Source organism: Thamnophis sirtalis, unplaced genomic scaffold, assembly GCF_051295495.1.
Source record: "Thamnophis sirtalis isolate CommonGarterSnake01/CBP01778 unplaced genomic scaffold, rThaSir2_p1.2 scaffold_11, whole genome shotgun sequence".
NCBI classification, from domain to species: Eukaryota; Metazoa; Chordata; class Lepidosauria; order Squamata; family Natricidae; genus Thamnophis; species Thamnophis sirtalis.
Window position 1 is genome coordinate 54,195,693 of NW_028261391.1, and position 111,404 is coordinate 54,307,096.

At 39.2% G+C, this 111,404-nt stretch overlaps 2 protein-coding genes across 6 annotated transcripts; one reads left to right on the top strand and one right to left on the bottom strand.

The window, feature by feature from the left end:
* The first annotated feature begins 1,891 nt into the window (after nucleotides 1-1,891).
* SHOC2 (SHOC2 leucine rich repeat scaffold protein) lies at nucleotides 1,892-64,497 on the top strand. 5 transcript variants are annotated; one of them, XM_087725828.1, is made up of 9 exons: nucleotides 1,892-2,024; nucleotides 44,675-45,613; nucleotides 50,829-50,966; nucleotides 56,734-56,864; nucleotides 59,156-59,344; nucleotides 60,058-60,180; nucleotides 61,676-61,813; nucleotides 62,545-62,662; nucleotides 63,783-64,497. In XM_087725828.1, exons 2-9 carry the CDS (start codon nucleotides 44,911-44,913, stop codon nucleotides 63,989-63,991), a joined length of 1,749 nt encoding a protein of 582 aa, XP_087581954.1. In that variant the 5' UTR covers nucleotides 1,892-2,024; nucleotides 44,675-44,910; the 3' UTR covers nucleotides 63,992-64,497. The 5 variants fall into 5 exon arrangements, with proteins under 5 accessions (XP_087581954.1, XP_087581953.1, XP_087581956.1 ...); XM_087725827.1 differs by lacking the exon at nucleotides 1,892-2,024 and adding an exon at nucleotides 2,031-2,158; XM_087725830.1 differs by lacking the exon at nucleotides 1,892-2,024 and adding an exon at nucleotides 2,314-2,389.
* Nucleotides 64,498-104,192: 39,695 nt separating this feature from the next.
* On the bottom strand, nucleotides 104,193-104,876 carry LOC148043653 (uncharacterized). The gene has a single exon (XM_087726091.1). The coding sequence runs from the start codon at nucleotides 104,874-104,876 to the stop codon at nucleotides 104,193-104,195; it is 684 nt and encodes a 227-aa protein (XP_087582217.1).
* Between the last annotated feature and the right edge of the window lie 6,528 nt (nucleotides 104,877-111,404).

Genomic DNA, 111,404 nt, shown 5'->3' on the forward strand with positions numbered 1-111,404 from the left:
ATCTTGTGCTGGAGTGGTATGTGGACAGAGCAGTGAAACTGAGTGAGAAAATTTCCAACTGTTACCTTATTAACCTAAATTAAAAGTTCCAAAAAATGATCTCCAAATGTTAAAAAAGTGGCAATTGAATTTAAGGAGAAAGATTAAAACTCAAAACTAAAGCGGAAGATTAAAGGTTTAGAAGTAAAAGAAAAATTTAAAGAATGATTTAAAACATAGAAAGCCTGGAAAAGCCAAACAATATTGTGAAAAGTGACTATTGGGAGAAATTGCTTTTATAAATTCTATCTAACTCCCCTAACCTGGACGACAATCAGCTGTTTTTGACTTTGTGGAACTTGGAATTGGGAACAGGGGAGCCATCTATTGGAAGAAGATTACTGCAATGTATAAAATTCAAAGGAAAGCAGTGAGAGAAAGTAAACATGTGGAAAACTACTTGACCTTGATTTTTATCTTAGTAGGCAATTTGGATGCTGGGAAATGTTTTCTGAGCTTTATTGGAATTGTACACTGAAAAGCAGATTTGAAAGATTTGAAGAAACTTGGTAGGCTAAGTTGGATTTGGGTTATCAACATCATGGGGGGGGGGGAAAGATAAATAAGACTTTAAAATCTGGACAATTGGAAAGGTGAGAAATTGGAAATTATAAAGATTGAAAAACACAAATTTATAGCATCTAAGGATTAGAAATTTGGGGGACTTGGAGGAATTACTTGGGGAATTTTATTAACCACTGATTTCTTTTGGAGTTTTCAGATATTTGGATAAGGGGATATTAGAGGTATATTAACTTGTTACAAAATGACCCAGCAGGAGACAATAAAGTTTTATGAAGAAATGTTAGAAATAGCGACATAATTATAAGAACTTGATGGGAATGTTTAAAGATAAATATGTGAAAGTAGAAGGCTCTCAACAAATGATAGGAAAAGATGAATATATCACAAAGAAGACAGCTGAGAAATTAGGAGTGGTGGAGGGGACAAAGCAAAATAATTACAAAAAGATAAAAATAGGTTAAAAGCAGATAAAAACACTAAAAAGAAAGCAATAATAAATACTAAAAATCAAACAGAAAATTCCCCAAGAGCTTATAATAGAATAGAGAGAGAAAAAGGAAGATTTTTCAAAAATAATGAAAGGTTATTGGATGGATATTCAAAAGATGCAGCAGAAGGAGAGTAAGGATAAGGCAGAGGGAACGATCAGTCTGTGTAAGAATGCTAGAAAGTCATAGGTTCTCCTGCTTGAGCAGGCGGCTGGACTAGAAGGCCTCCAAAGTCCCTTCCAGCTCTATTCTAAAGAGTCGAATTGGAAGGGGGAGGCTACGACCTCTCCCTTCCAAACGGTTTATTTAGGACTCTCGATCCGATCTGAAGTCGGCAGCGATGCCCACTTCTTTTACGGGCGCTGCTTCGAGATAAAAACGAATCCCGCACCTAGTCAAAGCGATGCTGTTCGCTCCCCTTAACATGGGGTTTGGGAATCCCGGCTCGACTCCCTGGTCTTTCCAAACCGGGCGACGAGCACGGGAGGCCGGAGGACGCCCTGATCTGGCCTTTTCTGGCGCGAGCCGAGGGCGTTTATCCGTCTGCATTTGGCACGACGGTCTTAGCGGCATTGTGCAATAAATGTTCCCTTTTACGGGGACCCGACGGAGAAAAATTGCAGTCTTTTGGCGTTAGATTGATCTTCAAGTTAAGAGTAGAGAAATATTTTATTATCACATTCCACTTTTGCCACTTCTGGTGCAAAAGTTTCTTTCACGCATACATTTACAACTTTTATTTTTCGACGTTTACCCTCAGTAGTCTCCGCAGTTGTGCTCGCCCTTTGCCACAAAGCAACTTACTTTTAAGTCTTTTTCCGCCCCCAACCAATATGGCGGCGCCCGGCTTTCAAATCCGACTCACCGCCCTCGTTTTCTATGGTTCCGTGGAGGTCTGTAGGCAGGGAGTCCCGTGACGACTGGCTGGGTACGCGATGACGGTGGCCGGCAGGAAAAACCGGAGCCGCCTTGGTAAGGAAGGGTTGGGCAGTGAGAAAGAGGCCTGCGGTAGGAGCAGATGCCGAAGGCAGTAGCTCTTCAGCTGCGGCTGGAATGTGAGGCGACCGAGGCAGGGAGGAAACGCTGGAGAGAAGTTAGTCGGAGGGGTAAGGCTGTTGGAAGAACTAGGATGTATGGAGGGAGGCGGGCGGGCGGGCGACTGGTGGAGGGGAGGCGAGGCGAGTCTGGCGGATTAACAGCTGGGGGAGGGCGGGAGGCGAGTGTGGGAGTCGCCGCCAAGCGATTGCAGGAGACGGAGAGGGAGGTTTGGGCCCAGGCGCGGAGCGGAGGAATGTCTGGGGCGACCCAACGGAACCCGAGCCAGCGCGTCTGCGAAGGTCGGGCGAGAGAACGAAAAGAAAGGCGCGGGTGCACGGAGAGTAAGCCATTCCTGGGTGCTGGGAGGGTCTCTGAGACTGGGCCCGGAGCGAAAGGAGACAATGGGCTCGGCCGTCGGCCGGGCTGGAACGATTTTTAGACGGACGCGGCTCCGTCTAGGGCCGGGGAGGAAAAAAGCCAAACAAAAGCGGGGCGATCTTCGGGCTGAAAAGGGGGAGAGCGCAAACGAGGCAGGCGGTGCTTAGAGGCGGGGGTAAGGGGGGGAGAGCAAAGGGACAGCCGGGCCCTTCTGCTCTCTGCACCTGTGCCCCGAGATGCGAGGCGGCGGTGGTGGTCGTCGTGGAGGAATGTGGTGGGTTCCCTCCCCCCTCCTCCAGCGTGCGACCTGCCGTTTTGCGTTCCTGCCTGCTGCAAGCCTGTAGGTGGAGAAGCCTCAGATCCAGGCTGGACTGAGAGGCGGTGGCTGCTGACAACCGAAGGCAGGGGCTGGGCTTCAGAGGCACAGGGCAGAACGAGTAGTAGCAACAACAACAACAACAATGGAGGAGGTGGCTACGAGAAGAAGCAGAAGCAGGAATCCCCAAGCGCAGGCTGCCCAGAGCTAGATTATTTGCCTTTAAGTGGCACCTATCGTGTGGGGTACCTTGGTTAGGTTTCTCCATTCCCAACTCCCCGATTGTGTTGGGCCTCTATTAAGTCTCAGGCCCTGCTGCCCCCATGCTGATTGGAGGCCTCCGTGGTTGTAATTCCAGGCTTGACACTAAGGATAGGCAGGGTTGGAGCTCAGTGGGAATTTAGGATTTAAGAAAAGACATTGCTACCAAACACCCATGGCCCTTACTGGTCCGGACAAGGTAAAGAGCATGAGGATGTTCTCATTTGGCAAAGGGCATATATGAAGACTAGGGCTGGAGGAGAGAAAACTCGGAAGGATGCTAGTGATAGGTTCCATGGGTAGCATAGAGACCTTGTGATCAAGATATCAGATTGAGGAAGGATAGTATAAGTTGGTATGTTTATTCTTCAATTGTGGTAAGACATGGTTTATACTAGCATTGTTGTTATTCACTATTTTTTTTGCTAGAGGCAGGCTTATTTTAATTTTCCCTCTAATGTTGGACATGCTATTTTTTATATTGCTTTTTTCATCAGCTTAATTTTTAGTTTTCCTAGCAAGCATGTTAATTGGTGTACTGGGTTTCTGCAACATTTATTGGTTTATTATTGCAGATGCTTTGTTGATGAGTGCACTGTTTCATAATACGTCCACCTATATTATATATAATTTCAGACGCTGATACCGGAGGAAACTATGAGTGATAGTTTGTATCTCATCCTACAGAAAGCTGGAAAAATAATAAATTATTTTAGGGTTTTTGAATGGCAATTGTTTAAAGAGAACAGTTTTTAACACCAACTCTTATCCTTTCAGAGATTTAGAAATCTTTTTCAATTTTAATGTAGTTCTTTCATCAGTTTTGCTTGGGATATTTAGTAGTAGTTTTTGACCTCTTTTAAATTTTGAAACGCACGCAGCTATAGACTTAAATAACTAATAATAATTTGAAATAATTAAGCATATATTTATAATATTACACAGATTGCAATGTATGAATGCATGCTGTATATATAAATAAGCACATATTTATGATATTGCCCCTGTAGCAATCTGTGAATGCATGCTGTATATATATTTAAAAATAATCATTTGTAGAAAAAGTTCAAGTTCAAAAGTTCAGTATCATGTAACTTTTAAAATGTAACTTGAAGTGGACTTTGAAGTAATCATTTTTATCAAGTACTTACATACATAGTACTTTGCAGAAAATAGTAGTTACAATATATTTTAAATACACCTCATGGCCTGCTTTAGAAAAAATATTGATTAAATATAATTTGGGGACTTCCAGAGTTGGCAATTAGTTCTTTGTAATTTTCAATAGGAAAAAAATGTTATTTCTGTTTTGCCTTAATTTTAATTTATATTAAATTCTAATATTAGACATTATACAACATATTTAGCCCTATCTTAAATATAAATACTTCAATGATACCTGGGTTTCTACTGATTTTTGTCAAGGGCTCAAAAAACATGCTTGTGATTGTTTTTTAATGAATTTTGAAAATGTGTCAACTAACTACACAACTAAATGTGTTGCTATATCTTGAAGAATAAACATGCAACAAAATAGCTATTATATCTACAGTATGTCAGATGAATTAGTTGGTGGGAGGGGAGGTTGTGACCTTATATTTTGTTCCTATTCTAGTCCCTTTAGTTATTTTGGCAAGGTTTTTTAGACATGATTGCCATTACCTTTTCCCCCTACAGTTGAGAGAGTGACTGGGCCAAGGTTACCTCAGTGAATTTGGAGCCTAAAACAGGGCTAGAATTCACTATCTTGGTTTTTAATTGGATGTTTTAACCACTACATTAATATGCAAATTGGTTTTATAAATCTTGATATTATTTTGATTTAACAAGAGAAATGAACATGTGATCATCTATAAAGAATAGTTAGAAAAGCAACAGCTTTCGGGTAAGACTCTGCATTGAGTATTTTGCAATAAAATAAAAACAGAAGCAATTTCCAAATTACAAGAGTATGTATTTCTTATAGTTTATAAGCAGATAATTATTTTTCTCATCTGTGAGTGAAGATCAGACAGAAGTAAAGTTTGTTAATATTCTAAGATGCATGTAAAACTATGCCTTGTTATAATTTTTTGATTTTGTAAATGTAGAATAAGAAATATTACGACCTTAAGTTGGTTCTTTATGATTGCAAGTGATCTTCACATAATTTGTGAAACTACCTCAATGCACTAATCTGTGGAAAATTTCTATTTGTGAATATACATAATGTGAGTGTAGCTTTATTTCATAATTCTTTTACTCTGTCTTTGTATATAATTAATTTGATGACTTATATCATATAAGGTAATTGCCAACAGTTAAAGTATACACTATAATTTTCAACACCCTAAAAAAAGCTATTGGAGAAAATGGGCCCAAATGGATAATCTTGTGAAAAAATCTTGATAATATCATAAATATGGTTCCAGTGTTTGCTCTTAAAATCTAAAATGAGAGGAAAGAATCGGCAGCTCTCCTTTTTTTAAAAATGGGAAATTTCATGTTTTTAAGCTATATTCCTACATTGAGCTTAATCGTAAAATATTAATGACAAATAAGCTTCTCTTGAACACCTCATGTCGCCGTTAGATGGATGAGGAATGAACTTTTGATTTGGAAAATGGCTTAAGTATATTATCCATAAGTACAACAGTATTACTGCTTTGCTTCAATGTGTAACATGATTCTTGCAGGTGTATTTAGAGTAAGCTAGATGCAATAGTGTTATCATTTTGCAATCTAAAAAATCACTTAGCACTTGTATTTATAGTACACTTTTCCTGGGTAATACATAATATAGTTATTGCACTTGCATTTTATTATTGAAGAAGTTTTTAATTTTTTTCCTCATGATTATATTATCAGATTATTCTACTGTGTGAGGGACTACTTAAAATGACAAACATAAACAGATCATTGTTCAGAAATGCCTGAAGGCATATAAATGTATCGTGTTAATTCTAATGGGTTTTCAGATGGTTCACCAGCAGTTCTATTCTTGCAATGAAATTAGTAGGATGTGCAAGTTGCACATTTTTATTTGAGATGTGCTTTTGGTGTAGGTGGTTTGTATACTCGGAGGAGGCTTCAAGTGGAATTGTAAGACAACCTTCCAGACAGAGAGCACTAATAATTTCCCCTACAATGTGCTGGGGTCAGCAGATAATCTTACTGCTGGCACTTACAGGGTTTTCATTTGTCAGTTATGATTCTATCACAATAGACTACATATTAGGAAGAAATGATGCCTTTTAAAACGATTCATAGATATTTTGAAATGTCTTCATATTTGTACCATCATAACATATTAAAACTTTGAGCAAGTTCTCTTTTGTGCTTGTTCCTAGTACTATTTTTTTCTTGCTTTTAGAGATTTATTATCTTGGGAAGTAACTTTATCATTTTATCCTCCAGCAGAGTGGTGCAGCAATGGAACACAAGGGTGCCTCATAAAAAACTCAACTCATTATTTTGTTATAGACTAGGAAGTCAAGTTGACTCAACTCCAAATCTAGGTTTAAGTTTGAGAACTAGGAGCAGTTGGTGTTACTAAACCGTACCTCCCAAGTTCTTGTTGCACACCAAGAAAGGTTGAAAGATTTAGCTGTGACTTATTAATGCTTTTATGTGGTTCATATTTTATAGTATTTTATAGAATATTTTATAATATTCTAGTCTGTCTTTGCTCCATAATTTTAGGCATTGTACTTTATATTCTAGCTGAAGCTAAATAGGTAAAAAGCAGTGTTTCTTATGTTTTATCAAAGTTTTATGCAATAATTGAGCATATATTTTGTTTTACAATCTTAAGCCTAGAAGAAATATGGGCAAATTTTCATTCGCTCAAAAAGGCTGGAGGAAAAGATACCGAATTTATATATCAGAGTAGACATACATACTTAGGTTCTGCAGAAGTCAGACATTTTGCTCCTATGTGCCTTCTGTCTTTACAATAAAACAGCAATAAGCAGGTTCCTAAATTTAGGGTGAAGTATGTCAAGAGAGGAGACGTATTGCCACCTCACATAAACACTTAATATTTTCAGCGCAACCAATCGGTACAGTTTAAATACAATCTCTAATCCAAAATCATTTAGTGAATTTCTTTGTCTGAGTCTGGGTTTTCATGATCACTTTTCAGTATCAGTTGGTTTGAGGGCTTGCACATAGTAGCAATCCATAAGGACACTTGTGGGAAAATTGCTTGTGAATAAAATAATTACTCCACATCTGTCTTCTAGCCGAAATGTCTTCAAGAGTGATGCTTGAACATCAAAGATATTTCTAGAAGATTTTGCCATTTACATTGAGAATACTGTGATATTGACTTCATGGTTCCATTGATAACAAAGAGGCTGTTCTGAACCATCTTTGGACTATTTCACACATAAGACAAAACAATCTTTTGGTCTTTTACCTGTGTGTAAAGATGGTCTGAAGGTAGAAAAGTTCAAACAGTGGTAAGATCATTCCTGATTAAATTTGAATTTAAGGCATCAGTAGTTTTATAATTTGAATTAGGTATCTTCCATAGGAAATATATGGAAACAAGTAAAATCTTAAATGTATTGAGGAATTTTCCAATAAGGGCTGTTGATGTCATTGTCTTTAAACTACAGGTAGTTTTCTACTCGTGCAACAAAATTTTGATGGAGGCATAATGCGACTAGACTTCATTTTATAATGGTTGTAAAGCAAGAAACTATTTGTTAAGTGAATCACATGGTGGTTAAGCAAAGCTATTCTTATGAATGGAAATGGCTTCTTCCATTGAAGCTGATTTGTGGGAATGTGTGCTTGATAGTTTTAACTTACAAAAATCAAGCCAAAATGTCTTAAAACTGTTGAGATTAGGAGTCATGCCAGCCTGCCCCTTTGCAAAGAATAATAAAAAAGAAAGTTACTTTGTTTTTGGAACCTAGGGTGCTCTGCTCAGCTTTGGAATAGCTGTACTCTTCACAGAGCTTTGGGAAAGTGAGGACACTACAAAGCCAGTTCCAGTGCTCTAGCACCACCTAGGAGCATGGGAAAAGAGGTATTTTAAGACATTGTAGCTGAGTGAGGGCTTTAGCATTTTTTTCTTCTTTATAAAAAGCACAAGGTTGGGCAACCTTGTGGGAGGAGGAAAATGGTGAAGGTCAGTTGACATAGTGCAGGGCAGACCACTGAGGGTGGCTGGGATGGAGCTTCCAAGGGGTTTGGGGCTTTCTGGAAAAGGTGATTACTACTCGCCCTTGGAGTCTCTCAGGAATTTTGAGCTTCTCCCAAGGCAGCTGCTTTGTTCCACTCTGTAAAGCCTGAACCTAACCCATTTGAAGTTATTACTATGCTGAAAACACAAGTTTACGGCTTATTTATGGCCTTTGCAGTATCTCTTAGTCACATAATTGCCAATAACAGTTAGTGCATGTTGTCCTATGCCTGGATTGTGTTTTTCCCTCCCCTACCCCCTTGCAGAAAATATTGATTGGAGAGAAAGGGATTATAAGAAAGTAAGATGTGGGGGTCCTTAGTGTTTTATAAGCTTTCTCTTGATTTAACAAGAGAAATAAAGATGTGATAATCTAAAGTATAGCTTGTAAAGCAACAGCTTCATAGTAAGAATCTAAAGAATCTGTGAACTGATTCCAATGCTGTGATGATGTTACCTAGTTTGATAATGAAATGTCTGCAAGAAAACCACAAGCTCAGAGAGCACCAAGGATGCCACAGTTTAACCCTGAGCTACAAATATTCTCTTCTAGCAGAGAGTAAGATGTTTGATCTTCCATATCTAGAGATTGTGCTGACAGCCCATTGGGAGTCATCGGTGAACTATGCAAACAGCTTACTGTATTTGCTTGATATCTCTTTCTTTCCATTATCTCTGTTCTGTGGAGAAGGGGAGAGAAAAAGGCAATTTCTGTAGACAATCTCTCCTTTACCTGGTCCTTTGTGACCTATTCGGTGGCAGGGAATGCTGAACAGGATCCTTTTCTTTTGTTGGTGTGATCACATTGCTCTTGATCCTTTTCTTTTGTTGGTGTGATCACATTGCTCTTGATATACTCTCTTGAAATCTCTTTCTCTCCATTCTTTCTGCTTTGCAGAGAGTTGGGGGGAGGAGAACAAGCAATTTCTATAGGCAAGTTTCTATTTTGACTACTTTGCTGCCTGTTCAGTGGCAGGGAAGCCTTGTTAGCAGCCCTAGGACATCTGGAGTACTTCTAAAAGATCTGGTTTAGTGTACTTCTAAAAGACCTTGCCTAGCCTTTTCGGAGGCACTAAACAAATGGGCATTTTAAGATGTGGCTTTTGCCACACAATCTTGCAATTTTTTTAAAAAAAAATATAGGTTCCATTGAAACAATACTGCTGTAGTACATATTGTGAAGCAATTTTTCTACTTAGTAAGGTTCTTAGTTGGGCGAGAAAGAATGCTTAAGAAAGAATGTGTTGTTTGCCCCTACAAAATCCATACAGTTAAAATTCTTACGAAGGAATTTCAGTGTACAGTAATAGTTTTTCTGAGCCTTGCTTTCTCTCTTCAGGAAGAGTATCCAGGCCTGTGCAATTTGCAGCCTGCTGACCACATGCTGTCCACCAAGTGGCCTTCTGTATACTGCCAGCATTTTTTTTTTTAAATCATGGCCACTAAATATTGCTGTCAGGAAGGATCTGCCACCACTCTGAAAAACATAGTGCCAAGATCCTCCAATGGCGGCTGCCAAACAGTTGATTGTTGTGGTAGAGATATGCCTTTGCAGCCCACAATTATTTTTAATTTATCAAGTGGTCCTTTCCCCTTATAAGTTTTACAGAGCTGAGTTAACTTTTTTGTGTTAGACTGTGAGTCCAAAAGATATTTCATAGTAATTCAGCCATAGTAAAAGTGAAGTTCTTTGAAAACTAAAGCTAGCAGTGCTCTTTCTGCAGTCCATAATGTTGGAGGTCTGTTGATTTTCAAGTAATTCATTTAGGCAAAACTCTTAAGTGATATCAAAGTTACTTTACAATCCAATTTAAATGTTTATCACTTATGGCAGTAATTTGTATATCTAAAGCTATAATGGGTTTAGTGGAAATACTGTTTATATTGAAGGAGGAACAGTATATTTTCTTTCAAAATTATAAAAGATGCTTAGAATTTCTGGAAAAGGACCTTTATGTCTAATAGTACAGGGAGCACTGCGAAATAATACATTTGTTTATAAACAATTTATCACTGATTACATGTCATGAAGTATTCCTGCTGTTACAGAACTGTTTCAACTTAGACTAATCTGTACTGAAGAATACAATGTTAATGTTGGATTTTTACCAGCCTGCAGTTGTAATTGTTTATGACACTTTTTTCTTGGAAATATATGTTCTGAAAACAATTGAAAGCAACTTTAAAATATTATAAGTTTTTCAAAACACAGAATTTTATTGCGTATCCTATGTAACAAAAAATAAATTGATACATGGATAGCTATAACTTATATTCAGTTTATAAAGACACTTCTCCGTACTGTTGATTGTAGTAATTTAAGAAAAGGGGAGCCAGAGATTCATTTACATCCCAACATCACATTAATAGATTCTGCTAAATGGACAGCGCCAAAACAGTATAATGGACCTTATCCAATATATTGAGCCAATAGTCTTTGTTTGGAAAAAATATGTGTAGCCCAAAGATAACCATTTTTCTTAATGAAATAAATTGGATGTAACTTATGCATAAGCTAAAGAGTTCTCTGTTATTTAAAGAAAAATTCTGAAGATTCTCATTATCAAACTCTGGTTTTCATGACAAGATTAATGCAAATAAATCATACCCCAATTAAAAGAATATTCTAAGGACCTCAGAAAAGGCTACCAATGTTGATAAATCTGGAATGAGCTTCAAAACCATTGCCAAGGTCCATGATCAGGAGAGATGTATACAAATGGTAAAAATGCTTTGTCTCACTAATTCATTTCTTAGTCCCTCAGCAAGTCCTCTCTGAAACCGGTTGATTAGAAGAAGCTTATTCCACCCCATTTTCTGGTATATAATTGAAAATTGTCTATGAAATTTGAGATTGTAAAGTTTCAGTTTGCCGATCTCTCAATTGCTTTCAAACTACTAGGTGGGCAGGAGCTGGGGAAGCGTAACAGGGCGCTCAGGCTGACAAGCTGAGCGTCTTTAACCAGTCATGGCTACCTCTGTTTTGTTGTATAACATCCTGAAATTTGAATTTGGCAGATAGCATGAAGGCATTTCCATCAAACATGGGACATTTCATCAGTTGTAATTACATTGTATACATTTCAAACCTATAATATCTGAGATTGACTTTCCTAGTATGTTATTTAAAATCATAGTATGTTATTAAAAATCAATCTGAGATTGACTTTTCATTAGTATTTAAAGGCTGCTATTACTTAGCACAGTGATGACGAAACTTTTTCGCCTTGGGTGCCAAAAGCATGCGTGCATGCACTATCCCGCATGCTTGCATGCCCACCACATGATTTACATCCCAACATCTATGCCATGCTCCCTGCGCATGTGTGTGTGACCCCCCTGCTGCCCCACCCATGTGCCCTTTTTCCAACTTCCAGTGGGCCCAGTATGTCCGTTTCCCCCCCTCCCCCAAGGCTCCAGAGGCTTTCTAGGAATGGCCTTCTGGGTTCCCCTTGGGCCGTTTTTCTCCCTCTAGAGGCTTCCTACATCCCCATTGTGTTTACTCTTGGGAAGGGCAATTTTATAAACTAGTCAAAGCTGGAATCTAGTGCCCTTAGTATTTTGGTTTCCATAAAATTTGAGAATGGCCAATATTCATGATTATGAGGCTTGTAGACCTAAATATCTGAAGATTATCTAAATCTGAAGATTATCTAAATTCAAAATAGGATGGTTTTCTTGACATAGCAGATGCCAATTTCAGCAGAGATCAGAATCCTTTGAAAATAGTATTACATGAATCTAAAAACCATGTGTCTTAATGCCTATACTTCAGGGGTGTCAAACTGGTGGCCTGCAGGCTGGATGCATCACATGCAGGCCACACCCACCCCAGCTCAGCGAATGGGGAAAATGTCATGAAATGTCACGTGATGGCAACGTGACACGGTGAGTTTGACACCTGTGCTATATAGTTGAAGAAAAACTGAATTATGTTTTGCAATCTGTAAAGTAAATTGATTTGGGCAACTGACAGATTTCATGGTTAGGTTTTCTTCTCTTTTCTTATCATTCTTTAATAACAGATATTAACTTCTGAGATTTCAAGTTAGTGTCTAGCTCTTGTTTTCCAGGGCGCTGCTCAGGAGAGTCCAAGCAAGGGTTAAATACCAAACTGCACAGAGCTGAATTGAAACTTTAAGCCACACCTCTGTTACTGATTATCCTCAGATTTTTCAATTCAGCTAGCCCAGCTAACGCGCTTAAAGTTTCTCTTCAGTTATTTACTAGCTTGGACTCTCTTGAGCATTTATTGTGAGTATTATTTAATTTAGGGTGTGAACAGGCTGAGTGAGTGTATTTAGAATTCTTTAATTCGTTCCTGGCTCACTCTTTCTTCCTCTGGCATCCTGTTTAACTCCCAGGCGTCGCTCGGAACACAGGCAGCTGCTGGGGCAAGCAGCAGGGGTCGGAGTTCTGACGCAAGCGCTGTTGCGACCCTCGCTGGGGAGGGGGAAGCCCCACTGAGACTCCTGTGCTTGGCGTCCATGCCTTGAGTAGCCGGCGTGCAGTTGTGGAGCCTCAGCTCTGGATTGCTTGGCGGCAACTTTTAAAGTAATTAGTTTCTTTCCGGACGCCATTTTGGAGCTATTTATAGTTTCGGTTTCTGCTTTAAACCTTGTGCCGCAGTTGCCTGCAGCCTGATTCACAGCAAGAGCCGCAAGGAGCCACTCTTTGTCCGGCCTGGCTGGCAATTTGGCATGTGTCCTTTCACCTGAGCGGCAAGGATTGGGGCCGCTGGTCACAAGCCTCTTTCCTGCAGTGCTGGGAGCTGTTAATACTCGCGCTTTATTCCACCTGCTGGATATTGCTGCTGCAACTCCCCCACGTCCAGGGACATGCAGTCAGTAGAGGCAAGGGAAGCGGAGCCTCACCAGTCTCCTCAGGAAAAAGAAAGAAATTTAAATATATTTTTTAAAATAATTAAAGCCAAGATAGTTGCTACCAGATTCCAAGTCACAGTGGCTTGGTGTCTGCTTAGTGTTAACCAAAGCAGGAGGCGAGAGAACTGGGGGCCTCTTTTCCATAAGGAATTTTTCACCTTCTAAAAGTTAAGAAACAGTTAAAAGGCAAAAAAGTTCAGATGCAAAAGAGGCACTAATTCTCCCGCCTCCTGATCTGGAAGCAGCGAATCATGTCTTCTTGAGCACGCTTACGTTGGGCGGGCTATTTCGGAGGACGTGCTTCAGAGGAGAGAGGAGTGGGGGAGAAGGAGGAGGTTCGCTCTTTGCTGCAGACCTGGGCGCTTGGCGGCTCCCGCGATGCAAAGTGCCCTGCCGCCCGCCCGCCCGCTGCCCTGGCCTGCTTCTCCAGGCTCCGCCGCTGGAAGTCCCGGATCGCCTCTGGGGGAAGGCTGGGTGAGAGCGGAGCAAAGCTTCTTCGCGGCCTCCCAGCTTCTTCGCGGCCTCCCAGCGCTGCGCAGAGGCTCTAGCAGGAGCGCGTGCCAGCGGCCGGCGGCCCGGAGCGGCCCTGGCTGCGAGACAAGCGGCAGCGGCTGCTTTAAGCGCTGCCTTGTCTCGCAGCCGGGGCCGCTCCGGGCCGCCAGCCGCTGGCCCGCGCTCCTGCGAGAGCCTCTGCGTAGTGCCGGGAGGCCGCGGAGAAGCTTCGCTCCGCTTCTCACCCAGCCTTCCCCCAGAGGTGATCCGGGACTTCCAGCGGTGGAGCTTGGAGAAGCAGCGGCCGCAGGCTGGGGCAGCGGGTGGGTGGTGGCATCAGGGCACTTTGCATCGCGGGAGCCGCCAAGCGCCTTTGCTGCAGACCTGGGCGCTTGGCTGCTCCCGCGATGCAAATTCCACCCCCCGCCGAGGCTGACCGCTGCCCTGCTGAGCTGCTTCGCAAAAGGATGCCCAGCTGAGCCTCACCAGGTATAAACCTCATCGCACGTCACTGCCCACGTCTCTTCAGAGCGTCTGTTGGTTTGCAGGGCTTTTGCAGGGTGGTGAGTGGAGGTAGCCCCTGATTATATTTGGCCCACAATTACGGATGGCTGAGCAGGCTCCCGAGGATTCCACCCAGGCAGGGGGTTCCTCCAGGGTTTTCTCCAGGCAGGCTGGCATGGCTGCCAGGGAGGCCATCAGGGGTTCCAAACCATACTCCAGGCCAGCCCCTAAGCAGGGATCAGAGCCAGACAAGGATGCATTGCGTCGCCAAAAGGCCCTTGAAAAGCAATTCTCCAAGGCCAAGCACCAAACGCAGCCCTCCCAATCGGCGTCTCCTGAGGAGCCCGCCATGGAGGTTCCTCCAGCCCAGCCAAGGCCTGTTTCAGACAATGAGGATGAGGGCCGGGAGTTTCTCCCCATAGCTTCCATGTTTGAATGTTGAATGTTTATTTCATTTATATGCCTCCCTTTTCCCCCGAAGGGGGACTCAAGGCGGCTCACAACTCAAACCAGGGAAGGGGGATACAGACAAATTAACAACAACACAAAACAATACATGATTTAAAAACACGCAACAATCATACCATGTCTAGGGCAGTATCTCCAGGGCCCTCGATGGTAGATCAAGCTGATCTTTTCGCTTGCCCTTTGGATCTAGAAGAAGGCCCTGCCCCCGGCCCCTTGGCCCCTCAACTTCTGCCTTCAAGGCCTAAACCCAGGGCTCGACCCATGGAGGATCTTGGGCCTGACCTCTCAGTGGAAATGCAGGAGGTTATCAACAGGGTTATTTTCCAGGGCATCGAAGAGGGCATGCTGCACAAGGGCAAACGCACCCGCAAGACTAAACACCTAGAGCCCCAGTCGGTTCCCGTGGTTGCTTCTCCTCCACGTTCCTTGCATTCCCCCCATTCCTCTTCAGGTTCCGAGGCTTCGGACTGGGAGAAGGAGGATGACATTCTGCCTGTTCAGGAGGCTGAATTCTCAGGGGAGGAAGGTGCAGCAGCTCAAAAGCCCTCTTCTTCGGGACTATTTAACATTGCAAATTTCAAAACCATTTTGGACAAGGCCAAGCTGACCACCCGTATGGGGTCCACTCCACCTGTTCAAGCTCCTGCTGAACTGGATGATTTCTCTGGGGATTTGAGGAACCGGTCTCAGTCCAGGAGATCATTCCTATTCCCAAGATGTTTCTTAATTTGGTTCAGAAACAATGGGCCCAGCCTGCTACCATGGCTACCCCCTCTAGCAATGATAAGAAGCTGTACACTTTGGATTCCAGCCTGGAGGATTTGCTTAAGCTGCCACCTATCGATCCTCCGGTAGCAGCCCTCACCTCAACATCGCTGCTTCCACCTGATTTGTTAGAGGGTCTTAAGGCTGAGGATAAGAAATCTGAGAATGCCTGTCATAAGACGCACCAGGCGGCCGCAGGGGCAATTAAGACGTCTGCCTCGCCTTCCTTTCTTTCCAGGGCCGCTCTCCTCTGGTTGAGGCAGTTAATGGCGAGGGTTCCAATTAAGGATACCAAGTTAAGGCAGGAGATTAATAAAATCATGGCTGCCACTGAGTATACTGCTGATGCCACCCTCATTGTGGCTAAGTTCGCTTCTTGGGCCCTGGCTTCAAATGTCACCACCAGGCGTCTCTTGTGTCTGAGGCATTGGAACGTGGTTATACTTTCCAAGTGGAAGTTGGTTTCTGCCCCTTTCAAAGGGGTCAAGCTTTTCGGGGAGGTCTTGGATCCAGTCCTAGTGGAAAATAAGGACAAAAAGAAGGTGATGCCGTCAGTTTCTAAGAAATCCGATAAGAAGGGCTTTTACTCCTACAGGAGGCAGTCCTTTCGGAACTCGGAACCTTCTTCCAGTTCTGCTCAGTCGCATCACCCATTCCACCAGCAGGCAGACAGGTCCCAGGACCATCAGTCCTTTCGGGATAGGGGTCGCCAACCGCATTACTCCAGATGACCCTTTCGGGGGGGATCTGGCTTCCGCCCTTTCAGAAAGTATAAGTGACTGTCGGGAATCAGCTCCCATAGGACGGCGGCTCCAATTGTTTCACGCCCAGTGGGAGCAGGTCACGTCGGACCAGTGGGTATTGCAAACGATCCGACTGGGTCTCACCCTAGAATTCCTCTCTCTTCCTCCCCGTCATTTCATCAGGTGTCCCGTTCCCTCGTGCCTAGTCAAAAGATCCCTCATGTAACAGGAAATAAGGCATCTCAGGGAGATCAAGGCCATAGAGCCGGTACCTCATGTTCAGGAGGGGACAGGGTTCTATTCCATCCTGTTTCTGGTCCCCAAAAACTCCGGAGGGTGGAGGGGGATCCTACATTTAAAGCAGCTAAATTATCATGTCACCTATCGGAGGTTCAAGATGCAATCCCTCAAGTTGATCCTGGGCTGCATCAGGCCTGGAGACATCTTCGCCTCCATAGACCTAAAACAGGCCTACCTCCACATACCCATCCGCAAAGCCCACCACAGATACCTGAGGTTCACTTACGCCAGTCACCACTACCAGTACCGGGCCATGCCATTCGGCCTGTCATTGGCCCCCAGGACGTTTACCAAGGTTCTCGCAGCAGTGGCGGCGTTACTCAGGTCATGACCAGTAAGGCTGCACTGCTATTTAGACGATGTGCTCATCCAGTCGTCATCCCCCCCATCAGGCAGTCAAGGATCTGCAGTACACTATGCAGGTTCTTCGGAGTCACAGCTTTTCCATCAACTTGGAAAAGAGCCATCTTCACCCAACGACCAGACTTCAGCATCTAGGGGCCGTCATCGACACCGTCGCCTGCCAGGTCTTCCTGTCACCAGAGAGGGTGCAGAGCCTCAGGGAGGTGGCCATGCAGGTACAGTGGTCTCCTTGTGCCAAGATCGTTCTCCTATCACAGCTCCTGGGCAAGATAATATCGTGCCTATCCATCGTTCCGTGGGCGCGTCTTCACTCTCGTCCCCTCCAGTGGCTCCTGCTGCCCTATCAAAGGCCAACGAGAGCAGCTCACCGAGACTCGTTCCGGTCACCGTGAAGGTGTGTCGCTCACTCGGGTGATGGTTGTCTCCTGCCCTGAAGAAGGGGTCTCCGTTCAAGGAGCCAACCCAGCTCACCATCATGACGGTTGCCAGTCTGTACGGTTGGGGGGCCCACTTCTGCAACCAGATAGTTCAGGGCAGGTGGTCCTCGGCAGAGGCATCGCACAGCATCAACTGGTTGGAGCTGAGGGAGGTCCTTCGGCTGGATCCTTATTTCATACCAAAAATTAATTCCTGGTTCCACCGGGCCCAGGAGGTCATCCTTCCTGACTTCTGTCTGCATCCGAGACATCCTCGCAAGGAGTGCTGGCACAAGCTGGATGTTCGCAGGACGCTACGCAGATACATCAAGCGTACGGCCAGTTTTCGGCATTCTGAGTCGTTATTTGTATCCTTCCAGCCGTCGTCTCAGGGCAGGAAGGTTTCCTCGTCTACGATTGGCGGATGGCTTAGGGCCTGCATCGCTCTCGCTCATGTTCTGCAGTCTCGACCGGCACCCAGTCGCATCACGGCGCATTCGACCAGAAGTGCTGCCACCACTGCAGCCTGGGCTCCTATTGAGGAGATTTGCAGGGCGGCCACATGGACTTCCTTATCTCCGTTTGTGCGGAATTACAAGTTAGACAAGTTTGCTTCAGCGGAAGGGGCCTTTGGGAGGCGTGTGTTGCAGGGTATTCATTCCAGTGGAGAGACCCTGCCTGCTTCTGCTTCCCGCCCTAGTGACATTTAGCTTTGGTATGTCCCTTGCTTGGACTCTCCTGAGCAGCGCCCTGGAAAAGGATCATTGACTTACCTGAAGGGTCGTTTTCAGGGTGCTGCGAAGGAGAGTCCACCCCACCCTGGGTTCTGGCTCCACTGTTATCGCGTTTGTTTCCTTGGATGTTCCAGTTGGACTTGTTCCAGTTGTGTTTCTTGTTGATCCAATGTTGGACTTCTCAGCGCGCAACAGTTCCATGTCTTCATTGAAAAATCTGAGGATAATCAGCAACAGAGGCGTGGCTTAAAGTTTCAATTCAGCTCTGGGCAGTTTGCCTGTATTTAACCCTTGCTTGGACTCTCCTTTGCAGCACCCTGAAAACGACCCTTCAGGTAAGTCAATGGTCCTTTACATTAAAAATTTCTGTATTTAGTTTGGAATCTGCTACCCACAAATATTAGGCTCCAATCCTCTGTATTTTTAACTGGGATTTAGTTTCAATAGAATTTTTCAGGTAAACAATTATAAATCAAGTTGAAGGATTCTTGTAAGTAATAACATGTTTTCTCAAAATATGTACCGTATTTCCCTCAAAATAAGACCTCTCCGGATAATAAACCCAATTGGATTTTTGAGCGCATGCACTAAAATAAGGTCTCCCGCCAAAAATAAGCCCTCCCTAAAAATATTGCAACACAGCAGCCATGAGATGACCACGCTTACTGCCTCCTGCACCTCAAAAATAATAAGACCTCCCCGAAAATAAGGCCAAGTGCTTATTTCGGGGATCAAAAGAAAACAAGACCCTGTCTTATTTTCGGGGAAACATGGTACTGAGTTGTTAGTCTCTTCCAAGTATTCTGCAAGTATCTCTTCTGATTCTGCAGTCTCTTTAAGGTGTACTTTTAAAAGATACTTTTGATACTATTTATAAAGACTGCATTAGAAACATGGGAAAGGAACCTGGGAACAAATAGAACAATTTGTAAATAAAGGCCAGATGCAGTGTGAAAATGGAAAGTAAGCAGTCTGTTATAAAAAGTTGGGAAAAGCAAAATTTGACTTTATTGGCATTCAAATGTATGACGCTAGATTTTTAGTCTACATTGGAAGCTACTCTTAAGTCTGTTGAGACCAATTGTATGTCTAATGAAGAGTGATGTATTAGCATTGTACTTAACATTGTAATGGGTAGGTTCCATTATGGCCATAAGTTGAGGACTATCTGTATATTGAAAACTATAAAACAGAAACTTTTTGAAAAAGTAATTGCTTTGCTGGGTAAACAAAGTATCTTTTAACTGGGCATCTATTATTAATTTGCCACTTAAGTCCCTTCACCATGTCCTATCATATATAAATCTATATACGTAGTTTTAGTTATCTGATGTTTTGGATGAAAGCCATAATTATGTATTTTTAGTTTTTACTGCATTCTGTCCAATAGCATCATTACTTTAGTTCAATTTTTTTTTATCACATGTACAATTTCTGTGCCTGATTAAGCAAGTATCAAATCCAATGTTTTGATGCTATTTATGCAGGCTATCCATAGAAGCATTGCATAACACATGATGATTTCATCCCATCTTAGGTGGTATTTGTGTTAGCTACAATTGTTCTTCAACAGTACTTGTGTAACTACTACTGGTACATGTAGCTTTTGAAGACAACTCTCCAGCTCTTTTTTCCTCTGGTAATATTTTTGAGTAAAAACTGGTTGTATAGATGCAAACATGAAATAGTGATTATAGTGAGGACAAAAATAATATTGTAATCCAATTTATAAAAGTAACTGGATTTTTCTTGTTACATATTTATAAATGTTGATAAGAATTCTTTAAAAAATTATAGATGTCAATTTTTTCATTACATTGGATTCATTCAGGTGATGTTCTGGGACCTTTTTAGTTGAAATGTCTGTCAAAATACTTGTGTGTTCCTGGCATGCAGATGGTACAGAATTTTCTTCATTCTTTTCTACATCAGTCAAAATCTGAAATTAGCACTAAGAAAAACACAGTGTGAATAATACAAACTTAATTTATGAAGATACTTCATAATTGAGCAATCCAGATGTCTGCCCTTCATGTAATACTACAATGTTGCAGACTAGTTTTATATCAAATGTATTGAATTGTTTATAAGAATTATGCACTCTTTATTTGTTTAGGTAGCATTTTAGGATAGTAATTTTTCTTTTTAAAATTTTTGTTTCTGCTGCTTTTGGCAAACTTCCATTTTGTTTTGACTTATTAATCAGTGTGCTAAGCATACTTTCATAACATTTCTCTTTTTTCAGATCTTTTATTATGTTGTTTAAATTGAAAATTGATTTCTTATATTTTGATCTTTATCCATTGTTGCACAAGCAAGTTTCTATGTGGCAATGGATCTTGCTTTCTTTTTCATCCAATCCTGTTTTTTGCTCAGTTTTAGTGGTCATGAATAATGACCCCTAAATTTAATACCATCCACCGTGGTATACCTCTGGAGTGGGATCAGGAGTGGGGGGCTCTGTGCTATCCTGGAGCATTTCCTTCCTCTGTGGTTGCTCTCATGGCCGCTGTCAGTTGGTGTTAATAGGTGAGAGATCTGGCCCTTGCCCACTGCTTTGCGGGATCCCACAGGGCTTGGTATTCTCTGCACTCCTATTCAATATCTACATGAAGCCACTTGGTAAGATCATCCATCACCATGGATTGAGATATCAGTATGTTGATGATTCTCAGCTGTATCTGTCAGCCTGTGGTGAGTTAAGCACCTCTCTCGCAGTGCCTGGAGGCTGTTAGCGGCTGGATGGAGGGTAATGGGTTGAAACTGAACCATGGCAAGACCAAGTAGCTTTGGGTTTGGAGTTCTTTGGTCCATGGAGAATTGGCACTTTTGGTTTTGGCGGGTGGCACTGCCCCAAATAGACCCAGTGTGTAGTCTGGGGGTTCTTCTGGACTCGTGACTCATGTTTGAAGAGCAGGTGGCAGTTGTGGCCAGAAGGGCCTTTCTGCAACTGCAGATTGCACAGTTATGCCCTTTCCTGGACCAACAATCCTTACTCAGGGTCACCCATGCAATAGTCACCTCCCGTCTTGACTATTGCAACACGCTCTACATGGGGCTGCCCTTGAAAAGCACCTGAAAGCTCCAGTTGGTGCAAAATGCAGTGGCCTGCATGGTTTTGTGCAGACTTTGTTGTGCATATCTATCACCTGTCCTGCGGGAGCTACGTTGGTTGCCGATTTGTTTCCAGGTGCAATTCAAAGTGCTGGTTGTCAACTTTAAAACCCTTCCTTTGTGGCTTGGGACTAGGTTATCTGAGGGATCATCTCTTGCCAGTCATATCTATCCAACCCACTAGAGCAGGGAGGCAAGAAATGTTGTGGGTCCCATCCCCTAAGGAGATACATCTAGCGGGATCCAGAAGAACGACCTTCTCCGTGATGGCTTCCTCCCTCTGGAATATAATCCCTTTGAAAATTAGACTGGTCCCCATTCTAACACTCTTTTGGAAGGTCCTGAAGATGTTCTGCTTGTGGGCATGGGGAACCCAGAGTGGAATAGAGCCTATTAAATGACTGATATAAATGTTTGTTGTTGGTGGTGGTAGTGGTGGGGTTATATTATTATTATTATTATTATACAATTGTATCACAGCGGCCAGTTGTTTCGCCGGATTTGGCATTGGTTACTAGTCGGGCCCCACCCAGGGGCCTAGGACGTTGTAACGTATTTTCGTAATATGCGTGCAGTTCCAAGCAGTGCGGCTTTTTGCATTTGACTGATGGTGATTTTGTCAATTTTTAACTGTTTTAAATGTAATTCCAGTGCTTTTGGAATAGCACCCAGTGTGCCAATTACCACTGGAATTACCACTGCTGGTTTGTGCCATAGTCGTTGAATTTCAATTTTTAAGTCCTGGTATTTTGGAATTTTTTCATGTTCCTTCTCGGCTACCCTGCTATCATCTGGTATTGCAATGTCTATGATTGTGACCTTATTTTTCTCAACCAGTGTGATGTCTGGTGTATTATGCGCCAGTATTTTGTCTGTTTGTATATGAAAATCCCACAAGATCTTGACCATATGATTTTCGGTGACTTTTTCAGGCTGATGTTCCCACCAGTTTGTTGCTGTTTTAATATTATAATTTTTGCACAAATTCCAATGGATCATTTGTGCTACTGAATTGTGTCGCAATTTATAATCAGTCTGCACGATTTTTTTACAGCAGCTGAGTATGTGATCAACAGTTTCATCAGCTTCTTTGCAAAGTCTGCATTTGGCATCATCAGAGGATTTTTCGATTTTGGCCTTAATGGCATTTGTGCGGATAGCTTGTTCTTGCGCAGCCAGGATTAGTGACTCTGTTTCTTTCTTTAATGTACCTGTTGTTAACCATAACCAAGTTTGTTCACTGTCCACTTTATCTTTTATTTTTTCCAGAAATTGGCCATGCAGTGCTTTGTTCTGCCAACTCTCCATTCTTGATTTTATCACATGTTTTCTGTATTCTTGTTTCGTCTGTTGGGCCTTCAGTAGTTTTTTGTTCTTTACATTATTATTATTGTTGTTGTTGTTGTTGTTATTGTTATTGTTGTTATTATCATTATTATTATTTTACCTTTGCGGCAGGCCTTTCTTTATTGTGAGCCTTAGCTTCCCTCACTTCATCTTTACACACACTCTAGTGGCTGACCATTGAACTCCGTCTGTGTTTACATTCAAAATATCTCTGTGCTAATCATAGCACCCTTATGGCCGGGGGAAAAGGGTCAGACAGGCCAGTCCCCATGCCGACTTATTCGACTTATTCGCCATGCCCCTCAATGCTCAGCTCCCGAGGTGCTTCTCCAGGTACCAGACACGGGAGGCAGAAGGGGTGGACGCTCTGCGAAGCCCCTGGCCCAGGAGTCATCGGTATGCCTTTCCACCCTTACCCCTGATCCCCAGAGTCATATGGAAAATCCTTCGGGAGGGGGCGGAAGGGGTTCTGTTGCTGCCTCACTGGCCCCGGAGGCTGTGGTTTTCAGGGGAGAGACCCTGGAGAATCCCCCAGGAGGGGATATCCCTTAACCAGGGGTTGCTGGAGCACCCAGACCCTCAATGGCTCCAGCTGACCGCTTAGCTCTTGAGCAGAGCATCCTGGGGAAAGACCTCTTCCCCCCCAGGGTGATGCAGACTATCCAGACTGCCCGCACATCCTCCACAGAGCGCATCTATGGCTCTATGTGGTGGCCCTTTGCCTCATGGTGTAACTCCCTAGGGTACAATCCTATCCAGGCCTCAGTGCCTCAGATTCTGGACTTCCTCCAGGCAGGCCAGGACAGAGGGTTAGCTTCTAACATGATTAGGAGACAGATTTCAGCCATCTCGTCAGTTCTCCTGCATGGCAGGAACCAGAGCTTGACTCACCATCCTATGGTCAGGCAATTCCTCAAGGGGGCTTCCAACCCCAAACCGCACACGGTATTCAGGTACCCTTCCTGGGACTTACACAGGGTAGGGGACGCTCCAACAGGCGCTCCATTTGAGCCTTTACGAACAGTTTCCCTTAAGTTCGTGACTCTTATGGTGGCCTTTCTGGTGGCCATCACCTCCACCAGGTGGATATCCGAACTGCAAGCTCTGTCCACCAGGGAGGATCTCTGTGTCTTCCACCAAGACAGGGTGGGCTTACGACTGGATCCGTCCTTCATCCCCAAGGTGGGCCCCTGCTTCCATCGAGCCCAGGAACTGATTTGCCCAACTCCTGTCCAGACCCTTCCCACCCGTTGGAGAAGTGGCATACTCTGGGTGTAAGGAGGGCTCTGAGGATTTACCTCAGGAGAACCAGGCCAAACAGGAAATCCGAAGCTTTGTTTGTCTCCTTCCAACCAGGTCCTGGGTAACGAGGTGACTTCCGCCACAATAGGCAGGTGGTTGCGAACCTGCATCGCCACTGCATACCAATCGCAGGGCTTACAGACATCAATCCATGCGGAGCACAGCCACATCCATGGCCTGGGCCACACAGACATCCCTGGCCGAAATCTGCAGGGCAGCCACGTCGGCTTTCCCCTCTCCCTTTGCTAGGAATTATAAACTGGACTCTTTTGCCTCGGCAGAAGCCTCTTTGGCCGCAGGGTGTTGCAGGCGGTTCACAGGGCAGGGCCCATGCCTCAACTGGCATGAGGGGGGGATATGGGGCCTCAGGGGTCTCCCTCCCTAGGGACGTGCAGGCTTTGGTACGTCCCATTCTGGATACTCCTCCCTCCTCACTATGGAGGAAGGGCGTTGGTACTTACCTGATACGCCTCTTCTCATAGTGGGGGGAGGAGTATCCAGTCCCTCCCCGACTATGTTTGTCCAACTAAGTGTTATGTTCATTGTTTTATGAAGTTATATAAATATTGATGTTGAAGACGATAAAAGCTAAGAACTGAATTAAGAATCTGGAGTGAATGGTGCAATGAGTCGGATAGAGCTCTTCATCAAATATGGGGAATATCTGCTGGCCAGGGGGCATTGCCCAAAAAGCTTATCTGACTCATCCAATCATGAGAGGACAAGGTCAACCCATTCTGGATACTCCTCCCCCCACTATGAGAAGAGGCGTATCAGGTAAGTACCCATGCTTGATGTTATCCAACTGCAGAAAGCCTAAATATTTGTAGGCTTCATTTTCATTGCATTTAATTAGTTGGCCATTGGGCATTTCAATTCCCTCACATGTAGTGATTTTGCCCCTTTTTATGGATACAGTGGCGCATTTTTCCATGCTAAACTGCATTGAAATATCGGTGCTGAATACTCGGACTGTGTTTGTCAATGATTGGATTTCTATTTCTGACTTTCCATAGAGTTTCAAATCATCCATATATAGTAAATGCGAATTTTTTTCAGCTTCTTTGGCTGTTTGGTAGCCTAATTTCATTTTTTTTAAAGATTACTGATAGTGGGATCATTGCGATGATGAAGAGAAGAGGTGAAAGTGAATCACCCTGGAAAATTCCTCGCTTGATATTAACCATTCCGTAGATCTCATTCCCTACTGCCAACTCAGTTCTCCATTGTTTCATTGCCTTTTCAGTAAAGGATGTAATATTTTTGCTAATGCCTGTTGTTTCTAAGCATTTTATGATCCAACTATGTGGCAGTGAGTCAAATGCCTTTTTGTAATCAATCCATATTCAAGTTCGTTTTTCTGTTCTTACAATTTTCTAATATCATTTTATCAATTAGGAGCTGATCTTTTGTGCCCCTGCTCCTTCTTTTGTTGTCTTTTTGCTCTACTGGCAAATTGTTCCCTCCTCCTTATCCCGAGTTAAAAAGATTTGACCAGCTATGACATCCAGCATGACCAACCTCTTTTAGTGTTTTTTTTAATGAAAACTTTTCCTTGACTGTTTGACAAGGACATTCACTATGTTTAATCAGAGGTACTGCAAAATAATTATGGTTGAGAAAATTGAAGGCTAACTAAAGTTCTTAGATTTGGTTGCCAATGAAAAGAAGGCACCACATACTATTTTAAGCATAAATATATTAGTCCCTTCTATTCTATTCTGTTTAATCAGTGACTTAACATGCAAATCCAATATTTAGTAAACCATGAGGTGATGCATTAATGAAGACATATGGAGGAATCTGATGAAGGATTCTATCATTCAGAACAACTCCTGTTCTCCCTAGGAGCTTGTGGAAGGGTCCAGGATTGGGTTATTCTCACGTCCAATCTGCCCAGAAATTGAGTTAAATTTGAAGCCATGCCTCTCTGCTTCCTGTGCCTGGCTCCACTTTCAACTCAGTCTGGCCCAAGAGAGACACATTTTCTTTTGGCTCCTGAGAGTTGGACTAGTTTACCTCATTCCTGGACCCTTTATCCTTTCCCCTCTTTACCTCTCCTGGCCTTCTCTTTGCAAATGTGGCAGTTGCCATTGGAGGTAGGGAGTCAAAGGCACTGGTGGATGGCCTGATTTGGCTCCCTAAAGGCCATGTGGAGGCCGCTAAGCGCCGCTGTGGAACAGCACCTTGTTGGGTGGCTGGCAGCCGCACAAGAGACTTTTCTTCCAGCTGCTGCTGAGTGCCGAGCTCCTGTGTGATGGGGGACGGCCTTGGTGCTTGCAGGTAGCCACCAGCAAGCAGGCGAAGTGGAAATTGGCATCAGAGACCACGTGGAGTGTCGGGGCTTCAGAGGCTTTGGAAAGCCTCAGGGGACAAGCTCTGCAGACGATTAGAGAACCGGACGCCGTCCAAGGAGAAGTTAATGTCGCTGAGGCAGCCGGGCGCCATTTTTGGGCATCTTGTGAGTGGCATGGGGCTGAACAAAATGGCGGACTCTGCAAGCGAGAGAGAGGAGGCTCCTTCCACCTCGGGCAGCAGATCTAGGCCCAGACCTCGCCTAGGGCCAAGAAGACTGCACCTAAGCGTCCCTCCATGGCCTTGGAAAAGGACGAACTTAGAAGGCACAAGGCCTTGGGGAAGAGGGTGGAGAGGGCAGAGAGACAATCCCAAATGGACAGGATTAGCCCTTCTCCACTTAGATCTAGATCCCCTCTTAAGAAATCACCCATTCCAGGCCCATCTAATAGGTCCCCTGGACACAATATTGGGTCTATTGGAGATGATGTCTCATTATCTCCCCCTCTTTCCTCAGGGGATCCAGGGGAGGGGGCTGGGGATCCCTTTGCTCACATGGTCCCAACTAGCCCCAGATTGGCACTACAGGCTCCTTTTCCTGGGAGTTCCTCCTCTGCCAGCTTTCCAATGTTGCTTGAGCTTCTGGACTATTTCAAGCAACTCATAGCCCAAGCTATATCTCAGGGCATTGCCACAGGCCTACAGCAGAGGCCGCAACCCTCTCCTGAACGACCTATGTGTGGGACCCCATGAGGTGTTATAGACCAACTGCACTCTCAACACCTGACTCAGGATAGTCCAGCCTCCCCTTTATTGGCCAGTGAAGGGTCAGTGGGGGTGAGGGACCTCTCCCTGACCTAGATTTGTCTTGATGATGAAGAGTGAGTCCCAGAGCCTCCAGCTTTTTCAGGGCTGTTTTCTCCTGAGCTCTTTATATCTCTTTTAAGCAAGGCTGAGGCCACTGCTGATTTAGGTGAGGAATCTTCTGAACCAGTTACCTCTCAGCTACCAAAGAAGGGGGGAGATCTCTTTTCTGAGCCTCTGGCTGCAAAGGAGGAGATTCCCGCTCAACTTTTTCTTGATGTGCTAAAAAACCAACGGGAGAAACCAGGTGCGTTTCCCACCCCAGGGGGTAATAAAGGGCGGTTTTACAATTTAGAACTAGAATTTTCTTAGGCACTGCAAATGCCAGCTGTAGACCCTCTTCTGGCTGCACTGGCCACTTCCCCTTCTCTTGTCTCAGGATATATCACCGATAATTTCAAGGCTGAGGATAAAAAGGCTGAGCTTACCTTGCGAAAGACCTTTCAAGCTGCATCCTGGGCCATTAAGTCAGCGGCCTCAGCTTCATTCTTTAATCGAACCACGTTGCTGTGCTGCGTCAGATGCAAGAGCATATTCCCCCAAATGATTAAAGGTTGCAGCAAGACTTAAACAAATTAATTGCTGCTACTCAGTTTTCTTCAGATGCCACACTCAATGCAGTGAAGTATGCATCCAGGGCCTTGGCAACTTCGGTGACCTTCAGATGGCTTTTGTGGCTTCACAACTGACAGGCAGATGCCAAGACTAAGTGGCGGCTGGCAACCTTTCCCTATATGGGGACCCAGTTATTCGGAGCATCTCTGGATCCCATTATTATGGAAGACAAGAATAAAAAAAGGTTTTTCCTACAGCGGCCAAGCAGTTGGACCAGAGGCCAGCCCCATACTACCGTAGACCTTCGTTTTGATCACAGGACCAGCAATCCAGGTATTTTCCATCCCATAGTGATAGACAACAGATTAGGCAGACATACAGGGCATATCCTCAAGATAGGTCCAGATACCAACCCCAGAACAAGAGGCCCTTTCGTGGGGGAGGTGGTCACCCCTTTCGCAGAGGCAAGTGAGCAAATCCTCCAATTGGCAGCTGCCTCTGCTTGGAATCCCCCAGTTGGATTCCATTACTACCAACCAGTGGGCCCTATTAAATTTGGCTGTCATCTGGAATTTATCTCCTACTCCCCAAAAAGGTTTCAGTTTTTCTCTTCTTCAAGGAATCCTGTCAAGTGGAATCTCATGAAGGTGGCCATTCAACACATTCTTGAGATTCAGGCTATTGAGCTGGTTCCCAAAGACCAGGTGAGATTGGGGTTCTACTCCAATTTGTTTGTGGTTCCTAAAAGTTTGGGGAGGGGGTGGAGAGCAATTTTAGATCTTAAACTTTGGAATCGCACATTGTATATAGAAGGTTCAAAATAGCCTCCTTGAAGACCATTCTTGCATTGATTAGGCCAGAAGACTATGGCTTTGGTGGACCTTACAATGGCATACCTTCATATTTTGATCCTTCAGGAGGATAGGAAGTTTTTGAGGTTTTTCTTTAGGGGCATCCACTACCAGTTCAGGGCTCTTCCTTTTGGCCTCACTTCAGCTCCTCAGACTTTTACCAAGGTTCTTGCCACCTTGGCTGCACACCTACGATCAGTACCAATTAGAATTCAGTGTTATTTGGATGATACTTTAGTTCAGGCGTCTTCATCCCAGCAGGCAGGGTCGCACCTCGCCTTAACCATTCGAACCTTGCAGGAGTATGGGTTTTCCGTAAACTTTGCAAAGAGTAATTTGGTTCCTTGAAATAGGCTACAACACCTGGGTGCTATTATTGATGCAGCAGAGGGTAAGGTTTACCGGTCTTTTCGAGCGTAGGGAGAGCATTATCCAGTTGGTGAGGCAGGTCCATAGGGAATGGCCTGTTCTTGTTCTCCTTATGTCCAAGTTGGTGGGGAAAATGTTTTCCTGCATTGCTATAGTGCCACGGGCTCGCCTCCATGGTCGGACACTGCAGTGGCTGCTGCTTCCCCATCAATGCAACGGCACCTGTGATGCGTCATTCAAGATCAAGGTCCTCTTGTCCCTGTGATGGTGGCTGTCACCAGCTCTTCAGAAGGGCTCAGTCTTCAAGGATCTGATGCGCCTCACTCTGACCACAGATGCAAGCCTCTTCAGCTGGGGAGCTCTGCTGGACTCTCAGCTGGCACAAGGTCAGTGGTCGCTGGTGGACTTAAAACACAATATCAACTAGTTAGAACTGAGAGCGGTCCATCTGGCTCTCAGGCACTTCATGACACAGGTCACCGGCTGCCCTGTGTTGACACTGACAATGTAGCTGCCAAGTGTCACATAAACAAGCAAGGGGGCACCCAATCGGTGGCCCTGTGGCACGAGGCATTCAGACTGGGGTCCTGGGTGGAATGTCATTTTCTGCCTCTGATTGTGGAACACATCTCCGGCATTGGACAACGAGCAGGCAGTCTGGTTCAGTAGGCCACTGTCGATCACGGGGAGTGGCAACTTCAGGCCGAGTTTTTTCGCTGAATTTGCCGGACTTTCGGACAATCGCTTGTGGATATCTTCGTGTCAATAACCGACACCCAGCTTCCTAGGTTCATCTCCCGCTTACCAGCTCAGGGAGCAGAGGACATGGACGTACTGTGCTGCCGGTGGCTGGAGGGTCCCCTTCATGCATTTCCACCCATTACCCTCATTCCCAGGGTCCTGAGGAATGTGGAAACAGAGGGAGCAGAGGTAGTTATGGTAGCACCCTTTTGGCCCTGCAGACCATGTTTTGCAGATCTATTGGACCTCTCAATATCCCCCCCCCCCACTGGAGAATTCCCAAGGAGGAGGTCGTCTTGTGTCAGGGGGTCCTGTTTCATCAGGAGCCGCAGTGGCTCCAGTTGACAGCCTGGCACTTAAATGGGAACAACTTAGGGTGGCCAATTTCTCCAGTAGGGTAATCGGAACAATTGAGGCATCACACAAGCAGTCCACCATGCGTATGTATAACGCCATGTGGACCACCTTCAGGAACTGGTGCAGGGGAGCGCATGTGGTCCCTGCCTTGGCCTCGGCCCCTCAGATATTAAGAGTTCCTGCAGAATGTGTTGGAGAAAGCCCTTTCTCACAATACCATGTGTAGGCAGGTGGCGGCCCTCTCCACAGTACTAAGGGGCGAGGGGAGCAGGCCTCTTGCTCAATATCAAGTGATAAAAAGTTTTTTCAAGGGGGGTGCTAATCTCAGGCCACCGGCAATCCACAAGTTTCCCACATGGGATCTGTTTCTGGTGCTGCTGAATTTCTGCCTGGCCCCTTACAAAGGAACTCTTTGAGCTGTTGAGGACAGTTAGTACACAGTACCTCACACTCAAGGTGGTCTTCCTAGTGGCGGTCACCACCGCGAGATGCATCTGGAAGTTGAGTGCCTTGTCTTCAAGGATTGATATCTGTGTTTTTCTTTTATTTTCTTTTTTTTTGTTTTTTTAAAACATATTTTTTAATTTCCATTTTCACAACATACAATCACATGTACACTATACATAGCCAGTATCATATAGTAACAAATAAGGATCACATCAGTTCCTCTTGTCATCAACACCCCAAAAAATTAAAAAAATGAAAACCCATTATTAGCTCTTCTGCTCTCCATACACCTTCCTCTTCTACCTCTCTCCTACTTCCTATTTTCCCTCCATCATCCCTTCCCACTCTACTTCCCCTTCCCCTCTCCCTCTCCTCTCCCTACATTCCACTCCTCCCTATCCTCATCCTCCCCCCTCACCATCTCTCCTATCTCTCTCTTCCCATATTTCTCTCTACATTCTACTCCTCCTTATCCTCCTCATCTTCCCCCCTCACCCTCTCCCCTCCCTCTCTTCCCATCTCCCCTCTGTTTCCCACTCTTCCTCTCATTGGTGTATTTCCGCTTCTGAGCAAACTCCAATCTATGTTGATAGTATTTATACTTCCATACTTAACATATCGTAGTTTTAAAGAAAAAGAAAAAAGAAAAAACAGTATACATGTGCAATCATATTACATTAAAGTCTAACACCCCTCGTCAAACTTCCCTCCCTCCTCCCTTCCCCCCTAACCCCCCCAGCCTTCCCTCCCCCGACTTCCCAGAACCCATACACGGTATAAATCTTTAACAAAAACAGTCTAAAATATATTGGAAAAAAGAGTAAAAAAAAATTGATAACTTCTTTATATTGAGCTTAGCTCCTCCTTGCTAAACTAACTTTAAACAATTTTTATCAGTCCTGGTGTTAATCATAAGCTATCTGGAATTTCTTATTTATTTTGAATATAATCAATCCATTTTTCCCCATCTCGTTTATCCATATTTATTTTGTATATAATGCGTCCATTTTGCCCAGTCTCATTTATATCTCTCCTTTAATTAGTGCTTAAGATATGCAGGTATTTTAGCCCTCTCAGCTAAATTTGTGACTTTCAGTGTCCTTTCTTGAATTATAGGGAAGTCTTCCTTCTTCCATTATTGCACCACCGACAGTCTAACTAAAGTTATTAAGTGCAAAGTCAAATTAATCTCTATAGCTGTACATTCAGTCCATAGATGTACCCTTATTCATATTAAAAACGAAGTATTCTGCTAACAATTTTTACATTCATTAATATATTTATCATGTCTAAATAAATTTTCATTCAATCTCCCAACCCCTTCTTGATTGCATCACCCTTCCCAACTCCATCCAAACTGGGTTATGAACTGATGAAAATCTGGCACATATCTTTATCTTCTTCACTCTAGAAAACAAATCATTGGTAATTAATTGATTGTTGTTTTTTTTAATTGTTGATCCATTCATCTGGTAATCACACGGTTTTGACTTTGTTCCTTGGCGCCTTGAACTTCTGAGGAAGAGAGATGATCCATCCTTGTTGATAGTTGTGTAGTTTGTTGTCTAGCTTGTCCTTCTTGTTCTCTTTCTCTAGGTCCAGGTGGGGCAGGATGTCCAGCCTTCAAGATATTATGGTAAAAGTCCCGAGCTTCCCCTACTGATTTAAGATGGTATCTTTGCCCCTCAAAGATGAATGAAAGTCCAACTGGTGCCTCCCATCTGAACTGTAGCTGATGATTTTTAAGCTCTTCAACTAAAAAAGCATAGTCTTTCCTGGATCTTAACATTTGAGGTGGAAGCTCTTTCAGAACAATCACTTCCTGACCCCCAATTTGAAGTTTAGTTTTATAGGACTCTTGCAATATCATATTCCTCATGTCTCTTGTAGTAAAGTAAACTACAATGTCCCTTGGGAGCTGCTTCTGTTTCGCCAGCCAGAAGTTAGGATGATAAACCTTATCGATTTGCCAATCATAATTTCCCCCTGGCCTTCCCAACAGATTATCAAAGGCTTCTGAGAGAATCTGTTTCAAATTCTCCTGACTGTTTTCACGCAAACCTCTTATTCTTAAAGCAAACTCCATTTGTCTATACTGTAGCATAATAATTTCTTTTTCAGCATTTCCAACTTTTTGTTGCACCACGTCTATTTTCGATACCATATTAGTCTTGGCATCATTAAGATCTTCTAATCTGTCTTCAATTTCTGAGACATATTCTGTTAACAAATTAACAACCCCCACCATATCCTCCCTGATCTTTGGAACCCGAGTCTCAAATTTATCAGACAGATCTTTATGCGCAACCAATATCTCTTCCTTAAGTTTTATTTCCATCGTTGCTGCAAAATTTTTAAATGCCTCGGCCAGCTCATTCTGAAAAGATTCTTTAGTCAGTAGCTCGCCTGTGGGGGGAGGAAATGGAGACTGTAGTTTCGTGCCAGGGACAGACGAACTTTTGCAGCCGGGGGGGGGGGGGGGTTTGCTTAAAAGCCATTCCAGGTCTTAATCTTCTTCAACCAATTAATAAGTCTGTGCTAGTTTGTGCAGCTGTTACTGATTAATTTAGTATTAAATCACTCCTTCCCTTTGAGGTTTTAAATTCCGTAGAAATTCAAAACTCAAGCAGTGTTACGAAGCTGCTCGGCGCCATTTTGGGTATCTCTTTAGAAAGCAAGATATCAGAAGGAATTCTTGTAAAAACAAAAACTGAAGCTAAGAAATGATACAAACAATTAAAGATCCAGATGAACGGGGTCCGCTCGTCTTGGAATCAATAAATCAAGTTTTGTTCTGAGGATTTGAGTCTTGTTTTGTGCTGCTAATGCAGCTGGAATTCCTGGCACGGAGGCAATTCTGCCGTTGGCTGGCCACCCCCCCCTCCCAGAGGCAATCTGCGAGGATTTGGCTGGCGCAATGCCCGGCAAAAAGCTCACCTTATCTTCTGGCCCGAAGAAAAAGGTAAGCTGTCAGATGGCTGATAGATGGCTCATCTGACAGTTAAACGTGTCCAAGATTCTGGAGCCGAAATGACCAGCTCCCATCAGCAAGAAATTGATATCTGTGTTTTTCATATGAATTGGGTTGTTCTTGGTTTGGACCCTTCCTTTTTGCGAAAAATTAATTTGCCCTTTTACAGGGTGCAGGAAGTGGTGCTGCTGGATTTCTGCCCAGCCCCTTCAAGGGACAGGGAGCATTCTTGGCATAGATTGGATGTCAGGCGAGCGCTGTGCATTTATCTTAGGCATACCGCTTCATTCTGTCGAATGGAGGAGCTTTTTGTCTCCTGTCGTCCTTCCTCCTTAAGGGCTAGGGTCACCCCATCAACCATTGGAAGTTGAATCAGGTCAGCTATTTCCAACGCCTATCAGGCACGGGGCATTCCGGTTCCAGCCGGCATAACTGCGCACTCTACAAGGAATGCTGCAACTTCGGCTGTCTGATCTTCCCAGGCTCAGTTTGAGGACATCTGCCCGGCGGCTACTTGGACTTCGCCCTCGCCATTCATTAAGCACTATCAGCTTGATGCCTATTCCTCAGCTGAAGCCTCATTCAGTCGGAGGGTTTTGCAAAGGGTTTTGAAAGCCCTGCCTTCTGCTTCTTAGTTCCCTCCCTTGTAGGTAGCTTTGGCATCTCCCAATCCTGGACCATTCCACAAGCTCCTACGGAGAATAGCAGTTGGTCTTATCTGAACTGTATTTCTTGTAGGCTTATAGAAGGGTCCAGGTCCCACCCTGATGTAGCTTCTGTAGGACTTAGGGGTAGTGAGTGAGACTGGGGATGTAGGGACCTTTCCCTTCTGCCTTGTTTATAGGTTTTCCATGGAGCTGAGACCTTTGTTGAAAGTGGAGCCAGGCACAGGAAGCAGAGAGGCGTGGCTTCAAATTTAACTCAGTCTCTGGGCAGATTGGACGTGAGAATAACCCAATCCTGGACCCTTCTACAAGCTTATGAGAAATACAGTTCAGGTAAGACCAAGTGCTATTTTAGTCCAGAAATAACTGGACATGGAGTTATAAGAACAGATTTATTTTGCCATGATGATTCTGTGGAGAATATAATTGAAAATATATAAAAATGCTGCTTTTAGTTCAGTGTATGTCACAGAGGTCTGATGGGAACATAAGAAACTGTGCAAAGGTCTCCATGGTGATAAGCATCTTTGCTCACTTACTTAAAATGTCTATGTATGATGTTAGTTTCTTGAATTCTGAATGGATAACAGCTTTAAAAAAAGGCTGTAATGGCGGAAGATTTTGTTTGAAAAATATTAGTTCTTTAGAATTTTTGACAAGAAACGGAATTGAAATAAAAGTGATGTGAAAGAAACACATGAAATGCAAAATGTGGAAGATTATTGCCAAACATCAATGTATATTTATCATAGATAAATATATTTATAATATTGGTTGAAGTTATGGAATTTTAAGGATTACTAAGAATTTGCATACAGATATAGGTAGTTCCTCCACTTACAACCACAGTTGGACTGAAACAACCACAGTCTTGTTTGTTGAAGGAAGCAGTTGTTAAATGAGATGCCACATGACCACTTTGCTCAAGAGTTGCCATCCTGACTGTACCAGTTGCAGTCGTTCAGCAGATTAATTCTCCCTTACTGGGGAGAATTATCACAAGAACCCTGCTGTTAGCATTTTTGCCAGATTTAAGGTCTCCTTCAGGATGTGGAAGGATTTTCCTCACTGCATGGAAGACCGGACATCTCTTGAAGTGCTGGAGGAATGAACCTCAAATTCAGTATCCTCTTTACTTGCAATTTTCCCTTATGGCTTCTTGACTTTCTGAGGAAGGTGGCAGAAAAATTGCAATTGGTGATCACATGATCGTAGGGCACTTGGCAACCGGTTGTAAATGCAAACAGATTGCCAAGTGCCCAAAATGCAATCATGTGACAGGCACCCTCAGCGTGACATTTTATGGTGGCTAGTAAAGCACTCATTCCAAGGCTATAGCGATTACAAAGGGTCATTAAATGACTGGCCATAAGTCAAAAACTACCTGTAATGTCTTTTAGGTTTGATATAAATGTTAAACACTAAAGAAAAAAAAAGAATATTGTCAGATTTTTATTATGAAATGTATGTGTGACTCATCTCGCAATTCAAAGGAACTCTCAGAATATGAAAGCAATTGCAATAGCAGTAGCACTTAGACTTAGATACCACTCCACAGTGCTTTACAGCACTCTTAAGCGGTTTACAAATGTCAACATATTGCATCAACAATCTGGATCTTCATTTTACTGATCTTGAAAGGATGGGGAGACGGAATCAACCTTGAGCCTGTTAAGATCGAACTGGCAGTGGGCAGACTTAGCCTGCAATACTTCATTTTAACTGCTGCGCCCCCAAGACTCCACCCTATGAAACTTCTAAAAAAATTTTTTTGGGGGGGTTATACTCCTAATTTTAAAGTAATGTTTTTTAGAAATTGAATCACACTTTACTGTTCAGCTTCATTACAAACAAATTGTATTTGTTGGAGACAAATACAATTTGTCTCATTCTTGATAGCTTGAGGAACTCTCATTCTTGATGGCTTGTGGAACAGGAAGACGGAATCTAGCTTCTAATTCAATGCCATTGTTCTGTCTGTGTTCCTATGTTATTTAGAGACAGCAAGAATTGCCCTAGGAACTTACATTATGTGGAAGAAATAAATGAAATGAACTTGGTTTGAGACAGTTACTTAGCAATTTGTGCTGGTAATGCTGTGGGGTAGCACGTTGTGATGTGCTTTAATTGGAAAAACCTGTGATAAAATATACATTTATGCAAGTCATGAAATTCCAAGGGCTGAAATACATTTCATACAAGATACAATCTTAATGGAAATTATGTTGACATAGTGAAAATATAGCTTTTGAAGTATGCTTAGGTGTTTTTCTATGAAAATGTACAAATTATAGTTAAATGTCTAAGTACAAAGAATGAAAATATGGTAATGTTCAAATACACCTACTTATGAGCAAGTGCAAAGATACAAATCTGTTTAATTGCAAATGAGTTTTTGCTGTTAAGTTAGTGATTACAATCACTGACTTGTTTAATTTTGTTTTAGTTTCTGAATAATAGTAAGAAGATCTGGAAGTTTCATACCTTCCTCCAGTAAACTTGGTGCCTCTTTTCAATTAGTGTGGGATATAGTAGAGTGGGGGAATTAGGATGCATTTGATTTTATGAGTTTTAATAATGTAGTCAATGAGCATGAGTTCTGTAGCCCTTGTCTATATTACAGAAATTAGTTTTCGGTGTCTGAACAAGGATCTGTTAAAAGCCAAATGATTCTCTAATAAAAGAATTCTATTTTTAAAAACTTTTTATTAAATTAAATGTTGACCTCATACGTAGATCTGCCAGGACATGATGGGAGCAGTCAGATCCACATCATCAACTAGTTATTAGGTACATCAGTGAGAGGGGATGTTGTAATAGTTAAGGAAGCTATCTCTCTGCAACAGGTGTTTTTCAAATTGGTGTTGGGACATTCATGTTTGACTATCTTAGATGTAGTTCAGGATCTCATAGCTTCCAAAGGCTTTTCTTGGACTATTTTGGTACTCATCCATGAGGCACACCATACAGATCATTTTTGAATGTGATCTTCCTTTCGTGGCTGTTCAAATTTCAAATAGTGATAATGATGAGGGAAAGTTTGTGAACCCTTTGTATTTCTCTCATCACTATATCTTGGTGATACACAGATATATGACAGAATTCTGACCCTTTTACATAATTAATTTCCAACATGCTGTTGACTTGTAGAGAATAAAAATAGAGAGAACTAAGTGTGATTGAAGAAAACTGATTCTGTGCCATTGAGCAGCTGTATTCACTGGATGCTCATTAATGGACCAAACTGCTAACAAGTCTCAGTGCTTGCTGTACTATTCTGCCTTAAGCCTCTACTGTTAAAAATTGTTATAAATGGTTCCACTTTAGGGGGAAAAAACCAGGAGACCCAAAGCTGGATGGAATCAACATGTCTGCAGTTTGTCCAGAGGAACACATACAAGGAGAAATGTGCAGATATGCATAATAAAGGATAAAGGAGTCTGACTTGTGACAGTAAATAAGAAAATGATCTAAGAATCTTAAAAGAAATGGCAGGAAACTAATTTTCAGTTAAACTCTGGAAGAGAGATCCTTAGAGTAAGAGCTGTTTGAACAAGTGAAAGACAAGAGGCAGCATGTAATCAAGACCTGGATGGACACCTGTCAGCAACCTTGTATTTATTACATCTTTCATTGCTTAACCATTATTAATGATTGAGAAAGATTAGATTATTTGCTAGATCCCTTCAGAGTTCTTTTGATTGCAGAATATTAACATTTAACGTATATAATATTAAATGTATATTAAAAGAAAGACTAAGACCCTACCTTTAAAATATCTGAAGAATCTAAATTCACTGAGATACAGAAAAGCAGACAAATAGATTTTGGTAAGAGTTTGAAACAAAAATGGTTTCATATGCATGTTTGTCTTAATTTTAGGTGAATACATTGTTTGTTTATTTCAGAATGATGCACCTGAAATTAAGAATCATTGTTAAATTGTTATTTAACCTTTTATTTAAAAAAAACCCTTTTAGTTCCCTATTCCTGCATCCCTCCCCCCTAAAAGTGATGTGCAAGTCAGTCTTAGCCCAACTCATCTCACAGGCTTGTTGTGGGGAGAATAGGAGGAAAGTGTGTTGAATATATCTGCTACCCTGAGTTATTTGTAAAATTAACAATAAATTTAAATAAAAAATAATAACTTTAAATAAAAAACAATAAACTTAAATAAAAAATAATACATTTGTAAAAATAATAAATTTGTAAAAATAATGACATTTTCTTTGATTCTGTGATCTACAGAATTTAAAATCTTTGTCATTTAGTTCTTAAGATATGTGGCTCTTCTAAAGTCTGCTTATTTGGTTTCCACAGATGCCAGACATCATTTTATAAACACCAGATACAGGTAGTCCTCGACTTACAACAATTCACTTAGTGATCTTCGAATTTACAACAGCATAGAAAATAGTCACTTATGACTTCACACTTATGGACCATCGCAGCATCCCAATGGTCATGTGATTTAGAGTCAGATGTTTGGTAACTGGTTCATATTTATGATGGTTACAGTGACCTGGGGTCATGTGATCCCCTTTTGCAATCTTCTGATGGGCAAAGCCAATGGGGAAACCAGATTCACTTAACAACTGTGTTACTAATTTAACAACTGCAGTGATTCACTTAACAAATGTGGCAAAAAAATGCTAAAATGAGGCAAAATTCTTTTAATAAATTTCTCACTTAGCAACATAAATCTTGGGCTCAATTGTGATCATAAGTTGAGGACTGCCTGAAGAAAATGGCAAGTAAAATAAGGAAAATTCTATTACAAAAGGAACATACTGAAGCTGATTGGAATTTTTAAATGTGGCATTATAATAATCAGTATTCAAGTTTTTAAAATATCATTACCAACACTCCTTGTTTAGTGTACTAACAGTGTCCCTTCTCATGTACAGTGGAACCTCCGGCCACGACCATAATCCGTTTAGGACTTCAGTCGCAACCCAATTTGGTTGTGACTAGAAGCGAGACTGACTGTACATGCGCAACCTCCCCAAAAATTGCCACGTAATGTAAAATTGCCACGTAATGTAAAATTGCCACGGCAGGGAAAATTGCTGTAGCTGTGTTTGATCCCCCCACCCCACCCCAAGATGTGTTCACGACCAGAGTGAAACATTTAGCGGATTTTATGGTTGGCACCCGATTTGGTCATGGTTGGAAGTGTTCGTGACCCGAGGTTCCACTGTATCTTCATTTTTTGGATAGGTTTATTCAAAACAATTCATTCTGCAGGTTTTTTTTTATCCAGGGAAACAAATATAAGTTGAATTTGTAGCTGAATTTGTATCTTTTCCACTCTCACCCTTTCATGTAGTAATAAATTTAATTACATAATAAAAAGCCTGCAAGCACATGCTTGCTTCAATTATATTCAAATTTTATTATGTTCAGTATTTTTGTAAGGAAGAATTATTTATTTATAAACATCCCTTTATAGGCATCCCTCTCTTTATTTACAATATCTCTTATAAAGTTGTGATTTTTCTCATGGTCTTTGGATCTTTACATAGCAAAATTATGTAGTCAGGAATTCAAATCTTGCACTTTTGTATGTTGCAATCTTATTTTTTTTTAAAAAGTTAAATCTAAATTCTAAATTTTAAATGACAGCAATTGGTAGAATGCATGTCTGTTTATGTGTATTTTAAATGTCTGTCACTAATTGAATATGTTTTTATTGTAGAGGGATTTTAACTGTGTGTATTATTTATATAACAGTTTTATATCAGCATCATTTTGGAGCACTTTGTATATTGTTCTGTGCTTTTTAAAAACATTTCTCAACCTGACAGTAGTAATTAGTAACAGAAATTATTTGGACATTTATATATTAAAATTGCCTTTATAACAACACTGGAAAAATATCTGTTACTTCATGCGACAATAATAATGTTTTCCAAGTGTTATATGTTCTTTAATTCTGAACTATGTCTAACATAACTGTCTCTCTACAATGTATATGTATTATACACGGAGGAATACTAGCATGCAGATCACAGGTTGAATATCTGTGCTGTAAAGATACACATTTTCAAATAATGCTTAATAGTTGCATATGTTATAGGCTCTTTTTTCTCTTGACATTTGTCCACTCCTTGTTGTGATGAATATCAACATTTTAACATTTCTATTTATTCACCATTACTGCTGTGTAAAATAAACAGTTAGAAAGAATACAGATTTTATAATTTTATAATTTTGTTTTGTTTTTATTCTTTTGATTTTTATAAACAACATTTCTCCTGCAATTTAGTTAGTTATTTTTTTCTCAAAAATGATAGTTATGTTGGTTTATTGAAGCAAAAATTGAATAGTGTGTGTAAAAACCATGCTTTATTACAAATTATGATCCAAAAATTTCCTAGTAAGAAAATTCTACAGGATTTTTTTTACTAATTTATGTTTCTATATAAACTGTCCTTTTTTGAAAAAGTATATTTTGCCTATACCTGAATTGGCACAACTGCTAATTGTATATTAGTCTAGGTACTTGGCTGTATGCTAATAGAAGGATATTGTCTTTCTTTCAGATTTGAACTGGAGGGTCTTTCTTGTTTCTTGAAATAAAATCAATCTGTTTTCAGATTCTTTAGCAGTTATGGATAGAATTTGTGAAGTGATGAAAGTATGAAATTTTACATTGCTGAGGGGGCAGATCTGACATGCGTTAAAAGCACTTTTTCACTGAAGCAAACAACTGGTAGCCAGGCAGCTAGAAAGGCAGTTAATGTGATTGATTACAGCGCAGTCCTATACATGTCTATGCATCTAAGATATAAATCTGAATTTGCTGAGCTTCACAGTAAGGTGCTGACTTGTGTGATTTTGTGGAAGTCTGAAGACAGAAACATTCCATTTCACTTTTGGCATCCATGATAATGGATTGTTATTGGTTTGTTGCACTAGACTGGCTACTGTTCAAGAAATGGTATTTAATCAACTTTTTTCTAATGTGTCATGACTTACTGAAACATGCTTCATGGTATATTATCAACTCCCAAAACATCTCATAGTGATTTTATACAACTACTGTCAGTCTTCAACCTTTCCTTTTCTCGGAAGTGGTGTATTTGCATCTTTATCAGAATTCACGCATGGGATGGAAAGAGCTTTGGTTGCACAGTGGATAATCTTTGTAGACTTGGATTGGAGGTGCATCTAACCTATTTCTTTTAGGCACTAAAATATATTAAATTGTGGCCTTTAGAAGCATTGCTCATGGTAACCTTTTAGACCAACTTGGGGTTGAAGATTGAAGACAATTTCTGCAGTGACATTGTTCCTTCCTCAATGGAAGGTTCCCATCAATTGGCGTAGGAGAGGAGAAATTGCTTGGAGGCAGTTTCCTTGTTTAATAAATACACGAAGCCACTGAGAATGGTTACCTGCAGTTCAGGGTTTGATTCCATCAGTTTGCTACTTGATAAATTATTAATCTAGGCCAGGACAGACTAAAATTCAATTCTACCAAGAAAGAGTTACTGTTTGTTCATTTTAGGGTTTCTTGGTGGCTCCAATGGTATAGGTAAGCATTATCCCTGAAACAGGAAATCCACAACTTCAGGGTCTTCTTGAAACAGTTGGCAGAAGCTGTTTGGCTTTTGTCTTTGCCTCAACTAGCATGCCAGTTGCAACTCCACCTGGGATGATACAACCTTGCTACAATGATTCATGCCTTTATTTATCATCAGCTATCTGGATTATTGCAACACAATCCACATGGCAATGCCTTTAAAGATAACTTAGAACCCTAACTTGCAAGTGTTTCATGTAACATATTGGTCGAAAAGAAAGCAAGAGTTCATTGTGGTGTTCATTCCTTATTTTGTGGGCTTAATAGAGATACCTGGGTGTTAACTAATTAACTAAAGAATATTGTGCTGAATAGGTCTTTGCTCTGAACTAGCTTGGCTTTTTTTATATTTATCTCCTTGGAATAAAGAGAAAAATGAAATCAACTGTGCTGTGACCAGGAATCTAGAAATGCATATTAGGGAAGAAGTCTCTTTGTGTGAGTCAGTTTTTCATTTTGCTAATATATTCTTGAATGTGTCTGCTTTAAAAAAACTCAAATTGGTGCAACTTGGCTTCTAGTCAACCTTTTCATGTACTCCCTTCCATCAACAAATATGTCACTAGTGCTAGCATTTTTGTAATGTGGGTGTTATCATATGGTAGATAAGACCATCACTCATAGCAATTTATGGCTTTCAAGATTTAACAGATTATGCAAAATTGTAATGCAGCACAGATTACCATGACAACTGTGATAAAGAACTCAAAATGGTACGTGCTGAGAAACCACATGGGATGGTGTACAAACTGTTTCCAATTGCTGGAAACGAGGTAATGCAGAATAAAAGGATTGCGCTCTAAATACTTCTCAGATTAGTTCCTAAGTCTAAACTGGAAATAAATTGTTTAAGACCAGACTGTATACTTCCTTCTGTGACACATTCACTGAAACCAAAGACGTACCGTATTTTTTATGAATATAAGACGCTCTGAAGTATAAGACGCACCTAGGTTTTGGGGAGGAAAACAAGGGAAAAATATCTGACTCTGTCTCCCAGCAATTTCCCTCCTTGCAAAAAACAGCAAACAGTACAGACAATATACACTGTTTGTAGTGTTACATTTCAGACTATACTTTAACAGATGCTGTTAAAATTGATGTGCTTTCTGGAATTATAGTTATTCTCTGCTATTTAAAAGAAGATACAATAGTACTTGGTCTCTGTAGATCAAGCATTTATTTTAAAAGGCTTCTACATTTTGTTAAGCTGTTGAGAACAATAATAAAGCGGTCTTTAAAAAATAAGTCTAATAATTTGAACATTCTATAGGCATTTATAGTTACTGACTTAGCTCCTTGTAGCAAACAGCCTGATTAGCTGTTAAAAATAAAAAAAATATCTGCCTCTGCCGCCCAGCAATTTGCCTTATGGAGCAAACAGCAAGTTTCACTTTCAATTTCTCCGGATCATCAGCTGTTTCAGGCTGCAGGGATTGCTATAGCCTATTGCCGCTTCCGCAAGCCCCTGTTTGCTGCAAGGAGGTAAATTGCTGGGAGGCAGAGGCAAAAGAGTAAGGGGGCCAGTGGGTGGGGCAACATTCAGTGTATAAGATGCACCAAAATTTTCACTCTCTTTTAGGGGTGAAAAGGTGTGTCTTATACTCCGAAAAATATGGTAACTGGATGAAGTTTAAGTTTGGAATTGCAAATTCAGAAACAGAATTTGGACTATAGTATTTTGTGTAGCATGTATTAATTTAATGACCTGACCAGCTTATTGTAGATGAAAAATAACTTGTTATATTCTAAAAAAAAATACCAGGAAAAATCTTGCATTTTACGTTAAAACACAGAATGTGCTATCAGTATGTTACATTGTAATACTAAATATGTCTGTTAGTAATATGGTTTTGTCTTCTAGAAATTCTGGTCTGTATCTTTTTATTTGTGTCTTTATATTTTAAAAAATAAAGAAAAATCTTCAAATCTCTCAAGAGCCAAGGTGGCGCAGTGGTTAAATGCAGCACTGCAGGCTACTGCTAGATCAGCAGGTCAGCGGTTCAAATCTCACCGGCTCAGGGTTGACTCAGCCTTCCATCCTTCCGAGGTGGGTAAAATGAGGACCCAGATTGTTGGGGGCAATATGCTGACTCTCTGTAAACCGCTTAGAGAGGCCTGAAAGGCCTATGAAGCGGTATATAAGTCTACTGCTATTGCTATATTGCTATAAAAAGTTGAGCTACTCTTCTGATGGGTGTTTCTCATACTGTAGGAGCTTACAGTGTCATGCATCCCTACAGAGCTTTGAGATGAATACAAGACTATGATATCTGAAGCAATTCTATGGTAGCTCACAAAAGAACCTCTTTCAGAGATGATCACATAGATCATCTGATTTTCTAATCTGCTTTTCTAACTTGTTATCCATTGCTTGTGTGTAGACCTCACTAAATATTATATCCAGTTCTATTTATCTCATATATATATATGTGGGTTTATATATCTATATATCTATATATCTATCTATCTGTATGTATGTATGTATGTATGTATACATACGTGTGTGTGTATATATGTATGTATGTATGTATGTATGTATGTATATGTATATGTTGTGCTGATAAATAAATAAAGGGAGATTAGTATAGATCTATTTCAAGCTATTAGATCTCATTAGCTAGCCATACCCTTACTGGGATTACTAGCCATACCCTTACATACCCTTCAGGCAACAGTATATATATATATATATATATCAGTATGTGTGTGTGTGTGTATATATATATACACCCACATCCTTGCTTGTGATTTGAAATAATAGAAAATAATTATTGTTCTCCTGCCGTGTCTTTTTCAAATACATTACTTACTGAAATTGTATTTGAATTAAAATATTTTCAATAAGAAATGCACCAGTTTAAAACCTAAGTGGGATTAGGGAATGCTAAACATCTTTTTTTTAATGGTTATAAATTTTCCATGCTTTTTTAATTACAAGAGTTATTGTGGGGCCCCAAATCTGCATTACTCTTCCAGATTTTCAACTTATGGTACTTTTAAAGTGATTGTTGTACAGCTACATTCCAGAATATCAGAGCATTCTAACAAGTAAGACCAGTTTAGAGCAAGGTAGGGGAGCCTCATTGAAATATCTTGTCAGCTGATTACTTATGTGAAGATTTTTGGTTTTTATGCAATTAAAATAGCAATTCTAACTTACATTAGTGCAGTTTTGGGAAATCTATATTTCATTCCTTATAAACAATTAAATTGGAATTGTTATGAACTGTGATTTTATATCCTTTTTTGCAGAGCAAATCGATATGTGCTTTTGAGAGCATCTATGCATTATTGTCTCTTTTCTCTTCTTACGTTACAGAACTTCTAATGAAGATTTTTTTGACTATCTAACCAACAATAGCCGAGTTTTCTGATATTGAAGCTGTCTGGATCCAACATGTAGCAGATAAATACTATGCTACTTCTATACCACACTTTTGTCTTTTAAACCTCCTTGTATAACAACAGTGAATGAATCATCTTAATTCCTTTTTTGGATTTTGTTAACTAAAATTCAAGTTGGATTTCAAGTGATATTAATTAAACTGAGGAACAATGAGTAGTAGTCTTGGAAAAGAAAAAGATTGTAAGGAGAAAGATCCCAAAGTGTCTTCAGCAAAAGAAAGGGAGAAAGAGGCCAAGGCCTCTGGTGGATTTGGGAAAGAAAGTAAAGACAGAGAATCTAAGACCAAAGGGAAGGAAGCCAAAGATGGGAAGAAGGACTCTAGTAGTGCACAGCCAGGTGTGGCTTTTTCAGTAGACAACACAATAAAACGGCCCAACCCAGCTCCAGGTGCCCGTAAAAAATCCAGTAATGCTGAGGTGATCAAAGAGCTAAACAAATGTCGGGAAGAAAATTCAGTACGTTTGGACTTGGCTAAGAGGTCTATACATCTGCTCCCATCATCTATCAAAGAGTTAACCCAGTTGACGGAACTTTATTTATATGGAAATAAGTTACAGTCACTACCTGCTGAGGTAGGCTGTCTTGTGAATCTGGAAACTTTGGCCTTAAGTGAGAACTCACTCACCAGCCTTCCGGACACTCTTGGTAACTTGAAACAGCTTCGTATGGTTGATCTACGGCATAACAAATTGAGAGAGATTCCTCCTGTGGTGTATAGGCTAACTTCCCTTACTACACTTTATCTGCGCTTTAATCGTATCACTTCAGTGGAAAAGGATATCAAGAACTTGTCCAATCTCACCATGCTAAGCATACGGGAGAACAAAATCAAACAACTCCCTGCAGAAATTGGTAAGAATTTTTAAAATCCTGTATGAAATGCTTATTTCTTGTATACATTGGTATTATTGTATGTCTGCTATTAATGAAAAAAAGTTGTAGCAATTAAAACATATTGATAATAATTAAGCCTGGTACAGTGGTTGGAATGCAGTATTGCAGACTAACTCTGCCCCCACACTGGAGATCGTCCTGATGGGGCTCGAGATTGAGTCAGCCTTCCATCCTCCTGAGATTTGTAAAATTTGCCGCACATTCAATATTCTATTTATAATGAATGGCAATTTTTAACCTGTCTTATAGATTTATTTCACTTGAAATAATACATAAAAAGGTAAAGGTAAAAGTTTTCACCGTCCAGTTGTATCCGATTCTAGGGAACCAACATAGTTTCTTGGCCAAGGAAGCCAGCATTGTCCATAGACATTCTGTGGCCATGTGCCAGTGTGATTGTACATTGATGTGCACGGAATGCCACTACCTTCCCATCAAAGTGATACCTATTTACCATGTTTCCCTGAAAATATGACAGGGTCTTATTTTCTTTTTACTTATAAAATATGGCTTTGGGCTTATTATAGGGGAGGGCTTATTGTTTTGGGGTTGCTGGGCGGCTGCTCCCTTGCGAACTGGCTCCCGAAGAGCCGGGCACAGCCTCAGGGGTGAAGCAGCCATGAGGTGTCCAAGGTCATGAGCAACTGCCTGGCAAACCCCCCTTTCCAGCCAGGCAGAGTGCCATTCACTGACCTAGGGGGTATCCCTAAGGTGCCAAGCCACGTGGTGCTCTGCCCACTCCCCAGCTCTCGGGGCTTGGCACATTAGGGATACCCCCTAGGTCAGTGCATGGAGCTCTGCCGGGCTGAAGAAGGGGGTTGCTCGAGCGCTGTTCTGCCTCCAGCAGGCATGCCTCCTAGCCTGTCTGGGCCCAGCTCTCCCTGCAGCAGCCGCTGCCGCGCTCTGAGCATAATGTCTTCTCCGGTTCCAAACTCCCAAACTCAGCTGCCGAGTCTTCCAGCAGCGGCCGCTCTAGGAGTGCGCTCTATGGTTGTGGGCTGGCTGCTGGAAGACTCTCTGTCCAGAAGACTCTCTTACAGAGTCTTCTACCAGCCAGCCCACAACCATAGAGCGCACTCCTAGAGCGGCCGCTGCTGGAAGACTCAGCAGCCAAGTTTGGGAGTTTGGAACCGGAGAAGACGCTTGGAGCGCGGCGGCAGCAGTGGCTGCTGCTGCAGGGATAGCTGGGCAACTCCCCCCTCTGGCCAGGCAGAACACCACTCCCAAACCTAGTGGTATCCCGAAGGCGGCAAGCAATGTGAGCCCCTTTCTCCCCCCCGCTCCTGCGGCTTGGCGCCTTCAGGAAACCGCTATGTTGGCGAGCAGTGCTCTACCTGGCCGGAGGCGGGGGAGAGGTGTTTGTCCAGAGGGTTTATTTTCAGGGGTGGGCTTATATTTTTGCCCACGCGAAAAATGTGGCCAGGCTTTAGTTTCAGGACAGGTTGTATTTTCGGGGAAACACGGTATTTACTTGCATTTATATGCTTTCGAACTGCTAGGTGGGCAGATGCTGGAGAATTAACAGAAACCCACCCCGTTGTGTGGTACTCAAATCTTGAACCCAGGCTGTCAGCTTTCCAGTTGACAAGCTCAGTATTTTTAACCACTGAGCCATTACGTTCCCCCATGATACATATCCATTTAAAAAAAAATGATTTTGAAGCTAATGCTTACTTTAGGATTGAACGACATAAATTAAAACTGTGGGATATTTTTGGGATTTGTGTCATTACTATATATGTAGTTCCTTTTGAAAATACTTATTTCTTTAGCTCAGAAGTCAGCAATGCTGTGCCCATAAATACAGGTCTGTTCTTATACACATCTTCAGCCTTCAGGTGACCCAACTTACTCTGTTTATAAGTAAAAGAAAATCATTGCAATGGATTTGTTTCAAAGTGCAACTATGATTTCTAGTCATAGTTGCACTTTGCTATCGTAAGATGCCATAGCCATCTTAAGTTTGCACAGTGTGTTTGGGAGTAGAGTGGAACTCGCCAAAGCTTTAGAAGCATCAGGGAAAAAATTGTGCTGGAAGCAGGGTGCAGTTTAGGAAAAGATTGCAGTGAACTAAGGAAACATAGGTAGGCGGAGAAGAGTAATATTTCACACAGGTAGACTATTTGGTTGAGAAATAAAGAAACCATTCTTAAAAACCATAACATATTCTTATTGTATCAGCCAACTGCATGTGAAATAAGTTGCAAATCTTGAGATTGCTTGAGTAGTTTTGCTGCTGCTTTTGGAAAAATAGATTTAATACTACCTAGCTAATTGTACTAACTAACATATTTGATAGCATAGATAGCATAACTTTTCTCTTCTATGTATAGTTTGGAGAATAGTTTAAAATTAAAAATCCTGACAATAAGTTACAATAAAAATTATGGGTTCTTTTAAGAAAAAAATGGACAAAATTTCCCTCTTTTAAGATCTAATGTTTTCCATATTTGTGTATGAAATTTTCTATTCTGTTGAAACAGCAAAAATGAAGAGTGGAATAGAATAATAATAAATTATAGCGAGTAACAGACCAATCATGAAAAAATAAGAAAGAAATATGGGTGTATTCAGTGTATGTTCAGAGCGATAAGGGAGCGAGCCCCGGGCTGGCATCCCTGCTTCTTTCCTCCGAGAGCCAGCTTGGGGGACAGCCAGCCTTTCCCGCTGCTACGCTCTTTTCTCACCATCCATGCGAAGCCTCTGCTGGTGGGGTTCCTCCCCACCGGCTGCAACCCAGGGCCCAACTGGTCAACTGGGAAAGTGACGGGTGAGCAGGCAACGGTAAGGGAAGTGGGTCTTGGGAGAGACCTTCCCTCTCCCTCCAGAAGGCCTGTGCGGGGAGAGAGGAGGCTGGCTGATTTGGAGAGAGGAGCAGGCTGGTTTGAATGCGGGCAGGTGGTTTTTGGCTGGTGCGTCCTTCCCTCGTTGGGGCGCTCCCCTTTGCCCTTAGTGGCGGGGGCTGCTTTATTGCACACCTCCTTCCTTACTCAGCTGCTATTGCCGGGGTGCCACCAGGACAAGCGAGGGAAGGAGAGGAGCCTGAGAAAGAATGTGCGCGATTTCACAGGACAAAGGCACTCCCTTTCGCCCTTGGTGGTGGCGGCTGCTTTATCACGCATCTCCTTCCTCAGTTGGCTGCTATCGCCAGGGTGCCGCCAGGGCAAGCGAGGGAAGGAGAGGAGCCGGAGAAAGTAAGGAGGCACACGATAGCACAGGGCAAAGGCGCTTCCCTTCGCCCTTGGTAGCTGGGGCTGCTTTATCATGTGCCTTCTTTCTTTCTTCGATCCCTCTCCTTCCCTCACTTGCCCTCGATAGCAGATAGCATGAGTGATGACAGGTTGGCCACCCCACTCAGTCACATGTCCCCCACCGAACCCGTAGTAAAACATTTTGAAACCCACCCTTGGGCCTTGATCTTTATTACCAGGAATAGAAAATTAATATAATACCTGGTGTTAAAACTTTAAGACTGTAAAAGTATTTCTGCTAATTTCTAATCCTAATGTATTGTGGAAAAATCGTTTCTGGTTTTTCCAGTCATTGTTGTGAAACTAATACATTTGGCTTAATTTCATATGTTTTTCTGTCTACTTCAAGTTTGTTTGCGTTCACTTATTTTGCTTCTGAAAACAGTCTGTTTTTTCCCTATATGATTTAGTACAGGCTTTATCATGAGAAACATTAAAATGTCACTCTGGTTAAACAATTTTAAATTAAGATAAACAGACCAAATTTACAGACAAACCAAGACTATTGGCTATTTTACATATTGTTTATGAAGTTTTGAATTATTTTGCATCAAATAAACTGCTGCAGGAAGAAATTCTGTCTGAGAAGTGGATTTGTGTGGGGTGAATGTGAGAAAATGTGCACCAAGAAAAAAGAGGAAGAGGAAGTAAATCGAAGAAAAATAAGCTAGTGACATGGAGAAGATGTCAGGTTCCAGAGTTCACTTTCCATTACCTTTCTATCTCAGCCTTTATTCAACTTTGATTCTTGGATGGATCACTCATTAGACTTAGTGTTCACTTTGGATCAGATGGTGCAAGATCTGAAAATGAGAAATAATATCATTGATCCCTTGCCATAAGTGTCAAATTGCACATTATTTTCATTCCTGACTTGGCTTATCCTGGGCCTCTGATGGATTCCAGCTAATTGGCCAATTCTTCTGTTAGATACAATTCTTACTGCTTTTCTGCAGAACAATTTTAAAAAGGCTAAATTATCAGGTATTGCCAAGTGATTATTAGTTTTTGTGTTTAATTGCTGACACAGGATTTCTGTTTATTTTATTGATGCTTGGTATAGCTGAATATAAGTTGGTCTATATAATTTCTAATTGTATAACTTGTTTGTACTCTTGTTTGGATATCTTTTTTAAGAATACTTTTTTGGGATCATCTGAATTATTCAAGCAATCCTTCAAAAGAAAAGAACACTGCAAGATGCTTTTGTCTTAGTTGTTCTTTTTAAAATTTTAAATGATAAAAAATTACATAATAAAAAATACAATAATAATACTTAACATAAAATAAGGTAGGTATTTTTTTGGTTTTGTTATGCCATTAATATGAATTACTTTTAATTTTTAAAATTATACATTTAAAAGTGGAATATAAGTTGAACATGGCAGCATTTCTCTAACCCAATATTTCCTTTTACTACAAATATAAATGTTCATTTTATTTATTTGTATACAACTTCCTGATTATTACAAGAATTTATGAAACTATGGAGATATATCTTGGAACTTCAGGACACAATAACATGTCTTTTCCTACAAAAGTTCTCTATAGTACAGAGTTTTAAAACTCAGTTGAAGTGTTTGGGTTCGAACAACAACCTCTGCTGCATTGGATTTTTTAAAATAAATTCTAGTAATTCCTAATTATTTTATTTATTTAATTCTAATAAAATGAGCAAGCAAAACATACAATAGAATGGGATGTAAAAAGCAAACAATAAAATTCAAGAATGTTAAAAAGTTGTATTACTTGATGTTTGTCTTTATATTGTTTGTGTTTTCTTAATCTTAGCCATAATCCTTTATGATCTATCAGATGAAATGACAATATTAGACATTTACACTTATTTATTTAAATAATGAAAAAGCTTCTATCCCGTTTTATTACAAAATGTCAAGCAATGTGACTTTGTTCATTGTCAGGTGAGCTGTGTAACCTCATAACGCTGGATGTAGCCCACAATCAGCTTGAACATCTTCCAAAGGAGATTGGCAATTGCACACAGATCACCAAACTTGATCTACAGCACAATGAACTTTTGGACCTTCCAGACACTATAGGTAAGTAAAAATATCAGTAATTCATTTATTTATATTCTCCCTTTATTTTTACAACTCAAGGCATACTTCTTCCTTTTCCTATTTTCTAACAACAACCCTGAGTTGGTTTAGGCTAAGAAAGCGACTGAAAATTACACAGTGGATTTCTATACCTTGAGATAGACTAGAACTCACCATTGCCTGGTTTCTAGATCAATATTGTAACTACACCAAACTGGCTCTTTTCTAGATTTAAAATTTAAATAAACAAATTAACAATTCATATATGCCTATAATTATGTAAATGAGCAATTTGATCATAGGTGTCTTGTTGATCATTTGCAATAAGTTAATTTAAAATTTAGTTATTATTGTAGACATGCATGGATTTGCATTGTAAGATCCATTTAAAATATTGCAGTTTTCATATATGAAAAAGCAGTTAATGTAGGAAAATCTATAAATTATATAGTAAGGTGTAGTGATTGCAAAATAGGATTGGAAAATACTATCAGCCTCAATTCTCAATTTCTGGATATTTTTCTGTACTTAAAATATTTTCATTTCATTTTCATATGAGGTTGATAGAGTATTTTTGTTTCTTTTGAGGAAACAATAATATGCACATTTATATAAAATATTGCCAAATAGATTCATTTCTTGCCAATGGTGAGGAATGGAGAATTTATATCTCAGTATTTTCAAACTAATGAATACAAAACAATTCATTGTTTTTGTTTGAAGTTTGGCCTGGACATAGATGTTTTTAGCAGCTATGTATACGAATTGTAATATCAGAAGCCATGCAGGGTTAGTTTTAGTATTCAAAGAAGGTTTCTAGGAATTAGGCGTTTCGGCAGAAGTAAGACCTGGAAAAACATTCCCAAAAGTGGTTGAAGGCAAAACAGCATCAAGAAAACATGTAGTTCAGTCACAAGGAGTTGAGCCTGATTCCAAATTATACTTACCTCGAATCTTTAAGTAAAAAAAATAAATGACAAAAGAGCTCTTTATTTCAGAACAAATCCAGGCCAAATAGAAAAGAGATACCTCTTAAACCACTTGAGCAAAATGTTGCTTTGGCCTCATTGTTATTTTAGTACCTAGTCTCTTTCTGAATTACTAATGTTATGGTAGGTAGCCAAATACAATTTTTAATTTTGTATGAACAATTCCTTGTCTTCAGTAGTAGCTTAGCTTGTTTGTTATGACTATCCTGCCAATATCAGGATTTTCTGGTTTTTCTCCCCTCCCCCCTAAATCCTAAAACAATACAGAGGATAGATAGGTCACAGGTATTTTCCCTTTAAATAATACTTTGCCTGTGTATTCCTAGAAAATAACTACCAGATACTAATGGACACATCCCTCAGGCTGAGAATGATATGAAAAAATATTTTCAGCAACATGATGAGATTTGGAAACCAGTTGACAAGGATTTACATTTCTTTCTCAGCAGCAAACATTTATAGTAATAGCAAGAATGCTTCAGGCTCTGATTCTCAAAGTATCCATAATATGACAAACAAGACCAGACTGGATAGATTGTTGCTGAGTCTATAAAAGTAGAAGTGGCTATTTTTTGTGTTTGAAGAGCTATTTAATGTGAAAAATTGTTATGATTGTATATAAAGATAGATAAGCAATATGTACAGGTAGTCCTCGAGTTAACAACAGTTCATTTAGTGACTTTTCAAAGTTACAACAGCACTGACAAAAGTGACTTAACAGATCATCTGTTGCAACCTTCTGACAAGCAAAGTCAATGGGGAAGCCAGATCCACTTAAGAACCAGGTTATTAATTTAACAGCTACACTGATTCACCTCACTAACTGTGGCAAGAAAGGTTGTAAAATGGGACGAAACTCACTTAACAAATGTCTCACTTAACAACCAAAATGTTGGGCTCAATTGTGGCTGTAAGTCGAGGGCTACCTGTATTGCTTGCTATATTTTAACGAACAATAAGCCATTTCGCAGCCTTAGTGAAGTTGTCACAGATAGTATGTAGTAAACATAAGGCAATGAGAAGCAAGTAGCATGAAAAGTCATTTAGGCACCCTCTCTTTTTTCAATATAGAAGGATTGTTTTATTGGTTAGAATTGTTAAATTCAGATATACCCAAAGTTAGGATTTGGGTATATAAGTTAGGGTGATATTACTCACTTTTTAAAGTATTATTTCTCTGGTGTTTTGTTTTGCTTGTTTTGTTCTATAGTTTATCATTTCCTCCTTTCATTCTGAACAAGAATCAATTTATTTTTGTATTTATAAAAAATATATAGATCCCATATTCATTCCCATGTATTGCAAATATAATAGTTGATACAGTTAATATGGTAATAGTAATAAAATTACTTGATATTTTATGTAAATGATTTCGAAATTGTAATATTACTTGTATTTTTAAACATGTCTCTCTTCTTTGAGGTAGAAACTTTTCCTTGGTGATGGCTTCTTTGTAATTATGTTAAGACTTTAGTGAAGGAAAGATTAATTTTCATGAACAGAAAAGCATATGCTTCCAGGAAAGTGAGATGTCCAACTCAAAAAGTGATTTTACTTATGTATTTTTTAAAAAAAAAACAGCCTAAAAACTGATGCTCTCTGATTGGTTTATAATGAAACACACTAAAAATGCAATCTGAATGAAATAATTTAAAATAAAATAAAAACACATAAAACATACAGTATTTTTCAGAGTATAAGATGCAGCAAGATTTTGAAGAGACAATTTTTTTAAAAAAAATTGCACTCTGCAGCCTCCCAAAAACGACCCTTTTGTCAGAAAAGGGTATGCATAGCCTTTAGGAGGCTGATAGAGTGCTCTGGGGGGGGGGGGAAGCCATTTTTCACTCATTTTTGCCCTCCCCAGCCCCAGCAGCACTCTGGAAGCCTCCTAAAGGCTATGCATGGCCATTTTTGCAAACGGGGGTGTGATTTTGGGAGGCCAAAAATGCTGTATTCAGTAAATCTGACACACTCAGATTTTCAGCCTCTTTTTTGAGGGAAAAGGGTGTGTCTTATATTCTGAAAAATACGATAACTGGGAAGATTCCTTGGATATATCTCCTGAAGAATGGAGCCTCACAAAATGACTGTCCATTGGCTTACTTTGAACAAGAATATACTACATGGAGTAGATGATCTTGCCCAAGAACTAAGCCTTCTTCTTGCTCTCATTTTTCACCATTTATATATAACTTTCAAATATGTACTTTCAACTATACTATATTTCTCTTTAAAAAAAAATTATTTCTCACATTCATACATTTGTCACAAATAGCAATGATTACAAAAATCTGATCTGTATATCCTCTCCATAGAATAAGGCTTCAATGAATTTTCCAAATTGTTGCTTGTTGTTAGGTCTCATAGATTTTTGGTGAGAATTTTACAAAATACCTTCCTTAGCACATACAAGACTAATTTGTCTGTAAGTTTTCTGTTCTGTTATTATCTTTTTCTTTGTATAAGAGAACAGTGATTATATTCTTCTCATTCCAGGCATAGGAGAAGGCTTTACAATCCTGTTAAACAAGCATCACAACCACATACCACATTCATATTTTAACATTTTGCCAGGTAGCCCATCTATAGCTGTAACGTTAGCATTTTTCAGGGTTTTAGCAGCATTTCTAACTTTCTTTTTCTAAAGGACAGTAACTTTGATTTTGTTTTATTTTGATTCCACTCTGCAAATCATCCATTTATGCAAATCTCTACTCTTTCCAGCATTTCCTCATATCAGTGTAACCCCAAGTCATCTCATAATTTTTATTTGTCATTCCATTCATTCTAGTGGAGCCTTCTCATTTGGCTGTTTTCCTCCATTTATGAAACTTTTTAAACTCCCATCAAACTTTCTCAGTATTGTTGTGCCTTTTAAAATTGTTCCTTGTTCTTTGACTACATTCTTTGCACTTATCTTTTTCTCTGTATACATAAGCATAGAATATCTTTCATCATACATTTGCAACAGTTTTTTTTTACATGGAGTTATCTGTTCCTGTGGCTGTTCTTTTTTAGTCTTGTTTCTTTCACTTTTCTTTGTCTGAATCTATCCTTCATACAGAAATTAACATCACTCTTGTATTTTCCACTGAATCTTTTCATCAAGTGTGTTTATCAGTCCACTAGATCTGAACATTGTTGATTATATCCTCCTTTTTTTTAAATTGTCAAGCTAAGACATAACTGCATTTCTTTCAATACAGATTAATTAATTAATTCAATCATGCATGCATAAATTCATTCATTTTAGCATTTACTTCTCTTACATTCTAAATAGGTTTCCCATATATTTATGGGCCCATAAATATTGATCATTGTTGCCATCATTGTTTGGTGAATTGAATCATTCAAAGTTAGTAAAATAACTCTGTAAAAGAAGGAAAACTTTCTATACTTGCTTTAATTTTTAATTTTAATTTACTACCCATACTTTGTGAAGCATTCCCTGTTAACAGAAAGGGTAAGATAAGTTAGTTCAGGAATAAACAATATAACAAAATGTTGATTTAGCAGACCTTCTCATGCACTGCACCAGGTTATGGCATTTGGATGATTATTTCATTGTACAAATAATTAAAAGGATACCATTTGAATATTGTATTTAACAGATGTAAGTTGCTGCAATGATGGCTTCATATTTAGTGCACATTTATGAACAACAAACCATTCCTCCCCATTAGTCTGTTAAAATTAAGTTCCACTGTATACATGTATATGTGGTTTAGTTCATTTGTATTTTAGACTTTTATCTGTGATCTTGGCAGACAATACAGTCATAAATAGTCAAAATAGGCAAGGTGTGTTCAATGTGTCATGAACATCCTTTTGTTAAGATTCTGGGTGTATTTTTTCTTTGCTTGTCCTTTCTCCAACCCCCAGTGGGGGGGGGGGATTTACCGATATATATTCTGTTTAATTCTGAAATTACCTCGAAGGACAGATCTGTGCTTTAGTGCAGCTTTTATCTGCAGACATATTTTAAAGTTAAAGTTGTGCTATGAACTGGCAGGTCTAATTTTTTTTTCCTAATTTTAGCTGTGCTTCCAGAATTTACCATTTTTTTAGGTAGTGTGTCTAAATGTACCTGGCATTAGTACACTTTTTAAAACCGATTAATACCTTGAGTTTTTATTACCTGAGTCACATGAGTGAAACTAAGGTTTTTGTACATAAAATAGTTTACTTTGACAGTGTTTCCCCAGGAGTTATTATTGTACGAAATGATATCTATACACTCAGAAGAAATTTTCTGTGTATGCAAAAATTTTCAGGAGACAATGGAATATCTTTTATTAATTAGCTTTTGGTATGAAGTTCACTTGTAAGGTTTTTAGTCTCACTGCTTTTGAAAGCTATTAATGTTGCCCCTCCTCTCATAAGGAAATGCTTATCTTGTAATCTGAAAATGTGTAAATTGCTCTAAAGTATTGTGGTGATGACAGCCAGTAATGATTAAAAAGAAACAAAGCATTTAGATTTACGCATTTAAACTATTGCTGGGAAGCCAGAAATGAAAGCAAAGCACAATGGTGGAAAATTATCTTTACTAATGGAATATTGTTGAAATACTGATGAATTTGTTAGAGTTGTATATTTATATGTTGGAAAATTATCCTAGTGCTCAAGATGTTAATATATTTGTGTGAAAAGTGTATGCCTTTTCCAATAAACAGTAATAAAAGAAAAAGAGGGACTTATCCTTACCCAAGAATAAATACAGCTAGTAGGAGTTTCTAAACATAAGATTCTTAAATATTTTGTTTTGTTTTCAGGAAATCTATCTACTTTGAAAAGCCTTGGTCTGAGATATAACCGTCTCTCAGCAATACCCAGGACTCTAGCACAGTGCAGTAAACTTGATGAATTAAATTTGGAAAATAACATTATTTCTACTTTGCCAGAGGTAAGACACTTGAGAAGTAGGAGTTCCTGTAATAAAAATAAATTATTCAATTTGAGTAAAGTAAATATGGAAAGCTTCTTCATCATAAATTTTATAATACTAAATTAAGGTCTGAGACATAATTTGCTTATTTATTTTATTAATAAAATGAATACTTGATTCTGTTCGGGCTTCATTATGTTAGTTTAATCTTGAAAAGTAAACAGGAGTGCGTGAGAAAGAAAGAAGCTTTTGATTTATTTAACATTGCCAAAAGACACTGAATGTTTGAGATATAAAGAGTTATACTACTTAAGGTTTCTATGTTAGGAAGATAGGTATTTTCTGAATGTGGTAAATGAAACAAAATCAAATTTACAAAAATTTTCAAATTTAGTAGCCATTATAATCATCTTCATGAGTTGACCTCGACTTCATGCAGATTTCTTGACAATGTACAAATTGCATTAAAAACATTAAAAAGGCAATATTAAATGCTTGTTAAAATAAATCAAGATAATCAGCAAATACTTCCAAATTATAAACCAAGATTTGGAATATTATTATTCCAAATTAGGTTTTGGAATATTATTATTACAAATAATACAGCTTTATTCTGGAGATTGGACATGTCCCCATCATCTTCACTTCAAAGCATTACTCATATTAATTTTTTTAAAAAAAATACATCAATAAAAATAATAATTATATATAAAACAAGAATTGACTAGGTTATTCTGCAAATGCATTAGGAACTCTGTGTTGTTGACCCTAGATATAATTTTTTGTTTCTTAGTTACAAACATATGATTCTTTGAATAGAACTGATAATTGTTCAGTTGTGGGTATTCAGTTGCACAGAATCAGAAAGTACAGATATGTGAATTTACTTATTTGCATTCAATTTCCACAAAAAATAATGTGAAGGGGAAGAAATCTGACATGACAATTGTAAAGTTACTTACACATCTATATAATGCAAATAAATATGGATTAACATTTCAGTTTAAAGTGATATATAATGTTGATATGAATGATTGGAATTGGCATTGAATAAGAAATGATCTAGAAATAAGGCACTGAAATCCATCAAATATAATATAAATTATTAATACTAAAACTGATTGGGAATGAATAAATATTGCTTGTAGACTTTGCTAATGGGATAAAGTTGCTTAGTAATTAATGTCCCCTCCCAAGAACATTATGGAAGTTACTTAAGTGTATGTAATTAAACATACAAAAGAAACTGACTGGAAATCAGATTGCTTTATAAATGGGCTCCCAGTCTAAAACACTCTTAACAAATAGAATTTTGCATTTTTAAGTGCTGATCTGTATATAATTTATAACTGTCGCTGAAAAGAGCCACTTATTAGTGAAGTAGTGTAATCCATTAAAGCATATCACTTTGGCTGCAGAAGAAAGAAAATGCATTTCTAAAAAAAACTGCAGAATTGCAAAAAACACTAAGTTTTTAATGATGAAATGCCCACCGAGTAAACATGTCTTAAAATATTAGCTGGAAAAAGTGGTTGTCCAACTCTATTCATAAATTGTTTATATTGGAATTCTTTTAACAAAAATACATTCATCGAAATACTTGTGCATTTCAAAATGGTATGATAGCCTTGAGCTAGTTTTGGGAAACATTCAAGATCTTCTGAAAAGTCAGCTAAGCAAGGTAGTTTTGTAGTTTTGGAATGAACAGCTGGATAGCCTACCCTGCATTTGGAGTGAATAATATTTTCTCCTTAAACATGACATAAATAAATGATATGTGTTTCATATGCTTAATATCTCTGCACCCTTTATAGTTATACATTTTAAAATTCAAGCAAGGATAATCTGTTTTCCTTGGCTAAAGGTTTACATCTTCCCTAGTAGCCTCAGATTTCTTAGAACTGGAACAAGAATCCCGTGACAATTAAAAAGAGTGGCATGTTTTTCTGTCACCTCTTCCTTTTTTATATGGGACATTGAAGCTTAATTTTTTCCCCTGGAGAATGACTTAATTAATTTTTGTTTCATAAAACTTTACCTGTCTGCAAGGGGGTAAAGTAAACTCTGTCAGAGATTGAGTTGTCTTAAATGCTTAACAAATGGCTAACATATGGTATGACTTGTCAGAAATGCAAACATTACAGTTATTAAAAGTATTTTCAAAAGCAGACAGCATCATTCTTAAAGACATTTCTTTTTGAACAGATCGTGATAGCTAGGCTGCATATAAGAGAAAAGTAACTATTCACGTACAAGGAGATTAGAGTACATAAAGTATATAATTTGATTTGTTCACTTTGCTCTCGCAGGGTCTCTTATCCAGTCTTGTGAATCTGACTAGTCTAACTCTGGCAAGGAACTGTTTTCAATCTTACCCTGTGGGTGGCCCTTCACAGTTCTCTACTATCTACGCTCTCAATATGGAACATAACCGCATTAACAAAATTCCTTTTGGAATTTTTTCCAGAGCAAAAGTATTAAGTAAGCTGAACATGAAGGTGAGGCTTTGTTTCAGGAATATGAATTTTCTAGTGTAAAATAAAATATTGTATGAAAGTGCAGCCAAAGAAAATTGTGCCAGATACCATGTATACCTGATATTGTAGGATAACTTTCCTAGGATTGTTTATAAAACTAGTATCAAGGCTTTCTTATGTAGTAACGTAAGTGATAAATGATGTTAAAATTAGGGAGTTGCAAATATACAAGAGTATTTTCCATAAAAGTACAAAGCTTAGATTGCCCTTTTGGAAATGTCTGTTGGTTAAAACTAAAAACAAATAAATTAAACATTAAAGTGGTATTTAGGTTATTTATTAATTAAATCTAGCTAAAAGTTGTTGCAGCACATATTTAATTTAAATTGTTGATGGTTGAAAGTAGAAAAGCTAACAAAGACAAGTTGCAGTTATATGAGTGATAAGACTGCAATTATATTAAACTGGTTCTTTTCTCAGAATCAGTATTGATACTCCTCATGCCTTCTTTTTTGAAGATGTAGAATGCATACTCTCCTTGGCTAAATTGCATTGTGAATGTTTCTTCAAAAAACAACTCCAAACTCTTGTAATGATTATTTCTTTGTGAGAATGTAGTGACATTTATGTTCTTTATCTATTTAACTGAATATCATTTACAATTTATTATCTTTAATTTAAAAAAACAAACAAACCTTAAACTTTATTTATTATGTTATTATGTTAAATTGCAGGACAATCAGCTGACATCACTTCCCCTGGATTTTGGGACATGGACCAGTATGGTGGAACTCAATTTAGCTACAAATCAGCTCAACAAAATTCCCGAGGATGTATCTGGACTTGTTTCTCTTGAGGTGGTAAAAAGTAGAATATAAAAGACCAGCTAAGCAAATTCTAATAAACCTGACCAATCTTGATATATTTATTGATAATTGATAATTAATAATTAAACTAACAAATATACTCTGAAACAACCTAATTTTGGAAGGATTATACCAGATTTGTCTCACATCAGAGTTGTTTTGACTTATTATAATTATTATTATTATATTATTATTATTATAATTATTATTATTATTATTATTATTATGACTTAGTTTTATGTTAGGACAGAGAAGATATAGCTATTATATTATCTTAACCTGCAAGTTCAGTAATCCACCCATCTGTGTGTGTGTGTGTGTGTGTGTGTATGGCCTGGGTTTTTTGGCCGTTTTCAGCCATTTTCAGGCTGTTTTGAATGTTCAGTAGTGATGGATAAATAGAGAGGGAAATTGAGTCAAAGGGCTCAACAAGGTACAATTTCCAGGCACCAGGAAAGATCCAGCAGGATGAGCAGAGACTAACCTCTATCTGGGAGTGGAGATCGACAGCACACACACACCTTTGGACATGCAGATATGCACTACGAGACATAGCCAGCCCAGGTCGAATGCCGAGGAGCCTGGCAGAATTACCTCAAGCTATAATAGATATGAACAATGAGGAACGAACTGGGTCAGTTACAAGATCACAGGCAAAACAACAAATGAAGCTGGTTAATATATCAGATGTGCCTGCCAGAACAGAAGAAGAGGGAGGAAGTATGGGAGGAAGCCAGAGAGAATGCTGTTAAATCAACATCAGACAGCTCAGAGTTATCTCCTGGGGAGGACCAGCCTAAGCTATGTTCGATAAGGGAGGAAGGGAATAGGAGAATCGATTAACATGCCTGATGTAGAAACATCAAAGCTAATTACAGGTGGGAGGTGGATGGGCCTATCACATGCGCAATGCCCAAATTGATTAACATTGTATAAAGGCAAGTATCTCTTTAATGGCTTTTACATAAAATAATTTACATTATAAATTTTATAAATAAATAAATAAATAAATAAAATTTATAAATAAATAAATAAATAAAATTTATAAACAAAATAAATAAATAAATAAATAAATAAATGAATAAAATACACTTTGACAATGTTAGCAGTGGCTAACATATTTTAAAGTTCCGGAGATCACAATGTCTCTTTCTTTTATATATATATGTGTGTGTGTGTGTGTGTGTGTGTGTGTGTGCATGTGTGTGTGTGTGTGTGTGTGTGTGTGTAAATCTGTTGACAGGAATGTAAAAATCTAGACACTTCCATAGATCTTGTATAGTTTCCCAAAAATGTTTTCTTCATTCTTGCCTAATAAAGAATATTTATTTACTTCACAAGTCATATTTGCTGGAGCCAATATGGCATTAAAGTTTAATAGTGAACAGTCTCTAGCTCTTTATTTTTTTAAAAATAGTTAGTTAATTCTGCCATTACTTAATATATAGCTGTCAGTTCATTAAATGTTCTGTTACTTTTATTTTAGGTTCTTGTTTTGTCAAATAATCTTCTAAGAAACCTCCCACATGGCATTGGAAATTTGAGGAAACTGAGAGAATTGGATCTAGAGGAAAATAAGCTGGAATTGTTGCCAAATGAAATAGCATACCTTAGGGAGCTACAGGTAAAATAATTACATGATATAGCATGTTTTGTCCAATTCAAAGTGTATATAAATACCTTCCTGCCTTCTTGATTGATTGATTGATTGATTGCCTTTGTGTCATTTTTTTTTTGCCTGGTATCTTTGGCCACTATACCATACTGGATTTCATGTATTTTTTTTTAAAGAAAAACTGTCATGTATAAATTAGTTGCCATTTGATGCTGAGCACACTCATGTTATGTTATGTGGGAATGCCTACTGACACATAAGTAAGAGAATTAAGAAAGATGCTCAATTGCTCCCTATTAAATGCATTTACTGTATACATGTAAAAAAAATATTTTTAAAAATAGAATGGCATAAAATGTAATCCCAGACTTTCAGCCTTACAAAAGAAATTAAAGCCTTTCTCTTCATCAGAACTTTTAGCAGGTTTTTCTAATTTATGTTACTTTCATGTTTAGTGCTTTTGTAAACTTAGCTGCTTTGAGTGCCCTATAGTTGAAAAATTGAGAATTTATACTCAGTAATAAAGTAATATATAAAAAATGAGAAAGATTACAGAACATTTGACAGTTCTGGTTCATATGTCATGTTCAATAATATTTTGGAGTAATGCAGCCCCAAGCCATTATTTGTTGACAGTTGGAGAAAAAGGCTGTTGTGTTAATGATAAAAAGATACCTGCTTTTGTTAATTCTTTGGTGGGAGGTATTAATTTTATGATTTATTATATATTCCTTAAACAGAGGCTGATCCTAACAAATAATCAATTGAGCACTCTTCCTAGAGGAATTGGTCACCTTATCAATCTGACACATCTTGGGCTGGGAGAAAACTTTCTTACACAACTTCCTGAAGAAATTGGTAAGATCCATAAATCCATAGGCTAGTATTCTGATATGGTGTTTCTCAACCTCAACAACTTTAAGCTGTGTGGACTTCATCTGTCAGAATTCCCCAGTGAACACTGGGTGATGGTTAGGGAATCCTTAGAATTGAAATCCACAGTTGCTGAAGTTGAGATGTTGCTGAAATATATCAATGTAAATCAGCATCTGGCAGTATTTATTATATTTAAGTTATTTTCCACTCATAAGATCAATCTTTGGAATGTAAGAACTACAAAGGTTGAATTTTAAAGTTCTACCATGCCTCCCAAGCTGTTTATTTCCACTTTGCATATGAGTAGTTTTGCTAACAACTTGCATCATTTGTAGTAGTCTTCAGGGGAAAAAACCCATTGGTGTTGCTAGACTTCTAGTCTCATCATGCATCATCAATTAACAGTCCTTGAAAATTTTTTGCACTTCTCACACAGAATGTGAAATAATCATGATATTTAAGATTCATTTAATATCAGTTCTGGCATTTAGCACAGCTTAATATACTCAAGTTTCCCAAACACAGGCATGATTTTGTTTCATTGCAATGTTTTGAAAATGTAAGTTAGAATTTGCAAGTCTGAAAATTTTTGTCATTTGTCCTAATGTGGTCTATTAAAGTAAGATTTCAAAGTTGGGATGTCAGTAAGGAAAGAAATATACTTTTCTAGCGGAAAGTGGCTTTAGGTTGTTAAAGAAATATAATAAGAGTTCATTGGTATTGTTGCACTGTCCCACTAACTGTGAAACAACTGATCGGCACACTAGGTGTTATAGCTCACATCTGCTGTCAAATGTTTTGCAAATTCCCCAAAATTTAACAATCTCTTCTCATAAGCCAGTATAAGCCAGTTCCAGCACACCATTGGCTTTATCCCTTCTAAATTCATATTAATGTCTCTATTCATGCCAGCATTAAAAACTGCTGTTACTGCAAACTTAGAAATGTGCTTTGAATTCAGTGAACCTGTTTAGATGCAAAGGATGATATGTTTGCTATTCTTGCTAACGGACAGAAGAACAAGCCAGTAATAATTTCTTTGTCACTTATTGTTATTTTATGATTAATATATTTGGTTTCAAAAATTCTCATTATTTTGCAGGTACACTGGAAAATCTGGAAGAACTGTATCTAAATGATAATCCACATCTAAACAGCCTTCCTTTTGAACTGGCTCTTTGCAGCAAATTATCTATAATGAGCATTGAGAACTGTCCGCTCAGTACCCTTCCAGCTCAGATTGTTGCAGGTGGACCTTCCTTTATCATCCAGTTTCTCAAAATGCAAGGACCATATCGAGCCATGGTCTGACTGATAACTTCCCCGATGATGTACAAAATATAAATGGCTTTTGTGGTGTCATTATGTATATAGTATCTAGGCTACATGGTGCCCAGTGTGGATAAAAAATGGATTGTCCCATACACTCTACTAAATGCAAACTGCGCTGTTAGTATTGTGTATGTGTGTATATATAATATAATATATAGATTGTATATTATATTATAAAACATAAATAATATAAAACAGGCAAATTTCAGTCCATACGTATGTGTTCCTGCTCATAGAGGAAACATAGCCATTTAGATTTTTTTCATTATAAATGCTTGTTAAAGTTTTCTTTAGTGAATTTGATGGTTATCTGGATAATTTGGGGTACCAGTTCACTGAAAATAATGTCAATTAACTGCTGATCAATTTAAGGGAAAATATTTTTAAACCAAGCCTTTTCCTGTTGGATAAAAAGCAACTTAGTCACACAAATTATTTTGTCATTCCTTGTGGATCACATTTTGTGACAAAAAAAATATTGGAATTATTTGTATTTTCCTTTATTCTGGAAAGTCCTTTAACTTATTTTAAGTTTTAAAACAAATGGTCTTGTATGTTTACAGTCAGGGTATGTCACTGGATTGGGGTGGGATGGGATTTACTCTGTTTTATTGAATCTACAAGTTGTATTCTTCTGCTGAGGGCTTTTTATTGACTGATTCGTATTATTGCAAAAATATAAGCAATTAGTTAGTGAAAAAAAATAAGTCCAACAGAAGCTTGAGTTCCTTTGAATTCATCAGTTATAAACATATCATACTGAAGAAGCAATTATTTTATGGTTGTCTCATTTAGCATAAGCAACATTTTTCACTTAAAGAAGTGACAAATTTGTAAAAAAAATATCATGTTCTGTTAAGATTTAGTATTGCGTCAATGATGGATCTGAAACGCAACAAATAATTGTAAGGGTTTTTCCTGGTCTTTGTGCAATTAATGAATGTGTCTTTTTTTGAAACCCTGCAGTATACGTAAAATTTATGGTCGGTTGACAATGTTACTCTGGTTTTATATCTTGCCTTGCCTTGTACATCCTCCCATTATTCTGGAGTGTCTGCGTCAAAGCACAATATCTTCATGCTGTGCTGTTTTGCTGCTGAACTAAATGCACTTTTCCCTGTAAAGATGGGACACTTGCTTCAAAATAATCAGTTCAGTACCATGATTTATTCTTTTAACCTCATCCTATCAATCTCAGTATTAAAGACTGGTGTTTGGAAAAAAAGGACACTTTTTCATTTGTATTTAGAATGTGATTGCTCAGTAGAAAACCATTAAGTGATTGAATAGAAAACATGCGGTTTATTTCAGGGCTGTACAAAGGGCTAATGATGTTGCAGTGATTTTTGCTCCTGCACTTGATTGCTACTGCCATTTCGAATTGGATGCTCACATAGCAATTACATTTGAGATAAATTTATTTTCAGTGTCAATTGATTATGATGGGTTTGCTTAAGGGATACTAGAATTAAAAAGGGGATGTTCTTTAAATTATACATCATAGATGTCATAGAATTTTTTCATCTATGGAAAAAGGTTTTGTATTTTTTATTTTGCTATTAATGTCTATTTGATAGGCACAATCCCGAGATCATTAGATATACTTACTTATCCTTTTGAAATCAACACAATTCACCGAAGGTTTCACTCATAAACACCTATAAGCTTTGAGTAAATATTTGTGGATGTTTCTTTAGATTGAGTAGGCATAACTTATACCTTCATCTGTAACATTAATTTTAGCATTCATTAATTTGATCTATGGCAAGTAAGAAATCTCCAAGAAAGGCAGGTACAGATATAAAACCTTAAGGGCTATTTTAGATGTCAGTGGATTTGCAAAATATTGGGTTGGATCCAGACTAAACACATATCTAGTTGGGCTGATAGAAGCAGGCTTAAAAGGATCTCATCAAGGGAATTGCTGAATTTGACAAGTCTTTGGGATCGTTTGCTAAAAAAGAAGATAATTGATAACAGTGTCTTTCATAAGAGTGTCCTCCTTTGTCTCTCAGATATTGGGAAACTCCATGGAGAAACTCAGACCAGAGGTCAACAGGAAACTAATGTGGAAAAAGGAATCCAATCTTATCAGTTCTATTAAACAGTATAGCTAAATTCATGCCATTGATTTTCCACCACTTATTTTAAAGTAAATATATGAATATATAATTAACCTAGATACTTGTTGATAATGATGTATAGTTGCAGATAACTATAAGTAATCTGTCTGAATACTGAAGTGTTAAAATACAAAGATGCTTATAGTGGTGGTTAAAAGATTAAAATCTACTTTTTGCTGAAGCTGTAAACTTGTTCCATTTTATTTAGTATGTATATATTTAATATGTTGCCCACATGCACTTTTATTTTAGGGGGAAATAATTATCTTCCAATGAATTGCTTTTTTTACTTTTTAAAATCAGAGTTTAGCCATGTGTTAAAATATTGTTCGAGGAAAGATTGAAGATATTTCAGTAAATTTTTACAGAGTTAAAGTAGGATAGTACACTCATAGTAGGCAGGATTCACCTACCACTTAGTGGAATTGTGGCAGATTAAATGTATAATTTAATCTGTAAATATATTGATGTAATTGTTCATGTTGAAAGGCTTACTTGACTATTTTTCTTTAAAAAATCACTTGCATGTTAGAAATTATTTTTACTTGTTCACTGATTTTTTTAAAAAAAAGACTGAAATCAGCTTAAAAAAACCAGTGAAACTGAAAAACCTGCTTCAGCATAGTATAATTGATTAATATCAATCATGTTAGAATATATTGTGAAATATATTCTGATAGTTGGAACAGAAATCATAATACTCCCAATTCCGGCTTTATTTTCCCTTGTTTACTATACAGGTAGTCCTCAATTTACAACCACAATAGGGAATTTGAAAATATGCTGTTAAGCAGTGCAGTTGTTAAGTGAAGCATCACACTACTGCAACCAATTTCTGATCTTTTTCCTGCAGTTGTTAAGCAAATTACTTGTATTCATTAAGCAAGACATCATATGACCATAACTTACAACCTCCATCCAGCTATACCATTGATTTTGGTTGTCATAGACCAGATAGGAAGCTCACAAATGGTGATCGCATGATTGCAAGATGCTGAGACTATGGTAAATGTGTGACTGTTGCTAAGCATCTGAATATTGATCATGTAACAGATTCTGCAATGGTCATAAGTGTGATAACTAATCATCACTTTTTCCCTTGTAACTTTGAACAGTCATTAAATGAGTGGTTGTAAAGCAGGGACTACCTGTAGATTTTGTAATAATACTCATCCACCTTTTGGTAAAACATTAGGATGTATTCAATTAAGTCTCTCTGAAAGATTCTGATAGCAGACAATACATATCTTCCAATAATGAAGATCAGTTCATCTTTTTAAATAAGGTTTGTATATAATAATAAGCTTTATAGCTGGATTTAATTTTTGGTTTTGTAAATCCATCTCAATTAAGAAACAGTAACTTTCTTTTTCCACAAAATACAATTCGAAATTGAACTTGAGTTTAAAGCTCACACTTCCTATGGCTTGCCTTTTTTTTTTTGCAGTTTACCCATTTTTCTGGTTTTTGGAAAGAAATTGACAAAAAGAAATCAACTGGACTCATAAAATAGTGACTATGTTTTGTATCTGTTCAACAACCCCTAATCCAAATAAATCATGGTTCATATTTATGAAAACAGCCATACATTTATTCAGAATGTCTAACTAAATTTCTTAAATATCAGAAAAAATTCTCAAGCCTGTTTCAACAGTTGCTATTAAATTTTAATATTGCAGAGGGAGGTTATTGAATATATGAGAAATGATCATATCAAAAATCTTTAAATATATTAAATCAAAGTTTTGTTTTGGCTTCAATGTCTTCCACATACTGTTCAAAGGTCAAGTACAGCTCTTAGATTAAAATAAGGTTCCACACCTTTCGACACCTATGGAACAAAATGAGTCTCACCTAATTGCATGTAATTGCATAGTTGTCAATATCATATACAGTACTTTGTTGGATGAGTCTTAAGTTGGGCTGCTATAGTAGCTAATAGGATTTTAATGGCAAATAGAACAGAAAGGAAATGTCAATTTCACTTGCACTATTGCAGTAGCCTATTATAATTATAATGTAATAGCTATATTACAATACAATACAATAGCAGAATTGGAAGGGACCTTGGAGGTCTTCTAGTCCAACCCACTGCCTAGGCAGGAAACCTTATACCATTCCAGACAAATGGCTATCCAACATCTTCTTAAAGACTTCCAGTGTTGGGGCATTCACAACTTCTGGAGGCAAGCTGTTCCACTGATTAATTGTTCTAACTGTCAGGAAATTTCTCCTCAGTTCTAAGTTGCTTCTCTCCTTGATTAGTTCCCACCCATTGCTTCTTGTTCTACCCTCAGGTGCCTTGGAAAATAGTTTGACTCCCGATTATAGCTATTCTAATAAATATTATAGCTGTTATATTTTCTTCATGATACTTTGAGAAATATAAAATTCAGTCCTACTACCTAGGAATAAATTAGAACACTGAAATACTAATTGGAACTATCTGTCTTTTCAAAATGAGTTTATATGTCTTTGTGGTAGATCATACTTAGAGTTTTAATAAAAACTAATAGGCTACATTCAGGAACAAGTTAAAGAAAAAGAATTAAACAGTGTCATTGTCTTAAAAGGTTTTCCTCAACTTCCTTGATGGCTATTTAAGCATTTGGTTAATCATTTGAAGTTCTTAAAATTTATCTTTGCAAATCTGATACTGTATGATTATGAATGAATTTTTGCTGGAAAAACAGGATTTTCTCCACTGCTGTCGCCAATCTCCACCAGAACTCCCATTGCTCCTCTGGAGTGCATCCCCATCTCAGGACATTTTGATTATGAGTGAGATCTTCAAGGTAATTAATAATTCTCCCCTAATTCTGGAGGACAGCCATCAGCAGAAAAACAGCATTGAATTCCACCACAGGTTTTGGAAGAGAATTTTGCACCCTAAAATAGTTTGCCAGACATTTCTAAGAAGAGAGATCTACTTGCAATCAATACAAGCAGAATTTAAAATCAAATCTTTCATTTGGACAATTTTTGAAACTGAACCTTGTAATGGTTTTATATTCTTCACATATCTGGGGGGAGGTGGGACACATGGGACTTTTTTCTGATTATTTAAAATCCGGAATGCAAAAGACCATTTATAAAGCCTATATTGCACTACCTTTGTATCTTTAATCAGCATGTCAGAACTTACTTTTAATTAGGTATACACTTGGCAGTAATTTGCACACTATACCAACATTAAAAGGCACAGATGGGACAATTGCTAATGATAATATCTTCAAGAAAAACCTGATGGCTTTTTTTATTCAGTAAAGATCTGAAAAAATTGTTTATTGTTTCAATGTTGCAGTCTTAAGCAGAATGATACATAATTCTGCCTGATTCTGAGTCCACAATAATTTGTCAATTGAATAATAAAAGCGTGTAAAACAGCCGGCACAAATGTACTTTCTGAATTATTGTAATGTTGATTGTTATGTCTATAAAATATTGCCTTGCTTTTTTAAATAAGTCATTCTGTATCAATGTATTCATTATAAATAGTATGTTTGTAAAGGAGCCACTCCTGAGTATTTTGGATATTTTATACCAATTAAGTCTAATTTTGTCTAAAAATTGCAGCACTGCATTGATTGATACTTTGCATTTAGAGTCATTTTTTTTCAGAATTCTTTGTAACCTGCAAACCTTTCCTTCTTGTCTGAAATAAGCACGAGATAAAAAGCTGAACTTTTATAAAGGAACTCTTGGTTTGAAACCTTTACTTCCTGTTTTGTCTCCCTGACCCCTCCACACAAAATGTACTGGTGGATTAAAAGCATGCCAAGAATGAATTGCGATATTTGATAGATGGAATAATACTTTTGATATCTGGCTCATTCTGCATTTTATATTTAATATGCTGCAAATATGGGGCATCTTTTCCTGTAGGCATCCAAACATATAATTAAGAAAACATATAAAACTCTCCCCCCCTCCACAATGCATTGTAGATTATATGCATTCCAAGCTACTTGAGTGAAATATATGTTACATTTTGGAGGTTTTATTTTGTAATAGAAAATAATTGATATGATCTTTAAAGTGCTTAACCTTACTTAAAGGTTAAATAAGAAATGGTAGAATATAGTACAATTTATTTGAACAAATTTTCCAGTATTATAGATATATAAATAAGCCCTTCACTCCTTTTCTTGCAACGCTTTCTGAGAATTAAAAAGTTTATTTGTAGTTTTTAGATAGTATCTTCATTTACTCCTCATGGTCACTTCCATATGCAGACTAGTTTTAACTTTTATAGCTGCTAAAATATAAAATAAACCAAGAATACCTGCCGTTAATTATGATATTTTTGTTTCTATACTATTCCAGTTCTGATGGTACCTTCTGCCCTATGGCAACTTAATTCTTTAACGTTTTCTATTGTTACTGATATAAAGGTAACACAGGAGTACTGTGGGGATTTATTAAAGTGTGGTGAAGTCTGGTAATAGTACTAAATGCAAAGGAATTATGATTAGAAAAGATATAATAATTTGGGATAAAAATGAGAAACCAGCTTATTTTTTCATGATTAAATTAGTTATAAATTATATTACTTTGGCCAGCATTCTGCTTTTAGTGTGATAATTGAAGAAGCTAAGAGAAATTTTTATCAAGGGTTGAAGCACTGTAGTTCAACAGTTCCTTTTATTCTGTTCCAGTTTATACTTAAATAAATACCTTAATATGAACTATTCTGCATGATGCTGCAAATTTGGTTTGGAGTGAAATAATTAATGTTCCAAACTCGGGAGGTTTTGTTTGTGAATGATAACAGACTTTGTACATGATATCCTGGCTAGTATTATAGACCTTGAATAATTTGTGGCAAAGTTTAATATCTACATTCCTTCAAAGTCTAGCTGTTAGATAAGAATAAGGTAGGAACAAGGAACTTATTGTTCCTACCATGGGAGATTGATTTGCAAGTTTTCAGCCCCATTGAGAGTTGTTTCAGGCCTGAACAAAAAATCCTAATTATCTCTTTCATTTCTAAGTTTCAAATATACAGTATTTGAAAAGAAGTCTGCACATACTGTGTTTTTTATCACCATTGGTAGGGAATAAATATAATTTTGTGCTGGTTCCCTTGAATGTCATGCAGACCATTCTCCTTGCATCTACATTTTTATGGAGTTCTTTGGGATCGCAATCTGCAAGTAGCTACCTGTATGTGCAAATTTCCTCACTGTTGTGAATATGTTTAGAAATCATGCTGAGGCATACATTCATTTATGGTTTTTGATATCATTTAATAGATACTGTGCTTAACCTGGTGCCATTAGGAGAAAGTAATTGGTATTTATTTTAGGGCTTAATATGTTAGCTGAATGTGAGAAATGCGATCTTAACCGTCAGCTATTGACCTTCAGAAAACAGCTACGACTATGATTTTGGTCGATGCTGAATATGTTCTTTTTTCTTAGAAAGCAATAGTGAATGTAACACATGAATGTATGGTATGGAAAAATATTGAAAAATTCTGACGTGAAACATGAAGGACTGCCTTTCTCTGCTTACATAAGTCCACCCCATCTGATCTGGCAGAGAAGGCATGCTGTGGCTTCAGCTAAGGATTTAATTGGTCCCAGAAGATGTGCCTTCTTTGTTACTGTGCTTCCTTGTGGAATATTCTCCCTCCCCAAAAGTTAGATTTGATTCCTCCCATTCCTTTTTATATTCTGAAGGCCCTTTAGACCTGTCCCCTTTGTAAACAAATTACTAGTCTACATAGACAGATTACCTATCTAGAATCTCTAATCTCTGCTCTCCAAGCAGAAACTAGGTGTCTACTTCGGCCATTCCACTCTATGGAGATGCCACGCTATCAGCCCCCTCTACCACAAAGATCTTGCAGGAGAAGAGCAGTCTGGACAACCGTGGGATCTGGCAGGTTGAGAGCTGTGAACCATAAACACAAAGCTTTTGCTGTGACTGTCAGCATTTCTTCATTCAGTAATCAGGAAAGAAAACCACTGGACTCCATTTGTTGAAATCAAGTGTACTTTTACTAATTATAAATGAACAGTTGCAAAGCTAAGCTAAGTCTGGTTAATTAGGCGCGAAAGCGAATATTATATTGTATAATTCATTCCCCTCCCCTTGGCATCCCCGCGCACAGTCCAATCATAATTCTCCCAAATGTCAGATGTGAGATAACTTCGAAAGGCATCACCAGGATGGAATGCTGGACCGTTGGCCTTAGCGGGAAACACTTCTCCACATGCGCAGTAAGGTGGTCAGTTCAGAGTCTAGAAACTTCCTCCAGCCCAACAATGATTCCCCTCCCAAATACCATACCCCCTCCCCATTTCAATGGCAGCCGAAGCAGTAGCAAAGTGGAGGCTGACATTCGGCCCCCCTCTAAAAAGAGGTGGTCAGACCTGCAGAAACGAGAAAACACAAACAGACGAACAACAAGACACAAAAAGGTGGAAAGGGGAGAGAGAAAGAGAAAAAAGAAGAAGAAAAATGTGTCAGGAAATCAGTCAAATCAGGGCTTGTCAGGATAAGCAGAATAGAACTTGCGGAGTAATTAAGGGGCCCGAACATGGGACCTGTCCACCCATTCGGCGTGAGAGGGGGGAAATGCTTTCAAGCCACCAGGTACTGGACACGATTCCGGCGTTTACGAAAGTCCAAAATTTCACGAACCTCGAAATGTTCACCGTCAATCAAAAGCGGAGCGGGCGATGGAGGAACAGGCAGACGTAACGATGAAGTGCAAACAGGCTTTATGAGGTTAACATGAAAAACAGGGTAAAGCCGGTTGAGGTGTTTAGGCAGCTGCAGCCGAACAGAAACAGGATTGATGATCTTGATAATAGGAAATGGGCCAACATATTTAGGCCCTAACTTATTTGACTTTTGTGGAGTCTGAAGAAACTTGGTGGACAAATAAATCTGATCACCAACCTTGTAATCATACGCCTTAGTCCGCTTCTTATCAGCCTGTTTCTTATGTGCGTGATGCGCAGCATCCAAAGTTTGGAGAGCTAAAGGCCAAACGCGCCGAAGGCGATCACTCCACTCGGACAGAGACGATACTTGGGGCTGCTCACGAGGAACCTCAGGAATGGGCACAAAATCCTGGCCAAACACCACACGGAAAGGGGTGAAGCCAGTGCTGTTATGCACAGAATTATTATAAGCCACCTCCGCGTGCGGCAACAAATCCACCCAATCATCTTGCTGGTAGTTGATGAAACAACGTAAATATTGTTCCAGAACAGAATTAGTCCTCTCACAAGCCCCATTAGTCTGAGGGTGGTGGGTGGAGCTTAAGCCCTGGGCGGAGCCAATCCGCTTCAGAAACTTCTTCCAGAACATGGAGGTGAACTGCACACCTCTATCCGAAATGATGCGGTCGGGCACCACAAGAGATGAAATGGACTTGCTTGGAGAACAAGTCGGTAACCACCCAGATAACGGTGTGTCCGTGACTCTCAGGAAGTTTGACAATGAAGTCCATAGAGATCTCCTTCCAAGGGGCGACAGGACGAACTACAGTCTGGAGCAGTCCCTGTGGTTTCCCTGGCGGGTGTTTAGCAGTGGCACAAACGGGACAACTGGCAACATAACGTTCAATGTCCTTTTTCAAAGAAGGCCACCAAAACTGTCTCTTGACGAGATGGAGTGTTTTTACAAAACCAAAATGCCCTGCCACCCAGGAATCATGAGCCCGCTGAAGAACAATTAATCAAAGAGACGCAGGAACGTAAAGTTTTGCCCCAATCCAGGGCAACTCATCCCTCATAGTACATTCATTCATGTGCTGCCGGAACCAATCATCATGAGGGAGGGCTTTCTTGAGATTGGAAAGAAAGTCCTGGGACATCTTCACTTTAGAATGTGCTTGATTCCTAGTAACAACTGGAGCAGCGAGGCTCACCGTGGGAATGACAGGCTGAGTTTAGAACAGTTGTACTGAAGAAGCCTGGATAAAGCATCAGCCATAAAATTCTTCCCCCCCGGAATGTATTTCAGGGTGAAATTAAAACGATTGAAATGCTGAGCCCAGCGCATCTGTTTAGGAGAAAGTTTCCTGGGAGTTCTCAAAGCTTCCAAATTTTTATGGTCAGTCCACACCTCAAACGGGTGTTTGGCGCCTTCTAGAAAATGGCGCCAAGTGGCTAAAGCCCAACGAACAGCAAAGCGTCTTCCGACCACCCCCTCATATAGGCTGACAACTGTTGAAATTCCTGGACATAATCTGCCATCGATGTATTTCCCTGCTTCAGGGCCATAAATTTCAGGTGCCCGCGTCTCTCAGTCAGCGGGTCATCAAACCTCCTCTTCGTGGCTGCCATAAAGTCATTAAAATTCCTCAGGAGAGGGGAATTGCATTTGTGTAGGCCCACCATCCATTCGACTGCCTTTTTCTCTAAGGACATTAACACCATCCTTACTTTCATTTCATCAGTCTCTAAATCAGGTCCATAGATTTCCATATAATTCCAGACCTGAATGATAAAAAGTCCTAAACTCTTAGGATCTCCATCGTATTTTACAGTTAAGGGAGGGACTTTTGCCATTCGGTGTCGCCTGCCCCCCTACTCTTTCAGCGGCCCTAGCTGGAGGGGGGAGGCTGGTTCTGGGTTTTCTTGCCCCCAACCCCTCTCAGCTTCTTCACCCTCCCTTAAACTATGCATCGAGTACCTTTGCTCAAGATCTTCAGCCGGCTCCCTTTCCACTGCTCTTTCACGGCTTTTGCGTTCAGACCAAGCTTTCTCGAGGAGTCTCATGGCATGGGAAAGCTTGTAATCCTCTTCCCCAGAGTCACCCCAATCCGCTGACTTTTTCTTTGGTCGTCTTCTCGTGACTCCAGCATCCAACTCCTCCGACTCCTCTTTTTGTCCCACACTCAAAGTCCATCTGGGACAAACAGTAGACTCTTCCACTCTTAGCCCAGCCAGCCTTTCAGTTAAAGATGGTCCTGCCATCGCCCCCTCATCTTCTTCTTGGTCACTCACATGCAAAGACATTTCTTTTCTTCTTGTGAGGACACCCCCCTCGGTAGGTTGTAGCTCCGGGTTGGGTGAAAAATGACACTTAACTTATTGTCAGAATTTCTTCATTCAGTAATCAGTAAAGAAAATCACTGGACTCCATTTGTTGAAATCAAGTGCACTTTTACTAATTATAAATGAACAGTTGCAAAGCTAAGCTAAGTCTGGTCAATTAGGCGTGAAAGCGAATATTGTATTGTATAATTCATTCCCCTCCCCTTGGCATCCCGGTGCACAATCCAATCATAATTCTCCCAAATGTCAGGTGTGAGATAACTTCGAAAGGCATCACCAGGATGGAATGCTGGACCATTGGCCTTGGCGGGAAACACTCCTCCTCCACATGCGCAGTAAGGTGGTCAGTTCAGAGTCTAGAAACTTCCTCCAGCCCAACAATGATTCCCCTCCCAAATACCATACCCCCTCCCCGTTTCAATGGCAGTCGAAGCAGTAGCAAAGCAGAGGCTGACAGTGACCCAGCAAAACAGATATAGTGCCCTTGCTGACCTTAATGGGGACACTAAAGAGATAGGCCAGGGTAGTTGTGATAATGATGACTCAAATAAGCAGGGGATCGTGGTCCAAAATGAAGAACTTCCTTCAGAAAGGCAAAATGGGGAACCAGGTACCACACATCAGTTGCAGAAGAGCAAGGTATGCAGAAAGAGAAGTCACCTTCTGGTTGGTGATTCAATCGTAAGGGATGTAATTTTAGGAAAGGATATGGAGGTTTTAAAAGTGGTCAGGTGTCTGCCAGGTGCTACTGCCAGCAGAGACGAGGCGTATTCTTAAGATAGTCAAGAATGCAAGTAAGAACTGTGACGTTGATGCTATTATACATCTTGGCACTAATGATCTGTCCCAGAAAGATGTACTTTCTGTGCAGAATGATTTCCAGAACTTGGGGTATGAACTTAATAGTATAGGTTGTAGGCTTATCTTTTCAGAGGTTTTACCAGTATATAAGGAACAAAAAGGGAAGGACCAGCATGTAGCAGAGTTTAATGTGTGGCTAAAGGAGTAGTGTAAAAGGGAAGGCTTTGGTTTTATTAGTCATGATGCCTGTAGCTGGTCCAATGAAAAACTGTACAAAAGAGATGGTTTGCACCCATCCAAGAAAGGGACTGAGTTACCTGGCATTAAATTCACAGATTTTCTGGATAAACATTTAAACTGAACAGCGGGGACAGAGAATTAATAGATACAGAACATTTCTGTCCCCAGCAATCAAAAATTCATAGGGTTATCAGTGCATCTAACACAGATGTTTGTGCGGGTAAGATTATCGCTCCTGCTGTCAAGCAAAACCAAGCATTTAATAGTGATTGCCATACCATGTGCATGAATCATACAAGTGGCAAGAAAATAGGGGCAGTCAGTTCATCCCTCTGGAATGAACTCCCTGTAGGGATTCGGACCCTCACCTCTCTCCAGGCCTTCCGAAAAGCCGTCAAAACCTGGCTTTGCCGGCAGACCTGGGGGTGATGAGTTCCCTCCTCTCTCGACATGTATGGTTGTGCGACTGTTGTCGACTTTTATTATTTGTATTTTGTCTTTTATGTTCCCCCTTATCCCCTTTGAATTGTTCGCCGCCCTGAGTCCTCCCGGAGAAGGGCGACATACAAATAATAAAATAAAGATAAAGATAAAGATAAAGGAATAAACAGGGCAAATTAGAAATTCAAGTAAAAGAGGGCAGATACGATATTATTGCCATTACAGAAACTTGATGGGATGAAACCGACAAATGGAACATACAGCTAGAAGGATTTAAATTATTTAAAAGAAATAGACCAAATAAAAGAGGAGGTAGAGAAAGAAATAACTACATCTCTACAGAAAAGGAGCACAACAGTGATGAGAACTACCTTGAATGCATTTGGGTCAATATTAAAGGTTTGGGGGGCGGGATGACATTGCCATAGGTCTCTACTACAGGCCAGCCAACCAAGCAGAGGAAGTAGACTGGAGACTAAAACATATGCAGAACGGTTGCAGGAATTGGGTATGTCTAGTTTAATAGAAAGAAGGACTAGGGGAGACATGATAGCAGTGTTCCAATATCTCAGGGGTTGCCATAAAGAAGAGGGAGTCAAACTATTTTGCAAGGCACCTGAGAATAGAACAAGAAGCAATGAGTGGAAACTAATCAAGGAGAGAAGCAACTTAGAACTGAGGAGAAATTTCCTGACAGTTAGAACAATTAATCAGTGGAACAGCTTGTCCCCAGAAGTTGTGAATGCCCAAACACTGGAAGTCTTTAAGAAGATATTGGATAGCCATTTGTCTGAAATGGTATAGGATTTCCTGCCTAGGCAGGGGGTTGGACTAGAAGACCTCCAAGGTCCCTTTCAACTCTGCTATTGTATTGTATTATATTGTATTGTATTGTATTGTAGATGAACTTTTTGCTAGTCAGCTAACTAAGGTATGTAGGAAGCACACCACAATAGTAATGGGAGATTTTAACTACCCTGACATCAACTGGGAAACAAACTCTGCACCAAGTGGAAGATCCAGCAGGTTACTAACAACCTAGCAGACAACTTTGTTTCCCAAAAGTGGAGAAGGGAACAAGGGGATCAGCCATATTGAACTTAATTCTCACTAACAGAGAGGAAATTATAGAAGGTGTTGAAGCCACAGGAACCCTGAGGGCAAGTGACCATACAATATTGGAATTCAACATTATGCAAACACAAGTAGAACAAAGTCAAACTAGAGTCTTGGACTTTAAGAGAGCTAATTTCAATAAACTTAGAGAGAGCTTGGGAAAAATTCCATGGATGAGAATCCTCAAGGGGAAAACAACTCAAGAAGCTTGGGAAATTTTAAAAAATGAGATTACAAAAGCCCAGTCTAGCACAATACCAATGAAGAAGAAAAATAACAACTCCCAAAAGAAACCAGCATGGCTGCATAAAGAACTTTCTGACAAATTGAAAGACAAAAAAAAGATAAGTACAAAAAGTGGAAAGAGGGGGACATAACTAATGCAGAATATCAGCAAATAGCCCAAGCCTGTAAAGATGAAGTGAGGAAAGCTAAGGTTCACAATGAAGAAAGGCTTGCCATAAAAGTAAAAATTAACAAAAAAAAGCTTCTTCCAACATGTTAAAAACAAGAAAAAAGTTAAGGAAACAATTGGTCCATTGCTAGGAGAAAGTGGCGAGAAGGTGACAAGCAACAGGGAGAAAGCAGAACTATTTAACTCATGTTTTGCATCTGTCTTTACACAAAGGAATAAAACAGTCCAACCTATCAAAAACAGCACCACAAAAATCAGATTAGGAACACAAATTAAAATAGGGAAGAAAATGGTAAGTGAGCACCTGTCTACCCTAGACGAGTTCAAATCACCAGGACTGGATGGATTACACCCCAGGGTTCTGAAGGAACTGGCAGACAAGATCTCAGAACCACTGAATTATATCTTTCAGAGATCCTGGAGCACCGGAGAACTGCCAGAGGACTGGAAAAGAGCTGATGTGGTCCCCATCTTCAAAAAATAAAAATAAAAATAGATCCAGGAAACTACAGACCTATCAGCCTGACCTCAATACCAGGAAAGATTCTGGAAAAAATAATCAAGCAACGAATTAGCGAACACCTAGAAGCAAACAAAGTAATAGCCAAAAGCCAACATGGGTTTGTCAAGAACAGATCATGCCAGACTAATCTTATTGCATTCTTTGATAATGTGACAAAATTAGTGCACCAGAGGAATGCCGTTGATATAGTTTACTTGGACTTCAGTAAGGCATTTGATAAGGTAGACTATAACCTACTACTAGATAAAGTAGAAGAATGTGAGTTAGACAGCATCACCACCAGATGGATTCATAAATGGCTGACCAACTCCACTCAATATGTAGTCCTCAATGGAACTGCATCTAAATGAAGGGAAATATGCAGTGGAGCACATCTTCATCAATGATTTGGATGAGGGAATAAATGGGGAACTCATCAAATTTGCAGATGACACCAAGCTGGCAGGAATAGCCAACACTCCAGAAGATAGGCTCAAGATACAGAAGGATTTCGACAAACTTGAACATTGGGCACTATCTAATAAAATGAAATTCAGTGGTGAAAAGAGTAAGGTTCCTACATTTAGGCAACAAAAACGAAATACACAGGTACAGTATAGATGGTACCTTGCTCAGTAGTAGTAACTGTGAAAGGGATCTTGGAGTCATAGTGGACAATCATTTAAATATGAGCCAGCAGTGTGCAGCAGCTGCCAAAAAAGCCAACACAGTTCTAGGCTGCATAAACAGAGGGATAGAATCAAGGTCACGTGAAGTGTTAATACCACTTTATAATGCCTTGGTAAGGTCACATTTGGAATACTGCATTCAGTTTTTGTCACCACGATGTAGAAAAGATGTGGAGACTCTAGAAAGAGTGCAGAGAAGAGCAATAAAGATGATTAGGGGACTGGAGACTAAAACATATGAAGAACGGTTGCAGGAACTGGGTATGTCTAGTGTAATAGAAAGAAGGACTAGGGGAGACATGATAGCAGTGTTCTGATATCTCAGGGGTTGCCACAAAGAAGAGGGAGTCAAACTATTCTCCAAGGCACCTGAGGGTAGAACAAGAAGCAATGGATGGAAACTAATCAAGGAGAGGAGCAACTTAGAACTGAGAAATTTCCTGACAGTTAGAACAATTAATCAGTGGAACAGCTTGCCTCCAGAAGTTGTGAATGCCCCAACACTGGAAGTCTTTAAGAAGATGTTGGATAGCCATCTATCTGAAATGGTATAGGGTTTCCTGCCTAGGCAGGGGGTTGGACTAGAAGACCTCCAAGGTCCCTTCCAACTCTGCTATTGTATTATTGTATTAGACCTAGTGATGTGACCAGCTATGGAGCTGCCACAGAACTAGAGACCTATATAGATGACTACATTGGGTTGTTTTTTTTTGTTAAAAGAAAAAAAAACCTTGGATATGGTGAAACCATCTTGGCGATCTCTCAGCCATACAGAGTATAACACAGATCTCTTGTGTATTCAATATCTGTTACTATTTATATATACATACTTAACCTCTTCTACATGATTGCAATTACAGTTACAATTACATAAGATATTACCTATATTGCCTCTTATTTCAATCTATGCATCCTTGTTCTTATTCATTCCTGCTTCCCTTCTTTAAATCCAACCACTGATAAAATCTATCCCAAATCTCATCTCTATTCTTCAGTTCTACTGTCAGTGTATCACATTTTGCACAGTCGAGTATTTTCTTTCTTTTTTCTCTTCCTTTAGGTATGTTTCCATTCTTCCATTGCTGGCCATAACTATTCTTGCAGCTGTTAAGATATGTAGTGTTAAATATGTTAACCCTTTGCTTAAGTTCTCTGATAATTCCAAATAGGAATATTTCTGATTTGAGTTCTAATCTCTGTCCATTCATTTCTTCAAATCTTTTACCAATATTCTTTTGCTTTGCTACATGACCACCACACGTGGTAGTAGGTGCCTGGAGTTTGATCACATTTCCAGCATTTAGGTAAAAATTTAGATAAATTTTTATACATTTTGGGTAGCCTGACTGGAAGTAGGTGCCACCTACTGAACATTCTATATAGGTGCTGTTTGTACGATGTTTCCTGTTCTTATCCCACATTTTTTCCCATTTTTCTAATTTGATATTGTACCAAAGTTCTTTGCCCATACCACCATTGTTTTTTAACACACTCTTCCTCCATTTTGTATTTTAGTAAAAATTTATACATTGCTTTGATCATTTTCTCCTCTGTCCCCAATAGACGTTTATCTAATTCTGTTAAATTCCTATTGATGCCCCATGTTCTCATATTTTTTGTATAACTTGACTGAATTTGTAAGTATGACCACCATTCTAATTCCAATCTTTGTTCTTCCAGTTGCGGTCTCGATTTTAATCGCCCCTGAACATCTAATATATCTTTATATGTTATAATTCCCCCCCAGTTTATAAGATTTTGATATACCACTGCTTTTAGGTGGTATATGACGCTTCTTGGTAGATGACGCCATTGTTGAGGCGACCATTTTATGGCTTTATATGGTTTGTATTTCCGTGTTTCAGGATATTATTATTATTATTATTATTATTATTATTATTATTGTTGTTGTTGTTGTTGTTGTTGTTGTTGTTGTTGTTGTACAATTGTATCACAGCGGCCAGTTGTTTCGCCAGATTTGGCATTGGTTACTAGTCGGGCCTCACCCAGGGGCCTAGGACGTCGTAACGTATTTTCGTAATATGCGTGCAGATCCAAGCAGTGCGGCTTTTTGCATTTGACTGATGGTGATTTTGTCAATTTTTAACTGTTTTAAATGTAATTCCAGTGCTTTTGGAATAGCACCCAGTGTGCCAATTACCACTGGAATTACCACTGCTGGTTTGTGCCATAGTTGTTGAATTTCGATTTTTAAGTCCTGGTATCTTGCGATTTTTTCATGTTCCTTCTCGGCGACCCTGCTATCACCTGGTATTGCGATGTCTATGATTGTGACCTTATTTTTCTCAACCAGTGTGATGTCTGGTGTATTATGCGCCAGTATTTTGTCGGTTTGTATACGGAAATCCCACAAGATCTTGACCATCTGATTTTCGGTGACTTTTTCAGGCTGATGTTCCCACCAGTTTGTTGCTGTTTTAATATTATAATTTTTGCACAAATTCCAATGAATCTTTTGTGCTACTGAATTGTGCCGCAATTTATAATCAGTCTGCGTGATTTTTTTACAGCAGCTGAGTATGTGATCAACAGTTTCAACAGCTTCTTTGCAAAGTCTGCATTTGGCATCATCAGAGGATTTTTCTATTTTGGCCTTAATGGCATTTGTGCGGATAGCTTGTTCTTGCGCAGCCAGGATTAGTGACTCTGTTTCTTTCTTTAATGTACCTGTTGTTAACCATAACCAAGTTTGTTCACTGTCCACTTTATCTTTTATTTTTTCCAGAAATTGGCCATGCAGTGCTTTGTTCTGCCAACTCTCCATTCTTGATTTTATCACATCTTTTCTGTATTCTTGTTTCGTCTGTTGGGCCTTCAGTAGATTTTTGTTCTTTACTTCGATTAATAGATGTTCTTGACTTTCTTTTAAATAATCAGCCAGTGCATGTTTTTCTTCTTCAACTGTTTGCTTCACTTGTAATAATCCTCTGCCACCTGATTTTCGGGGCAGATATAGTCTATCAGTATCACCACGTGGATGTAAACTATAGTGCATTGTCATTAGTTTCCTGGTTTTTCGGTCCAAAATGTCCAGATCAGCTTGTGTCCAGTTAACTATACCAGCTGTGTATCTTATAACTGGTATTATCCAGGTATTTATGGCCTTGATTGTATTTCCACCATTCAATTTAGATTTCAAAATTTTCCTAACTCTGTTGGTGTACTCTCGCCTGACAATAGTTTTTACTTCTCCATACTTGATATTATCCAACTGCAGAATGCCTAAGTATTTGTAGGCTTCATTTTCATTGCATTTAATTAATTGGCCATTGGGCATTTCAATTCCCTCACATGCAGTGACTTTGCCCCTTTTTAGGGATACAGTGGCACATTTTTCCATGCCAAACTGCATTGAAATATCGGTGCTGAATATTCGGACTGTGTTTGTCAATGATTGGATTTCTATTTCTGACTTTCCATTCAGTTTCAAATCATCCATATATGCGAAATGTTTTCAGCTTTTTTGGCTGTTTGGTAGCCTAATTTCATTTTTTTTAAAGATTACTGACAGTGGGATCATTGTGATAATGAAGAGAAGAGGTGAAAGTGAATCACCCTGGAAAATTCCTCGCTTGATATTAACCATTCCGTAGATCTCATTCCCTACTACCAACTCAGTTCTCCATTGTTTCATCGCCTTTTCAGTAAAGGATGTAATATTTTTGCTAATGCCAGTTGTTTCTAAGCATTTTATGATCCAACTATGTGGCAGTGAGTCAAATGCCTTTTTGTAATCAATCTAGACCATATTCAAGTTCGTTTTTCTGTTCTTACAGTTTTCTAATATTATTTTATCAATTAGGAGCTAATCTTTTGTGCCCCTGCTCCTTCTTTTGTTGCCTTTTTGCTCTACTGGCAAGACGTTGTTTGTTTCCAAATAATCCATCATGTTATCTGCAATAATGCCTGTGAGTAATTTGAAGGTTGTTGGCAAGCATGTTATTGGTCTGTAGTTTTCAGGTGTTGTTCCTTTAGTTGCATCTTTCTGAATCAAGTATGTTTTTCCAGTTGTTAACCATTCATCAATTTGGCCCTTTGTAGAATTTCATTCAGTTGCCTGGCCAATATTGCATGTAAACTGGTCAGATATTTGAGTCAGAAACCATGTAATTGGTCCCTTCCAGGTGATGTCCAATTCTTTACCTTTTTTACTCGATTTTTGACCAGTTGTTATTTCTAATACTTGCATTTGTTTGTTGCCAATGCTTTTCTCAAAGTCATGTATCCACTTTGCTTCCTTATTGCAGTCCTTTGCATTTTCCCACAATTCTTTCCAGAATTCAACTGTGGCCTGCTTTTCTGGTTTTTCACTTTTGGTGTCACCATTCACATTAAGACTTTGATAAAAACGCCATTGGTTTGATCGAAATTGCTGATTTTGTTTATATTGGATGATTCGTACCTCATATCTTTCCATTTTTCTAGCTGTTGCTCTTATCCGCTGTTTTACAATCTCTACAGCGTCATTGATGTTTCTTGTATCCAATCTATATCTTCTGATTAGCCGATCTATGGTTTTGTTGTTTTTAAACTGTTGCTCATGCATGTTCTTTAAGTTACTAGCATCTGCCCTTAATTTTTTGACTTTTTGTTCTAATCGGATTTTCCACTTTGGCTTTGATGCTTTTTCCGTTGTGTGACTAGGTACTTTGATTTTAATGCCTAGTTCATTAGTGACTATTACAGCTGCGCTGTACATTAACTGGTTTGTTTCCAAGATGGATCCCAATTCAATTGTTGAAAACACTGCATTAACCATTTTCATGATAGGGGCCAAAATTTTCTTAGGCACAATTTTTAGTCATGGTAAACGTTGCCTTTCCTCATTAAGCAGAAAATGTTCCATGATCTTATCCTTCAATTCTTTTTGTTTTTGAGTTAGTTCATCAGTTGGTTCAGTGATAACTGGTTCTAGTGGTGGTGGTGTTATTTCCTCCCTGAGAGCTTCTTCTGGGAGTTCTACTATAATATCTTTAGTTGTGTCTTGAATATCAGTTATTTCTGCTTGTGATATTGTTTTTTTGGTTTTGCAATTTGCCTGAATTTCCTCAAGTTCAACTTCACTAAACACTTTATTCCGTATAATAAATCGCCGTTGATCTGCTAGTCGTTGTTCACTAACATTTGAATCTGGATATTGTTGTTTCCATAATTCATACATTCGCTTTAAATAACCTCCTTTTTTCTGGCTCTGAGTTGTAGTAACAGGCCATTATGGCACGGTTTTCATCTGCACTATATTTTTGTCGTTTTGTTGGCTGGTCCACTTGTAGCCCACTTGTCGATGGATGTCCAGGGATCCCAACATCCGCCGCGGCCCTTGTTAACCTGCACGACGACCGATGCGGTATAAAATTTTTATTCGTTTCTTTCACCATATTGTATGGGTTGGCAGCGTTTTTTTTTTAATGGGGCCAGTTGCCAACCTGACCCAACCCTCCTCCTTTCTCATCCGGGCTTGGGACCGGCAACAGCGGAGTTATTTATTTATTCTGTGCTGTCCAAAGTGACCTAGGTGAGATGAGTGGCTATATAAATTTGATTAATAAATAAATAAAGCAATATATCATGGGTAATTAATATTCATGACCTATCTATCCACCCACCAACCTTGTATTTTATCATTTAAATGTCATACGTTGGAAACTAAAAGGACAAATGATCTTTAAAAATCTGAAGTTTTCTTATTCTCTATCTCTTTCACCATCTCACCTATATAATGAGGGGGAATGAATATGAAGCAAACAAGAGATGAGGGGGAAAAAAACCAGATTCTGTTTTAAGTTGCACCCTGACTGCAAAGGGGAATGTTATTTCAATAGAAATGTCAATAGAAAAAATAGGACACTACAGATTCAGAAGTACTTGTTTCTATTTGTAACTATATTTCTTCCCTTTCATCTATCTTTTATCCCTTTATCTCTAGCCAAACAAATCCAATTTTTCACAGTGGCCAATAGCCTTCCTGAAAATATTCTGAGAAACAGTTTAATCATTTGTTTCCTCGTCTGTTTTCTACTTCTTTTTTATTTTTTATTTTAATTTTATACACATAAGCACATCAACAGAACACATAAACACATAAACAAAAATAACCACATAACTTAAAAACAACATAGGAACAATAAGTTCCATTGTATATCATACAGCAGTTCCGAATCGGTTTCTTTGCAGTTAGTGTTTTCCTTTCTATACATTTCTATCTTGCGTTCGTAATCTCGTTATTCATTATCCATTTTTATATACATTTCTTTATTTATTTATACTTAGCTACTTATGATCAAGTATTATTTACCTATATTGTGCTTTATATTTTTACTATCATCTATTCTCTTACATGCAGTTATAGGTATACATTCACATAGTTATTCTTTTTCTTTGCCATTCTTATATTATTATTATTCCATTTAAAAGGGGTATAAGGATTTAATTTGGAATGTATTATTTACCATCCTTCACACCTGCTTTGACACCACCTTATTTTCTCTTTCTTTTCTTTTCTCCATCCCTTCCTTCTCTACTTCCTTCCTTCCTCCTCTCCTTCCCCTTCTTCCTTCCCTTACTTCTCCCCTACTCTTACCCTCTGTCTTCTCCTTCCTACCCTCTCCTTCTCTTTTTCTCTCTTCCTCCCTCCTCTCCTTCTCTTTCTCTCCCTCCCACCCATCTCTCCTTACCTCTTTCTTCTTCCCCTACCTCTCCTCCACATCTCACCTTATTTTCTCTTTCTTTTCTTTTCTCTCTCCATTCCTTCTCTACTTCCTTCCTTCCTCCTCTTCTCCCCTTTCTTCCTTCCCTTACTTCTCCCCTACTTCTACCCTCTTTCTTCTCCTTCCTACCCTTTCTCCTTCTCTTTTTCTCTCTTCCCCCCTGCTCTCCTTCTCTTTCTCTCCTTTCCACCCACCTCTCCTTACTTCTTTCTTCTTCCCCTACCTCTCCTCCACACTTCTTCTTCCTCTCCTACTATCTCCCCTTCTCTCTCCCTCTCTCCCACCCTCCACTTCTTTCCTTTCCTTCGTCCCTCCATTCTCTACTTCCTTCCTCCCCTCCTTTCCTTCCTTCTTCCCTTCCTTTCTTTTTGTTATAGGTGTCTCTTTCAGATCCAGTTTATGTTTTCTTGAAGGTGTTATTTCCACAAGTCCATTTTTTTTCATATTATTTCCTTTTTTCTCTATCATTCTACAGTCTATATGCCAGCTATCATCCTGATTTGATTTCACCAATCATGACCCCTTGTTTTACTCATAATTATTATTTTTGAGAGTTGTTCTATTCTTTCATTGCTTTTTATTTCTTTGCTCCATCCATCTATACCAATTAACCCATATCTGGTCTACTTTCAATTTCTTAGGAATATTAAACATGTTTTCTACTTCTATGCTGTCATATCAAAATAAACCTCTCTGCCATTGATTCACCAACACTGAAATCTCCTAAAGTCTGCTGAAAGTGTTAGCTAGCCTGGTAATGAAACGTTCAGAAACCAATCCACAAGCTCGGAGAATGAACCTTCACCCTCATCTTATACCCTAGCTACTGATATTCACCACTATTGCATGACTACAATTTCTATACTAAGCAAGCAATGCATTTGGGTATAGGAGTGCAAAATAGCAATAGCACTTAGACTTATATGCCACTTCACAGGACTTCACAGCCCTCTCCAAGTGGTTTACAGAGTCAGCATATTGCCCCCAACAATATGGGTCCTCATTTTACCGACTTCGGAAAGATGGAAGACTGAGTCAACCTTGTGTCGGTGGGAACTGAACTGCCAAACTGCTGGCAGTCAGCAGAAGTAGCCTGCAGTACTGCATTCTAACCTCCGCACCACCGTGCTAACACTGGCATTCTTTGAATGAATAGTATATGAGGAAATGTCATATTTTAAAATCTCTCCCCTTTTCTTTCTTTCTTATTCTTAGCTTTATCAGGTATGCTTGTACCTACCATTCCCCAGGACAAAAAGGTGGAGTGGTGCCAGCAGTCTGGCTGAATCAGGAAGTATGTTTGTAACACTGCTTAATTTAAAATTACATATTGCTGGAAAAATTATACATTAGGGATGAAAGGATTCTGGAATGTTTAATAAGTTTGAGAAAAAGGAAAATGGAAAAAGAAAAACCAGGCGTACATAAATGGCTAACTTCCTTGTAGTGGCAAGATCAAATGAATAATTTAATTATTGTGACCCTTGTTCTCCCTGGAAGGACAACTTCCAAAGGCTTGAAGTTCAAACAGACATGCTTAATCCAAATCAACAAACACTATAAGATTACTTGGTATTTCATGATGTTTCAGCTTTGATAGACTTTTATTAAGTCGTTCTAGAATAGGTAATGAGCACTTTCTTTTTTATTTCAGCATATTTCTTTACATCTGATTTCTTGTGGTTTTCAATGTTACTCTTAAAAAACATTTACTGAAGAGTTTATAATAAAAGATAATATAAACTGAAATCAGAAAGAGAAAAGACAAAGAGTGTAACAGAAATAAAATATTTAAATATTCCTTATTAAATGAATGAATTAATTAAGTATTCCTGATCTTCCTTGTGATAAGTACAGGCAGATTTAAAATTTCTCTACCCCTTATAAGTTTACATATATAATTAATTTCTTCAACAAATCCAAAAATGTTGTTCATGTCCAAGTATTGGCGAAAAATTCCATAAAATTCCAGAATTTTATAGAAATATTTCTTATTTTAATTTGATCAAACAAAGCAACTTTATAATCCTTCCCTTTGCATGTGAATCATTTTTATAAAGATTTTTTTTATTTTTGAATAAACACAGACAAAACACACACAAACCCCCCCCACAAAACCATCTTCCATTACAAATTGTAGAAAGTGTGTCGATTGGTTACAAAAACTTCTGTGTATCCCTTACACAGTCATCACCTACAATTCATATCAAATCATATATTTTAAATCAAGTATATTTATATATATTACTTTCATCATACCTCAACCTTCATTTGACTATAATTGTTTTTACGTTCTTTTATATAAAATATTCAAGATTTAAAGCAAAACCACATAATGGCATTCCATTAGCTCTTCCCAATATCATCCAGTAACATTACATCTATATTCTATATAAACATATTCTATATAAAATTGGTTATATTTAATAACAGAGTTTCTAAACTTTCTTTTGTAGTTACCATTTGAAATTTATATCAAATTTCCTCTTATCAAATATATATATATATTCAAATATAGGTTCAAATCCCAGTAAGGGTATGGCTAGCTGATGAGAGCTAAATAGCTTGAAATAGATCTATACTAGTCTCCCTTTATTTATTTATCAGCACAAATAAAAACACACACACACACACACACACACACACACACACACACACACACACACACACACACACACACACACATATATATATATATATATATATATATATATATATATATATATATATATATATACACATACATACACATACATACACACACACACACATATATATGCATTATTATCTGTTGTGACTCAGCAGAAGTTTGCTGTGAGTTGAGTCGGGATGCAAGATTAACAATGCAGCTGGGGCTCGTTAGTGGTGTCTTCTGGTGATAAAAGAACAGATGGTGCCACGCCCTGGTTGCAGGAGTCAACGTTCATCATTCATCGGTCGTGGTTTGTTTGTGAGAGACACTTGGAGAAGTGATTTGCTTTCTGTAACCCTGATTCAAGGAGACACTTGGAGAAGCTAATTGCTTTGTAAGAGTTTTGTTTTGCATTCTGTTATCTTCTTGTCAGAGATTTCATTTATGTTTATTTTTGGGCTCGCAGCCAGTCTGAGCCGAGGACTGATAAAGTTATTTCCTTTTAAGTTTGTCTGCTTGTCATCTGTTAACGAGCGAAGAAGGGGGGACAGAACAATTATCATTATCAATAAATTATTTAACTGTATCCATTATCCCTTCATTTTATGCACAATGCTCTAAATTTAACTAAATTTGACTTAATTTTTTATTATAAACTTTCATTACATCAACTTGTGACTTTCCAGTAATATTGCAGTCTTATGTCTCTTGCCATTTGTGGCATCAGTATTCTGGTTATTTCTTTAATATGTTTTGTATGGACTTCTCTTCACAACTTATTGCTTATTGCATATCTTGTATAAGCTCGAAACACAAAATCTCTCTCCTTAGTTCCATCAATTCTTTTCTTTCTTCTTCTATAGTTTGAGATCTGGGGTAGACCTCCAGTCCATCTATCTCCCCTTTCCATATTCCACTCTTTCCATTTCCAACCACTCTCAGTTCACTGTCAGTATCAACAATTTTCTTGTCTCTTTGTTTATTTTTTCCTTCAGTTTTTAGAACTCTGACCTCCACTTTCTTCATTTGATGAACATCCTCAATTTTTCCATCAAATTTTACTGTTTTACAATCTATGTTCTCCAATCTCTTCTCAATTTTCTGTTACTTGTAATAATTTTTGAATTTCAAACATAATCTTTTGCAATGTTAAGGTTTCTTTTTCATGTTGCGCCATTCTTCCAACTTGTAAATAGTGCCACTCTGGCATTCAAAACTTTTGATTAAATATAAAGCAAGTTCATTTATAATCTTTCAAGACAAGACTTTGTTTTCACTCCACTCTAGCTGCCAATGAAGCTCCTGAAAAGCACCTGTATAACAACCCATGCTCTTCTCACTATCACTCTCTGTAAACAAACTGAGGAACCTTGAAATGCAAAATCAAATGATAAAAGAGAAAAAAGAATAGACAATATTTCCAAGCTTTCTAAGCCTCCAGCCTCCAAGTGGCAGTGTTACTTCCTTTCCCCCTGTTATTATAGCCCTCTTTGTATTCCTTTTGTATCTTCTTTATATTCCAGGCTTAAAGAAAACAAAATTCTTAAATGGAGCAAAAAAACAAAACCATCCAATCCAGCATTAATAAAAATAAGGAAAAAGATTTTAATCCATCGGTATAAAATAAATAAATATATAAAGTAGTAGAAGAAAAATGAATCCATTTAATTTAAAGAATAGGAAACATTTGCAAAAATTCCATCTGTAAATTTTAAAAAAAGGATAACACAACTGTCTAATGTAGCTTAATTTTGCCGCTTGTTCTCTTCTGTTTTCAAATTTAATTTAGCTTTAATTTTTTTGGCGTAGTCTCTTTTATAATAATAAGATTTCCTCACCAGATGGACACACTTTCTCTTTCCATTTTCCTTCCATTCTGGAGCTGTCCCAACTTCAGCAGCTTCAATGGCTGCGCTTCTGTCACTGGCAAAAAGAGATTCTCCTGTATCAATCAGGGACTTTGTCCCTGAGATCAGCAGGATATACTCTTCCCTGTCACTGTCAAGATGGTTTAGGTCCAAAAGGACCATCCACCGGCAAAAGTATTGACTGCAATCTTGGAGCTCAAAAGAACACAAAACAATAAAACAGTTACTTACAGAGGAAATATGGCTGTCCTTGCCGGTCTTCAACATTACTGACCAGATTACACACACACTTCCAGCCCCTCTGCCTCTTCCCTCTTCCTGGATTCACTCAGACATTTTTAAAACTCAGCCTGTGCACACGTGCATACTTCCAACCCTTCTGCCACTTCCCTCTTCCTGGATTCACTTAGACATTTTTTAAAACCCACAGCCTGTGCACATGTGCACACTCTTCTAGCAGCCCCTCTGCCTCTTCCCTCTTCCCCAACATCCCCACCACCCCAGCCACTCACCATTTCTTTCTTCTTCTGGTTCTTCTTCTGAGAACTTTGCGGCAGCATGGTGTGGATGGGCGGGGCAAGTGAAAGAGCGAAAAGGGGAGGGAGTGTTCCAGTATGGTGCCTCCTGACCAACGGAAGGCATGCTAAATTTCACCATCTGGTATGGCCATACCGGTTGAAACCCATCCCTGTTGTAAGTCCACCAATTTTGAATGAATTAGATGGAGAACCCTGCAAATGTGCTATTGATGCATATTTTTGTAAATATTTTTGATAGAATTAGATTTTGCTTCTGAGTTAATGATGGAAGAAGAGTGCTATTTCAGAATCCAGTTGTCTTATGTTCAGAAATATCTTCCTATTGATTTGTGCCTTTGTAAAGCAATAAACATTTTAAGGGACTAATAGTTTCAGCCAAGCCCAAAGCAGTGACTCAGCCACTAATGCTCCTTATGAGAGAAAATGGTGTGGTAAAGCTAAAATTATTCTTTCCTACATAAGTGTGGACACTTTCTATATTCAATCTCCTGAATGGGGAATATATCTGCTATTAGTAGGGAATTAATAGGGAAGGTCATTCATATTTCCCCCCTAATTAGCAGTGATTGGTATTGCTCACATAGGAAGATCTAATGCAAATGCTACATTCACTTGGACTGAACATTATGCATTACTTCATCATCTAGAAATGAAAAGATTATTATAATATTTGTATTGTAATATAATATAAATAATATAGTATTTTAATAACAGAATAACAAAACAGAATAACAATGTTATTGGAAGGACCTTGGAGGTCTTCTAGTCCAACCCTTGCTCAGGCAGGAAACCCTAAACCATTTCAGACAAATTGTTGTTTAATCTCTTCTTAAAAACTTCCAGTGTTGAAGCATTCACAACTTCTGAATGCAAGTTGTTCCACTGATTAATTGTTCTCACTGTCAGGAAATTTCTTCTTAGTTCTAGATTGCTTTTCTCCTGGATTAGTTTTCATCCATTGCTTTTTTGTCATACTTTCAGATGGAGAACAGTGTTTCTAGGTTCTTTATTTTTGGGAGAAGGGGAAAGCAAACATGTTTTCTGTTTGGCAACTTCTTGTGTGAGAGTAATGCTGTGTCTGCCCACTTCAAGGTCAAAATATACCATCTATGTATTAACAACCTTCATGAATATTATTGTGTACCTTCAAGTCAGTTTTGGCTCCTGGCAACTGCATGGAGAAGTCCCTCCAGTTGTCTTGGTAAACTTTCCAGAAGTGGCATGCAACTGCCTTCTTCTTAGGTGAGAGAAAGTGCCTGGCTGAAAGTCATCCAGCTGGCTTTGTGCCTAAAGCAGGATTAAAACGTACTGCTCCCTAATTTCTGGCCCACTGCCTTCAACCATTACATCTTTTTATGCCTAAATGGGAGTTGCAGCTGTAAAGCCATCATGCACTCTCTGAAATCCACATTTGTAACAATATGAGAAGCAAATCTAAAGTAGACTTTAGGCTCTGCCCCAAATCTATTTAAAATATTTTCCTATTAGATCTAAAGAGAAGAAAGATCCAAAAACAAGATTTTTATGATATCTCTGCTCTATTTTGCAGAGCGAGGCTGCATCTACAGATCCATGTGTACAAATGGGAAAATAACAATCAAGGTTCCAGAATGGAAGGCAGAAATTATTTTAATTTCATTAGTTTTACTACTAGGTGATGAAATAAATAATAACTAAGTACTCTGAAACTAGTTGCAACATGTTGTTGTATCATCCATTTGATTTCTAAAATGGCTTCACAATGCATCTGTTAGATCTCTTTTAATCATAAAATTGCAGATGCTAATGTGAGAATATTTAAATAATAATACTTCATTGCAAAATGTCAAGGTTGGAAACACTAAAAAGAAACACCTGAAAAGGTGACTCACAACTAAACGACAGCTATTTATATTAAATACATACTGCCTGGCTGTTTCTTGTTTTTTTATTTTATGACAAAAGATGCAAGTGCAATTTATCCTGAATTTTTCATGCCATTTTAAATAAATCCTTTTAGCTACCATAGGCATTAAAAAAGAGACAGAGTGCTCATGCCCTTTAAAAATCAAAGACACAAATGAAGTTAATGTCCTACACATATACTGTATATATTTTAAATTCACACACTCACAAACACACCAGTATAAAATAATTGTATGACGTTAATGAGTAAATTTAAAGCCAATCCCTGGACCGTGTTTTTGATCAAGTTCAGCCTCTGGCACGATTATAATAGTGTTTCTCAACCTCAGTGACTTTAAGATGTATGGATTTTCAATCCTGTTCCTACAGTTCTTTCGCCAGATAGGGACAAGCTGGGAACTAAAAACAAGGCATCTTAAATTTGCTGAGGCTGAGAAATACAGTACTAGAGAGACCTATAGTTATATAATTATACCATTAGCTTATGCTTTCTCTTTTTGGCTTTATCTTAAAAGATCTAAAGCATTTACTTTGCGTCAGCAACCTAGTCCCAAAAACTCTGGATGTAAACCATCCATAAAGAATATTAGTATGTGCGCTGTTTTATTTATTTATTTAAATTTATTATAGCTGTCCAAATACAATGGAGTCTGGCTGGTGAATATGTGTTGCACTGGGATGTGTATTTGAATAAGCAAACTTTTCTCCATGCCAGCCATTTTGTTTATGTGCCCATGGTGTGCTGGCAAAAGTCTGATTGTAGCCATCAGCCGCAAAGATCAGCGAGCCCTATTTTATCTCTTATCAAAGAGCTGTGAACATTTGTTCTGAGATTTAGGTTCTGGGTACATGTGAAGAAGTTGTTTTATTGGTTTGGTTCAATTTACATAATTCAACATATAAACACAAAGTAAAGTAGGTCTTATTTTATCTCTCTATATATCTATTCATTCAAGTTGAACTCCATATGATTCTCAGAGTGTAACTACAGTAGGGGTAACATTAAAAAAAAACCTGGAACAAGTACAAAAGTAACTAGAAAATAATTATGATATGGCAATGCAAACAACAGAGCAAATATAGTCAGGTTCTTAAGATAACTTGGAACATCATCAGAGTGGGAGTAGATTTCAGGGGCACCTCATTCTAGAGAACAGGTACTGTGATAGAGAGGAGGAGGTTCCTGCATCCCAAAATATTAAAATGGCTTGGCCCATAACCACTTTAGTGGATGGACAGAAATCCCAGAAAGTCCCTCAAATCGTTGGTCCTATGCCACCTAGGGATTTATAGGTAATAATTAGCACCTTGAATTGCACCATAAAGCACAGTATCAATGACTGAAGTTCATTGAGCAGAGGTGTCATGTGGCATGCTGAGACAAGCTCATCATGCTTGTGCCATGACATTCTGGAGTAGTTGAAGCTTCCCAATAGCTTTCAAGGGCATCTCCGCATAGAGCACATTTCAGTAGTCCAGTCATGAGGTGTGAGTAACTGTCGGAACAACCAACTAGTTTTGGAAAGGGTGCAACTAGCACATCAAGTGGAGCTCTGCAAAGGTCTTCTTAGTCATGGCTGCCATCTGCTCTTACGGCAATGCTTAAATAGCAATACTATTCAAGTAGAGCATCAAGATTGAGGGTTTTCTGTGTTTTGCATATCTGTGTGACCATTTTCTCTCCCTTAAACTAACAATATTAGTTAATACTGAAATGGCAGGACTTCAGGCCAGATATTCTACAGCATATGAATACACATATAGTAATACAGTACTTACGTTAATTTCTTTAAGGAATTTCAATCCTGCCTGCAGCTTTTACTTTAGGCAACTATCGTGTTTCCCTGAAAATAAGACAGGGTCTTATTTTCTTTTGAGCCACAAAATATGGCTTGGGCCTTATTATCGGGGGAGGTCTTATTGTGTTGGGGTTGCTGGAAGGCTGCTCTCTTGTGCATGGGCTCCTGAAGAGCCTGGCACATCCTCAGTGGTGAATGGCTGTGTTGCGCTGTCGCACCAGCGCAACATAGCGGCCATGAGGTGACCACGCTCATGAGCAGCTGCCGGAAAACCCCCTTTCCAGCTGGGCACAGCACCATTCACTGACCTAGAGATATTCCAAAGGGGCTAAGCCGTGTGAGCGCATGTTCCCTGGCTCTCGCGGCTTGCCGCCTTCAGAATAGCTCTAGGTCAGTGAATGGCGCTCTGCATGGCTGGAGAGGCGGGGTTGCATGAATGGCTGTTCCGTTTCCTGCTTGTGTGCCTCCCAGCCTCACCATTCCCTGGCCCAGTTCTCTTACAGGACCAGGGCACCACCACCACTGCCATCCCAGTGTGGCTTCTTCTGCGGCTTCCAAACCCCTGAGTTCAGCTGCCGAGTCGTCCAGCAGTGGCTGCTCTGGGAATATGCTCTATGGTTCCAGCTGCCGGCACCAAACTGGGGCAGGGAACAGGTGCTCATGTGGCTGAGCGCCTTCGGAATATCTCTAGGTCAGCAGAAAAATGTCCATATCACTGTATTTCCCCTAAAATATGATATGTCCTGAAAATAAGGCCATGCCATATTTTTCAGATGGGCAGAAATATAAAACCTCCCCCCAAAATAAGCCCATTGGACAACTCCCCTCTCCAGCCAGGCACAGCACCAGTCACTGACCAAGCGGTATCCTGAAGGCACCAAGCCTCGGGAACTGGAGGGCAAAGGTGTTCGTGTTGCTTGGCACCTTCAGGATACTGCTAGGTCGGTGACTGGTGCTGTGCCCGGCTGAAAAGTGGGGTTTCTGGGTGGCTGCTCATGAGTGTGGTCACCTCATGGCTGCTGTGTTGAGCTGCTGCGACAGTTCAATGCAGTCATTCGCCCCTGAGGCTGTGCCAGGTTCCTCAGGAGTCTGTTCGCAAGAGAGCAGCCGCCCGGCAACCCCCCTCTCCAGCTGGGCACAGCACCAGTCACCAACCTAGCAGTATCCTGAAGGTGCCAAGCAACATGAACACCTTTGCCCCCCAGTTCCCGAGGCTTGGCGCCTTCAGGATACCGCTTGGTCAATGACTGGTGCTGTGCCTGGCCAGAGAGGGGGGTTGTCCAAGGGGCTTATTTTTGGGGGAGGTTTTATATTTTTGCCCATCTGAAAAATATGGCATGGCCTTATTTTCAGGACATATCATATTTTAGGGGAAATATTTTTCAGGACATATCATATTTTAGGGGACATTTTTCTGCTGCTTCTTACTAACTTACTTTACTTAGTGTACTTCTCATTTAAAGCTTTCAGACTGCCTAGCAAGAAATGTGTGATCCTCCAAATTAACACATAAAATCCAATTCTGCATGCAGCTGGGGGACTCATAAAGGCATTTTCCTTGTATACAAGTGAATGCAAATTTATTTTCCTTGCTCCACATGATGAGGTGTGACAACAAAAGGATGAGACTACCCCTCTGTGTTTTTCTCTGCATGCACTGAAAGGCTTTTAGGAACTACAATATCTGTACAGGAAGAAAAGGGCCACACTTTAGAAAAACATCATTAAAAGATTAACATTTCACAATACCCATTGTACAAATATGATTTGCTGAGGTTTAAGGATTTTGCTCAATGTCAGAACTGCAGTTGCTTGTAGGGGTTATTAACATGTGCTATCATTTTTTTTATTACATTAAAGACTTAATTACACTTAAGTGGAGACTTATATTTTGTTTAAAGGCAACTTTATTCACCTTTCATGTCCTGGGAATAATCCCCTTGGTTGTAATAAAATGATGGAGTAGAAAAAAGCCTCATTTAAAGAATTAAGCCATGAAAATAAAAAGAGTGACATATATAGGGGTCACTTTTCAGATTAAAAGCGATGGCATATACATGTAATCAATCTATCAATCTATCTATCACATTTTTCTGTGTGTATGTCTCGGGATGGGTGAGTGGAAAGGATAAACGAACTCCCCGTGGAGATTCGAACTCCCCGTGGAGATTCGTACCCTCACCATCCTCCAGGCCTTCAGCATAGCCCTTAAAACCTGGCTGTTCCGACAGGCCTGGGGCTAAAGACTCGCTGCCCCATTCCGAATGGTACGATTGTTGTGTTTTTAACTATGTATGGTTTTTGTGTTTCTGTTACTTTGTTTGTATTTTCCCCTCCCTTTTTGAGTTGTGAGCTGCCCTGAGTCCCTTCAGGGAAAAGGGCAGCATACAAATAAAATTAATACAATACAATACAATAAATTGCTTCTTCCTTTGCAATGATAAGGGTATAAGCTTCAAATTTTGTTTAGATCATGCTTGCATTGTACCAGCAAATCTATTACAGGCTGTCTGTTGACTGTATTGAATGAAATGAGATAGCACTCTTTTTTCATTGTGTTTGTAATTAAAGCATGCCACAGCTATCAATAGTCGTTTAAGAAATATCTTCATGAAAGAAGCACCTGCACGGCAATGTTTATTATTTTACTGCTGCTTCCCACTCTGACTTTACAAGGCTATGTACACAAATGTGGAAACAAGACTGACAAGCGTTGCTAACAGAAATGAAAGAAGGGTGCGGCTTTCAATTAAAAGGTTTCATTTTGAAATGTGTTGGGTTTGTGTTAAGGAGAATCTTCTTGTTGCAGCATATTCTCTGATGTCTTAAGTCAAAGAAAAGTTTTTGAGCGTCTCTATTTTTTCTCTCCAAAGCTTCTATTTATTACTTCTGGAAAATCAAAGTTTAAATCTGCATGCTTATAAAATAGTAATGTGTTGGTGTCTGTGTGCATGCAAAATGTTTAATAGATTTAGACACTGCATTGAGGTTTCTTGGATCTTTGATGCCTTTGAAATCAGTGGCACTGAGAGGCATCAAAAGTCATTGGAGCAATACTTAGTCCCAGTTCTCTATATAAAAAACATGGAAAATCAGAAGCAGGGAAATATCAGTAGATAAAAGGGCAGAAAATTGAATGTTCCTCTCAAGCATATTTTTTCCTCTACATTCCTTATTCTGCTTTCCTCACATATTGCTAGATTTGATTCCCATCTCAGACATTCTATAGGAGAAAGTGATAGGAAAATAGTATAAAGTATTTAAAAATGACAGAAAAAAATATTTGGAGAATAAAGTGGATGAGAAGGATTTCCACTGAACAATTGCTTTTTGAATATTCACATTCATAGCACAAGTGGAAAAAAGCTGTAATCTATAATACTAGTCTTACGTGTTCAAAACCACGCAGCTTATTAGCTCTCAGATGTTGAGAACTTTCATGTACTTTCATCTGAGATACACATTTTGGAATTCAAATGGTTTGATAATTAAATAAGAAGCTCAAAGTGAGAATGTAAACAAATCACCATTTGAAACTATTGAAAAAGAAATGCTGTTAATTAGACTTCTTCTTAATTAGACTAATTTCAATTTTTAAAATTATACTGTGGGTTAAATTATTTCATTCAATTTTATTTCTAGTCTGTAACTTTCACTATAGCTGTTAAACTAATGTAAAAAATGAATACTTATATTTGTGAGCAAATGTTTCCTTTTACTTTTTCTTTGATGTATGGCCATGTAATCCTTTTACAAAATTCTAATTGATCTAGATTTTTAAAAATACTCATGGCCTAAAAAGACAATAACTACAAGGAAGGTTCAGTGTGATTTAAAGTCTTTTGTTGCTCAGCACAGTATTCAAGTGGAATAAAAATTTTCTAAGATAATTAAAAAAATACACTAAAACAAAAAATAAAACAATAAATAAAATAATAAAATGTCCCAAAAACAAAGAGGTGATTGTGGGATTATTAAAAGACATGACAGTCAAAATTGTACAAAGTCCAACGTCATTTGGCATCTATTATGAACACACTGGAGACAGAGGAGAAGAATGGCACTGGATAATATGAAATGACCTCAGAAGGAACAGTTGGAGGAGTGCACCAAGCTCCTATGAGTGCATGAAAAATGATCATATTTTGTGTTGGGGCTTCCACTAAAAGTAAGTCTCTCCAGAGTAATAGCTGGTGAATGGTAGTTTTGTCTTTTGGTGAAGACACAAGGCTAGAAAGCATGAGAGTGTGAGTTCAGCTCCTCTCTTAGCCATAAAAGTCAGCTGGGTGACTTTGGCCAGTCATTCTCTCTGAGCCCAATTCAACTCACAGTGTTGTGGGAAAAAGAAGAGAAGTACAGTGTTGGACATTTTCAGCACTTTTGGTTATTTGTAAAAATAAAAAATGTAGCACTCATGCATGCACACACACACACACACACACACACACACACACACACACATTTTGCTTTCTCTTGTAGGGTACATTGAAATATTTTGAATCAAAAGAAGTAGTGAAGCACAATCTTTGAAAGAACATTATTTCTCTTGACCAGGGTTGTTCTAGAAAAGTTGTGTGCAACTTCCAACTCCATTGGACGAGCCAATCCAAAGTCATGGTGTAGTGCACCAATCAGTTGCAGATTTTGGTGTGATTTTTAAAAAAAAGAGTTAAAGTAAGTGGCATGAAAAACACAACAAAAGAATTCTAAATGGGAGATCATAAGCAAATTCTCTTGGCCATAAAATTCCATAAATATGGCAGGGATCTTTCCTGTTTAGAACCTGGCTGAAACCATCCTTTCCTCAGTGCTCTCCAATAAAGATTTTGCAGACCTTTAAACTATTAAGGTGGTTAAGGAACCATTAAGGCTGAAAGTCCTTTATTAATTCTCTATCAGGGACCATTTTGTGGATACGGGTTGCATTTACTTTTATATGTTCAGGCAGCCAAAGTACTCAAGCTTCAATTCTAGCTCAAGATTCTTTATTGCCTAAAATTATTTATCATCTAAGGCTTTCAAATGGAGCTATATATTTAAAAAAAATGTATTTTTGCTTTTATCACATTAAACCTGCCGATTGCTGTCAGCCTGCTTTTAAGAAACAGAAAGAAATACTGACTGTAAATTATTACTTTCATATGATGAGACTGTCAGTTAGCCTTAGCTGCAGATGGATGTAACAGGATCTCTACCTTCTCACCACAACACAAGCAGCAAGATCAGAATTTCTTTTTCCAAAGGGTAGCAAACTGTCTTGCAGTAACTTGACACAGTCACTAGGTGTCGTTGTATACTTAGTCTCATCATTTTTCTTTCCAATTGTTTTTTTGTTTGTTTGTTTCTTCAGATTTGACACTGGCTAACTACAGTAGGAAAAGTTATTTAGCAACAAATGCTCAAACACTGCTTGATGATAGCACAGATTATGGATGTTGAACAATCTGTGAAGAGACTTCAATTTAGTCAATCTGATATAAGAAAGTCTCTTGCTGATGGTAAATTGGGACAGTAGTAATTTCTAATTCTGTATTTTTTCCTGGGAAAATGCTTCTATTTAATTAAATAAGATTGACTTTTCTTCAATATACCTGAACAGTAAGCAACTTCAAATAAGCAGAAAACTGCAGCAGGCAACCAGGGAAGCAAATATATCTTAATCAAGGAATCATAAAGGAGTCAATCACACGTCAACCACAACTAGCAAAGCAAGCACTGAACATAAAGAGCCATCAAAACCTTTATATATTTCATATTATCTCATCTGGTTATGAAATGTCTGCAAGACAACAACCAAGCCTAGAGAATATAAGAACTCAAGGTAGAGCTGTGGTGGCGCAGTGGTTAAAATGCAACATTGCATATTAACTCATTGGTCACTCCAGGAATTTGATTCTGAACAGCTCAAGGTTGACTCAGCCTTCCATCCTTCTGAGGTCAGTAAAATGAGGACCCTGATTATTTGGAGAAATATGCTGACTCTGTAAACTGCTTAAGGAGGGCTGTAAATTGCTGTGAAGCAGTATATAAGTCTAAGTGCTATCGCTATATTTGTGGATATATTCACGACAGAATTACATCTTGTTGAGGTTGAGGTTGTTATTGATGATGATTGGAATTGGCTGAAAGACTTAAAGTGCTCTTCTAGCTTTGTGGTTTCTATAATTGTTATGTTCTAGGCAACAGAAGAATTACTTAAGTAGTAAAATGTTAGATTGGGTAATGGAAAGGCACACACAGGCTAACGGTAACAACAGCTCTTTATTGTAACAGAACAAGTATAAACAATCCAGAAAAGGTTGAGTCTGACAGCAGCCCTCTTATAGGGAGCTGTCAGATCCTCCCGACCAATGAGATTAAACCTATGTCCCACCGGAACAGAGACCTTGGTGGAAACCATTATAACTGTAGCAAGTATCTAACACCTCCCCCCTCTTAGATGGAATAATCCTACTGGTAACGTAGTCATGCAGGTAGGCGGGCTTTTTGGAAGCTCTGCCAGACCTGCGCAGTTCAGTCGGAGCTTGTTCTTCGGACAGGTCGGACGAACCTGTTTACTCCGCAGCTTCGCTTGGTGGAAGCTCCTGGAACCTTTCACAGGACACGGCTGGAGCTTCTAGAGCCGGTTCGCTTGGAGCTCGCTGCAGGCCTGCAACGCAAGAAGCTAGGTATCCTGGTGACTTCGGGTTTGAATTGGCTGTGGAAGGAGTGACTTCATGCTCCTTTTGAGTAGGGCTTTGGCTAACTCATGTAGGAGTTACCTCTGGCTGCCTAAGAGTGAAGTTGGAGGGGCGGCCATGGAGTTTGTCAACATGCCTTCTCCAATTCTGACCGTCCTCAAGCTCTACGAGATAAGAACGAGGCCCAGTGATGCCTATCACTGTGGCAGGAATCCACAGAGTTCCCCCGGTGTAGTTGTGGGCGTAAACTCAATCCTCTATGCTAAACTTCCAAATTTTGCTTGTGGAGTCTGGGGGGCGATGCGGCAGAATAGTTTGGGTGTAGCTGGTCTAAGTGGGACCTTAGCCAGTGACCCATGAGAAGCTCGGAGGGGCTTCTCCCTGTAGTGGCACTTGGCATGATGTGTTGAATTAGAAGATAATGGTCAACCCGTGTTTACCAATATCCCGGGCTCATCCTAGATAGGGCCTCCTTTGCAGATATCATCATTCTCTCTGCCTGACCATTGGAGGCTGGATGGAGTGGCGCGACCAGGGCATGTTTGATTCCCTGTGCTGCTAAGAAGGTCTCAAATTGCATGGCCGTGAATTGGGGCTCATTGTCAGAGACCAGGACATCGGGTAGGCCATGTGTGGAGAAAAGTCTCCATAGTACCTTGATGACTGCTTCTGCCATAGTGGAGGTCATCAGGACTACCTCTAGCCATTTTGAGTAGGCGTCCACAACTACAAGGAATGTCTGGCCATGAACTGGGCCAGCAAAATCAATGTGCACCCTAGACCACAGTGCTTGAGGTTGCTCCAACTCCTTAGTGGGAGCCTCTGGGGGAGCTGGTCTGGACTCCTGGCACGGTGTGCAGGTAGCTGTCCATTCTTCGATCTCCCTGTCCATGTTAGATCACCACACGTAACTCCTGGCCAAAGACTTCATCCTGACAATTCCAGGATGTCCTATGTGTAAAGCCTCTAATACTGCAATGCTCAGTTTGGGTAGAACAACGACCCGGTCCCCCCACAGCAAACAGCCATTAACAAGAGACAATTCACCTCTCTTACAATAGTACATTTTGAAATCAGACCCAACAGGCCCCTTGGACCACGCCCTCCACACCCAGTTCAAAATTTGTTTGATGTTGGAGTCTTTTGCAGAATGGCGAGCAATGTCACTAGACGACACAGGGCCAGTCTCCAAGCAGTCAATAAGGAGGACTAGCATCTTGGGGATAGGGTCTGCAAGACGTTCTGGGATCAGCAACAGTGGCTTTCTGTTTAAGAAAGACGCTGTAGAAATGAAGGCGCCCGAGGAACGCTTGCAGCTCGGTTTGATTGCGAGGTGTAGGGGCTTCATGGATTGCTTGAATTTTTTTTAGTGGTTGGATAAATCCCAGAGCCATCGATTAGGTACCCTAAGAATTCAATCCTTGGTATGTTAATTTGGTATTTTTCTATTTTGAGGCGGAGGCCTTTGTCTCGAATTCTGATCAAAACAGTTCACAAATGTTTGAAAAATTGTGCCTCATTTGCAGCTGATACCAAGATGTCGTCAAAATAGGGAACGACTCCTGGAATCCCCTGCAAAAGCCATTCCATGACACTTTGGAACAGTCCAGGGGAGATACTAACTCCAAATTGCAGGTAGTGACATTTGAATGGACCCTGTGCATCACAATGGTTTGGGCCTCCACCATAGCACCATCTACAGGCAATTGTTGGTATGCCTGAGCCATGTCCAATTTAGCGAATACTTTGCTGGGGCCTAAAGAGTGTAATAAATGCTGTACAATGGGTACAGGGTAAGCACTTTGTTGTAATGCTTTATTGATTGTGCATTTGTAGTCCACACAGATGCGGACAGACCCGTCAGATTGACAGGTGTCACTATAGGGGTCTCCCAGTGTGTGTGATCCACCGGCTCTAGGATTCCCTGGTCTATGAGCTTGTCAATTTTTGGGCGGAGAGCGAACGGTACTCTCCTAGGTTTTAGCCTTATGGGGGCTATGTTGGGATCACATTAAAAGAGATTGGAGTTCCCATATACTTACCCAGACCGGTGCCGAAGACGTCCTCCAACGCCTTAAAAATTGCTTCAGTGCTCTCATCTTTCTCATCTTTCAATACCAGTCACTTCTAGGCCCAGGGCTTTGAACCAGTCAAGCCCCAGGAGGCTCTGCAGGTCGCCTCTGACCACCGTCACTGGGAGCTGGCCACTGTATTTCTTGAATTGCACCCAGAAGGTGCCCTGGCCCACGATGCGGACTCAGTTCCCCTGGTAATCACGAAGGCGGATGTCAGGGGCGTGCAGATGCTGCTTCTTCAGGCTAGGGATAGCCCGCTTGAGTGGGCTACTGTGTGGACTATGACATGATGGTCAGTGATAACCCTCTGTTGATCTCCATCTCGCATGGGGAGCCCTCGATGAGGACTGTGACCTTCAGTTTTTTTGGCCGCCTTGTGTGGACCTGGCCGATTGAGGTGTGGTAGGTGGCTGTGGTGTTGCCCTCTGAGCACCGTGGCTTCTGCCATGCCCCTTGGTTGGGCCTCTGCTGGCAGTTAGGTTGGCTTCTGGGCTGCCAGGTCATTGTGGGGTGCTTGCTTCTGCAAACTTTGGCGATGTGCCCCTTTCCCTCGCAGCGCTGGCAGATAGCGTCATGGAAACAGCAAGCCGATCGGGCATAGTCTCCTTCACAGGAGTGGGAATCGTGGTTTGAATTTTCTCGCAGGCTTGGCGTGGCTACTGTGCATACGGCAGCTATCATCTTCTTCACTTTCTGAGCTCTCGGCCTCTGCAGCCTCATGATGTACATGTGTGCTCTTCCACGTGTCTTGTGGAGTGCTTTGGCGCTGCAGGGTCTCTGTAGACTTGACAGCCAATTCTGATGCCCTGGCTTCGTCCAAGGCAATTTGTAGAGTGAGGTTAGATTTGGCAAGTAACCTCCTCTGTAAATCAATGTCCCGCACACCACATATGATGCGGTCAAGAATAAGTTCGTCTAGGTCTTGGAACTCACAGTATGCTGCGGCCTTTCGTTGCGCCGCAACATACTCGTTAATTGATTTGCCTTCCTTCTGGTTACGCACATTAAATTCGTGTGGGTGCACATGCTTAGACGGCTTGGGAGCATAGTGAGTCCTCAGCGTCTGATGGAGCACTGACCAAGCAACCGATTGTAGCGGCGTTGGCCCAGAGAGGTCTTTGGCAGTTTCGAACACTTCCCGTCCACAGTAACCAAGGAACATGTTCTCCTTGCGGCCTTCGGAAAGGCTCATGAGGTTGTTGGCTTCGAGGAAGCAGTCGAACTTCAGCATATATGAGGCCCAATGCTCAGTGACTGGGTCATATGGAGTCGGTGGGGCATGCATGGCCATTTTCTGTTCTGAGAGCGTTTTGAGTTTGTTGCTAAAAAATGGCTGCTCAAAGCTGCGCTGAGCTCCGGGCTGGATTTACTTGCTGGATTGCTACACTCTTTTTGGTTCGCCAGTTGCCTTCCAATCCCATCCTCGTCGCCAGTGTTAAATTGGGTAATGGAAAGGCACACACAGGCTAACGGTAACAACAGCTCTTTATTGTAACAGAAAAAGTATGAACAATCCAGCAAAGGTTGAGTCTGACAGCAGCCCTTTTATAGGGAGCTGTCAGACCCTTCAACCAATGAGATTACACCTCTGTTTCCGCCGGAACAGAGGACCTTGGTGGAAACCTTTATAACTGTAGCAAGTATCTAACATAAAACCTCCAAGATATTTGGCAAAGTACTGATGAAGGAAAAAGAAGGGAAAGGAAATATAAACATACTACTCAATGTAGATAGATTCTTTTGAACAGAGATTTCTGGGATTCAGGTTTAATCTGAGGCTATGTCTAGGAAGTCCTTGGTGCTCTCTGAGTTTGAGAGCATCAAGGACCCCACAATTCAATCCTCAGCTTGATATGTTCTCTTCCATTGATTATGCCTCTAAATAACAGGGAAGAAAATGCTAATATTTGAGGAAAGTAGTCAGGAATTGGGTGAAGTTGAGAATGCTTAGTAATGAAGTCTAAATTGGAACTTGGAAAGTCTGTCTAGGATGACCCTCCTTGAAATTATGGTGTACTAGCATATATTTTAGGACTAAGGTGAAGAGCTACTTGTTATACACCATTTGTAGATATGTGGAAATAAGTAATTAAAATGTCATAACTTTCAAATAATCTAAAGAGACAGAGCCGTGCATTATGTATTCATCCTTTGAGTTTTCATCACTTAAAAAAATAATTGTAGGTTCAAAATGGTAAAAACTGCATTAGAAAAATCATTGTTATCCTCATGGTCCTTCATGAAGTGTTGTAATTAATATTCAAGTTTTACCATAAATAGTGCACTGTGCACACTAAGAAAACAATTTGGAAGAATTGTTTTGGAACTTGTATGAATACGGCAGGCCTCTGCTCTTCATTAAAGCAGAATGGTTTGTTGGACTTCCACAAAAGCTTGAAAAAAATGGTGCTGCTGCTATAAAACTCTCATAATAATTTGATTCATTCTAGTAGCAGCATTGTTTTTCAGACATGTGAGATACAAAACACTTCATCTGAAATGTCACTGTACACAGCTCTAGTGATTAGTTATTATATTTTATTATCAAAATAATACCTAATGCCATCTGTATGCTAGGTGGCTATAAAAGTGTCACTCTACTTCCTCCATAGGTCTCTGCTTACTTACCTCTAAAAGGGAGTCAAGTGGAATTAGGAGAAGAGACAAGGTGCTATGATCTGGTTTACTTAATCATTTAGATGGGGAGTACTGAAGCTAATGACTTCTCATTTATAAAAACCAACTAATGGGATAGAGTTGAAATGCAGCTGAATGCTTTTCAGTTTCTGGTACTTGAAATGCAAGAGTGAAAGCTGCACTACTGTTTAAAATTGGGCTGTTTTTCTATCTTAACACTGTTAATAAAGTTTTGCATTCCAAATGAAAGAGAATTATGATTATGGATGTTTTCAATGTCTACTCTAACTTTATATCTACATCACAAACAAAGTGACTAGAGCCTTAAAAACAATTCAAATTAAGTGAAAACCAATGTAAAATCATTATTAATGCCACTCAAAAGCCAAGTTTGAAAATAAAACCCTTGAGTTTGTAAATACAGCTTCTGAGTGACTGCATCTCATACTTTGGAAAATGATGTTAAATATGTTCGTAGGGTTCTGAATGTTTTGCTTACAATGTATTGGTTATTATACACAGATGACTTGCTAAATCCATTAAGCACATGATTTAGAAAATGAAACCGGCTTTAGCCATGACTTCTGATTTTAGTGCTGCTTCTTGTGGTTACGACTGATAGTGTAGAAAGAGGTTTGAGCATATCTGTTCTGACTGGCAGAGAAAGTAAACAACTAATGCTAATGGACGGATAAATATGCTGACAGCATTAACCGTGGAGCTTAGAGCAGGGGCAAAAGTTAAGGTAATTATTGCTAATATGTATATGCTATACATAATGCTTGAAAAAAGCATCCAGAAGGACCCTCTTTCATGATGAAAATATGCACTACTTTGAGTAACTTGAAAGTTTTCAACGATGCATATGGGAAAAGACATATGAGTACATTTTGATGGTTACCACTTGGTAGATCATAGACAGGTTCTCAAAAGAATAATTTAAACATTTGAAACCAAATTCTCCATGCTTTCTATTTGAGAGAATGCTTGTTTGAGAAGATAGAACATTTCATCCTACTGCAAACAATCCTGGCAAACAGACTTTTTTCAGGAACATCAACAAGACGCTTCTTGAATTTGCTTTATTTTCCTGAAGATCAAACAAAGAACTAAAAGAACTTGCTTACCACTCCTTTCTTCCTCTTCCATACAAAATTACAGAAATTCGATTTGTTCTTTTAGTCATCTCACCCCATAGATTTTAGAATCACACATGACCATACTTAGTTTTCAAGCAGATGCATTAGAAAACTAAATTGTTTTTAATTTCAAGATTGTATGCAGGGGACCATTCAGTTTGGCAAATTTCCATTCATATATGTCCCCTTTCCTATACTATATTGTGTGTGTGATTACAATGCCAACATTTGAAATAGACATTATAAAGCCAGTTCAGCTTTCCCAACAATTACATTTCTGGAGACCAACTCCTGTTGACTTTAGGGAACATGGCTAATAATGACAATATCTATGGATTAAAACAACTGGAGGGTAATAGATTGGGGAAAGTTAATCTATTTTTTTTAATGTGGTCAATTTCCTACTATCCCATGCATATGTATTTATGTGATGATGATGTATCACATAAAAATAATTTGGATATTTTTTTTAAAAAATATTGTTTTTAATTTTATTTCAGTTTGAAGCAATTACAATATTCTAAAGCCAACAATATCTACCTGCTACATATTACATGTACACACATAAGGTATTTAAGGTATTTGAGGCAAAGTTTCAAAGCATGAAGAGTATTGAACAAACCACGTATTACAATCTGTCTCTAGTTAGGCAATGATCAAGCAGAATTCCTTGCTCCAAAGGCTATCACAAAAAAATAATAATCTTGACTTTACAGTCATAAGCCTTAGTTTCCCTTTTTCTTTCTCTCTCACACACATACAGGGCTTGTGATGAAAAGAAGATCTTTTGAGCAAGCTTATATACCACCATGGCTCAAAGCATATTTCTAGAAGTAAGAATTAGCACTCAGACTGAAAACCAATGAAGCTTTATATGAAATCATATTTATTGTTGTGTTTGGGTTCAATAATTGGAATCTAAACTTAGTCATGTTTAAGAGCAGGGCCAATATTAACAATGGGATAACACATAAAAACAGTCTGTGCTGCTGACATACATGGAGAGGTTTTGCTGATCCCCAAGTATGTAAACCTCTCTTCCCATCTTCTACAAAAAATGATAATCAAAATGCCAAAAAGAGATTCATTATGTGAAGCAGAGCAATAAATGGTTCGAAAATCATGATGTATATATTTCATAGTTGGATTTACTGTTTTTCAAAGATCAACTGTTTTTCAGACATTTCAGTCATAATGTACCCAAATAACTTCCCTATTTCCAAGAAATCAACAAATAACCCTTTGCTTTTCTGTGAAGGGTATGGGAGTGCAACTCTATGAAATTTTGCAGAATATACCGCAGCATCTGGTAAAGATGAAGTTAGCCAATAGGAAAGATGAAAATGATTAGGCCAGTGGTAGTCAACCTTTTTCTACCTACCACCCACTAATGGATCTTTCTTGTTGGAAAAATTTCCTTATTGCCCACCAGTTTTTGCGCAAGTGCGGAACATGAGCATATTTTTTTTCAGACATGGCTTCTAAATTTGTTTCACAATTTAACAACTACTTTTACGTTTTGATCTGCACTCCACAGAGTGCTTTTTCGCTCCTCTTTTCCCTTTTATTACAAACACCAAAAACAATGCTGTATTAGGTGCCAATTTTTATTAAGTGTCACCATCAAAACAAAATTCCTTTTCCTGCCTTCTTCTTCTTTACCTTTCTTATAGTATTTTACTGTATCAAGGATCTCTTTTTCCCTTTTTTATTTTCTCCTTCTTCTTCCTTTACTTATTTCTTTCTTTTATTTTATAAGATAACAAAACTTAATTTATGAGCCAGACTGCTTACTCTCCTCCTTTATTTTATCCCCTGTTCTCCATTTTTCTTCCCTTTTTTTGTTATTTTTTTTATCTTCTCCTTTTTATCTCCTTTTTTTAACCTTCCTTAGGGCAATGTACAAAAGTAAGGCTGAACTAGTTAGCCCACTTATTATTATTAGCCAACAATTCTCTCCTACCTATAACTTTTCTTTCTCCTATTTTGCAACTGCTCTGTTGGGCTTCTGCCTGTCTCTGCTATCCACTCCTCCCCTTCCCCTTCCCACGTGTTTGCTTCTCCTATTTTGCAACTGCACTCGCTCAAAAGGAGGTTTTAACCTCTGAAGTCCCTACCGCCCACCTGGAATCCGGAAACGCCCACTAGTGGGCGGTAGGGACCAGGTTGACGACCCATGGATTAGGTAATAATGAGGTTTTCAAGTTGTATTATTATTCTGAAACACTACCATAGGCAATAGGTGAAAATATTTTACAGACAATCTTTTTTTCTGAAGACAGCCTCTGAGGCTTTGGGAAAATAATATATAAATAGAAAGCACCAAGACATTAACAAGGAATTTTAAAGTAGTACTAAAATGTAACAGTCAAACAAACTATCAGACACCTGAGAAGATTGAACTGACTCAAATCACTGCAGGTCATAAAATAGCCAGGGAGCCTGGCATACAGACTCTTCCCTGTAATGCAACAAAACTGGAATTGCACAGTAGCAAAGTAATTTGCCTTTCTCTGATATGTAGAAAGTGTAAAAAAGGGGAACATTATATCAACCAGAGTCTTCGTTTTCTTTGAAGCAGCTCTTACTTGGGTCTACAATTTTCAGTCTTTGCAAAGTCAGTTTTGGTTAAACCCAGCAGTTCTAATAATAGACAATTGTTCAAGCTCATTGCACTTTGCAACCTCAACTGTGCAATAAACGAAGAACCCCACCGAGTTTACTGAAGCTTGCTCCTAAAAAACTGCCTGGGAATGGAGTCTGTATTGTAAACACAGATGCTCTCATGTACCCATACACATGGATATGCTTAGAGAACTGTATCTGGACATATTAAACTTATTGGACATGGTGAATTTTACTATGGCATCTCATAGGACTAAACAGGAGTTGCTAGAGTCTAATGTAAAGAAATATCCCTATGTTACTATTATGACTTGAATGTACATTAACTATCTGTAAATACTTTCCTTGAAGATACTATATCGTTTGCCTAATGATAGTACTATTACCCCTTAAATATATTATTTAGCACATAAAAGGAATCAAAATTAGAAGCTGACTCACAGTACAAAAACAGTTGGTTGTTAACTATTTTACCTGGAATTTCTCTGGCTTGCAGTCCCAATATGTTCATCTAAAGCAGTGTTTTTCAACCACTGTGCCGCGGCACACTAGTGTGCCGTGACATAGTGTAAGGTGTGCCGTGGGAAAATTACTTTATATATAGTCAATATAGGCACAGAGTTAAAAATTTTTAACATTTTCTAATGGTGGTGTGCCTCGTGATTTTTTTCATGAAAAAAGTGTGCCTTTGCACAAAAAGGTTGAAAAACACTGATCTAAAGGGCTCCAGCTTCGAAAGGTAACGTTGATGGGGATCTCAAAAAAAGTAGTACTGTACTTTTCAGATTATAAGACACACCGGAGTATAAGATGCACCAACATTTTGAAGAGGTAAACAAGAAAAAAACGTTTTTGCTTTCCCTGGCCCCCAGGAGCACTCTGCAGGCTTCCCAAACCCTCTGTGTGTCCTATTTTTTTGCAAAAATGGGGCACACAGAGAGTTTGGGAGCCCTGAAGAGTACTCCTGGAGGCTGGGGAGAGCAAAAACGGCACTCCTGGGTGGTTTGGGAGGCCAAAAACGGGCCCTTATCCTTTATCTATGCAATCTCTACCTTGGTTTGTCTTTCACCGGGTGTTCACATATCTGGCACGGACCCAGGATTTTCTAGGACAACATAACAATAGCTATAGCAAGTCTAAGTGTTTTTAGACTTATATACCACTTTTACATTGTTTTATAGCAGTTTCACAATATCAGCATATTTTGTCCCCAACAATCTGGATCTTCATTTTACTTGACCTCAGAAGGATGAAAGGCTGAGCCAACCTTGAACCGGTCAGGATTGAACATCCAACATAAGGATATGGTATAAATGTAGAATTATATAGGGGTACAGGCAGGCAGTCCTTGATTTGCAACCACAATTGAGCCTAACATTTCTGTTGCTAAGTGAGACAGTTGTTAAGCTAATTTTTCC

What these genes read in the sequence shown, in the direction of transcription:
- LOC148043653 (XM_087726091.1), bottom strand. Translation starts at nt 104,876, where the DNA reads ATGGCCATGCATGCCCCACCGACTCCATATGACCCAGTCACTGAGCAT.
- SHOC2 (XM_087725828.1), top strand. Translation starts at nt 44,911, where the DNA reads ATGAGTAGTAGTCTTGGAAAAGAAAAAGATTGTAAGGAGAAAGATCCC. An exon ending in TTATTTCTACTTTGCCAGAG is followed by an intron (nt 56,865 to 59,155) that starts GTAAGACACTTG and finishes TTGCTCTCGCAG; the next exon opens with GGTCTCTTATCCAGTCTTGT. An exon ending in CTGGACTTGTTTCTCTTGAG is followed by an intron (nt 60,181 to 61,675) that starts GTGGTAAAAAGT and finishes CTTTTATTTTAG; the next exon opens with GTTCTTGTTTTGTCAAATAA.